Raw genomic sequence first — 144,179 nt, 5'->3', positions numbered from 1 at the left:
TACGGCAGGGAGTAGGTCTGTGAACACTTTGAGAAAATCCAATAGAGTCTAATATAGAATTAAAGTTAATATTTAGGCTGTCATTTTCCACATCTACATGAATATTAAAGTCACCCACTACAATGACTTTATCTGTACTCAGCACTAACTGGGATAAAAACTCTGAGAATTCAGAGAGAAACTCAGAATAAGGGCCAGGTGGACGATACACAACAACAAACACAAGAGGTTTTTGTGATTTCCACTTTGGGTGGGAAAAACTGAGAATCAGAGATTCAAAAGAGCTAAAACTAATCTTGGGTCTAGGACTGATTAGTAACCCTGATCTGAAGATAGCTGCCACTCCTCCTCCTCTACCTGTGGTTCTAGGAACGTGAACATTTAAATAGTCAGAGGGAGTTGATTCATTAATGCTAACATTATCCTCCTGCTGCAGCCAGGTTTCTGTAAAACAAAATATATCAATATGATGATCACAAATCAAATCATTCACTAACAGAGACTTCGAAGGGAGAGATCTAATATTCAGCAAACCACATTTAATAGTTTGATGTTTTTGTTCAGTTAAAGTTTTTGTTTTAAATTTTTTTTTGCACAAGAGGATTTGCTCCTTTTGTGTTTTTTGATTGAGGGGGGGGCAGCATCAGGTGGGAAGCCGCAGAGAAATGTGTAAGCCTACAACTCTGCATCCTGGTCTCAACCCTGGGATGTCATGTTTTTGGATGACTAATAAATTCGTCCATATTTCTAGAAATGAGAGCCGCTCCTTCCAAAGTGGGATGGATGCCGTCTCTCCTCATCAGACCAGGTTTTCTCCAGAAAGATTGCCAATTATCTATGTAGCCCACGTTGTTTGCTGGACACCATCTAGACAACCAGCGATTGAATGAGGACATGCGGCTAAACATGTCATCACTGGTCAGATTTGGCAGGGGTCCAGAGAAAACTACGGAGTCCGACATTGTTTTGGCAAAATTACACACCGATGCAACATTAATTTTAGTGACCTCCGATTGGCGTAACCGGGTGTCATTACCGCCGACGTGAATAACTATTTTACCGTATTTACGTTTATCCTTAGCCAGCAGTTTTAAATAGGATTCTATGTCGCCCGCTCTGGCCCCTGGAATGCATTGGACTATGGTCGCTGGTGTCTCTAATGCCACGTTTCTGACTATAGAGCTGCCAATTACCAGGGTTTTCTCCTCAGCGGGTGTGTCGCTGAGTGGGGAAAATCTATTTGAAACGTGGACAGGTTGATGGTGAACCACGGGCTTGACTTTAGGACTATGACTCCTCTTCCTGACAGTCACCCAGCCACTCTTAAGTCCCGGCTGCTCAGGATCTGCTCGGGGACGACTAACAGAGCTAGCTACGCTAGGTGGCTCCGCACTGACTAAAGGGGCCTGGCTCGCTATCGGGTGGTTTTCAACAGTGCAGAGCCGAGCTTCCAATTCAGATAACCTTGCCTCCAAAACTACAAAAAGACTACATTTGTTACATGTACCATTACCACTAAAGGAGGCAGAGGAGTAACTAAACATCTGACACACGGAGCAGGTGAAAGCAGGAGATAGAGGAAGAGAACTGGTAGCCATGCTAAGCTAGAGAACCCGACACACTGCTAAAAAGTGAAAAATAAAAACTAAAGATCTGTAAGAGTGAGTGTTAGAATATAACAAGTATGGGATAGAGTTAACTACGCAAGATGCGAAAATTATAGGTTATTAGTAGTTCAAGAGGAGCGAGAACTGTCACAGTGCAAACACACAAAGCAACAGGAAGTGATGCAATACGTCTTACCGCAAAGCAAAGCCGTCAGCCAATGCTAATCAAGCAAGGTCAGATGGAGGAGCCACGGATGACTGTGACTCTTCAACGAAACAGTCTTAATGATCCAATACCTGAATCAGATTCCCGTGAGACGGACCGTGTTCACGAGCCCGATCAGCTAGAATTGGATGCAATGGCGAGTGAGGTATTAAAAATCCTTCCAAAGCGCGATCGCAGAAATGGTGAATACATCTTGAGGAAATTATCTGAGAGAAATGGCTGGACCACCAGAGGAGAATTTGTTTATCAGGGGCAGGTTGTGAGAGGATCACATTTGGTTGATTTACTTAAAAACCTTCTGCTCCCTTTTAAAAGAAAAGCCCAAACCATGCAACCAACAGGCTGGATAAGTTTTCTCAATGTCCTGAATGAACTGAACATACCTTTATCCTCTGTGAATAATCCGCAAGCCCGTGAACAATACCGTCGTCTCAAAACAGAGCCAAGCGGAATGGAGAAAATACCATCTGTAAAACCGAAGAAGAAGATAACCCTCTCCCCACATTTTTTAAGATCTGGACATGGTGAGCGAGACGAGGCTGCAGATGAACATAGTTTGCATAAAAAGATAAAACCTCCGTGCTGGGTTACCTTTTTACCATAAATTTCTGTAAGAAATTAATAAAATGATACCGTCATTTGTTCTCAATAAAAATTTTTATTGATTCCAATTTTCAGAGTCTACAGAGTCATCACTTTCATGCATTCACAGTTTGTAGCACTCTTTGAACATCTGTAAAGAACAGGCTCCGTGATGAAATGAGGTAGCGCTGTGCTTTCTGATGCATCTCTGATATTTTTTCACAAAGTTAGATACCATCACCTCATTTTTAAGAACATCATCACTGTAGGAGGATAATACTTGTTGCAGAGACATTCCGCACGCCCGGTGGCAGAGGTAATAAACGCACTGCTGACCGCACACGGTAGACAAGGTGTTCTGAAGTTGGCGATTATGGTACGTTATCTTCAGGGATCGGTCTTTCAGAAATGACACAATGACCCAGGGTGATATAAAACCCCTCATCCTCTACCGTTCGGTTCATGGCGTAATGTACGGGCTATGAGTAGCGATGGCCCCTTTATACCTCGTGAAGGTCACTGGCTCTGACCCAGCTGTTGAATTTCTCAGGCCAGTTTTTCCAACGGACAAAAACCTGTTTTACACCCCTGATGCTGCGTCGTTTTAATATCTTCTCTACTTGATACATCTTGTCTTTATTCAGTTTAACTTTTTGAAGCTCCTCCGCGTAAAAGGAACCTTCAATAGCTTCTCCATCAAAATCTTTGAGTTTGTACACAGGGGGAGATCGTGCAAGCTGCTCGGTCACTGTAAACACTTCATCTGTAAAACTTTGTTCATATTTCTTGTCAAACACGCCTCGCAGTTTAGATATTCTTACAAGATCTCCTTTTTTAAACTTTATCCTTGAGTCCTTGCAGCGTCGATCGCGTGCAGAGCCGTACAGGTTCTGAAAAACTTTAAAGGTGTTTTCTAGAGTCACCTCTACAGGCTTCATTTTGATGCTCGTGTGGTAACTGTGGTTGTAACTTTCCACAAGATCCTGCAGGACGTCGAGGTATCGACGTGTGTTATTAGCAGTAAAATATCTCCACATCCTGCTTTTTAACGTGCGGTTAAACCTCTCAATCACAGATGCCTTTACCTCGCTCGGCGTCGCAAAATGCACAACTCTGTGGTTCTCTAATAATGCCTTAAATTTTTTGTTAAAAAATTCTTTCCCCGCATCAGTTTGAAGTTTTTTAGGGGTCTTGCTTTCTCTAAAAACGGATTCAAAAGCCTTTACCACCTCTGCGGCTGTTTTTCTCTTCATAGTGCGAACGTAAGCCTTTTTTGAAAACACGTCAATGACGGTTAATAGATAATTATACCCATCATTGTACTCAGCCAAGGCCTGCATGTCGCAGAGATCTGCTTGGAACTGTTTTAAGGGGCTGGTGACAAAAACTCGGAAAATGTATTCTTGCAGGTTTACGTAGAGTATATGCATCTTGCTCTGATAAGAAGTCTTGCACTTTTTCGCACGCGACTTTCTTACCCGTTTCGTCCTGTACAGCTTTACGCAACCTCTCTACTCCCCCAAAACTACCTGGGTGGATAGGATCGTAGAAAACCTTTTTCATTAATCTCGTTTCAGCCATCTCACCTTATACAAACTCTGGCTTGTAATGATAGAAAACACAAAACGCAAGTATATTTCAACCTTTTATTTTTTCTCTAATGTGTGATAATACACACACACACACTTACACATGATCACGAAAAGCAGGAATGCTAGTAATATAGGATTTAAGAAAAGTTAAATGTTATAACAACATGACATGATTACAATATTAGTCTAAACACATCCAGCTGATGGAAAGAAGGAATGTTACACCCTTCTTTTAACCCTCCCAGAACTTTGTCATGGTTTGAAGCTGCTGCAATTTCTTTACATCTTCTCCAATCAACTGCTCGTGCATATCGTGTATAGAAGTGTTGATTTGTTTCACCAGAGTTAGTTCGTACAAGTAAGCTTCTGCCACAGCCCTGACTCTGGCATCATCTTCACAAATGTTACGCGCAGTTAGAAGATGCTGAATGGAAGCAATGAATCGTTGATTATAAAGTCTCCGCATTAGAGTGTAGTAATGGTCATGAAAAAAGTCGTCCTCGAGGACATCCTTGCACTGATGTTGGCGTAAACTAGGGTGATCGACACTACACCCGTAGCATGATTCAATGATACATTTTTTGATGGTCTCATTCAAGAGGTGTATCACTGCAGTTTTCACAACTTTGATAAAACCTGAGGGGACCCATCCATCAAATTCGTCCTCGCCCTCTCCTCCCCCATCCTGAGTGTCTGCAGGGGGCCCCTGCCCTGGTGGAAGCTGAGAGTCCTCCATTTCGTTAGATTTAGCTTCCTCCGTTGTTACGGACACGGTGGATCCTATCGGGTAGAGCAATAAGCAGCAGTCATCAGGCGCCGAATTTGAGAACTCGATCTCGAGAGAAGAGGAGGAGTTGGAGGAGAAGAAAGACTCAGACGAAGTCGCTGGTGAGGGAGGGTGATACGGCTCCAGGTAGTATCTTTAGCTGTCTGGTGATCCAAACTGCAGTGATGTGGATGTTGCAGAAGGGCTCCCTGTATGCATCAATAGCGATGGAGAAGCATTCTCCAGATCGCGGTCAGTGATCTCCTCGCACGTCTTCTGGACGCTAGTTCTCATCCTGTTCCTCATGTTGATCGGTGTATGACCTGTGCTGGAGTGTGTCCTTATAAACCTGAAGGGGGTGTGGTTATTGAGGTTGAGGAGGAGGGTGCTCAGTGGAGGGAGGTCTACCCAGCCAGGGTTTTCTTGACTGCTAGAATCTCACCCCAGTTCTGGCAACTGCAGAACAGCATGGAAACTCGATCCGCTATATCATTCATCTTCTCCACCCAGGCTGCATGAGGTATTGCTAACAGCGTCCTAAACACACCACAGTCAGAGTTATAACACTCAAGAACAAAAAGATCCCCCTCTTCATTCTCATTAGATTTCCGGTGGCTTGCACGGAAGAACCAACGGCCTGTAATGCCTGTTTTCGATTGCCACACAGCAGTGAAAACCATCCTTGTTTTGGCCAGCTCAGCATCATCCAGAGGATTCTTCAGTCTCGGACTCTCCAGTCTCGGTCGTTTGGCTGCAGACGCTGCTGGGATTTCTTCGGGTTCTTCTTTCACTGTTAACACCTCCTCAGCTGAGCCCTTACCTCCTTCTATATGACGCGGTATTGCTAGTTTCAACACTCCCCAGTCGTTGGAAGTTAGCATACCCACAGTGGTCAGAGGTCCCAGCTTCTCACCACCCTCGTCAAGCTGATACAGACAGAGGTCACCTGTTTCATACATGAACACATAGCCCCATCTTCCCCGCAGTCCATAAGGCTCCAGTGACCATTCTTCCTGTAGAGACACGCTGCGTTCTGCACAGAAACACCATCCTTTTCTTGGGAGCATTTGGTATCAAGGGCTGATCTTCAAATATCGTTACCGGAGTCTCACAAATGAGAGACCGCAGAGCACACGTCCTCTCCGGGGCCTGCGTAGATTTATCCTCTACACTCACTCTGCTTCTTGTCCTTGGCATCTTGAATCAGCTATCTTTCACCCCAAAGTCGTTCTCTACACACTGACTGTCTCAGGGTTTTTATCCTTTACTCGAAACCCCTCCCCTGTCCACCCATTGGCCCTCAAACCTGAGGTCGAACAATACCCCCCACACATCTAATTATTTTATCATCTTTACCTTACAGGGATCGGTCTTTGAAGCTGTTAAAATGTTGAACTACAACTTAACCTTTTTTATTAACCCTAACCCTTTCTCTTATTTAAACATTAAACTAATATATTTCTCACAACCTCCTAACTTTAGCTGTAATCATTCTTAACCCTAGCCATAAACACCCCCTTCCTTAGATGTCAAAGACCTCTTCAACAGATGGCTGATCTATGTCAAACAAAGGTCACACGTGAAAATAGCTTGATCGATCGATAAGAGGTCAAAAGTCATATCCCCAGATGTCAGCAAACGGATGTCAAACAAAGGTCACCTGTCATATTAATTTGATTGATCGATAAAAGGTCAAGGGTCACCTGTCAAAAAGAGTTTGATCGAAGGTATCCTTTTATCTCTCTTCTGTTTAATAAAATGTGATGGTCTACTGTATCGAAGGCGGCGGTAAGATCCAGTAGTACCGGGACTGTAAGTTTATGATTATGTAAGTTGCACCTGGTATCATTCAAAATCTTTAAGAGGGCTGTCTCGGTACTGTGGTTCCTCATAAAACCCGACTGATACTCCTCTAAAATGGTGTTCATGTTTTAAAAAATCATTTACTTGGTTGAAAACCAGTTTTTCTAGTGTTTTACTTAAAAATGGTAAGTTGGATACAGGCCGGTAATTGTTAAGAATGTTAGGGTCTAAATTGCTCTTCTTCAGAAGGGGCTTCACCACCGTGGATATGATGTCATCAATTTTACTCCTGAAGTGGAGTAATGCATGATGAAGCTCGTGTCAGTGCCATATGGCTAAACATCATACTTTTACTATTATCTAGGTTAGTTTAACAGTTTTGTGTCACCTCTCCTTTTTCTGTAACTTCTTTTTCTCTGTCCATAACAGTACAAAATACTGACTGTAAGGTTTACTGTGAAATATGAATTAAATATGTCTGAATGTAATTACATTCTTGTATTTTTTAACATTGAGCAACATTGACTGATTAACGCTACTTTGATAAGAAGTTGTTCAAATCCATTCAAGTTTTATGATGCCTTTGGGCAAAATGAGACCATAACCGAAGAAAAAATAACAGATGAGGAAGAACAGGCACAGATGAGCATGTCTGCAAAAAAAAACCATGTTTTTAAAAAGATCCAAGTTTTCTGGTCTAATCAGAGTGTTTGAAACTGCTCATCAATATCGCTGAAAGTTTTTCTTGGTTGAAACATAAGGCAATCTCTTTTTTACTTTCTCTCTTTGAGAATGAGTCAGCAAACAGAAAACTGCTGTTGGAGAGGACATCAAATTCAGGATGATGCAGCTTGAAAGCTTGGAACTGGCTTTAATGAGCTGTGGACTGAATTTTCTCATTAAGAGTAAAGAGCAATTATCTGTTAGATATTGCTGTCACACATACACACTTGCCAGACAAAAATGTAATTTGGGGCTTATAAATGTTGCCCCTCTTGCAAAGTACAAACTATAAGTCCACCTTAGCTCTAAGGGTAACAATAACAACACTGAGGGAATAAAGCTTTCCTGGTCATCATTCCTGCAATGCCACTTTTGACACGGTAATTGTGTTGGATCAGAGCTATTATGAAGGAATGCCAATACTTCAGCTCAGTCAGGATTAGAAAAATCCAGCCTCTCAGTTATATTCTGCAACTTTGTTAACAAATGGTTTTGATATATAATTATTTTTTGTGGTATTTGCCACTTTTGTCACAGGGGCGTCAGCCAAAACAGGAAAGGACTCAATAGCAAGATTCAGATTTCAAAAGAAAATATATTTTAATTCTTGAGAACCAGTGGTAAACGTAGAATCCGGAGCCAGGGGAATGGGGAGTATCGGGAGGCACAGGAGACTAAGAGGCAGGCATGACTGGATAGGGAGAGACAAATTAGCTTGATGGTCCAAAAAACGGAAAGGATCCAAAAACAGGAATGAAGACAGCCTTACTGTGAGCCAGTGGGTTTTGACTGGAGGGTGGGGCAGAGTTGGACTGGCTGGAGGGTGTGTTCCAGAGAGACGGCGGGTGAGCAGGCAGGTAGTGAGGTGGACGCGGAGGAGGATCAGACGAAGACACTGTTGCAGGTAAGCTGACAAATGCGACCAGGAAATCCGACAGTCTCGGGAGGAACGTGGCTGTAATGACGGAAACAAGTAAGTAACGCAGAACTATTGCTTAAACTCAGTGAGAATGAGGTGGCCTGATTACCACGGAAATGGTACAATGACCTGGCAAAAACTGGTGCTCCTGCTGCTCCTTAAGTCTGGATCTTGATGACTGTAGATGAAGAACAGGTGTGACAGCATGCAGCAACCAGACTCCGCCCTGGTAACTGAGGAAACCTGCTCAGCCAGCCTGAAACTCAGAAACACACCTCCAAGCCAAGTCAGATCAGGACAACTTTCCTTCAGACAAAAGGTGATAACTTTATACCAAACTCATCATCACACCTGATGGACTGATAAAGGAGAAACCAATGAGATAGCAGCAGTGATTATTAATCTTAATCTGTAGATACTACATTCCTTTTAATTTCCTTTGTTTACTGGAATATGTTAGAATCCGCGGATGTCCTTGTGTTACATGAGAATAAAACTCTAAGAAGTAAACTTCTTGGCAGATCCTTGGCAGTTCACAACTTCTGCCAAGGATGTGAACAATTGTTGGAATGAGAACCTCTTGCATCTATGGTCACACAACATTAGCTGGCTCAAAATAGTCCATTTCCCATGCCCACGCAGCAACTGATTCCTCAGTAAATAACATGATCACATGTGTATCATCATAGTCAAGCAATAGATGTCTTCAGGGATTCTTCCTTGTGGAAATGTGGAACAGCCTCTTTTTAATATATTTGGAAAAAGTTGTGTATTTAAATCATGGCCTGGACTGTGGCCAGAGCTGAAAGAGATATCAGTTAAAAACCTATCCGGTGATGTGTTAGAATGAGGTTGCACCAAGGTATTTTCAGAGAAATTACTCACACGGGGGGCAAAAATCCTGCTGGCCACACACATATGTAATTATTACGCTGCCATTACAAATTAAAGGGGTTTCTACTCTGTATCCTCAAATAACCTGAAATCATATTAGTGCCTTACATAGCATACAGAAATAGTTAAGATGAGCTAGAGTACATCATCTAGGACAGTGTTTCTGTGTTTTATGTTGTACTCAGATGACATTTGCTTTGACATGTAAACACTGGACAGTTCTAATCTCTTTGGATGTATGCAGTCAAAGGGCAGCAGAAAACATGTCAGTTCTTTTTCAACATATTGGAGGCTTTCACGGTGAAAAGTAATGGCCGGTGAGACGTGAATTGGACTTCCTTGCTTTTAGAGTGGATTTAACTCAAGCAAACTGACGCAACTGACACAGGGGGCTGCTCCTGAGTGACTGCAGCTTAGTGAAAGATGACACGACAAGCACATAGTGCTTTCTGCTGCACATCCCTGGTGTCACAAGCGACCCACTTTCCCCTCCTCTAATTGCAATTCCGTCTTTAAAACTGTATTACAAGCCACAACGGAGGACTCAATGGGCTACTGTAGTCTGCAGTGTATCGCACGCAATGCAAGAGGAATCAGTCTTGGTTGTCAGAGAGGTGGAGAGGGTTTAATTTGTGGATATAAAAGAAAATATATATTTATTGTGTTATTGTCACACATCTCTTGAGTCCTTATATCAAAGTGATGCTGCAGGAGTGAACAAATTAAGCAACCAAATCCTCTGTATTAAGTAGCTGAATTAAGGGGACCTGAAGCCAAAGGTAGAGCTGCTGTTCATCCTGAAATGAGCGATCCGGCTCAACACACCAAAACTAATAAAATTTTGTCATTATCATCAAATGCTCTTAATCTATTGTAACCGGAGATAACTTTCATGTAGGTATACAGTATATGTTATACAGTTTTATGACAATGAACACCAAGAGGTTCCAGTGGCAGAGAGCAGGTGATTAAGTGAAAAATCTCTGATGAGATTTTCAGTATTTATAACCTGCAGTTTACTTTGGTCTATTTTAGGTGTTTTACTGTGTTAGACTACATGGCAGCAAACCAGAGAGGCTCTTTAAAACATTACTGCAACACTTAGCCAAAAAATGGAAGTAAGTTTCAGTGTCACTTTGTGCATCCAAACTCCTGCTAAGGTATATACGTGTTCTTTGTATAAATCCTAACTTTTTAAGTTGATTAGGTTGTCCAAAATCCTCCACTAAACAACTTATCAGTGCGCAGTGTGACGTATTGGTTACTGCATTTCCGCCATTCTGTCAGACAAAAACTACATTATTTAGAATAACTACATTAATTTAAAATCACTTCATAAATCGCTCAAACAATGTGCTTTTGCATTTAACCTGACAAGCAAAAAACAATCGTATCCAGTGTTATGGAAGTTTTCAATCGCTTCCTTCCTAATACCTCTGATGAGCAATGAAATAGAGAAACTTACTTTTTCTACTTATTCTTCGTTGCAAGGAAAAAGATCAGTCCACACCATTCAGCGGCAATGATATGAAAAGATACAGACAAAAGGAATACAAAGGATTTATACCTGAGGAGGTGGGCTTTGTTCTTTAGGTGTGTGACCACACCTCCAGGGGGGGTAGGATGCAGTCTTGATAATAATTAAGAAACAGGAGGTTAAAACAATTATCTTGTCTGAGTGTTAATTAAGAAGTAAATAGTTTAAAACAATTAGCGTGTCTGGGTGATACAAATGGTTAATGTGGATTGGAGAGTCTGTCAGTCCTGAGACATAAAATTTACCATCACACCAGCAACAGGAAAGATATCAGGTATGAAGAGAATGTATTTATTATAATTGATATCAATAATAACTAATACAGAAGATTAAACAGGCAGGAGGTTGCTGAAATAAATTTAATCTCAACAAAATCAAAATCAGTGCCGAAACAGGGAGTCCAGGACCAGGCAACCAAATAAACATGAAGCTGGACAAGGCTAAGTTAGCGTGGAAGATCTGACAAAGAACAGAGACGACCAAGATTGTCACAACCTCATCCCTGCTCCACCTGCCTAGATCTGAATCATGTCTACCTGCCATTCGGATTGACTAATGCTCCTGCAATTTTCCAATCACTAGTCAACGATCTGTTAGGTGCTTAACATCAATGTTAGTCTCTCATATGGTTTCCATCTTCAGACCAATGGCCAGACTGAACAGGCAAACCAGGAGGTGGAGCCCAAGCTCCGGGCGCTTTGTGCCAGTGACCCCTCCAAGTGGTCTCAGAACCTGCCATGGAATATGCCCTGAATTCACTCCCGTGCCACAGGTCCCCACCAGTGTTTTGCTTCCAGGAGAGAGAGGCCAGTGTTCCTTCTCCCCACACATCTGCACTCCAGTGCTATGCGACTTGGCAAAATGCCCGAAAAACCCTTATCGAGACCACCGCAGTCTATCCTCGGGCGGCCAACTGAAGACACATCGCAGCACTCAACTACCAAGTGGCGCAGAGGGTCTGGCTCTCAACCAAGGATGTTCCTCTTTACCTGGAGATTCGCAAACTGGCTACTCGCATTTTGGAATCCTTTCCTATCTCCAAGGTGATTAACCCGGTGGCTGTCCTTGGAACCTCAATTCAATTCAATTTACGGGACACGGGAGGAAGGGCAAGATACCTGAAACGAGAGGGGAAAGTTAGTGATTTCAAAATATAACAGGAAATGACGGGACAAGACATGAAACAGAACGTAAATCGTGACACCTGGCTACAGTGCTGAAAAGAAACCTATGATTATTCTTATTCTCTTCTATCAATGATGAATAATAAGCAGTTCTAGCTTTACGAAGGGCTTTCTTATACGTTATTAAACTATTTTTCCAGACTAATTGAGACTCTTCTAAATTAGAGTAACACCACTGTCTCTCCAGCTTTCTTGCAGTCTACTTTAACGCACGCAGCTGTGAATTATACCAAAGAGCCAATCTCCTCTGACTGAATACCTTCCTTTTCAGAGGGGCAACATTGTCCAGTGTTGTACGCATTGAAACTATAGTGCTGTCAACAAGAGAGTCAAGTATTGCTGGAGTAAAATTTAGGTAGCCGTCCTCTGTCATATCTGTACATGGCAGTGAAGAAAAGGATGATTAAATCAACTTAAAACTTAAATTTAAAACTGGTTACAGCATTCTCTGATAGACACCTTCTATATGTAAAATTCTTCTCAGAAGCCGTATAGTCAAGTAGTGTAAATTCAAAAGTTATCAAAAAATGGTCAGATAAGACAGGATTTTGAGGGAACACTGTTAACTGTTCACTCTCAATGCCATAAGTCAGCACAAGGTCAAGGTGATGACCTGATACATGCTCCACCTGCCTTGATCCTAATCACGTCCACCTGTGCCTTGCAGTCACTCTCATGCTACTCTCCTGCCTCTCTCTGTATTTAAGCTTACTCTTGTCATCCCTCCAGTGCCAGATTGTCTGTTACCATTTGCTCAGCAATTCAGCGTTTACCACAGTGTTTTGACCTTGTTTCTACCGCACAGATTTCTGCCTCAGCCTAGACCCTCTCGGATTTGTTTCAGACCTCTACCTTCACGTTGACGAACCTTGCCTGTCCTTGGACCTTGCCTCCTTGCCTGCCCACGAGTTGTAAGTCTGGATTCCAGTTATTTCTTCGGAAGAAGTTCCGACCATTGTTTATGGACTACCTTCATATCGGATTACAAATCCCGTCACTCAAGCTCTCGCTTAGCTGTGACATCACCACTAACCTCTCTGTCTACCTTCAGTGAGACCAACCTAACCACTAGCTTTTCCAAGCTTTTCTACTCTTTAGATCTTAGATCTCAGGAGCTATATCCACAGCGGTGCTTTTACCACGGAGTCAGAGGACAAGACCCAGGAAACCAATTTGCAAATTGATAAGACTTTTTATTCTGCGTGTTGTGTAATTCCAGTCCGAGGTCATTGGTCATAACAAAGATTTGTATTCACTGCAAAAGGAGGGAGATTAGATAAGTGACAGCAGGTATGTAATGAGTAGCAGCTGGTAACATGTTGATCAAGAGACAAGGTGAAGGTAATTGAGGATACGCGGGGAACATGATAGCTAGCTGGGAAAAACAAACTCAGAAAAAGGGACTCGAATAATTAGAATCTGAACAGAATGCACAAGAAATAAAGCAGAAATAGAGTGCAGAACACGGAACTGTGGTCACACAAAGGGGTATTTTTAAAATAAATGCTTGTCTTTTTTTTTCTTGAAAAAGTAACATCTACAGAACACCGTTTACAAAGAATCTCATTTAATTGCAGAGACACAATTGAAGCTTAGTAGTACAGTGTGCATTGTACTTTTTTGAACAGGACTGGCATTACAGTTTTCTACTCTTCAATGTACTTGCAAAGCAGCACAGTCAAATACAACAGCAATGCCCTGGATTTAAATCACCTCATTCCCAATGTTGTCCCACAAAACCTGAGGTTGAGACTGGTTACTAGCAACATTGGTATTAAGTTATGTGTCAGTGGAGTGTTGTTTTACATTCTGCTGCATAATGCATATTTACACCACCATTACACAGTACAGTTGGCAAGTAACCATTCATTCATAGCACCAATGCTACCATGGCTAAGTCAGACATTACAATGTAAATAATGGGGAGATCAGTGTATATTCTGACATTAAACCAAGGAGATTGCAGTGCACAATGTGACTGTCCACTCCAAAAAACTCTGGTTTCCCAGTCCAACACGTTTGGTTTCAGAGCCCAAAACTACATTTGCATGTGGACAATAGGCACAAACACACAGAAAATCTGTAAATATCTAAATATACTATAAAAAGTCAGACAGAAAGCAAAACTTTGTTAAAAAAAACTTTAGTATGGAATCCATCCATCCTTTTTCCCAGCTGCCATTGGGCGAGAAGCAGGGTATACCCTGAATGGGTTGTGGGTATGGGTCCATCACAGGCCCACAAGGAGACAAACGAGACAAGCAGCCATGCACGCTCACAATTATCCCACATTATCTCACATGCCATAAGCACTATGTGGTTGAATTCTTAGCTGTTAATGAGCTGTGGTATACTGGTGTAGAGGCAAAAATATGGAAAGAGACTATTTTTATACAGCGCAAATTGCACAATTAATTTGTTTACACAAATTAAATCAGAGGTAGCAGCCTGAAGATCAAAAATATAATCTTGTGGGTAAAACATCACAAAGTGATGTTTGCGGTTAGGGAATGTTTTTGGATATCTAAGAATAATATTACCCAAATGTAAAATATTTTTAGATGTAGCAACTCTGAGTGCAACACATTCAAACACAATGTAAGGCAATGACATGCAGTCTTACAACTATAAATATTTTTTACAACATTTTTACAATAAATTCAGAGTTGGATAACTTAATTGAATCTTTAGTCATTTGTACTAATAAAAGTTTTTCGTGACACAGTTTTGCTTGGGTTTAATAACAATTTAGACATGGTTCAGTAAGCCCTTTTACTTGACACTTTACTTAATTGTGTTGGTCTGACCAAAATGGGATTTTTTTAAAATGCACTTGAAAATATTATCATTATTCCAATCAAAATCAAGTCTCTCAAAAACTTATTGTATCTTTAAGTCAAAACAGAAAAATGTAAGTGCATAACAATATAGCCAAATTTCCAGTAAAGCTGCTCTCATTCACAGTTTTTTCTGTTACTTTTGTCAGATGACTAAACATGTGTGAACTTCCATCCATCCATTTTCTATACCGTCAATCCGATGTGGGAACTTATGATTGAAAATCAGAACATTAAGATTGTATGTAAACTCGGAGTCACACAAGCATTTCCAGGTTGTTGCGCAGCATTATCTGGCAAACTCACCATTCATGTAACTTAAATACAACATCTGCGTAGGGAGCAGGTGCATGTCACATGATGTCCCACAGATAGAAGCAGCAGAATGTCTTGAACATTTTCTCACGCAGTCCACAGCATAACAGTCACACATACTTAGTAAATAACTCGATTTCCCTCTGGTGTGGTTATACTGGGACCAAGACAGTGGTCCAATTAAATGGCCATATCAAGCTGGAACCGTAGCTCAACTACACTGCATACAATTGTATGTGAAAACTTACCTTCCCTTGCTTACATGTACCTGCATTAGACAACAGAATGCCCTCAGTTTAACGAGTCACTGAGGAATTCTGAATGCTGACAGCTACTCGGAATGCAGCCACAGGGGAGGGAATTTTCTCAATTTAAAACCATTCAGTCCACCAAAATCTTATAGCGATCTAAGTGAATGCTACATATCATGATTTTTACACCATATCCCTTCTGCATCAGGCAGTTATTTACTTTGCCATGATTTTTTCAACGAAAGATCGTCTGTTGCAGTTGCTGCTTTGCGGCTTTGCTTTGCGGTAAGACGTATTGCATCACTATCTGTTGCCTTGTGTGTACACTGTGATATTTCTTGCTCCTCTTGAACTACTAACAATCACCTTATTTCTCCCTATAATTTACACATCTTGCATAGTTAACTCTATCGCATACTTGTTATATTCTAACGCTCACTCTTACAGCTCTTTAGTCTTTATTTTTCACTTTTTAGTGGTGTGTCTTGTTCTCTAGCTTAGCATGGCTACCAGTTCTCTTCCTCCATCTCCTGCTTTCACCTGCTCCATGTGTCAGATGTTTAGTTACTCCTCTGCCTCCTTTAGTGGTAATGGTACATGTAACAAATGTAGTCTTTTTGTAGTTTTGGAGGGAAGGTTATCTGAATTGGAAGCTCGGCTCTGCACTGTTGAAAACCACCTGATAGCGAGCCAGGCCCCTTTAGTCAGTGCGGAGCCACCTAGCGTAGCTCGCTCTGTTAGTCGTCCCCAAGCAGCCATGTGCAGATATGACAGAGGACGGCTACCTAAATTTTACTCCAGCAATACTTGACTCTCTTGTTGACAGCACTATAGCTTCAATGCGTACAACACTGGACAATGTTGCCCCTCTGAAAAGGAAGGTAATCAGTCAGAAGAGGTTGGCTCTTTGGTATAATTCACAGCTGCGTGCGTTAAAGTAGACTGCAAGAAAGCTGGAGAGACAGTGGCGTTCCTCTAATTTAGAAGAGTCTGGAAAAGTCTGGAAAGATAGTTTAATAACGTATAAGAAAGCACTTTGTAAAGCAAGAACTGCTTATTATTCATCATTGATAGAAGAGAATAAGAATAATCCCAGGTTTCTTTTCAGCACTCTTGCCAGGCTGACAAAGAGTACGAGCTCTGTTGAGCCATGTATTCCTTTAACTCTCAGCAGTGATGATTTCATGAGATTCTTTATCAATAAAATTGTGTCTATCAGAGAGAAGATTAATGGAATCCTTCCCACTATCATCACTGATGTATCATCAAGTTTAGCAGCTTCAGAAGTATCTTTAGAACCTGATTTGTATTTAGACGGCTTCTGCCCAGTTGATCTCTCTGAGCTAACAACAGCAATAGTCTCTTCGAAACCATCAACTTGTATTTTAGACCCAATCCCAACCAGACTGTTCAAGGAGGTTTTCCCCTTAATTGACACTTCCATATTGGATTTGATCAATCGGTCTTTGTTGACAGGATATGTACCTCAGACTTTTAAGGTTGCTGTAATTAAACCTTTACTTAAAAAACCTACTCTTGATTCAGAAGTGTTGGCTAATTATCGACCTATATCCAATCTCCCTTTTTTGTCTAAAGTTCTTGAAAAAATAGTTGCAGTTCAACTTTGTGATCATTTGCATAGAAATAATCTGTTTGAAGAGTTTCAGTCAGGATTCAGAGTGCATCATAGCACAGAAACAGCACTGGTGAAAGTTACCAAAGATCTCCTCTTAGCCTCTGATAGCGGACTTGTTTCTGTGCTTGTCCTGTTGGATCTCAGTGCTGCATTTGATACGATAGATCACAGCATTCTGTTACAGAGACTTGAACATGTTATTGGGATTAAAGGAACTGCATTAGGCTGGTTTAAGTCATATTTATCTGATAGATTCCAGTTTGTTCTTGTAAATGAAGACTCTTCCTCACACATTGGAGTAAGTCATGGAGTTCCTCAGGGTTCTGTGCTTGGACCAATTATTTTTACTTTATACATGCTTCCATTAGGTAACATTATTAGACAGCATGACATAAATTTCCATTGTTATGCTGATGATACTCAGCTGTACTTATCTATGAAACCAGATGAAACCAATAGGTTGGTCAGACTACAAGCCTGTCTTAAAGACATAAAGACCTGGATGACTCAGAACTGTCTGCTTTTAAATTCAGACAAAACTGAAGTTGTTCTCTTTGGACCTGAGCGCTTCAGGGAGAAATTGTCTAGTTATATAGTTACTCTAGATGGTATTTCCTTGGCTTCTGGTTCTACAGTGAGGAACCTTGGAGTTATTTTTGACCAGAATTTATCATTTGATGCACATATAAAACTGGTTTCTAGGACTGCCTTCTTTCACTTTCGTAATATTGCCAAAATCAGGAACATTCTGTTTCAGGGTGATGCAGAGAAACTAGTTCATGCATTTGTTACTTCAAGATTGGACTACTGTAATTCCTTATTATTGGGCTGTCCCACATATTCTCTGAAAAGCCTCCAGCTGATACAAAATGCTGCAGCCAGAGTTCTGATGAGAACTAACAGGAGAGATCATGTTTCTCCAGTTTTAGCTTCTCTTCATTGGCTTCCTGTTAAATTCAGAATATAATTTAAGATTCTTCTTCTCACATATAAAGCTCTTAATGACCGAGCTCCATCATATCTTAAAGATCTCATTGTAAGATATTTTCCTAACAGAGCACTTCGTTCCCAAACTGCAGGTTTACTTGTTGTTCCCAGAGTTTCTAAAAGTAGAATGGGAGGTAGAGCCTTCAGTTATCAGGCCCCTCTGTTGTGGAATAAGCTGCCAGTAAATGTCCGGGATGCAGACACCCTTTTCACTTTTAAGATTAGGCTTAAAACTTTCCTTTTTGATAAAGCTTATAGTTAGGGATGGCTCAGGTAATCCTGAAACATCCCATAGTTAAGCTGCTATAGGCTTAGCCTGCTGGGGGACCTCATCTGTCACACCTTTCCTCACTTTGCTCTCTTTTTCTCCCTGTTTAATTTCTCAAATGATATTATGACATTATTGTGGTTATTAACTTGTGTTTCCCTGTTCCAACAGGTATCCTTTGAATGGTGTTTATCCCCCCTCTTTTCCCTCTTTTCTGTCTTCTCAAACCCCAGCTGGTCGAGGCGGATGGCCACCCTTCCTGAGTCTGGTTCTGCCAGAGGTTTCTTCCTGTTAAAAGGGAGTCGTTCCTTTCCACAGTCGCCTCAGGCACGCTCAGGACGGGAGATTGGACTGAAGACAAGTTTCGGTGCAATCTGTTGGTTTCCTTAGCTAGGATATTATTTTTTAATTGGCTCTATATGAATTAATTGGATTATGATTACAATGAATTGAATTCCAATTGGCTTGAATTGGACTATATCATTTAAGTGCCTTGAGATGACAATTGTTGTAATTTGGCGCTATATAAATAAAATTGAATTGAATTGAATTGTTTTGCTACACATCATTGCATGCACTGTGACTGCCCAACGTATCTGCCCTTTAATATGATAAATGTTTACAGTAAATACTTTATTTAGGCCTCTTTTAAGGGAACAAACAAATATTTATCCAAGACAGCTTAGTTCTTCTAATGGAAACTGGTGCTAACAAATGTTAAAACACAGTGGCTGATTTTTTTTTTGTCCATTTGGAGTTTGTAGACAAGACTTGGAAGCTCCAATTAGCTGAGGTGAGCTAAGCGTGTGGGCTACATTTTTACTATTGTAAAGTCTGAATGCAACAGGAATTGTGAGAGAGAATGTGCATAAATGATGCAACTGAACTACTGATGCCATGATGTTTATTAGACCTGCAATTAAAACTGTTTATCTTTGTGTGAATGTCACTTTTTTTGTTCATTATTCTGCCTCCGTGTAATCAAATATCAATGAACTGTGCTTTAAGCAGCACTTACAATTACTTTTATTTTGGAGTACTTACAAATAAATGCATGAAATGTGTTTCTAATTCTGTTATATTGGGCTTAATAACATCTTTTTTTTTTAAAGTCTCGATGAGCCATATGTGAATCTATTTCTAAATTAATACAAGCAGCTCTAAAGGAATATTTTCAAGATAACGCCTTCATCATCCTTTTGCACAGGTCTGAATGAAGTTTAGAAAATGAGAACCAGGAAGAAAATGTAGGCTTGTATGAGCCATTCTTAAACCCAACAAGTCTGCTTAAACTACTGTAACACAGACTGTCACCGTTATTTTACCAAAAAAGATACAGTCACTGTAAATTTATTGATGTGCTCGTAACTATATATAACTGGTGCTTCATACTGGAAATGGTGATATTTGCTCAAAGCAATTCAAGTTATGATCTCAGAAGATGTCTTTCACTGTAGACGAGCCATAACCTCTGCAATTATCTTAATTACTGTTAAAAGTGCTCTCAATGACCGATTGCAAGCAGTAAAGTACCACGTGTGCTGCATGATAAAAATGTAAACATGATTTGCCACATGAATAAACATTACAATGAGCTTGTAGGTTTACAGTCTGTCGGTGTATTTTTAGGATGTTTTCATCTTTAGAGAAATAATAGGGAAATGTGAGACGTTTACTTTCCATTTGATTTAAGATGGCTCCTCGTTTGCCATATAATCCCTTCTGAGTTACCATCAGTTCACAAGGAGCATTTGGTCGCTCACTTGGCTTATTTACAGATCAACAAATCAATTAGAGAGAGGAAAAAGAACAAAAAATAAATAAAGGAAAGTCCTTTTTTTTATTTCTCTCCTTGAAGTTGTTTTTTAGTCGACAATTTCCCTGCAGACCGCTCTACCTTGTCTTTGGTAATGAGCAAAACCAGCAATCCTTCAGAGGAATCCAACCACACGGCTTAATAGAGTTGTTTGAAGTGATGTGATAATTTTACACCGACAAACATTTTGTTGCCTTTAGACAGCAGACGTTTTAAACGTGAGTGAGCCATAGGCTTATTTTATCGACAGGGTGAAAAAAAAACGCTTGAAATGGGAAATCTAACATGATTTTAGAATTTGATGGACTAAACAACCCAACTGAAATCTGTAATTTGTTAACTTGTTTGAACTTTTATTTAACAGACACAAGTACAAAGAAATAATTTGGTGTTGTGTAAATAAACAAATTTAAAATTTGATTTCACCAACACACTTAGAAAAGAGAAGTGAAGAAAGACAGAAAAGTTTATAGAATATACTATTTACCTCATTCTGGAAGATTCTACAATTGACAAATAATTCAGTTTAAACAAATTCAATACTTTACTAATCTTTGAAGAGAAATTATATTGCTGCAGTATTAATCATTATTAAAGATATGTTATTGTTATCAATAGATTAAATATAAATCAGCGCACAGACGTATAGAAAGTTGAAGTGTAGCAGAGAAGACGGTGTGTTAAAAAATCTTCGGAGTTCACCATCAATTGGTTGGGGTGTTTTTGCATTTTGGCATAAATTTAGCACAAGATGTCACACAGCATAGACAAGGAATGATCTTGTAATTTCTCTTGGACAGAAACTCATAGCCAACAGTGCAATATCTGGGATGCAGAGACGCTTGTTCTCGGTGTCCAGGATTGCGCCATAGAATAGAATAGAATAGAATAGAATAGAATAGAATAGAAAAATACATCCCCCAGTGGGGGGAATTAAAAATTAGTCAAATATTTTCTTTTTTTTAAAAAATTTTTTTACAATGATTGTATATTAGAACAATAATAAAAAATAGTAATAAATGAATACACAAATAAATTAGAGAAAAACGTCAGCAGTTACTGTTAAAAAAAACCTTATGGCTGTGGGGACAAAGGACCTCCTGAACCTCTCAGTCCTGCAGACTCTCACAGTAGCTGCTCCTCTGTCCTGCCAGGGTGCTGTGGAGAGGATGTTTATTGTTCTCCAAAACAGAATATTATTTCCTCCTAATCCGTTGCTCCATCACAGCACTGAGAGGGTCTAGTCTTCTGCCTACTACAGAACCAGCCTTTTTCACTGCTTTCCATCTGCTGGTAATAAGCACTACAATCCCTCCTCCTTCACTGTTGCATCTCTGTCAGCCCATATAGTCTTAAAGCTGAGTAGAGAGGTGTTAGAGTTGTTCCTGCCGCCATGTCTTGATGTAAAAAATATTGCCTTCCTGATATTCCTGCCATTTTATATGCTAGTGATCTCACACTTCCCATGATGATCAAGGGAAGAAATGGTTCCTCCTCCCTTTTCACCATTATGTCCCTACTCTGTATCCTAAATGTCTGCTCTTCAACTCATCTTAATTTGGAGTATTATTCAAGATATTACTTGGGCTTTGGAAAGCTCAGTTAGCTGCTCCAACATCTTAACAACTTCACTGTTACCATGATTATGCATCATAACAATCATATAAAAATGCATCTTTTCACAGAAAAAAATCTTATAATGAAATAAAGACACAAAGTGTCCAGAGCTGCTGCAGCAGACTGCCTGCCTCTAGGACGGTACCAAATTAGGGAGAACATGCAAACTCCGCACAGAAAGACCGCAGTTAGGATTCAAACTAGGAACCCTTTTGCTGTAAGGCAATGTTGCTAACCACCACATCACCATGCAGCCCAGAAAATGCATGATATTGTGAAAAGATTCAGGGAGTCTGGGGAAAGGCCAAGGATGGAAACCACAGCTGGATGTGTATGACCTTTGAACTATGAGGCCGAACTGCTTGGGGGATACTATCATGATCAATATATCCACATGGACTTGGAAAACCATTTTCACTTAACATAGTTGACTGCTGAGCATGAGCTAATCTCAAATAGGGAGAAAAACAGTGGACACATGTTCTGTGGTCAGATGAATCAAGTTTCAGCAGCTTTTGAGAAATAAAACTGGCATTTGATTCTAAGTACCAAAGATGAGAAAGACCATTCAGGCTGTTATCAACAACAGGTGCTAAAGACACAGACCATGATGGTATGGGTGATTTGAATGTGTCTGAAGGCACCATCAATGCAGATGCTTATACTGGAATTTTGGAGACATATGCTACGATTGAGGTGACATCTTTTCCCGGGAAGTTCGTCACTATTTCAGCAGGTCAATGCCAGACATAATTCTACATGACTTGCAACAGCAGAGCTTCATAGACACAGAGGGTGTGTGGTTGACTGACCTGCCTGCATTCCAGATCTGTCTCTTATTGAAAACGCATTGAGGAGTAAATCTGAAAAAAAAACTACAACAGACTGTTGAGCAGCTGGAATCTTGTATTAATCATTAACCTCTGAAAAACTGCAACAATTAGTCTCCTCTGTTCCCAAATGATAAAAAATGTAAAAAATGGAAGAGTGGCGTAACATAATGGTAAACGCACCTCTATTCTAACTTCTTTGATTCAATTTGTTTATATTTTCTAAATACAATGTAGCTGGAGAGGGCAGTGAACATCCTTTCTTTGAACATGTGTCTGTTAAATACGTTAAAGGTTCAAATGAGAGAACAAATTACAGATTTAGGGATTTTACTTCGTTTTGGAAAATGTCCCAGCTTTTCTGGAATAGGGATTTGTAATTCTCTTTTGCTACATCTGTGTTTGTGCAGGAAAATTATTAGGAAAACATTCAGAATTACAGCAAAGAACCAAAAGTACAAAATTATGATTTATTATGGGAGTATTATGACTTCCAAGTCATGCATTCAGGCTAAGCATTGGGATGCCTACATAATCTACGTCAAATTACCAGAAATATTCCTGCAACACAGGCAGTTAAAAAACAAAAACAGAAAATGACAGATCCTGCAGATCTTTTGTGGCACCTTATATGACTGGCATTTACCTGTTTTCACAGAGCATTCCTCAAGCTCTACTCCAGTAGAAAGTCCACTTAGCCTTGGCCCAAGAGAAGATGAATATTTGAAATTCCAGGAAGATGCACGCATGAAAGGGAATAGAAATGATGCCTAATGTATATGAATGGGAGCCGTGGCGTTCAGGTCTTTCATGCTACATGCCCTGACAGAGGCTAAAGTGAATAAGTCGTCAACTCACATTGAAATTCATATTGTATCCCTGGCTAGTGCTGAGCCCATTTTCTCCACTGTGCTCTTACTATGAGCCATACAATAGTCACGGAGACATCTAATGAGGCAGGAGAAAAAATATTAAGAGGAAAATTCTTAAACTCAGGAGTTGGCATACTCAATGGTCGGTCTCGAATTCAATGAGAAAATCTTTTGCTGGAGCTTGACGCTGCTGAAAGGAAGAGAACAAAACGCAGGAGGAAGAAAAGATTGAGTGGGTGACTGAGATGGGCTGTGACAGTGTCAGCTTTGGTCTGGTCGGCCACCATGGATGATGGCTGAATATAAGGGCAGCCCGTATCCAGTAGAGGGAAGGCATGAGGGGATGGGGTGGGGGGGTTTCACAGCTGTGTAGGAGAGCCACGCTGCCCGCTACCTACAAGATGCCCTGGAGGCCCTGCCGTCCTCTGACAGCAGCTCGTATACTAAACAGTAATCCAGATTTTGCCTTTGATCTATTGGCTCTGCTGCTTCGTGCAATTTGACATTTGGTCCCTTCGATAAACTCGCCCCAGTTACCATCTGGTTGGGTTTTTCAGTGCAGATGATTTTCAAAGTTTGTGAATAGTGCATGATTGTTTTTTACTGTGGGAGTTATTTTTCTCTTTTTACATGTACTCCAGTTAATGGCCTTCAATTTGTTCCCTCTGTGAGTGCTATTGAAGCCCAGGAGTGCTCAGATTCAGTGTAACTACATATTCTAGCAGCTGATTTTACCAACAAGCTTGTGCCTTGAGCTATTTACCCGCTGTGTTCGGCTGGAAGAAAAACTTTTTTTGGCTTTGTTTGGAACCTTGTTCCATTAAATCTTGTAACTTTAACCTAAGAGTTCCCTGTTCTAAAAACAACTGTGCTTCCATCCCCAAATTTTCCCACCCCGTGATATCTTTGTGCAATTATACTGAGCTACTCTTAGGACCCTCTACACCCCATCCCAATATTCCACCTAATTATTTGTACACCATGATGTTTAACGGGTCCTTATTAACAATCCTGCCCACCAACCAGGCTGTGCAGTAATGAAATGGGGGATAGGGCCTCACCATCACAGCTGATGATAGCACAACACACTCACATCTAAAGCAGACTCTGCAGTTTTAATCTCCACTTGACATTAACTCGTGCATTTTATCAAACACCTGCTTGTAAGCATCCACTTCCTGTTTCTGTGCATCACTCATTAGATGTAATTACAAACTGGTCTCACACACATGAGAACAATTTGAGTGCTGCTTGTTTGATGTCTACCATCTAATTTTTAAATTGTTTCAAGGCAGCAGCGTTTGGGATTTTTGCAGCACACTGAGTTTCTGCTCTGGTGTCAATATTTGCCTCTTAATAGCAGCTCTCATCATGTGTGGCTGCATGCTGCCCCCTAGTGGGGTTGCTTAGGCCCTGTACTTAGTTGTGGGAAGTGTAATTCATATAACTGGATGTGCAGAGGCAACCTGTCCAGGCGGGGTACACGCCTTTCGCCCGATGACTGCTGGGATAGGCTCCAGCCCACCCGCTACCCGATTAATGGATTGACGGTATAGAAAATGGATGGATGGATGTGCAGATCCAGAGGAACCAGTTTAATGCAAATGTTACATGTAATGACTTAAAAACAATTTGCCCAGTTATAATAACTTAGTCAAGTTTGAAACTGATAACTGTAGAGTGGACTGTTCTGCCATTCCTTTTAGAACAAAACTAATTAATATCAAGTGCTTATACTGATTTCAAATGATTGATTAATTCCCTGTGGTTTACGGTCCTAAATCTGATGACACCTGAGGTGCCAGCCTCAGTAGAGCCTCAGATGCCTCAGACCAGGCTCAAGGTCAGCGCAAAGTCATTTCAGCCCAAAAATCTTGGAAAGGAGTTGATTTGGTTTTGTATTATTTATCACATAAGCAATATTTCATTGGACAGATTCATTATTGTGAAATTTATACTTGCTGCTACTGATGTTTTCAGAGGCTTAGGCACAGTAAACAGACTTCTTCCTCCCCACAGTTATCCATGTGCTTTAAGGTTTTCATCTTGTAGCAAAACGCACTTAAAGGCCATTTTTTTTGTTAATGATTTGATACAGAGCATGATACCACTGTTACCATTTCGCATCCGGTCCTTGAATCTGACTATTTTCAGAGAAATGTGTTTTTTGTTTGTTAAAAATAAAAAAGAGACCTCACTGAAGAGATGAACCAGTGTTGTGTCTGCACATAACAGACAACATAGCAAGGAATCCATTCCAAAATGCTACATTTGTCACTGTCAGCCTATTGCAAAGACACAAATATAAGGAAGACACAGTTTGACAGACATGAAAAAGTATTCTGCACAAACAAGGTGATTTCCAGATATTAGCTGAAAACATTGCACGTGAAGGACAAAGTGTCAAGCCTAAAAACTATCTTCAGCACATGAACAGTATCTGAAAGGGATGTACTTAAGAAAGAGGGGGAAAAAGAAAAAGCTGACCCAGCACCTGAGAGATACATGTGGACCTTCACTTGACTTGCTACTGTTCACTGAAGCCTCATCAGAAATGGTCTCCATGGAAGGGTGGCTGTCAAGAAGCCATTCTTAACACTGTTTTTGCCTTTTATTTCCATGAATGTTTGCACAGCACTGCACGTTTTCCTGACAATATATTTAGAAATTAGGCATGGCTCAAGACTTTGTAACAGTACTTTGCTACAATCAGACATCAGTCAGTTGGTTTACACCTTTATTAAGTTTTATTTAGTTTTATAGTAACCGTAGTCTGTGAAACAACTGATGAAACACTGAAATGCTGCACACTGCATGCAACGCGTCCAAGTTTTCCCGTTTTTTTTAATATTCAACATTGAATCCCTTGTGTCCACAAACTTTCAAAGAATGCTTCTTTGGTACTACGAAAGAGTTGATGAATCTCTTTAATGAAGGAAAAAATGAGCACATTAAAGCAATTGTTGCTCACATTCAGACAGACTGCTAAAAGTCAAGTTTTGTTGGCAGAAAAAAGAAAAGAAAATGTAAAAATAAAGGACAGGAGGGAGATGCAGTCAGCACAACAGATGTTCACAAGATAAACAAGAATACATTTTTTGTGTCAGGATGTCTGTGATGTGGTTGTTTTTGTCATATTTTGTGTTTTGATCTGCATTCTGAATGCCAACATCTGTGCGTTCCCTTCATTATGACTTCATATGTGCCGTCATTTTCTGCCATTTCCATTCTACTCATAACAGGGACATTTCTGCTTCAGCCGACAATAAACAGGTCCCACTTTGATCTTTCTTTGCTATCACAACATGACTCATACTTTGTGCTGCAGTCTGCTTTCTTCCTTCTCTTCAGCTCTGTTAGAAAGCAATATACACAATAAGACTTCATTAATGTGCACACGCACACACACACACACACACACACACACACAAAAAAAAAAGGTCAAATCTGACTCCTCAAGGCTCCACTGTGACAATTCAAGTATGGCAAATCAGATAAAGGACAGGCTTTGATCCTGGCATGTGAGTCCTAACTGACCCCTTCAGTTGCACTCTTTAATCTGCCACATTTTCCTTTCCACTCTTTAATTTGACAAACACAATTTGAAGTGAAGCCTCCCACACGGTAAGCAGCCAACAGTGAGCTGCACGTGGCTGACAGGAGATGTTTCCACACTCTTTGTTTCCACATCCAGCAGCATCCACATCCAAGCAGCCAGAACCTCTGCTTCTGATGCAGAAATGTCACCAAAGCTTGCTTGAAGGTTTCAGCAGTCACAGCGAGCAGTTGTTGACCTCAAACTGGAAGTCAGACTGTAGGTGAGAGACTTGGCCTCAGTGAAACGGCAGCTGTGGTCACTTTGGTTCATTTGGCCATGTAGGCTGCGACTTCCTTCTCCAGACTCTGGGCAAAGCGGTGGTTAAGGAAGAGGAGCTGGCCGTGAGGCAGCAGGCGGCTGAGCAGAACATCAATGCGGCTGCTCTTCAAGAGGACCTGGAGGGAAAATGCCATTGGTGACAAATCGCATTTAATTCTGATACAACAAAAGTGATGAAACAAAAATTAAAAAAACTTCACAGTGCAAAGCCTCAAAAGACAATATATTGTGGAGCCTCTTGTCTGTTGGGCTATGCCTCTATGATTCTGGGACATCTAGCCACAACTCCATCAACGTCAAACCTGATGGTTTCTGCTTCTCAATTCTGACCCATTTCCATAAGCCCATGCTCATGAAAAACATCCCCACTGCATGATGCGGCTGCCACCACGCTTCACTGGGGGTATGCTGCCCTGCAAATGACTGAAGGTGTTTCATTGTGGCCTCATTTGACATGATTTTTACACAATTTCTTCTTTTATTTTCAGTTATCTGCAGCTGACTCAGCGTAACCTTCAGTAAGGATGATCAGTTGTCTCTCTTCGTGTGGGGCAGCAAAGTCCCTCATCCCACAAATTCACATGATGTTCCACATTTTGATATCTATATGTCAAAAGCCAACACCGCAGGACAATTTTTAGAAAAAAGGAATATGGGTGGGATAAGACTATTGATGGGAGATGGGAAAGGTGCGTTCAAAATAATTTCTATAAGTTCCTACAATGTTACAATGCCTAATCTGTAATGTATAGAGTGTTTTTAGTCAAAAACTTTTGAAGTTAGACATTGGATCTAAACTTTAGATTTTTGGGTTTGAAGCATTAAGATATTTACCCCTCACAACAACATGAAGGCTCTCTTTATCAGTGTATGAACACAGCACACATGCCTGTTAGGTGTTTCACTCACCTCGCTGCCCTGCCCCAGCATGTGCAGCTCCTCCAGGCAGTGTCGGGTCAGGTTCCTCAAGGTTCCCTCAGCCAGCAGCAGGTTCTCGTGTGGCTCACAGACCAGTGTGAAGCCCAGGCTCTGGACCCCAAGCCAGAGGGCACTCATCTCTTCAGAGAAGGGGTGTCCCGATCTCAGTCGCACCACTCCGCTGTCAGCATCCTGCAAGAGCAGAGCCTCCTCGCCAGGAGCGTGGTCCACCAGCAGGCGACCAGAAGCCTCCCGGGACAGAGAGATGGCGCTGAGGACCTTCCTGAGTCACAGAGGCACACTGGGTATTATCTGACCTGCTATTTTTCCTACTTAACTTAAAAGCTTTTATAGCACAACCAAGTTATTTCACAAGAAAACACACTCACTGGAAAAAGATAACAGCCTCATTACTTTGGCATGTTGGATCAAAACGGTAATGAAAGTCTTTTCCACCGCAGGGAGTGAGCAATCTCCTCAGACAAACACAAACACCAACAGGAAAGAAATGAGACGACTGCAGAGAAGACTGACAGCCTCCACCGCTGCCTCGATGATTCTCAGCTGGCAGTTTATACTGTGAAAATCAGGTCTCCGTTTTGCTTTTGGGTTGCAAAAAGAGGTGCTAAAGCAACCGCGCTCTCAAGGTCTTATCTTCTGATTAACTTCATTCAAAGTGCTCTGGGAGGTGAGGCAGAAATCCTTTCCACCTATGCGCAAACATCCCAGAAGACACCTCGTGTGAGCTTTCTCTCACAGCGGGAAGAAGCTCGAGCAGGTTTGCTGTTTATAACGAGGAGGGAGACCAACATTCAATTCAATTCATCCATCCATCCATCCATTCAATTTTATTTATATAGCGCCAGATTACAACAATTGTCATCTCAAGGCACTTAAGTAATATAGTCCAATTCAAGCCAACTGGAATTCAATTCATTGTAATTATAATCCAATTAATTCATATGGAGCCAACATGAGCTTGAGTTGTCAAAAAGTTGAAACTGTCACTGAAAGCAACATCTGAGTTTAAGGTAGACGTGGAGAAGGAAACCTTAATCATGTTATTATAGCATCACCAGAAGAAGCCAAAGAAATGGGATCTTCGTAAGTGTGAAGGCGTACAGCAGTGTGTAATGACTGCCTTCTGCAACACACAGAGCATCTGAACATCCAGCTACGTAGCATGTTGCTTTCTGAAGATTCAACTCTGGATATTAATAAAAAAACGAGGGAATATCAGGGGAAACTTCATCATTCTGAACAAAGACAATACTCTGTGGAGGAATAAATACAAATGCTTATCTTCTTCCCAGTAAACATGTCTGCATGACACAACAAAAACTCATTGTTAAAAAGCTTATTATTCTAAAGCATATAAACATGTTAGTTCAACCAAAACGATCTTAAAACCAGAATAACGCACACAGATGATGCCGTTGGAGTTTCGCTCCTGCATATATACGCCCGGTGCGTTGCTCGGCTGGCAGGGTGCTCGGAAGGTCGGTGGTTCGATCTCCAGCATCTCGTGGAAATGTTGTATGAGTTTTTGTTAATAGGTGAATGAGAAACGTGTAAAGTGCTTCAAAGAACTCAGACAAGGTTAAACAGACACAATGGAAGCGTTGAGCACTTAACTAGAGGCGCTCTGCCTGCTTTCCTTTTGTTTCTTTTTGAAAAAACAGTGAAGTGTAAGTGTGTGTTAATACAGCCAAGTTCCCAATAAAGTCAGAAAATTATGACTGCAAATCAGCCCATTAATAAAATTCAGATTTTTTAACCACAGCGTTACGTGACAAACTGACCATTTAAGACATTTTAAGACGTCTGTACGGTGAATTCAGTTACAGTCACATGCAAGATGATCTCCCACAGAGAAGGTTAGAAGCAGCAGGATATCTTGAATACATTTTCACAGTTCGCTGTGTTGCAGCGTCTGACACACTTCAGTTAAAAACATGATTCCCCTTTTGTGCATGTATACTAGGACATGGACAGTGATCTAATTAAATGGCCTCAACTGTGCATGTAACCATGCTGAGTGTAATCACGGTGGATAACGAGTGTAATAATACACTGGTTTTTTTGTTTTTTTTACAGAATATAGGTGAAACATTATTCCTTTATTATTAGGGATCCGCACATAAATGATATGCCGACAATGTCCCGACATTGTGGACTTGCGTTTTCTGTTGGAAAACACAAACAGATTATTAGTGAATATAAAGGCACAAATGCCCATGTGTTGATCTCTTATCTCAAACCGAAACTGCTCCACAGCATCCATCAAGGCATCCCATCCATTTTCTACTGTTTATCTGTGGTCAGGTCGCTGAGGCAACAGGTCCAGGAGGGACACCCACAGTAATACTTCCAGCTCCTCCTGGGGTATCCCAACGCGTTCTCAGGCAAGAGGGAACAGCTCACCCTGAAGTCTCCTCCCAGTTGGAGGTGACCAAGAGGCATCCAAATCAGATGCTGTACCAACTCAGCTGTGCTCAGTTTCATGGAAAAACACTGAAGTAAGATTTGACACCAAAAGACTGAAGTTACGTTACATTTTTTAGGATTAGTGGGACCAAACCAAATAGACACAAAATAACCACAAAGACATTTTTTGCCTATTGTGAGTCTCCAGCTGCATACTTTACGAAAGTTTTACATAATTTCGTGTCACTTTGTTGTTTTTGCATTTATGAAAGAGTCCCCCGTCTCTCTCCTCTGTTGGACCACTCAGTAATGGGTCCATGCTTGGAATACATGGTATACAGTGGTCTGAAAACAGCTAAAAACAGTACCAACAGAGACACACGTCAGAACCGACTGATGTCAATCTTCTGCTTTGTTCTAGCTGCTGGCATGTGAATGAAGACCGATCCGCAGTGTCCACTGTTACAATTAGAGGATGTTTCAGTGGCTTTACCGCAAAACGCGCTCACCTTGCTACCACTAGCATCTTCTCCTTCTGCAGGAGCCTTCTCTCCTCCGGGCTGCACTCCCGGTGTCGCTCAGACAGGAGCGCCTCGTCTGGACCGAACACCCGGGAGTAAAGCACCCGGGTCTCCCCGGAAGACAGGGCGGCCACGGGACACACGGTGTGGATCAGGAAGCACCGCACCATGTTCTTAGAAGTGGGGAAAATCACGACAACACGGCTTATGTCGTCTAACAAAGTGTGTACTCTCTATCTGCTGGTTATTCACTTCCGCGTTGATCAGCTGACCGCTCTCGTCCACCGTTGCATTAAATCATTTAAACCACCAGAGGGCGCCCGCAGCCTTGTTTCTCCACTTTTTTAATGAAGAACTCGTGCTTTGTCAGATTAAACACTTTTTTAAAATGTCTTTTCTGGTTTAATAGCAAGAAAATAATAAAGCTGCTTTATTGATTCATTGTTTGTTTGGAGTTGTGTTTTTGATGTCTAAATGCTGCCTGTGTCTGGGGGTCTTCAACTTTTGCTCGTTTTCTACAGCGAAATGCCACCGAACAGAAGATATTTAATTTCATACAAAAAAAAATGTAAATACAAGCTGGGATAAGCGAACGATTCGTCTTTGCAAGATTCTGCTCCAGGTCGATAGGTTTTTAGAAGAATTTTATCTGAAAATTTTTTTTTTAATAAATGTCCAGAATCTGACAGTGACATTTCAAACAGCTTGCTTTAACTTCTTTGTGGTCATTTGAACGTTTTGTAGTAATATCTACATTTAATTGACTGTCTTATTCGTTTACATCACAAACTAATCAGAACGATCAGAATCAAAGCATCAAATATCAGTGGAAACCCACCCGCAGGCTCAGTGGAGCGGTGTGGTCTAAGCGGGTGGAATGGCCCCTGAAAGACAGGAGGCTGCAGAGAGGATGAGTGAGAGCAGAGAGCTCCGGGGTCTGAGCAGCAGACAAACAGAGGCAGCTGTTAATCCAGCAGCTGCTGGAGGTCACGCTTCTTTACTCGGAGACGCCCTGCTCAGTGTGTCAGTGTGTGTGTGAATAAACTGCCACAGCACCTTCCTGTTAACCTCTTCATCCTCAGCCCCGCACAGAGCAGCTGAGACTCAGTGAACGCGCTGGTCCTGTGCTTGTTTCACTTTGAGAGAATGTCCAAGAGTTTATTGTAAGCAATCGATTTGTTAACTGACAGAAAATAAACCGGCAACTATTGTGACTTTAAGGTTCTTTCAAATTACTTTGTCCCCCTTAGTGGATTTATTTTTATTTTTTTAGGCATGTTAATTAAAAAAATAAATAAATAAAAAGCGTTGAGGGGACATCACTTTGGGCTCCAGATCTTCATTGAAATAACATGTTTGACATGATGTTGAAAGGGTTTCAAACCACTGAGTAGAATCAAATTCACCTGTTTTTTTTTTTTTGTTTAATCCCTACAGACAGACAGAGGCAGAAACAGATAAATCAGATGCTTTTTTACTTTTAAAACCCTAATCCTGACTGAACCTCAGAGCAGACAGAGGTGACCTCTCCGAGTGCAGCTATTAGTTTTATGCATGGGTACAATATTTGCATCATAAGCAGTTACACAGAAGTAGAAACGCATAAAGGATGATATGAGCATAAAGTATCAAAATGATTCTATTATGTATGTTTATGTGTGCTCGACATTTTCAGTTCAGGAATAGAAATGGAGCATTTTTACAGCGTGGTGTAAGAACTTTCCCTTTAGTAAAGCATCTGAGTATTTGGTTCAAGTTTTGTCCAAATGGTCGTGTTAATCAGATTTGCTTTTCATATGCCATCGAAACAAAAATTCACAGTATGCAAAGGACAGACTACAGTAAGAATTGGCATAAATTTGGTTCTATATCCTGTTTAATTCAGTGACTTTTTATCCAGGACCAGTCCAAACTTATTTAAATGCTATTTTTCAAACACATATTTCAAAACTAGTGCTCTACATACAAGCAATTCATAATTGCTTTGGTAATTCCCTTAACTCTCTCTGAACCAAACTTTGTATCACAGCTGTACTTTTTGTATTTGCATATCTCTCCCTCTATGATGCTTAATATCAGTAAAGAATCAAAGAATCTGGAGGAATTTCTTTTTTATTTGCATTTTGTATTTTTTGGGACATGATTGTTCTCTTTGCTTAATATGAGGCCATGACTGGCTGTTTCCACTGATCTGAAAGAAAAAAGAAAAAAAATTGTGCCATCACTTCATCATTGACTAATTGACAACACCAAGTTTAATTTAGATTTTTTTTCAGGTGAGGGAAGCAACATCGACTGTCCCAGCTGCTTACGTGAAGCTTTTCGTGAGAATGTGTGTGGGTGAGAAGTGTTTCTGCAACACCTTGGTAATGATTAACCAAGACCAGTTTGAACACATTATTCCTCAGCAGTGAGGAATCAAATTGGCGGGATCACGCAGGTAATAATTGGATAAAAATCATTGAGAACACAATGTGAAAGTTGCAGACCCCGCAATAGCTGTTTGATTTGATCAGATTTACAACATAGAGCTCATAAACCATAAGGGATGTGCAGCAGCTCGTGTCATGATCACCACAAAAAAGGCTAAGCAAGTTTCAGTGTTTTTGAGCTTTGAGTCACATTTCCCTGTGATGAAACAGCTGAATAAGAACAACAGGATGTGGGTGAAAGGAAGGGTGATCAGCCAGCTACACGGACCAATAACAGAGAGGCCCGCTGGTTTGAAATAAAGGAAGCTAAAAACAACACACAGCGGGCGACTAAAATATCTTTTTATCTGCTGTGCGTTCCCAGCATGGTGATGTGAAAACATCCTGAGTGTGAAATTACCTCAAACCAGAGCGACAACGTGCACAGAGCAGAAACAAGCGGGAAAAGAATGTCTGTAATCTTCGAAAACACCCAGAACCAAAGGTTGTTCTTGCACAACCACAAACCCCACCCATGCTTTGAAACCCCGTGTTGTGCTGCATGCTTCACTTGTCAAGTGGTGAGGCCTTTGATTTACAGGCTGGTTTGACAGTTTCCCATCAATGTGTACAGACAACGGGTCACAGCAGAGTGGTGACACCCAGGCTGGAGGGGTTTTTGTGCGAGGGCAGTTTTTGAACGGCTCGTAAGCTGCCTGCAGGACCCAAAGGTGGGGTGTAAAGGTGAAACCACAGGATGGGTGGGGTAGTATTTGAGACACTCTGCAGGGTGCTGGCATATGTTCCCAGTGAGATGCTCAAAGTGCAGAACAATAGCTTTGAAAGACAAATACATTTATAAACGCATCTGGAAAACAAGATAATTAAACCATTTAAATCTTTCAGTTTAGAGCTTCTAAAATCTATTCTATGGGCAAAAGTTCCCAGTTTTTACATAACGAAGTGTCAAAAGGTCGCTTTGTTCAAGTTTTCTTAAGGGAAAAGTTCTGAGGATTGGTCTAAAATCTAAAAGCAACAGCTAAAGCAGAGGAGGCTCATATTGAAAGGGGCATTATGTATACCTCACACAAAGTACAGGTCCAAGGCCTTTTATATGGTATGTTAGTCATTTTACATGAATAAAAAAAGGTAGAAACCCAATCATGAATATAAATCCACTGACAATTATGTGTAAAGACAACTGAAAAAAAAAAAAAAAAAAAGATTCAGACCCCCCCCCCTCTCTTAGGTGCACATGACAGCCAGTGAGACACATTTTTCACTAAGAAACTGTTCTTTAGAGCTCAGCCAGCAGAATGCAAACAGAGGGCCTCTTTCCCACAGCCGAACGGCCTCTGAGAAGCTGTCCGAGTTCAAACTTTGGCAAAGTGCCAGATGGCAGATTTCTGCCTCCATGACCTTCAGTTTATCAGATTGGTCACGTTTCTACAGCACGTGGTGGCTCTGAATTGGTTTCCACCCCTTTCCCCTTCCTGCAACACAACTGTTAACCTCCTGTCAGGACATGTAAAGCTGCCAGGCGCTGCCTCCACAGAGAGGAATGTGTGTGTGTGTGTGTGTGTGTGTGTGTGTGTGTGTGTGTGTGTGTGTGGGCACGTGCTGCAACAAAGAGGCCACTCCCGAGGCTGGCTGAGCGAGGGAGAATTTGAAAAAAAAAAAAAAAAGAGAAAGAGGAACTGCTCTGTGCAGGAATACTCAAGTCCCAGCCAAGCAGAGCTGCAGACCGAACACAGCAGTTGTGTTATTAATGGAGTTCAAATGTGGATGGCAGAGTCTGCTCAGTGCCCAAGTCTGAAAACTGAACTGACATTTTTGCGTTACGTTATACCAGAGAAAACCCCCCTCAGAGATGACACAACTGGTTGTTTACGCATTCAAAGTTCAACAGAGAAGAGCAGCTTCACAAGCCTTTAAAAAGAAAAACAAGCCACTAAGCAAGCCGTTTGAATGCACATTGGATCTTTATTTCAGCAGCTCCCCCACGAGCCTGTACCAAAATATTAAAGCCACCCGACTCATTTCAAACTGACATTAGTTCTGCAGAGGGCAAGACGTCTTATCTGCGAAAATCAAGGAGTCAAAGCAAATCATAAGATGATTTTCTCTGATCAAAAATCTCCTCGCCGACCTGCAGCATCAGAAAAAGAAAAAGAAATCTCACTGCACAGTTAACAGGTAGTTTTGGTTTGCTTTGGTTTCCGACTGAGAAAACAAATCAAGTATTGCAACCGATCAGGAAGGAGAGGAACATAAAGAAAGAAAGAAAACCATCTCTGCTTTCATCTTTTACGGGTCAATAAATTTACCAATCAGCATTTCTGGAGAAAGATTCACAAGAATAAACACTTCTAAATAAGGGTTAACTCATTTAAAAAACAAAATAAAATAAAAAAACATACAAAAAGTAGTATCAAAAAAAGCACCTCACCATTTCAAGGTTTTAATGCAAGTGCTTAGATAAAGTTCAGACAAAAACTGTGTAGTTTGGTTGGATTATTGCAGCCCAGCACTGATTTGTGCTTCAGGTGTGTTTAAAAACCATTTTTAAAAGAAGACTGTAAAACAGGAAGTAGGTCCAAGTGGTTTAAAGAAGGAAAAAAAAAAAAAAAAAAAAAAAAAAAAAATCGCCTTTTCAAACTCTGTTTGCTGGACCTTATTTAGGCCAAAAAGTATCTTTAAAATTTGTATAAATAACTAACTTTGCTATAGCAACATGAAACTTACGGGACTTTAAGGGGAAGAAAAAAAAACAACCCATTTATAAAAAACTATGTATGTATGTATGTATATATGCCCTTTTCTGCTGGTGGAACACCAAAAGGTATTTCCTGGTTGGTGGGGTGAGGCCTTGGGCTCAGTGAGGAGGTTGGACTGAGTGTTCATGGGGAGGCGGTTTGGAAGGATGAGGAGGCGCTCACAGGTTCTTCAGACGGCTGTACATGTCTCTCTTGCTGCGCTCCCCGGCCCAGGTGCGACTTTTGAGGCGAAATTTCCTCAAGTCCTCCTTGAACTCTTCGTGGTGCATGGGCCTGTAGGACTGAGGTTCACACTGGGCCTGTGCAGAAGAAGGAGTACATGAATTCAGAGCACCGAACGTACGACTGATCCGCTATCAAGTTCAGATGTGACAAACTGGAAAAGGAAACCGCTGCCAAGTTTGAGACCAAAGAAGGCGAACTGACCCAAAAAAATAAATAAATAAGGAGAGTGAATTTAGCTGGAGTAAACATTCTCTGGAACATCCTCTTATAACCTGGAGGAAGGTGAAGATCTAACTGAAAAGCTCCTGAATGGACTATAAACTTCAACTTAAAACAGATGAGCTTTCAGTAGAATCCTAAAAACCAACCTGAAAATGTGGGAAGAAGTCTTTGTATCCACCCTTAAGGATGTAGAGCTCAGGGTAGTGGAGTTTGGGATACTCGTTCAAGTTCAAAGCGCGGTCTCGCTCCCTGACGAATCGGCACATTCGAGGGCCGCGCTCCGACGAGAACTCGCAGTGGAAGATGATGACCACTCGTTTCTCTGGGCTGGAGGGGACGATGGGGGTCTTGAGGAGGAAATCCTCCACTTGGTCCTCCTGGTGCAGGTTCAGTGCACCCTGAGACAGCAAACACAAGCCCAGAAAAGTTGAACTCAGAAAGCCAGCACACAAACAGAAGCTTTCAGCTTACAGACCCTTAAGTCTGATACTTTTTGCACTCCGGCACTGTCGCAGTCTTTTCTACAGGTTGACTCACTTTTATGTGTCCGCCTTCAAACTCGTAGGGGTAGCGGCAGTCGATGACAATGACTTGCTCAACTATATGATCAAACTGGTTGGTCAGCGCTGCCATCATCTTGAAAAAAAACAACAAACAAAATGCTGTTAATATTTTATTTTAAAATGAATCCGACAGGGAAAAAAAAAAAGACATGTTCTGTGCTGACTAAGCGTCGTGCAAGGCTGGCGTCCACTCACCATCTCTGAGGTAATGTATTTGAGGTCTTGATGTTTTCCCTTCACTGTGGGGAGTACGAAAGGCTAAAAAGACAAAAAAAATTTTTATCGGATTGGGAATGCTGTTTCACTTAGATAAAAGCCACACAGCTGAGGAGTTTTCACTCTTCCTTACCTTAGTGAAATCACCTATTAGCTCATTAGAACCATCCACCTTGTCGAGCAGCGTTTCAATGTCTGTCTGACAGAAAGACTTGGACCTCTGGAGCAGTGAGGTGCTCTGGAAGGAGAGACAGGAAAGGCTTAGGAGGCAGTCAAGGAGACAATATAAGATGGTCTGTAAAGCCAGCCAAAAGCCACTGAGCCTCATTGGCTGTTTCAGCGGCCATAAACAGGGGGTTTCATTTCTACACTGACAGCAGGTCTTCGGTTTGCCCAAAATAACTTCCTGCATTCCGAAGGCAATCGTACAATATCACACCGAACATATGACTTTAGTTAAACGTCTTCTTATAAAAACAGTTCACAGCCAGTAGCTGATGTAGTGGAGACAAGATTCAAAGGCATGTTTGGAAGAGTAATTCCAGAACCAGAAAAGCATATCTACTGTGAGCAAAGTAATTCATTTCAGTGACGTTTGTTCATTTTCTGCTGGTTCAATGAGTTTGTTGCTGCGGTTTGTGCTCATCCAGATGGAAGAAAAGTTTTTACACCCCAGAAATGTTTCACCAACTGTAATTTCACCAGCTGACTTGGTTTAAAATCCCGCAGTGAGACAACACCCCTTTGTGTGCCACAGAGGGGGTGTTTATGTGTAATTCTGCGTTGCATGGTGGGAACGTGACTCACCATTCTCGGGGATTCGGGGTTTTGTTCCAGGGTGGTGACCTGTGTTCCCGCCAGGCTACGGCGCCTCTTCACCCTCACAGGCGTGTTTTCATCCACGGGGCAGTCCGGACGCTTTACAGAGAGACGGGACATCGGACTGGGCATGGAAGGTGAGCGGAAAAGGTTTCGTGGCCGACACCGCATGACAGGCTAAAGATAAAGGAGTAGGGAAAATATGAAATCCTGACATTCAGTTTTGCTTTTCTCAACCTTAACTAATCAAGAGGATGGTGACTAAACTTACAGAGTCTTCTCCTATGCGGTCAGCCATCAGTGGGGCAGTGAGCAAGCTTGCCATTCCCATCGGCATCCCAGAGTCATTCTGTAGACAACACAGAATGTCCACATTGCACTTTTTAAAAAAAATATTCCATATGAGAAGAGAGTGCATGTGGCTTCATAAAGATGAAAATCTCTACTCCCCCCCCCCCAATGTTCAGTGGAAGCATTATTTCCCCACCGTTGTACAGTCAGAGCAAAAACTATGCAAGGAATATAAAAGGCCCGTGCCAATTTCTCCCCAGTCTAACCTCCATGTTGTCGTCGAGAACGTCCAAAAAGCCGTCGTCGTCGTCGTCGTCGTTCATAGAGGAGGTGAGGGAGGAGCGTCTCAGAAACATGGGGCTGGAGTCGAAGAGGTCCAGCTGCTGGACTGGAGGAGGTGAGGAGAGCTGGACAAATGGGAAAAGGGCAGAAAGGTGTCAGCCTCCTTCCAAAGCCAGGTCACAACCTGCACAACAAACACAGACAGATTCTTCACATGCTCACATACCATGAGAGCTGGCGCCGAGTTGGGACGGAGGGCAAAGGCGTCCTTTGAATGTTCGCTGTTGGAGCGCACGCGATACCGCGATGCGGGCTTGTATGGTTTTTTGAATTCAAAGCCCTCCTGAAAAAAGAAAGAAATTCTAAATGCCAACAACCAGTAGGTCTAATAGATGAAAACTTGAGTAAAACTAATACTAATAGTATTACAACATTTCTGCAGGCATTCATTATTTGTTCCAAATGTAAGCTTCGGTGGGGAAAATTATATCCTCCATGCCCACCTACTTTTAAACACCTAACATGGACACGAAACTATTCTAACAATAACTCTGACTCAAACAAAATTGAAAGAACCAAATTGTAACCTGAAAGATGCAATGCCTTCGCCATGGTAACATACAGTCTTTGGGTAAATGCACAAAATAAAAAAAAAAACTCCAATGCTGACAATGCTGCCTTCTTACAGTCAAGGAGGGACACTTAGAGGCAACAAATTTAGGATCATTCTGTGCATCTTTAGTGTTTGTCAGAGCACCCACAATCCTTTGTGCATGTCAGACACTTCAGGTGAATCCTGATCCATCCAACCAATATGCATATGGAATTTTGTTTGTTTTCTCCATTAATTTGTTAGTATCCCGTGTTCCATCAAAAAGGCAGTAAAGGACATATTTCCAGTCAAATTAGCTATCAGGTAATCAGCTAAAAGCTGTTGAACAGCTATGCCAGTTTTCTTAATGCAAAGAAAGAGTCTTACTGGCATAAGGGGGGACACAACTTGGTTCCATCCAACAAAGTAAGCATACTTTTGGAAGCAGAGTTGTTGAACACATTGTCAAAAACTGAATGCTACAACACTAACATTTACCATGTTCTCCTTGTTGTCGCAATGAGAGGTGGAGGATGCATTCATTTTGGAGGGTTGTTGGCCGAATATTCCATAGCGGTTAGAATCCGTTTCTTGTCCCTTCAGAGATGGACTGAAACAGAGCAGCTGGAGCTGGGAGTGGGAGGAGAGAACAGGGGCGTTAGAAAAGGCTAAGAGACCATAAAAAACCTGTTCTCTGCAATTGTGTTCCAAACATTTGTGTCAAACTTTTTCAGGTTCCATTTCAACTGCATGTCAAGTAAACTCAAGCCATGTTTGTCATTTGTCACAACATGGGAAAAAAAAAAAAAAAAAAAAAAAAAAAAAAAAAAAAAACTTACTGGCAATGAGTTGATTCTTCGAATTGGCATCTTCCTATAATTAATAAGAAAGGAAAGGAATGAGCTGCAATCAAAACAAATTAACAGTCAGGTGTCTTTTTTTGTTCCTGTGAGGAATTAACACCTCCAGAGACAGCAATGTCGTTTGAGTGAGAGGCCGTAACAACCAAACACCGATTACTGACGTTACGGATCGGAAAGCAACTTACTCGTTAAAAACCCGGCTCGACTGTTGTATGGCCTTTTCAAATCTGTAACAAAACAGAGAAGGTGTTAAAGAAGTGTGCAGGAAATGTAGCGAAGAAAGGTCAGACTGCCTTAAAAGCCAGTGTCACAACACTGTACATTCAGAAACTACAAAGGATCCGGAGCTCTTTTGAAAAACCGCGGGGAACGGTTGGATTTGAGGAAGCTGTATGAATGAAAATGGAGGAGAGGTGGTCTTTGCACTGAAGTACCGGTAATACCCACCTGTATGCTAAACAAGTGGAGCTGAGAGCTCAGTGTGCTGCTCAGGGGGATGGGAGAGGAGAAGGGATGTAGAGAGCTAATCCACCATATGCCTGCTGGAGCCAACGCTGCCGAGCCTCTCTTCTGCAATAGCCCTTTGTTTGCTGAGGGGGGAGCGTGTCCCACTCAAGGCAGACCACAAGAGGGGAAAAGCAGTTGTTCTCTATGGGTGCCCTCATTTCTATAGCATTGATGCAGAAAAACTCCAGCCGCCCCCTCCCTTTTTTCTATTGAAACAACACAGCATAGGAAGAGTGTGCCAAAAACCAAGGGGGGTGGGTATCATTAAACCCAAACGCAGGGCATGTCCTCCCCCAACCTGAAAAACTCCTAGCAACCCAACAGCTGTAAAAGGAAGAGAATGAGGTCCTCAGCACCCAACACTGCACTAAAGGAACTCGCATCAGACAGCAGCAGATGTCGGCAGGGACTCACCCAACCAAGAACTAAGAGGCCACCCATGATCAGACAGCTGAGGATACGCTGACAAACTGGTCAAGATAACATTGGCAAGCACAACTGCTGCAAACAAGTTTCACTGGGACTTGCACTCAGTTTAAGGCAAATATCAAGCCTGTATTTGTGCCAACAGAAATGTAACCAATGTAATATGATTATGCAGCACATCAGACTGTGTTTTTTCCACAAGAATACAAAGAAAGTTAATCTCTTAGGGTTTGTTGGCTAATCTGATTTGCAAAAAAACACGAGTGAACCAGTCATCTTAAAGCCAACGGAAGAAACAATAATCCTGCAGATGAGAAACGGTGCTTGGCTCAGCTGAACTCATGCATAGGGTGGGGAGGTGGAGGCTCAGAGGGGTGAGAAGAGGGGCAACACTCACAAGTTGACTTATTAGATAAGACAGGGGTGGGGGGGTGAGGCAGACGGTAGAACTTACGTGTCCTCCACCTCATCATCCAGAGGGCTGGGGAGATCCAAACCGAGGCCTGAAGGAGGGAACCCACATTTCAAAACTTGACAAATAGCAAACAATCAGTTAAAAAAAAAAGAAAAAAAAAAAAAGAAAAGTCTTTGACTTGATATTTTATCATTTATTTTTCTTAGCTTTTTAAATATCAGGTAAACTAAAGGATTAAAATTTCATAAACTCAAAATGCCTTGATTAGTACAATCAACCATCCAAAAAACCAGAGCAATTTAATCACATGAGAGGAGGAGAATTGATCTTGTTCTACGTAGTGATCAACATTTCTGCCTGACAAGTAAACATTCTTAGTTTTCTGCTAATCATTTAAGTCATGCATTCCTACAAAGATTTAACAAACCACTGACTGGCATCCGTGAGAAATCATAAGTAATAAATCAACATTAAGCCCTCTGGCATCAATGCTAATAGCATCAATAAACACAGATAATGGAAATAACCGGGGGCTTACCAGCATCAGATGAGACGTCAGAGGCAAAGGAGGGAACCTTCTCAAGGGGGGGATGCTTTCTCCTTTTCGGGGTATCACATTGGCTGTGTGGATGTTCGCTTAAAAGGAAGAAATAGATATATAAATGAGTGAAGAGAGCACAAGTCAATTTTCCGCATGCCAAGTACGGTTCAAAATAAACGAATAGGCTTTGTTTATCTCTTGGAAAACTTTAAACGTAAAGCATGCGAGATAAAACACACAATTTCAATAATAGTACCTTCCGAGCCCAGCTAAATTGTTCATGTCCAGAGCTAAATTGGTGACCGGAGACAGCACAGCCGCGGGTCCAGGGGAGAACAGATTCCTGCAGTGCGCGGTCTTTGTGCTCAGGTCCGGCAGGGTGAGCGAGGAGAGCCCGGGGATCGCATCGGGCCTACTTTTAAAAGCGGTGTTAACGGGACTAGTGCTGCCAATAATGGACTCCATCTTTTTCTTGGTATCAAATCTAGACAAGTCTTGCAGGCGGTATTATTTACTGATAGATCAGAAAATGCCAATTAGCAACGCGGTCCAAAAATCACGCTAACCCGGAAGCTAACCAGTCAGCTAGCGAAAATATAAGAAAACATTTTTCAAAAATACGATCCGAAACACCGGTTGGAAGTGATTCGGTGGCTCCGAGTGAAATAAAACTTTCATCCGGCCTGGTTAAATTACTAGAGACACATAATTGTTCTTTAAGTCAGAGAGCTACCGCACAATACATTCTCTCTGACAGCCCCCTGGTTTCTGAGAAAAACCAAGAAGCTACTTGTATTTATGTTCAAAATAGAAGCCCAGGAGCGGCAAATTTTTGGCCAATCGGGGCCGTTGTATCATCCTCCAAACCAATCAGCGCTCAGAACGACTCTCTGTTGTTGTTCCCTTACCGGATGGGGACGAGCAGGATGTGACAAAACACTTTAAAATTTTCATGTCTTTTGTCCTCAAACTGTGAGATGTGAACTTTTTTTTATACCTTTATATTATGCATTTTGAAAAACGCGCGTTTAGAGTGTTTGTGTGGAGTAATTTGCCGACAATAATTTAGAATAAAAATCACTCAAAGTGCTGCAGAAAAATGTCTGTGGTTACAAGTCTTTGTTCATTAGCATGAATAAAGATACACTGATGTAATCATAACTCAAGTGCTGTGGAACTTGTTCAAACAAACTGACATAGAGATTTCAAATTCTTATTCACATTAATAAAGCAATGTGAATATTTTTAACTGTCGTCTACAGTTAAAATGTACTTTAGGTATGACTAACTTGTACAGTCAGTAGTGGAGAAAGTACATATCTAGAATGATCAAGACAACTACAAAGTGTAAATACTCTGCTACAAGTAAAGGTTTTCTATTTAAATAGGTTAATAAAGACGTTGAAAAAGAAAATAAAACATTTCTTTTGAAATTCTGAGATATCAGAGAAGTGCAAAGTGGCATAAAGATTTTAGACAAAGTTCCTTAAAATTCTAATTTAATACAGCTCCTAACTTAAGCTTTTACATTTCACCAGTTCAAATACTAAGAGCACAAAAACACAACATGAGTCCTGTAGCACAAGCACAGCCTTGTCTTCATGAAGAACCTCCTAAATCTCTTGTGACTTCATCATTTGTGTGCTAAATGGCAGGCAAGCTCATTTGCCTCCCACGCAAAGTAACTCAGACAAAAGAGATCAGTTCCTCACTCGTGTAACAGGCTGCATATGTATGAAGGACACAGGGCACATACTCTTTGCTTTCTGAAATCATGCTAAATTCATGTACAAGAAAAGCAGTGTGAATGGTGAGAGAAGAAAGTCCATATTCAGCTTGAATGATTGCAATATGGAAAATGATGCCTGTGCTTTATGTTTGCGGGTGCTTGTGTGTCATTGTGTGGGACGTTTTCAGGTTTTAAAGTGGTTATACTTCAATTTACCTTCATGAGACATCAGTTGCTGCTTTGCATGTGAGCAAAAGTGCAACGATTTTCAAGTCAGTTAGATCTGAACTGACCTATTAAGAAATTCAATTTAAGTTTAGTTGACAACTTTTGATTCCACTCCATAAAGAGGGAATTGCCTTATGGACTCTAGTTTCACCCTATTTGTGGTATAACTTTTTATATTTACAGTATTCTGGTACTTGTAAGTCTGACCTAAAGCATTGTATATATTTTGACTTCATTGATTCTCCCTTTTTATTAGATTATAGATGTAAAAATTAGGTTATAAATGGATAATCCTCAGCATTGAGTCGTGGTATCTGGTTGTGATTGTCTCATGCAGGGCAAAGTTCTAAGAGATTCTAATTTACAGAACCACTGGCATGTAACCAGTTCAACCAGACTATAGAGGCTGTTCAACTGACAAAACAACGACAGCTCTTACAGGTAAAAATGCAACTTAGAAGCTTCACTATTTCTTTCTGCATATTTGAAATAATTTGTGTTTGATAACTTTTTAAAGATTCTTCCCTTAAGAAGTCCAGCTTTCCGTGCAGTGCACACATTTTTACTGGATTTACAATGCTGAAGGCACAATTAGGCACAATTCAGAATCTGATGACTTATTAAGACGGCATCACCCATTTTAACACAACAACAGTGCTTTAGTGTTCCAACAAGATGGTCTTTCAGCATAATTTTCAGCAAACCTGTGAATGTGAGCAGGGGGTGTACCGACCTCTCGCTTGTGGAATAACCACTGTCCAGTGAAGCACTCTTTGTTCAGCTGAAGTATCCATGAGATTGGCATTATAAATGTAAAAGAGGTTTAATGAACTTCCCTGGAGAGGTGAGAGCACAAGTCTGTAACTCCCTGCTCCACACCCTACATCTGAAAAGGGGAGACAAACAGGGGAATGTGACTCACATCAAACAAAATCACCTCAAATCCTGACACACTCAGTTTCCACCAAACCTGCACTCACACCAACAGACAGATAATCCATCCATTTTCTATATCCGTCGGTCGGCTCGCAGGGGGGCTGGAGCCTATCCCAGCGGTCATCGGGCGAGAGGCGGGGTACACTCTGGACAGGTCGCCAGTCAGACAGATAATTTAGATCTAAAATCTGCTTTTTGTTTTCTCTGCAAGTTATTAAGGTCACAGTGAATCACAGTGATTGTTGCAGCATGTCCGTACTTTTAGGAAAAATGCGGCTCATTCCAGCCTGAAAGTTTTTCCTCTCTTACAAGATATGTATCAGTGTTTGACCTGTAACTGAACTATCTTGAATTAAATTGTGCTATACATCCATTTATTGTCTTTTTTGTGGGTAGAGACTGCCACTTTCTTTAATTTATGCTTGATGAGTAGTAAACTGTTTTCTGCAGGTTATGGTGTATGGTGCATGGTGATATGGTGTAATTAGGACACATAACTCTTTATTCTCCACAAATGATCCCGTGATTATGTTGCACTGTTTTCAAACGCATTATTAATAATGATTGGCTGTAAAACTACAGGGATGGAGGCTTTTCTCTCAATCACAAGCCCACAACTGCCATTTTTTTTGGAAATATCATATAGATCTGGTCGATCTCGAGCCATTATCAGTTTCTCTTCAGTTTCTCTTCTCTACATGGTCATGAAGTTGTGAAGGTGATGCTTGTTTTGGAGAAATTAACAAACTGATGAAATGTCAAGAAGTTGACAGAGTTTAATAGTGTTGATGGTGCTCACACACACCAAAAAACCCAGAGAAAGACGTACACAGATGCACCAGACGTGCCCCAGGGCCAAGTGTCAGTTTGGTTCAACTGCCCAAAGAGAATCAAAATGTTGATTCCCAGTTTTCTATATTGAGTTTTGGCTTCAATGAAGAGTGACATAGGATTTTTATATAAGTAGCAATGCCAAAAAGTAAAGATAATAAAATGTGTAGTCTTGCATTCATCATACTAATTCAGTAAAAGTACAATAAAAAGAGCCAAAACAAACCCAGAAAATCATAATTAGACCCATTAAAATAGCAGCAGAATAAACTTTAAAGCAACATTCAAACATTTCTAATTCTTTGCTCTTTGGCTCCCTCTACAGCTGTGGGATGTGACACCACTGTCATAAAAACACATTTTTATGTGAGCCCTACAAATCCACAGTCATTTACATACATTTTTTGTCATGGTGAAGAAGCCACAAAGACGCTATTGAAAGCTGACTAAAATTTCAAGCATCCAAAACACAAAGTGATGTAGTGCTAGGCTGGAAACCAAAGTCGTGAACTTGTTTGCTCAGCCCTTGAGCACTCTGGGGCAGATTCAGACCCAGGAATGTGTGCTTCAAAACGAGTCAGGAGCATACAGCTTTAAGGATCACATACTTCTCTAGTGAGTGGGTCTACATGATGTGATTAATTCGATTATAGCTATAGTTGGATTATGCTCCTTATATGAGCAAGGGTAATTATCCTTGGATATATGGCAGTGAATTAATCGAATCATTGGCACAAAGCATGTCATACCCCGGTACGATAGGTGGCGCTGTACCTATTTCAACTGGTGGTAATAGAGAGACTTCCAGTTGACGTCTTCACCACCAGCAACAACAAACTCAGGCATTTGAGAAAGACGGCGAACGAAGAGCAAGATGAGGCTACGTCACTCTACATTTCTTTTGTGATGCATGCGATGCACAACGGCGCATTCTCCATCGCGTTGTTTCTTTCTTTCTGACGGCTGCGACAACAACAGTAATATCGTCTCCTTCCACTTCCGGGTGACGACCCCGGGAAAAAATCTTAAGCATGCGCAGAATGCAAAGTCCAATTCACCACGTGCTTTACCGTCTACAAGCACGTTTAGTGTGACTATCAACCGAGTTATCTCTGGGTGTTAATCCGACAGCAAGTAACCCAGTCCAATTTTTTGTCAGACTAATAACTCATTTGAGTTATTAGATTAACTTAATAATTCAGTCTTATTGTAATTTAGCCATTAATCCGATTTTTACAGTGCCATGTAATCCCACTGAGTGTTGCTTTAAGTATCAAAAGTTGTCGTTATTTACATATAGTAGAAAGGCTTCAGCCAGATATATTATTACATAATTGTATGGAAGGGGGAGTCTGTGAAACTACTTTGTTCATGGCTTTGTAGTATAATGCCTAACAATGAATAACTTCTTTGTATAACTATAATTTTGGATGTCAAACTTTTACCTATTTAAATTATTGCTTTCTTCAATATAACTTCGGTTTTGACATTCATTTTTCAACTCAATCTGAAATGCAGTGCAAGATCCCAGCCTAAAGAGGAAATATAAGAAAAATATTTTTCAAGAATTTTTGCTCAGTCAGAGAGACACTGGGCAACTGACAAACAACCTCAGAGGTCAGTGGTCAATGAGCCACTGATTGGACACTTATGAGTATTTGCATTTGTGGAAATGCATTGTTGCAGCAACATTAACATTGACACTAGTTCAAACATTTCATTAGCATGGTGACAGCTACATCACAAAGCATGCAGACAGTAACATGCATGGTCAGAGGAGACCTGACTGTTACCTCAACCAAAAGCCTGACACCACAAACGAGCTCATTAACAACATTGTTCACTAGAAGAATCTATTTTAGCACCATATGTGTTCTGTGGTGTCATAACGAGTGTTTATGGCCCTGTGACATTAGGTGGAGAGAACTAAACATTTCTTTGCTGTCCTCAGTCCAAAGATAGGTTGTATGAGACAGATTTCTCTCCTTTTGTCTCACTCTTTTGTAGCCATGCAGATCACAAAATAGAAATACAAACTGTGTGACACACCAATCACAGCTTCCCCCATGAATGCAGTGATAATTTATTAGTTAGATCTCTTCCGAAAAGGTAGGACTAGCATTAGTAATTAGTTATAAATAGAAACAAAGATTATTGATGAAATAATACAAGCAATTGAACTAACAAACAGTGCATTTTCAAATTCAGGCATTCTAATGAATTTAATATATTTTACTTTTAACATAATACATTATATTTTAATCATGATATAATAATTCAAAATTTTCAAACAATCTTTTATTACTTCCTGTCTCATAAAAAAACTGATTCGATTCTAATGAGTGTAAGTTTTGCAGCTGGAGCTAGCTTGGTTTAGTTTAGCCCCATTAAGACCAGAAAGAGAAGAAAAATAGCTCATTTAGACTTTACTGACTAACATGCTATAACTTGTTGGTTCCAAGTTGTGGATTTAAAGGAAGTTGCATGCTGGATAATTTTTCTTGCCAGGCAAGAAACTCCTCCCAAAATCACAGCTTAAAAGGTTTAAGTTAATTTACCATTGCTTGAGCAATTTCTGATGTCAACACAGCACCAAAAGGGAAAATTCACATGTATGCAATGTTTGACAGTGGGTGGGCTTAATGTTTGGAATAGCAGCAATAATCAGTCTCAAGTTCATACATGTGATTAGTAAGGTGATCTGATTGGCAGGCGTCTTCACTGCCACTTGAAAAAGTTAAACAAATCTCAACTTTTTCACTGCAAACTATCCCAGTGAAGAAATGGACCCAGAATTCAATTAAGCAACGCAAGACGTTGCCTCATTCAAAGTGAATGTGAAGCAAGACAGCGAGAAACCTGAAATGTATATGTATGAATCTGGCCTAACTGTTTACACAGGTATTTCAGGCAAGCTATACTTAACTGCAGTTTTCTTTCCAATAGATACTGGCACAAGATATATTTATAATGCCATATAACCCCACAGACCTGCCTCACTGTAGGTTTCCTACAGGTAAACAGAATCATTGATAATCTGAGAATGTCCTGCTAAAATCATAACCCTGTAGGCCTACCCACAAGTCAATCTCCATCTCATCTGAGAACTTCATAATTTTCCACTCTAAAGAAGAATGATGGGTACATATGCGTGGAGACGATCAGTGAGCCGCTGCTTCCCCCATCCACGTCTGGGGTTTCTATGCATACCGGTGTTCCCTTTCATTCTCTTTGTAGGTATAGCTCAACTCCCAACAGTAGGTACCCTCCCAACAAACACCTCCAGGAGGAAGAAGCAAACATCGGCTGTGCTAATGGACTTCAGCTCAGAGTGAAAGAGCTCCAGCCTCTGGAAATGAATTCTGGAGGGAAAGAGACAAAAGACGAAGAGGGGACGAAGACGGGAGGCTGCAGTTAGTGGGGCTTAATGAAAGGAAGAAGGAGGAGAAGGTGGGGGTTTATAGATTGAAGTGACAAATCCTGACAAGGCTGTGAGTGTTTTTAAATTTTTTGAAGCTACATTGGAGAAAAGGGAGGAAATGTGGGGTAAAGGGTTTAAGGGAGACAAAGGGCGGGAGACATGATTTTCTTTTGTTTTTCAAAAAACTTTGCACAGCACTTAAGAACTGCATTTTGTGCAAACATTTGCAATAAAAACGATGTCTCCTGTTATTAGTATTCATTAAATATGAAAGAAATTGATATTTTTTTATTACAATGCCAAATGATTTAATAAAACAGCATTCCTGTCTCAGTGCTTCATTTTTTAATAATACCACAGCACAAAACACAAGCAAACACGTTTCATAGATTTGGACACAGTTTAATGTCTCTTCAAAAGTATGATAAAAAAAAGTCATCTCCACCCAGCTCAATGGGCTGTAAATTTATAAATGTGAAAATTGAACAAATTCATAAATTAATGTTGTGCTTATGTGTTAAGAAGCTTGTTAAGAGTTTAACTGTTGCTTTCAGATCCAAACTGAGGGGGAGAAAAAAAAATGGTAAAAATGTTTGTGCAAATGCTATCAGTTGCTAAAAGCCTTTCAATTAGCTGATCTTAATCTATGCAGATTACTGTTGACCCCAGCTCAGATCACCATTATCAGTCACAGGTACAGTTTGAAAATGTAAAATGTATCATAGGAGGGGACAGAGAGGTGATTTGAACAATTTATATGCAAGATATTCATTTATCTCTTTCAATATGGGAAAATATCACAATAGAGGAACTGCAGTGAAAAATAATAAAACCCAACCCTCATTTAGCTTTTTCTGCATAAACACTTGATATGTTGTCTGTAATATACTGTTGTATGATGGGCAGACATAAGGACAATTTAGGTGCTTCTAAATGCCTATAAAACATACCTGTGTTGAAAATAATCAAATGACTTATGGGAGTGTACACCTCAGGTCAAATAATTTTTAATTATTTGGAAGTCATTAACAAAGTGTGTGTAAAACAAATATCTACAAGCACATGTTGAGATCACACAGAGGTGCTTCTAAAACAGCTTAATGTGTTCAAAATGTATGTGTTTCATTATATACTTATATTTATATACTATTTACTTTATATACTACTATCTATATACTACTACTTTATATACTTTATATACTATTTATATTTTATACGATTTACTTATGCAGAACTACAGCTGTACTTGTCACTATATGTGTTTACTGTAAATTCATTGTGTATAGGATAACTAAGGGGTTTAACAGCTACAGTTTCTGTCCTTGGCCTTTACGTACCGAGATTTCGCCAAACCTTCTGAATCTTTTGATAATATTATGCTTTGAAGATGTTGAAAGACCAATGGTCTTCACAATCTTCCACAGAGAAATATACACAGACTGCAAAAGCAGTGAGCCAAGACCCATCCATGCTTTGAAAGACTAAAACTTTAGTTGATGCTCTTTTTATACCCAATCCTGACACCCTCACCTGCCACCAATTAACCGGCTGATTGTAGAACTTCCCAGACCAGCGGAACTAGCAGGTTCTTTAAACTTGTCCACCTTTGTCTCTCCCTCTCTCCTAACTTTTTTGAGTGTGTTGCTGGCACTGAATTCTGGATCTGATTAAATTTTCAAAAACAAAGACGTTTTTCAGTGAATGTACAAAAAGCATAACTTCTTTCGTCTCTGTTTCTGTTAAATCAGTTGTTCTGAAATATAAAAAAAACTGTACTGGTGAAACAGTATTAGTCATATAGTGACAAAAAATGAACAAATAAATTATTCAGAATAAAAAAATAAATTGTTCAAAATCAACAGAAAAATTCTCTGTTCATATGAGTGCAAATTTAAACACTTATTGATACCTTTACTTTGACATTACGGCTCGGTTTGGTTTTCTTCTGCTGTGGAAAAAAAAAAGAAGAAAAATCCCTGCAGACAACACCTGTACTCAAACATTTACCAGCATGACACAGCACTTATATATTCAAGTTGAAAGCTTACTTTGACTGGAGTGTTCACTCCATCACATCCTCCTGCTTTATATTTGCAGCCCACACTTGCTGCCGAAGAAAAGAATGACATCTATTTCAGATATAAAGCCTCTGCCCTTCTAGAAGTGAGAAAGTTCCTTTGTTTGCATGCTAATGTGTGACTGATTGGCATGTATGTGTGTGGATGTGTGTGCATGTGAGTGCATGTGTGCACTCGTACATCTTGAAAATTGCACAGAAAGCAGCTGGCAGCAGTTGGGCTGCCCATCTGTCAGGCAGAGCTGGGGCCTCATTTCTACAGGATCAGACAGACAGTTATTAATCATGTATGAGGTCATGGATTAAAAGTTAATAAGTTCCACTAGTCTCAGATGCAGTGTTATTAAATGTTCATAAACCCAACAATTAGCAGCTCTTGGCTGTAATGTCCCTAATGATCGATACCTTATTAATACTGGATTAATGAAGTCTATTGTGACAGGTCTGTGCAGGGGTTAAACATCCTGTTCAGAGGACATTCAGAGGTGGAAGAACATTATCTCGAGCTGCTCAGACTACACTCACTTATTGACAAGCACCAATCATTTTAAGAGCACCTTAAGGGGATTCAAACATGAAACAAATGGCTGTGATTGTTCTTCCAATTCAATTTTTACTCACACTCATTTTTATCACAGAGGGATTTTGCAGGCTTAAGGACAGAATCAAGGCAATAGACCTGCCATGCAAAATTGACTAACTTGTGATTTTTATTTAAAGACTGTGGCCTACGAATGATAAACAAAGAAAAATTGTGTAGAACCGCAATAGACATATGCCTTGTAACCACATTGAATGAATCAAATTGATCTGCAGATTACCTGATAATGTTTTTTCTACAGTTGTAGAAAAAGTGGCAAATTTTGATTAATTCATTCATTTTTTTTTATTAATTTCTACATAAGACTGTAGATAACAATGTTTATGAAGTAAAGTTTATCAAAATAGCTGCAACAAAATTACTTCATGGTTTATTTATAGTGCCATCTGCTGGCAATTTGTGGTCACTACACAGACAAAGATTTTACAAATACAGGGTATTTCTAAATGAACAAGGTGACACAGAATGTAAGATCTAAGTATACATATATAAAATGGTAAGCGTTTAGATGGTATATTTTTCCTTTAAGTTAAGCTGAGAAAATGGTATCCGGACAATGTCTGATGTTTTCTTTTCACCTGACCACATGAAGGTAATGTTGACTCCAAATCATCTCCAACTTTCAGTTTTGGCTCTAAAGACTGAAATTTACACATGGAAACAAAAAATTAGAAAAAGGAAATATCATGTTCGTTACTGAAAAATGAACCACACTGTCATAAAAAGAATTACATAAAAGAAATAACACAACAACATGATAAAATAAAGTCATATTTTTTGGGGGAAGGCACAGCTGATGAACAAACAAACAAACCCACTTTAGTTGGTTTTAACCCCATATCTAGTACTAAGTTTTGATTTGTGGACTTTCGACTGCATCTGAGTCATCTACTTGCTAACAAACCATCACAAAAACCCAGTCTCCCCTCCTCCTTGGAGGATTTCCATTTTGGATTTCGCTATCATGAAACAGATTTACGTTTTTCGAGTTGGAAATGGGGAATCATTGCACGGTTTTGGACTAATTACACTCACTTGTGCTTTCTGCATGGTATAAATGTGACTTAAGCAACGGCAGCAGCAACAACTGCACGTGGCGCAACTGGCAGCCTAAAATACTATTCTGCCACTACCAACCAAGACCCTACGAAATTCTGCCCCTCTCATTACATATCCATATAACAACAATAGACAAAAACTTAAAATACATTTACCCTCTACTATACCCTCAATCAACTACATCTTCTACTGGTTCTAGCACAGCGAGTGCAAGGACTCTTTCCGCCCGAACACCCTGGAGAGGAGACACAGGTGAGTGGCTTGCACATACACACACATATTTCAGTTATCATCTGGCATAGTCACATCACATTTACCAAGCACCATTAGCTACAGTTAAAGAGCATTGTTTAGGCAAACAACTAACTAAATGCTTCTTTTGCAGGCCTGGTCCCCACTCATCCACTGCTAAGGGCAACACAGGACCTGCACACATTGTCAACAATATACATTCAATAAACACTTGTGGATTTCTTGGCATCACTAAAGACGCTGCGTATCATGTTGAAAGTGAGCATATTTGACTGGCATTTTGGCTGCCATGCAAAGGAAAAAAGCTCAGAAAAGTCCCAGAACTCCCGAACAGTTCCAGAAGTGTGATATCACAGTCAAAGCCTTTGCACACATTCCATCTTAGAAGGCAACTACTGTATTTTTTGAATGTCACATGAAATTTTCAAATAATAACTTGAATCGATAAGAAGTTATTCTGTATTCACTCAATCCACAGCAAGCAATTCTTCAGATATAGTTTAATTTCTTTGATTTAATTTTCAACCATCAGTTAATCGAATTTTACGGACAAGGTTCCTCCAATTTAGATATGTTCGTGCGCAGATAAATGGTATACTTAAATCAAATAATCTCAAACATAAGAAGACCGTTAGTATGGGAATATAATTGGTAATGTTGTATGTTAACTTCATCTTTTTAGTTAAAATGGAGAAAGGAGATGGGCCCCACATCAGTGCCAATCAGAGTAAGATCTTCCCTCCTCATTTCACATAGATTTTAATTGCATTTCATCTGAAAATAAATCTCAAAGCAAGACATGTTTTTTTAATATATATAATCATGGAACCAGGTAAATATTACAGGTCACTGTTCATTAGAAGTCCTGAAAGAAGTGCTGGAGCAAATAAAAAAAAAAAAACAATCTGTTCTTATGGCAAAACATTAAATAATCACAAGACTGTATATAACTATATGATTGTGAATAAAATTACTTCATGGTTCATTTATGGTGCCATCTGCTGGCAATTTGTGGTCACTATACAGACAAAGATGTTACAAATACAGGGTATTTCTAAATGAGCAAGGTGACACAGAATGTAAGATCTAAAAATAGTGACAGTAATAAATAGACAGTGGTATTGTTATTGCACATAAGAGCGTGTTCAGTCATTGCACATGATAGGTGGTATTGCACAAGACAGTGTTATTGCACAGTCTGTGTTTAGTGAGACATTTGTAAGTGACCGTGGGGGTTAATTGTGGTTATAGCTCTGGGAAAGAAGCTATCCCTGAGTCTGTCTGTGATTTTTGTGACCTGTAGCCCATTCAGAGTGCAACAGGTCAAACAGGTGGTTGCTGGGGTGGAATGGATTCTTGATTATGTTTTTGGCTCTGCTGAGGTAGCGAGAGCTGGCAATTAGATCCAGACTGGGCAGAGAGCAGCCAGTAATCTTCTGGACTGTGTTGATGACTCTCTGCCGTGCTCTCTTGTCTGCTGTTGAGCACCCCGCATACCACACTGTGATGCAGTACACTAGGATGCTCTCTATGGTGGCACCAGCAGCCTCTCCTCCTGGTAGTTCTTCCTGAGGACTCTCAGGAAGTCAGGTCGCTGCTTGGTCTTCTTTACCACCGCTGTGGTGTTGACAGTCCAAAAGCGGTCAGCAGAAATCTGCCCGCCCAGGAATCTGAAAGAGTGGACCCTTTCCATACATTCCTCATTGATGATGAGAGGGGCCGCGTCTACTCTACCCTTTCTGAAGTCCATGATTATTTCCTTTGTTTTCATGGTGTTCAGCGTAAGCTTGTTGAACACCATGTTACCTCATCTCTGTAGTCATGGTGGTATCATCAGCGAACTTGATAATGATGTTTGAGAGATGGGTCGGGATGCAGTTGTGAGTGTACAGTGTGTACAGAAGGGGCCTCTGTACACATCCTTGAGGAGAGCTAATGCTGAATGTAAGGGTGGGGGAGAGGTATGGGCCTAGTTTAACCAACTGTGGCTGGTTAGACAGAAAGTATTATTGACAAAAATAAAGATGGTAAGAGACAGTGAGATGCTGCTACAACACTGCATTGTTTCCCAGTGCCTGTCCTCAGGCCTCGCAGCTCTGTATATTTTATGTTTCCTTGCTCCCACACACAATTCAAATTTTTAGATCAGTTCTTCAGATCTTTATCAACGTCTGCAGAAGTTGTGTCATTACTCATTCATTTGAATCAGATGTGTTGGAGAAAGAAAATTAGCAAAACATGCAGGGGCTCAAAATGTCAGGAACCTTTCAGGCCCATTGCAACAGACACTTCAGACGCTGCTTTATAAATGACATGAGGAATTTGTTATTATATGCTGTGTTTGCTTTTCTCGCTGCTGAGCATTATGACTAATGCCAAACCCTACAAAACAACAATGGAAATCTTTGGTTATTTATCAGAAAAGGAGTTTCATGTGTGAAAGGATTTTTTTTTTTTTCCGTCATTTACAACTTGATCATCTAAATAATCTTTTAGGAGCAATTCTTCAACAGTGGCTTCCTGCAATTGAGGCTTTTGTACGAAATGATCTGCCTGATGATCAAGTGTTCGAGTTGGTCCTATTTATAATGAATAACGGCCTGGAGGATGAAGCCATTGATCTAATGATGCAAGCTGATGAGGGGCTGGAAAATGGCTATGCCAATGATGACTATGACGGCATTGCTGAAGACCATCGTGACATTGGTGCAGAAGCTCAGGGGGCTGACCATGAACCTCAAGCTGTCGAAGACTTCAATCAGGCAGCGGAGGAAGATGAACCACTTCGAGGAGGATCTGGTGGGCCAAGAGAGGATGAATTGTCTGAAATCTTCTCTGACAGTGAGAGTGAAAGTCAAAGTGACAGTGAGCACTCATACAGCCCACTGCTGGGCCATTCCCAGAGGAGGCCTAGAGAGGTTGATGATGAGAGGGACGATGGCATCGAGCAGATGAGCAGTAAGAGCTTCAGATCTTGGGACCGATCTCCAAACTCTGTCTCCAGCAGTGACACCAGTCACCAGTCAGGGTGTTACTTTCCCTCTGCAGCCAGAAAATCCCAGAAGAGAGCAAGAGAGGAGGAAGAAGAGGAGGATGAGAGAGACAGCAAGCAGTTCAGACACTGAGAGAAGTTTGCTGGCAGAATGTTACAATTACACCTCAGCTCCAGAGGTAGGTTAGCAATTTTCATGAAGCATATAAACTAAATTTTTTTGAAGTCCTTTTCAGAAGATTTACCAACTTTGAAGCTGAGAACTTTGCTCCAAACAACGTCACTGACTGTCCACATGCAGCTTCCTTTGTGCAACACTCAAAATGCTGCAGTTCAACAGGCATTAACAACAGCATCGAGACTGCATCACTTCTCTCCTCCACCTACCAGGCAACATAAAGCCTCCTGACAGCATCACTATTCCTCAGAACACCAACACCTCCCAACATCACTGATACACCATCCACCTGCAAACCAAAATCCTATCGGCCTCACTTCTCCTCAAAATGCTGGCATCCCTAACATCAAATGCCAAACCAAGGTCACCACTTCTCAACCTACAAGCCAACATCCAGCACCATCAACATTGCTGCTCCTCCAACTGCCTGATACCAACCCGCTGCTGCACAAGCATCTGGCCAAGATCCGGCACTGGTCTTCAACCTGCTAAAAAAACATCCAACATGACAATAACAATGCAGCATTCCTGGTACAGGTGCTCCATGTCCCACTGACACACAAGTATTAATAAAAGTGTTTCCTTATAATAATTGTACATTCAGTATGATCACTGATATAATTAACTTTTAGCATTGAATCTTAAGCAATGTTGCACTAAAATACACATTTAGAAGCCCATAGTCCTTACTGGTGTAAGTGATTTTCTTTTCCAAAGTCAGCCAGAAAGTGACACTGTTTAGTAAGGCTAACCTTTAATATCATGTCTCAGTCTTAAAAAACATATCAGACGTTTTTTAAAAAAAAAGATTTAAGTTCTAAGATTATAGCGAATCTTAAGAATCAATATAGTAACTGATAAAACTGTCTGCCTATGACTTAGTTAAACACATAATCCAGTGTTTGTGTTTCAATAATTGAAACAAAAATGGCGGTTGGATCCCACATGGGATCAGAAGATCAGGCACCCAGCAACTGAAAAACTTTAAATTAACATCCTTCTCTCTACTATGCTGTCCGATCTCCATTTCTTTCCTCTATCATTTGTCTGTTTTAACAACAAAAAAACCCACCACTGAACTAATTAATAATCCATCCATCCATTTTCTATACCGTTAATCCGTCGGTCGGGTAGCGGGTGGGCTGGAGCCTATCCCAGCAGTCATCGGGCGAAAGGCGGGGTACCTAATTAATAATTGAAAATGAAATAAAGAGAAATAGATTACAGTGACGCAGAGTAGCAGTCACTAAAACAAAGGGAGGTCCTCACAAAAAAAAAATTGTGTGTGTTTTAGATTTACAGAACCAGCACAAGGGAGGTTCACATAAACAGCCTGAATAAAAGAAGCCATTTCATAAAATCATAATGTCTAAACTGCAGTCCTGTTCGTGGAGGGAGTTTCTCACAAATGATTATATGGGGGTTGAAAGACAGGACTATATATAGTTATTCATAGTTATTCAAGCAAACTGTGAATATATATATAGTGCCAACTGTGGGTATTTTTTGTAAAGGAGCGTGAACTCTGGGGTCCTGAGGGTCACCCACAAATATAAAGCAGTTTAAAAAAAAAAACAGCATCAATAACAGAGCAGCAGAGAGACCATTTACATCAGAAACAATCAGACAACCTTCCCCCCACAGGTGAAGCTTGAAGAGAATTCATTATTCATACAGCCCACTTAAGAGTGCATAATATTCTATTTTGATACTTTTTTAATGCAGTCAAGGATATCAAATATTCTTGAAACACTTGCAGAAAAACTAACATAACTGTGATTTCACAGTTTTTCTTAATAAGACCTTCTTCCTCATGTCATTTACATGCAATCGTATAGCCTGTGTTGCTTCTCATTGGACCCCATTTAGTCCTTTATAGTGCATCATACTTAAAAACAATTCCTGACCCACTGCTCTCTTTTAGTTAATGCCTGTTTCTACTAGAAAAGAAAGAAAAAAGAAAGAATCCTTTCCACATGAATGTGTGTTCGAGTGACAGTGGTGAGGCATCGCTGACACCTTTTCAAAGCAGCCGTTGTAACATGTCACAGCAAAGAAAGACGAAATGTAATTTAAAACCTCCTCCCAAAAGACAGTTTCAAGCTTTCAATTTGAGTTGGAAGCAGCAGCTGATCTCTTCGTCTTAACTTATGAAAAAATATACATAATGTATAGCATTAAAGTTTTGGGATTTCCTATTTGTCAGCCATTTCTTGGCCATATTGAAGTTAATAGTTTGTAATTAGAACTGAGAATGTGTGGTAAAGTTGAAGATAGCGACCATTTGAGCAAAAATATAATCTTTGCTGTTAGACGAGATGAGGAGAAAATGTTCAGCTTTGACTTCACTCCCAAGACAGCGAGTTTATTGATGTTTTCTGCCTTCATTCATCCCAAATTTGCTTTGCCTCTTCATGTTTTCCCTTCTATGGCAAGGATGATTCTCATGCTCATGCTTGATCTTCCATTTCTCAAAGGTTTACCTTCAAACTTTTCACATAACAGAATCCGCAACCACTGAATCTCCCTCTTTTTTCTCCTCTGAACAGGACTCCTTTACTTGCCTTTTTTCGTGGAAGGTATTCCTAACAGTGCAAGATGGCAGCACCGGTATAGCTGTTTTCTTGTTTAGCTTCACAAATAAATAGCATTGGTCACGTTTAATTCAGTAATAATATGATCTTTGTTATTGTCACACACTGTAACTTTTGGGATAACACTCACTCACATAGTAAACAGTGTATGTGACAGCATCACAGACTTATGTTTCATTTAAAAAGTGCTTTCATACTGCGTTACTCTCTCAAAAAAGGTAACAAAATATCGATACACTATTTAATCTGTGTAACTTTATCCAATATTTGCAATAGGATTTTTTTTAATTATTGGTGTGAAAAAATATCATCATATCTCAAGAAAAAAGTTTTTTGTCTTTTTGTCTTTTTGTCTAGACAAGCAAACAGCTGATTCCTTAGCCCCTCTGCTAAAAATCAAGTTTTTTACTTTATTAACAGGTCTATTAGGTGCTTTTATGTGTCACAAGTCATGTCATTGGCAAAATCAGCCATCAGTGCTATGGCTGAGGATATCTGCTTTGAATCCCCAGAGCACCACCTACATACCCAGAAAGGAGAAAGTCAAATAGCTGGTAGAAGATGGTAGCAAAGAGAAAGTTGGCACGAGCTAGCTGATGGTGAGGAGGAAGGTGTTCACAAGACACTCTGATAAGAAAAGTGAAAGAGGAACAATTGTGCTTATGGAACATGGGCTGTTTGGCTCTGAGAAATCAGGCTAAAACATTCTTGGAAGAGAGTAGTGATGGGAAAAATGAAGGATGTAATTATTTTGACAGCATGGAAAAGTGGGAGTGACAAAGAGACTGACCTGCAGGAGAAGCCTGAGTTCAGCCTAAAGTTAGACCTATAGAACAAGATGGAATGTATCTTCTGTTCATGTGTGTGTCACCTGAAATGCTTCTACTGTGTTCATCCACCAGATGTCACCAGCTGGAAACAGATCTGGGCTGAGCCTGTCAGCCTGTGTGTGGTCTTGTTTGAAGTGTTCAGTGTCCTCTTGTAAACACACTAAATTAGCCATTGTGTCCCTCTCTCTTTGCATTGGTTAAATGACAGGAAAGTGAGGTGTAATGTGCCTTTAGGTGGTCTGTCCACACTAATTATTGCGCTCAGTCCATCATGACCCACAAAGTCAGCATTTCTGTCTTTGTTTGGCGTTTCTCCAGGGAGACAGCTGCTTTGATCTGCAGTTTGAGCCGCTGATTGTCTTCTGCTCGGCTCTTAGTTACATGCACAGATACAAAGAACGACAGGCAAGAGGGACAACTGTAACTCTGAAGCTAGAGACTGATGCTCCAACACTGTGAAAACACCTCAAAACAGCATCAAATTAAACACATAACCTCCAGAAGACTTTTTTTTAAAAAAAGGAGATTTAAAACCTGATCTGTCAATACAAGATCTAACAAGTTCTTTTTATACCAGAGGACAGATATTCTAGTTACATGTTCCAACATGAGTGACTTTTAAAATGATCAAAAAGCCCTAACATGGTAAATCAGTATCATATATGCAGACTGGGATATAAATAGCTGACCCTTGCCTGCAGGTCCTCGCATGTAATCCTGTCACCTTGAGGAATTGCATTACAGCCTGAGCTTGTATTCTCTGAAAGAGGCTTATTATGATTGTGTCCACCTCTTTTTTATTATGCTGTAAGACAGAGGGGATGTTTGCAGCTGCAGTGAGAGCCTGCAGGAGTGTTGAGCAGTCATCCACCACCTGCAGCTGACGTCTCTGCAGGTGTCTTCCACATAAAATCGCAGCTGGATGGTACCACAGCCACATTACAACAGGCACATGATTGCTTCCGCTTTTAATCACTCTCAGTGATATGTAATACACTATATATGACACACTGAATCTAGTTTGGAATTGTTTTAAGCAAGCCAGATTGCCATAAGAAATGTGAAAACTATACCTCTCCACTTTCTTTTTTGTCTTGAGGGATCCTTTTGATGTCCGTATAAATCACTACCTGAGACATGCGTCATTGCGAGGATGAAACTTGGTTTCTAACATTCATTGAAAATTTAACAGTTTGGAAGGGATCCTAATTAAAAAAGAATGCTGATAATCGGCAATGACAGTCTCCACACACAGTGAAAAGGCAGCAAATCTCACATTTCTGAAAACAGGTAGTCATATTTCCCAAATGATTTTTCAACATCCATTAAGTCCCTATTATCGGCCAGACAGAGGCTGACAGACAATCAGGTTGAATGTGCAGGTTTGTCATCATTTTCCTGTAAAAGGCTCGAGGAGGTGTGCATGGGGGGTCGAGGAAGTGTGGCAGTAATATAAGCAAACAGAGAATGTGAAGAGAGGAAATGGCCTGTCCCAATAATCACAGCCCAGGAGCAGCAGTGCATTCAGCTCACAGCGCCAGGGTGCTCGGCCACTCTCTGTCTCCTTTCAATGCAGCAGAGCCCCGCGAGCGGCGCTTTATGGACAAGCTCTGACACCCACAGGAAGTGTAAACAGAGGTCAAGTGTTAAAGTCCAACCCGCCAATTCTCACCTCCATTAAAGAGAGAGGGGGGGGGGTCTCCACAGAGTCCTCAAAGCACCTGGGAAGAGCCCCCCCCCCCTTAAAAGACTGCAATGATGTGTTTTATACAGAGGCTTTACAGATCAGTGGAGATGTGAAATGTCTGCGTGACTTTTAATGCACTGGTTCAGACAACAGTGTTCATGGTACATGGACTGCAGTCATGAAAAGTGAGAGTAGAAATTTAATTTCAAATTAATTATCCAGCATGTGAGCAAAAGCTTTAATGGAACCCCTCAGGCATGACTCCGAATTTTCAGCTTCAGGTATGACATGAAACCACGTTTTAAATAAAAACGCAGGACTTTTATACTAATTGGTTATTTCGTGTGTCTCTGAAAATGAGTGATGGCCGTACAAATGAATTAAAAAAAGAAATAAAAGAAAGCAACCAATCTTTACACGGTTTAAAGGAATGTTTTGACTCTGTGCTTATTTGCTTCTTTTTTTTCCCCAAGAGTTAGATATAAAGATCACCTGTCTCTTCGATATCATATGAGGCTGTAAGGGTTGAACGTTTTGGGACAAAAGCCATGGGGCATATCTAAAGCTTGTCAATAAAAGGGAAACATTGTATTGCTTTAAAATTCAATGCAGTCATAAGAAGTTGTGATTTAACTTGGCCAATTAAATTTTTTAGTGTGCAGATAATAGAGTGATTTCAGTTTTAATGAAAAGGTGCTTTGGACTGCAGTTCTTATGACCACTGGGAGAACTTCTCCCCTTTTTGCGACAATCATAGTACACAGAACTCCTCAATAATGCACAGGAGCAGAATCAAGTTAGTGGCTCTTTAAAGTAAAGAAAATCTTTGTGAAATACAAAAAACATTCAACACCAAAAATTATCAAGACATCTTGCTGCTTCTAACTTTCTCTCTGGGAGATCACCCAACATGTCAGTATAACTGAATTCACTGCAGAGACGTCTTTAAGTAACTTTTAGAGCAGAGTGACAGTCTGGAAATTATTTAAGCGACAATGAATTGAGGCATAGCCTTAATGGGATGTTTTTCACTCACAATTTCTGATGCGTTTAGTTTTTGGTCGCACTAGCAAGCGAATTCAGTTTGTTCTGGGTCACGTAAATGTGCTCTGTTTCAACTCCTACCTTTGGTCAGGTTCTCTCTCAGTACTCATCACCAACTCCTCGCATACTGACGCTTGGCCAAGAGCCTCTTGCATCAGTTTTATTGTCACTTTCCGAGGCACAGGGACCTGCTTTACAGCTGCATGTTGTGAGGGAGTGAGGCACCAGTCCCATTGTACCCATAGTAAAAGGCAACGGGAAAACATTCTTTGCTGCTGGGTTATCAACAAGTAACTCGGATCACCAAAGAGGTTGGAGCGAAGGAGGTAGACACATGACTCACAAGCATGACACCTGCGCTTGAGTTCTATGTTGGTCATGTTTCCTCAGTGCACACATTTCCTTTTTTTCTGGTTTCTGGTCACTACTGTGGTGCAATAAAAATGCTTGGCTGAGATTAAGAAAATATCATGGTTAGGCTTAAAAAAAAATAATAAAATACATTTTTTAAAAGCTTCTGCATAATTTTTCATGTTGCAGCAGCAACATATCCCCATCATAACATACCTTTGCTTGGCCGGGCAGCCCTGCATACCCAAAAGTGAGGCATTGGGTTACTTTTTGTATTCAAGACTGACACAGTGGGCTTCTGACCAAGCGCCGGCACGTGACAAATTGAGAGTGAGAACAAGTTTCTCTGAGCAAGAAGGCAATGGGAAGTGGTGACTGGTTGAAGAAACAAACGCAGCCCCGGCAACCATTATTAAAAATTAATGAATTAATAGATTAAACCTTAGAGAGATTGGTGTAGTGTTGCCCACATAAAAAACATTTGAATTAGAATATTAAACAAAACACAAATGAATGGACCGACAATAAACCCTGTGGTTTACTGAGTTGACATATATCCTCAAATAAAAACCAGGTTTCAGTTAAAAGCATGATTTCTTTTAATGTTACAAACACAAACAAAGAAAAGGCTTGCCTCTAATGCCAGCCAGAGAACAAAAAACAACAAGAGCAAAAGACCTGTTGCTGCAATGTGTACACTGAGGATGACTAATTCACAAAAAAAAAAGAAAAAAGAAGCTGTGCACTGGTATGGATGCACACATCTGTCACAATAAAAATGCTGTTTAGAAAGAGTATATGGAGTCAAAGCAATTCGTCAGGGATCTAATTTGATAAAGTGCAATAAGTGTTAAATGTGTGGTCACAGCTCATCAAGGTAATAGATAGTTAGCCCGTTTACTACTTCGTTGATTCAACTTTCTGGTACACAGGATGGTCTCCCCCCACAGTGCACCACAAAAGTGCAACTTTTTCAATGTACAATGAACAGTTGTCCTGATAAAGAAAAGTCCACTTGTGAATCGTTTTCATTTCCAGCTAACTCGCATGCAGGTACATGGAAGTGAGACGAGGGTGTTTATAGACACCGTTTCACATTTCGCTTTGAGGCCCTCTCATGAACTCTCACAGGAGTGTTCATGATTTTTTTTAATAAAGAGCAACTGTGTGTGAATTGTGAAAATGGTGTTCATAACGGTGAAACTTGCATTGTTAGAGGAATGTATTTCAATCCTAACCCGAAACCAAGTGATGTTATATGCTAAACCAAACCAAGATAAGACAGTTTCATCCTAACCTAACACGTTGTGTTTAAACGTAGAAAAGGCAACAAGCAAAACGTTGCAAAACTCATGGATGCATTAGGGTGAGTTGAATTGTAAAAAGGTAGCATATGAGCCCAACCGTGTTCATTTTCTGACCATTACCTACTGATTTAGTTTCCAAATTCCAACCAGAAAGTGACAGAAGTGTTTTAGAAAGGTGTTTTCATGTGACTGAAAGTTACTCAGAAGAGAAAAAGCTGTTGTCATATGTTGTTCTTGATGTATAAATGATTAAGAGTACAGCATGTTATGGTACCATCCAACCACCATCCTTGCAAGGATTTTATGGCTTCTTAAAGGTAACACTGGAGAATGACGTGTGCTCTGATGTGGTATCCTTCATATGAGTCACTTTTCCATCCTGCTGCATATCATGGCGATATTTTTTGAGGACGCCATCATGGATCTTGTTTAATCGTATGAACAAATGACCTATATGATCATTTCAGTTGAAATCCTACCAGAGAAAGAGCTCTTGAATGCATGGGCCCCCCCAGTCCCCATTCCTCTCAACAAACCCAGAGAACTATTTTAGTGGATAAACACGAACATACAGTCGAAAATTTCACAATTGTGGCTTTTTCTTTCCCACTGTTTTTACCATTCTTTTTTACTAGCGCTGATGGGGATATTCATATATCCATATTAAGGCAGTGTGGAAAACAGTCCAAGAAGGCAAAGTATCTATTTTGTTTCATGTTGTCCATCTTTGCAACAGCTAAATTCACCAGAGTTTAGCTCCAACACGACGGCCTCCTGTCAGTGTGGTTAGTTTCTCTTAGCAGTCTGGTTTTCTTTTAAAAAGTCCTTACAATTTTCTCCTCCCATGTGTATTTGACCTCATGTCATTTTCTGTCAAAGTTAAAGAAGTTTAGCAGACTGCTAATTTAATTTTCTGAAGCTTTCATCCAACGGAAAGATTCTATGTTTACTGTCGAGAAAATGACCTAAATATAGAACTGCACCGGCATCTAACTATTCCTCTGATAATAATTTGTTTTAACAAAAAAATCAATCTGGCAACAAGACAAGTGTGGCTGTGCAGCTAGTTTTGATTCAGAATGTTGTCATGGTAACATTTGATAATTAGAACTGAATACAGTGCACCTGATAAGAGTGTCATCAGCTCTATGGGTCTCATCGGTCACAAACTAAATCAGGCGACAAAATGATCTGATGATGGCCACACAGACTGATACCACTATCAAAAGGGTTGTGCTTCTATGTGGGTGGAAGGGTTACTGGAATGATCCAAAGATGCGGTTTGTGTTCAACCTGTTCGGTTTCCCAATCTGCATTTTACTAAACATTTCTTTACCTGATGACCAGTGAAAGCTCCCACTTTTTTCTGGATTCAATTGTCTGTAATTAGGTATCTGAAACTCTCTTTTGCTGCAGAAATGTAGTGGCCTGTTTTTAGCGTCAGACAGCTCGAATATGCTCACGCTCCCATTCCCAGGACAGGGCAGCCATGTCAGTCAACAGATACGGTTCAGCTTGAAAGTCAATCCCTCATTAAGTTGTTAATGATATGGATGATTATTTATGTGGATGGATGGAGGACTTTGTGTGGCTAAGTGGTCACTATTAGCCCAGAGGAGAGCAGCTCATACAGTAGCCCTTCACAGCAGTGGTGTCAATGCTAATGAACAGAGGCCCTCCCTTCTGCCACACATGGAAATGAAAAACACACAGAATCTGTATGGGGATATGCAAAAGATACATTTAAGTGCTAGAATTAGGCAGTTCATTTCACATTTTAAAAATTTAGCTGAAGTGTCAATAACGCACTCTGATAACAGACATATGTACAGACCCTGAGGCCTTCTTTCTGCTTTCAGAAGACTCTTCTAAAATACTCAAGTCTAAAGACTTGACCCAGTAAAATGTTAGTCTTTGGTTTGGTTACCTTTTGAATATCATGCTTTTTCAAACTCACCTTTAATGCAGTTTCTACAGAAGAAAGTTAAAGTGTCAATAAACGGCCAGACACTCTTTGACTGACTGGCAGTAGATTTGTAAAGGCTTAACTTGGACCTCCCCTCACCATCTTGAGACTTGTTTTGACAAGACCTGACTTGTCCCAAAGTCAAGTCTGATTTTTCTTACACAACTTTAACATAATTCATGTAACACCCGAGCATTTTCAACTGGGATCCCTCTAAATATGTGATCTTGAATTAATGTCATGGATAGAAGATTCTTATTAGAGCTTGTGGATAAAAGTAGGAGCTCATCTTTGTTAAGATGGGAAACAGCTACTGCTTCACTTTGCTATGCTGTATGCTGTGCGTTGCCATAGCACCTGTTCTTTGGAAACTGGAATTGACCATCACTGAAAAAAATTGTTGCTGCCAGAGTTGTTGTATTAGGAGTGAAGGGAGTGAAGAATAAATTAACAAAGTGAATAGTGGATTCAGTCAGCAGATGTGGAAGCCTGAGTGGCTTCGAGCATGGGCCTGACCTTTCCAATGTACATCAAGAAGCAGAATTGTTTCATGCTTGACATTGCATGTCCACATATGTTTTTAAATTATTTTCTCTACCTAACATTGGTGGAATTTCCCCTTAAATGGAAAAAGTAAAGTTAGTTTATTTATGTAGTCAGGAAAAAATCTGTGAGAGAGAAATAAACATTTGAATGCCCTTGAATAAATAATTCTGCTCTTATATACCACATATTCTTTTAACTTACAATTATGTATCAAATGGAATGCATATGAAACATAAAGGTTATTATCAGTATGAAGTATTCATATTTTCCCAAGCAGAGCTGGTACATAACGGCATGTTATTTAAAATTGGCAATAAAAAAAAAAAATGTTTTTACATTTTTTCTATCTTTTAATCTTAAAGATAAATGTAGTCTTTTGCATTTTGTTGTTATTAATCCCAGAGGGTTTTAGACAATTTGATTTGACCTATTTGATTTGACCAGAAATTAGGTAATTGTCATAATTAAAAATGTCTGAAAATTAAAAAAGTTACAGAAAAGTTATAGAATCTAGAAGTATTTTGTCAAATGTTAATGACAGGCTTCATGTTTGATTGAAATGTATAAAATGTTATTGCTCTTTAAAATAGTACCACACACAAAAGCAATACAGTCTCCCTCCAGAATGAGAAATGATTACGTTTGTAGCAGTTTCAGTATTAAGGCTTCCAATTTGAAATATTACTGCAATTTCCAGCCCACAAAATCGTTGCTTGTCTACAGTTTTGATTATGTTAGACTGTCAAGCATGTCCAAAGCTTGTGACTAAGTTTCAGCTCAAAACATGGCAGTTTCACAATGAAATGGTCAGAAATGAACAAAACTCTTACACATTCTGGGCTTCAAACTGTCAGACGTACACAAAAATTGCACAATTTCTAAATTTTCAAGGCTCCAAAAATGTTTTCTTTTGCCACTGGTAACATTCTTATGATTGCATGATGTGAAACTGGATTGAAGTAGGATTGGGCAGGTTACACCACAATCTTCAAGATTCCCATTCTACCCAATATTGTCCGACAACTTTTCACCTTCGTCCAGGTCCATGTCACCTGAAGGCTTTCAAAACGGACATTGATTCCATCTCACATTTGCTGCTCCTTTATTGCGACACTACTTTGTTTTGGAAATGTGAACAAATATGAGACTGGTCTGACCAAAGCCTTGCCCCCCCCCCCCCCCCCTCAGTTCTCACTCAGGGGACATGAAAGCAGTAGTGATGGCAGAAATTACTGGTGCTTCTTGACTTCTTTTTTGGACAGCTTGTGGCACAAATACTTCAACTGATTTTGACTGTTCAACTTCGACACACATATTAGGTTGAAGAAAAGCCCTTAAACACCAGGCAACCAGTTGAAAATTTCAATGAAAGCGTGTCACTTTCAATTGTAGGCCGTATCAGGTGTCTTCATGCTGCTCCATAACGTCATAAGGACATGAATCAGCCCTCTGCAGGGCCAGGATGTGTATTTGAGCTAGACGGAGCATACCTGCTCTTTAAACTGGACTCCCATTCATAGTCAAGGTGAGGGCCAAGGCTCAGCAGGTACCTGTAATGACCCCCTCAGGGCCAGCTGCAAGGCGACAGAGGCAGGTCGTTCTGGATCGTTGAGTAAACAGCTTCATAAACGCATTAGCGATGGATGTGTGTGGACAGGAAAGGCTAGGAGCACTGTGGCTGCTAAATGTGTCGAGCAGGTGAGAAAAAGAGCCCCTTTCACCTCAGTAATAATAATGATGACAGTGTTTCTTCATGCTTTTGTTTCATTCAATCGTGTGTGAACTGAGATTAAAGGTAAGACAGAGGAGTATCTCCTCGCTGCAGCTGTCACGAATACTTCATCCTGTCAGGGAGGAATATTTACAGGTCGAGATTAGATATCATACTCTGTTTGCAAAAACTTCCTCTCATATGTCAAACATGTGCCATGAACACACATTTTCAGCTCGTCCAAATGTGGAATCAGTACAGCCGCTGAATCATGCTGAAGTATCATTGTAGTGTTTTAATGCTGTCATATTTTAACTTTTGTTTCAGAGGTAAAACGGACAACTACGTCTTCAAACATCTACAGAATCAAAAATATTGACGTGTTATCGTGTTATAATAGTATTACATTTAACATTAATTTTTTAACAGGCAACTTTGTCCACATGACCAAAACAGTAGTGTTACAAATAGTGATTATACTTTACCTGTTGTTCTGTATCAGGAAGCATTCAGATGGCATGGTAGGAGCCTGTATATATATCAAATCACCAACGCAAAGCATAATTTTGTAAATATCTAAACTTTATCCGGAAAAGTTGTTGGATGATATCAGTTTGGATGGATTTGAACTTGGTTTTCTTGCAGTACAATCAGCGATTGTCAATCAATGCTATCGTCCACCTTTTTTGAAGATGTAATAGCTGTGCGATGTCCCGTTTGTGACAGTTTTGTATAATGCAATATATAAGCATGTTAAAAATGTTAGGTGCATTTTTAGAGCCTTGAAAATGTAGTCGTTTCACAACTTTCGTTTACGTTTGACAGTTTCATGTAATGCAGAGGGCATGTTACCATTTTGTAGCCCAGGGAGTGTAACAATTTTTAAATATTCAATGTGGAACTGCAACATTTTGAGCTGCACACCAACGTAGCTGTCACATATCTGTGTGTGTGACAGTATTGCAGCAAATGGAGCTGGCTTTTTTAAAGATGTATCACTTGCTTCTATTTTTGCTGATTTGCAACATCAGCCCAACAAGAAATCTTGTCAGGCAACAAGATAACTGATCTAAAGGGTACCCATTTGATATCATATGTTGATTCAATCTATTTTGCCAAATTGTATGCTAAAGTGGAAACAACTTAGACAACACCTATGAATGTTTGGTTCTATGCAGCACTAAAAGAAAATCCCAAGAAGAGGCCAAAACAAGAGCTTCTGCTGTAAAGGGAACCTGCAGATAGTGAATAACTGATCGCTGCTGATGAGTTTCAAGCTTTTTGTGAAAGCCTCATTTGGAAAGGATAGCCCATTGAGCCATTAGAGAGCAGCCCTTAGCTCTCTTTCTCCTCCTGGGCCATGACTATGAAAAGAGGCCTCTCTGGGACAAAGGTCCATGTATTCCTTGTCTGGCTCCAATACACAAGAAGAGCACACTGCAGCAGCAACTGCAAGCTCTGTTAGTACTGAAGCCAAAGGTGAAGGTTTTCTTTTTTCAATTTGTCTCACTGAAAAAAATTGCACAATGTGCTGGAACTATGATTAAAAATAGCAGCAACATTTAAATGTATAGTTAATCCTAAAATAAAGGCGTGAACCTAAGTTTACACTCATTATGACCAGTGGTCACTCATAAGATCTTATTTTTTTATTTCCTATCACCCAAACTTGAAAACTCACTAAATATTCAAAACTGGTAGTTTAATTTGGGTCATTTTGTATTCATGCAGTTGTCCATTCATTGACAGACAATGGAGGAAAGGTGGATAATTCTATCTTTTTCACTTGTTTTGACAACTTCCAGCCTCTCTTTTTCCAGAATGAAACCGTATCAAATAAACTACTGTCACAGTTGATTTTACCCCTAATTGCGCCATCCAATTTAAAGCTGGTCTATTTCAAGACTGACTGTGAATTAAGAGACTTGCCAGGACAGAGAAACAGAGAGTCCTGGGGTGGGTGGTCTGGTCGTAGAAGCATCAGAGGACGCATCCTCATTGTTCAGGGCCCCGGTGGAAAACGTCTGTGTTTGCCCTCTTCATTAGACATTCTAGTGTCATCTGAGGAGAATAAATAAAACGCGCGGAGGTCAAAGGGAATGAGCGGTTAGCTCCGGTGTTTAAATGTGTTTTAACAGTTACTTAAAGCTCGGGGAGACGCTCTCTGCCACTTCCAAATGATGGAAATGAGCCTAGAGAGTTTGCAGAGCTGGCTATAATTCGTGTTTGAAAAAGAGAAAGTCACCGGGCAGTGTAAGAAATCACTTCCTTTAAAGAAGCCGCCCTGGGTCTTTTACCTAAAACTTCCACGTTCAACACAATTGCGCAATGGCAGTTTAATAACACACGCTTTATATTTAATTCGCATTGTGTATTTATGAACTATAAGTCAGCGCGCACCGTGCTTTAAGGCTTTTGGCCAACTTGGATTGTCAAAGGATTCAAGCAAAGCCCTTCTCTGTGTGAGCAGCTACATTCAAAGGATAGGAAGGATCAACCTGTGGATTAATGCCGTGAAGATTGAGATTAGCGGAGTTTCAGTTCAGGCAGCCACACCACACCTGACCTGCGGAATCTGACGCGCAAGGTGGTTGCTTAGTTTTAAGAGCCACAACGCTGCTGCCAAAAGGCACACTTCTTAAATAGTTTGGTTTTAAACAAACAAACAACATAAATATACAGACTGTTTAATTGAAGAGGTGACCAGTAACTTAAAGGCATGTCAGCTTTGAGATTTCTTAAATTGCAAAGAAATGGGTGAAGAGCGTCAAAACGTCATAAATTTAACTGGATAGAAACAATAAACCAACACAGCAGATTCTCAGTAAATTGTTCAGTTTAAACTCAGTCTCCAATTGTGAAGTGACTTGTTACGCTGCTTAAAGCGTCTGTCGGCCAGTCAGGACTTAAAAGGCTCCAAATAAGATGATTTAGTAACATCAAGGCTTTCCCAGCGGTAATGATTACATTTGGACTTAAGATCCATGCAAGAATTTGTTGCCCAGTAAATCTCTCGGGTTCCCAGCCCCCAGCGCTCTTCAAAAGCCTTTTTATTCAAAGGGTTAGGATGTTTGACAATCCCAGCTTGTACAACTCCACCAATTAATTGGATACGTTGTCGGGATGTTGGTCTCTCTCATCTGCTACTTAGAAAGACAAAGGATCGATGGGGGGGCTCTTCACACCTCCTTGTGGGGCTGAGTATAAATTGGGCCTCTCCGCACAGGGGCAGCATTCATCTCCCTGTAGAGCTTGGAGCGACATCTACTTTTACACAAAAGCCTTCAAGATCGAGTTTTAAATATGCAGGTTCCGAACAGAGCTGTGGGAAATTATGGATACTCTGTGCGTAATTACGCACCAGCAGCGCTGTACCCACTGAACAACGGAGGACAGTGCGCTTCGCCGAAGCCCTCCAGCGGGAAATCTTTCACTATCGAGGCTTTACTTGCCAAACCGGAGGACACAACCAGCGGTCGGGCGAGTCCGATTCAGCACCAACCAGCAGCGCCGTTTCTGCCTCTGCCGATACCACCAGCACCATACCTCTACTCACCAAACGTGATGCACTCCCCCGTCCACACCCAGCCTGGATATTCCGTCTACTGCTGCCCGCCCTTCACCTACCAGGCATCATGTCGTGGAGCAATTTACGCACAAGGTAAATGTGGATGATGAGCAGAGCGTGACAGGTAGCTAAATGAGACCTGTTGATGTGGCAGTTGGATTAAAGGTGTCCTCTCCTCTCTTCTCCTCTTTGCAGCTACTATGTCCAAAGTCAGCGCAGGGCTGCATTCGTTCAAAACTAAAGGTGGAAAGTCGAAACGGATGCGCACCAGCTTCACCAGCGAGCAGCTGTCCCGGCTGGAGAAGGAGTTTGCACGGCAGCAGTACATGGTCGGCTCAGAGAGGTTCCTCTTGGCATCTGCTCTGCAGCTCACAGAAGCTCAGGTGAGAAGTTATTAGTGAAGAATTTAGTGAAGAAAAATAAAGATCCGGCGAGTAGTATTTCTAACGTGTTGTTTTCTGTCTCCAGGTCAAAGTGTGGTTCCAGAACCGGCGCATCAAGTGGCGCAAACAGAGTCTGGAACAGCAGCAGGCCAAACTGGCCAAGCTGGGCCTGGCCGCTCCTCCGAAAAGTCCCGGATCTCAAGGCCATGGAGATGAAGGCGATGAGGATGAGGAGTTCTCCGAATCAGATGTAGATATCGACGTGTCCGACGACTCCGCGGACCACAGTTAACCAAACTGGACTTTTGACAAAAAAAAAAAGACTCTACTAGTGTACATACTGCTGAGAAAGGAGACTGCTGTCTCCAACTATGCATATTTAATAGATTTATAGTTATATATTTAATTTTTTACATGTATTACTTGTTGTCAGGTTAACTTCATGTATTGGTTTATATCTGACATATTCATAAACATATTTTATGACATTAATGGCACCCTGGTCGTGATCTTTCCTCTCTGTTCAGAAGTTAAAGGTGCACAATCTGTTTGATAGCAGCTGAACGGTTAACACACATACTAATCAGCTCGTGTCCTACATGGACCACAGAATTCTGTCATAACAGTTCTGATGTTGAAACGCTTCGTCCGTGTGGGTTAAAGGAGGCGGAGCTCAAGCAGGAACATGTGGTATCATGTGTGTTGCTCCTCCAATCAGGTACATTCACACAACTTTAAAAGTTTATTTTTTTCCCTCTTTCACCTCTTGTATTTTTCCACATTGTTCCAGGAGCTTTAATTAAGAACATATAAAGCACATGTTTAAATGTAAGAGGCATGGATTCCGTTTGATGAATTTAGCTCTAAGTTTGAGGGATATATCACTGTAAAATTGAGCTAAACTGAGATCAGTTTGTCAGTGCAAACCCAAATTGAGACGTGATGGGATTCCACAACCCTCAAAATTACTGAACATTTGCAGAAATACAGCCCATCTGTGACCAATCACTCCCTTCAGTTTGTCACTTCACCACTGTGCCCCTCTGATCTTTTCTTATTGTTCCTCTCGTATCACTCTGTGCACAGTGTGAAGATGATGGAGACATTTCCTCCCAAGGTTTGATCTCACGTAAAAGTCTGGGACAGATTCGGGTTCCCCCCTGTTTTAAGCTAAGCAAATAAATAAGCAGCTCAGGGATTAGCTGGGATATCTGTAACCCAGGGTGGTTGGGGTCACTGTGTCTCGGAGCAAGGGAGCTGGGTCTAGCTGTTTTAATCTGTTTAAATGGTCTCTACACTTTTTCTCGCTGCTTCCCAGTGGACGGGGGCTCCAACATGCCCACCCACCGCCGGCAGGTGTCCCCTCTCTGCTCTATTGAAACTAGACATCTCTCCTTCCAGGCGGAAAGGGAATCATGCTGTCCACTGAAGTCTGCCTGGCAGACACGAGGGATAAAACAGGAGAGAGGACAGTGTGTGGATGTGGGAGCTAATTGGGGTGGCCAACCTGAAACTGGTGTCTTATTGAGAACTCAGACATATTGAACAAAGATGGCTGACGACATCCATCTGTGAAATCTTAAAGCTATGTGATTAAACATGTTTTGTCCAGAAATGTGTGCTCACAAAGATTTAGCCCCCATAGAAAGTACTTTTAACAGGAGGTAAATGCTTAAAGATGCTTTTCTGTCCTGTAGGTTTGAAATCTTTCTGCTTAAACATATTCACCCACTAAACAAAGTAAAAAAGTTACCTCTACAACTGGTGGAAAACGGAATCACACTGAACAGCTCAACTACTCCAGGTGGCTGACACACATAGCAGCAGTTATTTAGAGGGCACTTTAGACATGTTTTATATGTTATACAAATGGCACATTATATAGCCTTAAAACAGACTAACGAGACAGACTACTCAGGTTAGTTTGCTGTTAGGATCAGCATCCATGAGAACTGTGGATTTCAAGTTGAACTGTGAAGAACACACAGCGACATGGATGTATGAAGGAAAAAAATTCCCAGGGGGTCTGAGGGAAGGCACATTTTCAATTAAGTAGATGCCATTTCCTGTATTCTAATGCATTTTAACATCATATTAGCACCAGATAATCCAAACTGGTTCTGTGAGATATAGTTCTGGCTTAAAGATCAACAAAGGGTCCAACATAAAAGTCATTGCAACAGTAATGTGTCATAGTACTTCTTGGTCCTAATAGTCTTCTGGAGTTTAATGTATTTTCTTCACCCAAGAGGGCTCTGTGATCAAATCCCACAAGGAACAATACACATTTAAACTATTTATTTGACAACTCAAAAGAAATAAACTATGATGAACGACGACGACTAGTCTCAAGTCTTTGTGCTCATATGTGACAAGTAGAACTACAGTAAAATTCTTCGTTTGGCCTACTGTTTGTCAATGTCAATTACCTTGTTCTGTTGAATTGGGACGAACTACTTAGTTTTAGGTTTTCCCACAAAAAAATTGTTAGGCCCAGGGACAAGTACATTTTAACGGTGGCCAGTGGACCGGTGTCGGCAGAGTGAGAGCAGCATTATAAGATAGGGCCCGATAGTTTCTGTGTTGACAGGGTCACAGATAGAATTGAGGAACTGAGAATTAAAAAAAAAAAAAAAACTACAACACAGATTCCACAGGGGAGTCCACATGAAGCCAAATTCCAAAAGCTGGCTGGAGAATTTAAAATATGGCCACACAATGCATTGATATAAATGTCATTTACTCAACATGCATTTTTTTAAAAATCAACAATTCAAGAAGAGTCTTATAGAGAATCAGACAATGCGCATTCTTGAATGCTGTGTTTTCAACAGCAGCAAAAGAAAATGAATTCAAATAAAACAATATCAAAGCTTAAGCCATAGCTGTTGAAAAGGTCTGAGACACATTTACTGCTCCGTGGAATAAATTGCAGCTCATTCATGTCTCTTAAATTAGCTAGCCTAAATGTATCTAGCCTTCTCAAAATTCAGGAAATCTGCTTTGCACAGATGACTGCATTATCTATTTTTATTGCAGTGTTTCATAATATACACTAAAGCTACATTCACAGTTTATAATATTCACCCAGCTCTGTTCTACCTAGCTGATCATCACACTGGTCTGTCTCTCCCTCTCAACTAGCTAGCCTACTCAATAACATTAGCCTACTAACAAGACTTCCTGTCCTTAACTTGCAAGCTGAAGTTTAAAAGGCATTTTCAAGAAAGCATTTTTAAAAATTTTCCCAGATGCTTACCTCAGCAGGAAGTCAACTTAAACCTGGCGGAAACCCTGATATGCAATGCTAACCCAGCTTTTAACTTACTTGCTAGCTTTGAAAAGCTATTTCCACAAGAAGTAGTGCGGTAGCTCCTCCTTAAACATGAAACAGGCATCTCTACCTAATAATAGAATTTAGAAGAGGGCATTGGAGGGTTTTTTCCACCCAAGAGAGCAATTCAGTGTATTTTGCCAACCAGGAGGGCTCTTTAGCACGCATTTTTGTCTCCCAATAGGACATTTTAGCGAGTGTTTGCTCCCAAGAGGACACTTTAGCACGCGTTTTGGCTTCCAAGAGGGCCCTTTAGCACGCGTTTTGGCTCCCGAGAGGGCACTTGAGGGCAGTTTAGCACACGTTTTGGCTCCCAAGGGGGCAGTTTAGCACACGTTTTGGCTACCAAGAGGACACTTCAGCACACGTTTTGGCTCCCAAGAGGACACTTTAGGGCAGGTTAGCACGCGTTTAGGCTCCCAAGAGGGCACTTTAGCACGCGTTTTGGCTCCCAAGAGGCTACTTTAACGCACATTCTGGTTCCCAAGAGCACACTTTAGCATGTGTTTTTCAACAATTGGGACACAAACGGGGGCGACCGCCCCGAAATACGATACTTTCTAGTTCTTCTTACATTGTCAGCTAATTATCCCATGGTTAAGCTGCTATAGGCTTAGACTGCTGGGGGACCTCATCTGTCACACCTTTCCTCACTTTGCTCTCTTTTTCTCCCTGTTTAATTTCTCAATTGATTTTATGTACATGTGACATTATTGTGGTTATTAACTTGTGTTTCCCTGTTCCAACAGGTATCCTTTGAATGCTGTTACAGTGTTTTTCCCCCCTCTTTTCTGTCTTCTCAAAACCCAGCTGGTCGAGGCGGATGGCCACCCTTCCTGAGTCTGGTTCTGCCAGAGGTTTCTTCCTGGTTCTGGTTCTGCCAGAGGTTTATTCCTGTTGAAAGGGAGTCGTTCCTTTCCACAGTCGCCTCAGGCTCAGGACGGGAGATTGGACTGAAGACAAATTTCGGTGCAATCTGTTGGTTTCCTTAGCTAGGATATTGTTTTTTGAATTGGCTCTATATGAATGAATTGGATTATTTTGAAATTAATTAATTGGATTTCATTGGATTATGATTACAATGAATTGAATTCCAATTGGCTTGAATTGGACTATATTATTTAAGTGCCTTGAGATGACAATTGTTGTAATTTGGCGCTTTATAAATAAAACTGAATTGAATTATATCCCATTGTTCAAACTGTAGCAAAGAAACAAGAACACTGCAGGGTTGAGTGCAGCAGTGATGCTGCAGTAAGCAGAGGACAGTTGGCAAAGTTAATAAACGGCAACAGCGTAGATCTCCTCCTCTGTCTCTGGTCCGCCGCCGCCCAGCTCAGCCTGATTATGACTGGAGCACAGCTGAAGGAGCAGAATTTGTGTAAAAGCCCCAGAGAGCTCTTTCTGATGTAATCAGGCTGGAATGGCTCTCAGAGTTGCCCCCTTCCCTCTCTTCTCTCTACAGCCCGACGTAATCCCATTGAGGGACAGAAAGAAGCAGCCAGAGGCCTGGGAAAACCAAGAGCGTCCTGGGGAGGGGAGGTGGGGGTCACCGAGCTCATCATCTCAATTAGCACAGGGCACCTTAACGGCTGGAAACACGCCGGCGCTGGCTGTGTTACTTAAGATTCTCTGCAGGGTCTGAAGGGAAGCGTCTTATGAGAGGCAACTGTTATGTCTTCGTATGGGATAAGAGTTTAAATATTTAGTTAACTTAGTCAAGAATTAACGAGCAAATTTGGTAGTTTCTTTATTAGAGGAGACGGTGTTGGTTTCAGTTTCCAAATGTGAGGATTTGGATTGGGTTGGAAACCTTTGAAGCGCTGAAACGTTCTACAGTGTTGCTAAAGTACTTGCTGCCTTCAGGACAAAATCTTTTCCAGCGACATTCGTGCACTTTTCAACACGATAGTAAAAATCCACATACTGTACATGGTCCAACTGCAGGGTCGAGGAGGAGGCGGTGACGGGCGCTGGACCGGCCTGTCCCCAGCAAAGAAAAACGCACTCAATTGGACACTTTTAGATGCGTTTGCAGGAAAAAAAAAGGGACTGAAAAACACCTGAATAACTCATCGTGGTATTCTTGAGAGAGCACAACACTTCCTTCTTCATCCATCAGGCTTTGTGTTTCTGTACAAGTTTCACTAAAGTTATAATCAATTTGTGCGTTTATCAACTAAACTTAGGATCCGCTTTGGTAGAATAATGTCTCGTTTTATCAAGAACGTTCAGTTTTTCCAATTTCTTTGTTGACTTTCTTTACTTTGTTCTCTCTGAGGTTTGCTTCCTGGTTGAGGATGGCACTCTCATAAACTTGTGCACTTGAATGCCCCACAAGGTGCTGGCAGTGTGGACCATACCAAGTGGAAGGTTGGGGAGGGGGAAAGAAAATAATGTTCATAAACAAAAATGATAATTAATTAGTTTTTTTACCATTCTTTATAAAAGCAGCATCACTCTTAAGGTTTTGTACACTTACTGTTTGTATTTTGGTGTTACTGAGTGAAAGGTTGAAGCTAAACTAACTTTTAACTTTCAAGTTTAACCTGGATGTATTTAAAGCTTAATCAAAGCGTTTTAATTGTGAATGATCCTGATCTTCAATGTTTAATATTTAACCCCAACAGTCTTCTGTGTCAGAGCTTCTTAAGTGTTGTAAGAAGGAATGACCACATTCCAAAGTAGTAAAAGCTTTACTGTCACAGCTTTATAAAAAATTATGTTGCAGGCCTTAAATACAAACACGGATGTGAAATATTACATCAAATGAAAATGATGAGAAAAAACATGAAACATGATGGGTTCAAACTGCTTGCAAAGAACCAGAGTCAAAGTAAATGGAAGATACACAGTTTTTCTTGTTTGTTTGTTTGTTTTCCTGATAAAACAGAATCATCAGTCATGTTGTGTTGATCATTTAATCATTTTGAAGTATATGATGCGTCCTTGAACTAGTCTGCTGTTGTCTCAAATGGAGCTTTTAGCCATTGGTGGTCATATATGATTGAGATGAGTCCCCACCCGACACACACGCACACACAAATCAGATTGTAATGCAGCTCTGAGGTGTGAAAGTTCTCATGGAGAGCCATAGTTCACTTCATTTGACCAACGCGCCTTTTAAGGCAGGCGATTGCTCAGGGGAAGAGAGGGGAAAAATCCCACTTTGCATTTTATTTGCAGAGGTGAGGGCCACTCTACTCCATCTAATAGTCATTAGCTTTCATTACAAGCGTTTGAAGTAGGAGCTGCTCTTTGTCTGGCCGTGAAAGGGCTGCGATGGAGACGCACAATGACTTCTGACACGGGCACAGACAAGACGAGCTCCCCTCGAGTGAAGCACCCTTGGAGAAGGGAGCTGCGCTGATACATGGAGAGAGAACATTAGAGGCAGGTTAAAGGCCAAATAGCCCAAACAGCAGAACGAACTAAACCCGTGTTCAACTTTTACGCACACAATCACCATACAGTGATCTTTAGATAAGGAAAATAATCTGAACATTTCTTTGTAGTAGCCTATCTAAAATGGCCGATCCCCGGTTTTTAACAGCTGCCCAACAAACGACTCAAAATGCTGGACATTTCCCGACTATTAAACGCATATATTTCTTCCCCAGGCCGTGTCAAAAGGGGAATGTTTGTTTATTAGAAGGAGGCAGCCGGTGGAGGCTCTGCGCTCAGGTGGCGAAACGGCCCACTTCTCGTGCGGGTGGCACAAACGCAGCGATGTGCTACTTTTCCCATATCGTTATAATGGGGTGAAAATTTTCAAGTATCTAAGTGGGATAGATTAGCTGAACACACAACGCTAATGTGAAACAAAACGGCCAATTAGGTTATTAATGAACGCAGGTGGCGTGGAGGTAACGGTGCTGTGAGCCGCCTCTGATTTCATCTGACGGCTTTGATCAGACTCCGAGGGGCAAGCAGGGTGTGCCGGTGATTTATCACATAGAACCACATGCTCAAGATTTATCACAACAGCAGGAAATCAAAGGTATGACATATATCTTCTTCTCGTGTTTGATAATGGAGCCTTTATTCAAGCATAGATTGGTCAAAGTGCATCAGTGACCTGATCAGTAATAACGGACTAAGATGTAGTTAAAAGGTCGTTTGGATCACAAACCTTATGAAATTGGGAGGTTTGTCCAAAATGCAATAAAACTTAAATCTGTAACTTGAATTCGAACCTTTGTTGAACAGAAAAAAGTCCCCAAAAATAAAAGATTATTTTAAGCGTCCTCACTGACCTCACTTTAGAGAATCTGATGCCAGCAACACACTCAAAAAAGACAGTTGAGGCGGTGGCAAAGAAAGAACCCAAGTTATACTGTTGTGGAAGATTCTACAATGGTGAGGGTGTCAGGGTTGGGTATAAAACGAGCATCCAAAGAATTTCTTGTCTTTCCAAGCCAGAATAGGTCACGACTCGTCACTGTGTCAAACCTGTGGCACTTATCATTCTGAACATCAGAGGAAGGGCCAAGGTGGTTTGCATATGGGTGAAGTTCCCACTGATGCAGAGGCATGTAGAATTTTTGGAGAGAGATTAAGAAATTGTCAGGGTCCAGCAGGATGATGTTCACACTCATTTACATGACTCATACATGACTTACAGTGTAGCTTCACACACACAGGGTGTGTGTTTGACTGGCCACGCATGCAGTCCAGATCTGACTCCTATTAAAAATTTGGATCATCACTGAGAGGACAGCAAAGAAATGATGTATTCAGCAAGAATGGACACAGATTCCTCTCATTAACTGTCCAACAAATACGTTTCCTAAAATGATCAAAAAATTGTAATTAAAAGGAAAAGAGGATGTAACAAAATGATAAACCTCTATACCAACTTTTTGTTGTGTTTTACTGAAACCAAAGTCTGGATTTGTCCAACTTTTTTTTACACAAGACTATTAAACAACGTTTCAAACAACTGAAAAATTTTCTTCCATCATAAGGAAAAACCATCTGACTTTTCTGAAAACAGTGTCCAGCACTTTTTTTTGGTGATTAGCATCACCAAAAAAAAGAAGATAATTAGTGTCCTCCTTTTCCGATTTATTTCTTCCCATACACAGTTGGGGCCCTTCCTGGACCTGGAGCCAATGAGATCACGGCTTCCTTTTGTCACCCCAGATACTGTATAGCTATGGTCACTTCTTCAGGAAACTTAAAAAGTGCTGTCCTACGTCACCACTGGATGGCAGCATCTGCACAGGAGACAACTTTCCAGGGCAGAGAGTAGGTTCAGCTGGCTCAGTCAGCATGTTGCACTACTGCCTTCTCTGGCTGCATTCTTTTTTTTTTTTTTTTTTAAATAGATGGACAGTAAATCCAAGTAAAAAATCGGGTGATGTGGTGGAATTCAGGAGCAGCAATGACCATAATTCAAGGTAAACAAAAGAATTGTGCTAAAATAAATAAATAAATAAATGGGCCGGACTCAGTGAATAATTCCCAATAATCCTATACAGACCAGTGAGCAGTGCTGGCCAACATGTCATCGGGGTCATCAGGTGGGAACCTCCTTTCATCAGTGTTTCGTCTAGTTGGGCCCACAACACCTCCAGGAGGCTAGACAGTGATCACTGGCGTCCCAGAGACACTCCCCTAATGCCAGCCATCACTGCTCCTCACACCACAACAACCATCTTTTTTCTTTTTCCACAACCACAAGCTACCCCAGCCTCTCACCAACTGCACACCAGTCATATAGGGATACAAATAATCAACAGTGCAAGTAAGACCATAGTGCCACAGTGAAATGACAAACAGGTCTTGTTTAGGACAGGAACGATATTAAACCAATTAAACATAATTCACTATTAAAGGCCATTCAGAGGACCGACACTGGAGGGCAGCACTGACACTCACGGCGATCGCCATTTTGGATCCGTTTGCCGAGACCTTCGCGGAAACCCTTAGTAGATGAGCATTTAGGAGCGCTGCTCCGTACTGACAGTACGCAGCGGTTGATGTGAATTCTGCGGTGACTTGGGACAATTGTGTGGCTGAACAGTTCGATTTGACCAGAGCAGACTCCAAACATGTTCATCGTGAAATTAAAACTCATTTTGGGTGTTGTGACTCTTTGTATTTGTCCCAAAATAATAATAACAATAAAATACTGACACAACCTGAGCAGGAAAAAAAATCAAAGAAACAATATAATCACGTTTTTCTAAGCAGTTATTATTATCAATTAATGTACCAAAAAACCTTGTGACAACACATTTGCAATTCTGTTCTAATTCTGTTATTTTAGAAGGCCGTTTGGTGGGTCAGCACACATCAGTGATTACAGCGTTAATTTTGAGGTGAAAACGAGACTTAATGTGCTTTTATGACGGGTTGGGGGGGGTAGAAAATAGAAATCTTTTTCAGTTTATCTCAGCAGTATCAAACTAAGCTACGCAGAGACGTAAAGTTGCTTTTGGAGAGCAGCCTGGGCGGAGTGGTCCTCCTCCACAGCCTCAGGGGAAAGTCAACAGCAGGTACGGAACAAGGGGTAGACTGCCTCGCCTGTTCTGTTTTGTTGTTTTTTAGGTGAAGCGGAGCGATCTGATCATCTATTAACCAGCAGCGATCGGGGTCAACGCGTAAAGGCCCGCAGGGTTTCATCATTAAACTCACCGGCATTCTCAGCCGGCTCGGTCAACCCACAAGTTCCTGCTGCTGCGAGTTGAAGCGAAAAGGACGCTGAGAAGCCGCGTGAATGACTCACCTCTCCCTTTGACCTATTCCCGAGCTGATATGTGCAGTCCCTCATGTTATTTATGCAGCATTGAAATAAAAATAGGGAGGGAGGGAGAGAAAGAGCGAGAGACTGAAGAATCAGGGGTGCCAAACCGGCTTCCCAGTGCAGCCTTTAGGCCTTTAAATGCAACGTGTTTGACCAGTGAACAAAATCCTTTATAAGCGCCTTCAGTTCGTTTGAGTTATGCAACGAGGAAAAAAAAACATTAAAAGGACAACTAGAAATTCACCTTGAGGCCAAGCAGGTCCCAGGACTGCAGCACATACAGTAAATGCTGCGGCCGTCTTTAGGAGCCTTTAGCTCTAAACGCCTAATCAACAACTTGTTTTACCTTATAATATCCATCGGTAATGATTTTCTAATGCAGCCTCCAAGCAAACGAGCGCATTAAGAGGGCAATTATTAACCTGGTTAGCGCCGGGGGAGCAGCTCCAAATGACTTTCCTCACAGGGGACAAACTCACTGACAGGCGAACACATCCAGAACGCACTGGCGTCCCAGCAAAGGCCCAGAAACTCTGCCACTGCCCGTTGTTTTGGAACTGTCAAGGAGCTTATTTCTAAGGCCCGACCACGGGTGGGTTTTGGTTTATCCACAAACCTTATTACCACCCTAGTCTTGTAGGATTTTCCCTTCTTTCTTCCCCCAAATTCGAAGCACTCTTGACTGAAAGTGAAGTTGAAAAGTGAAAAGTTCCTGCTACATTGTTGGCTTAAATCTTGCGTAGAATGCAGCTACCTTCTTGTAAGCGGAACAATACCACATTTTGGACATTTGCACGCATAATGTCACGTGGAGACATAAGCAATTTAAGATTTCAAAAGTCTCGAAAATGTCGAAGCTTTTTATTATTTATTTTGTGGCCCAGAAAGTTAATTTTCTGTTTTTTTTTCTTTGATACTTTATTATGAAGCTGCAACATTTTGCGCTGTAAACCAACTATTTCATGTTCCAGTGTGATGCTGCGCTTCAAACACTGAATCCAACAGCAACGTCGTTATTTTCCATCTTTAATAGTGAGGCTAGTTTGTTGCAAAGGAAAGCTAATCTGAAAAAAGAATAGTCTTCTCCAACAAAAAAAAGTATATATATATACATTAAATGCACAAAAATAGCTACAAATGGAAGGAGAAACATGCTCTAATTCGTTTATGCGTCAAAATGAGCAACTGGTTTCCAGAATAGAATGATGAACACCAAACTGGGAGAATCGTGGCTGAAAAAAATAGAGAAAAGTTTTCTCCCTGTGTGTCAGGAAGGTGAAAGCTTGTAATGTTGCTGCGTTCTTTGCAGTATTTCATTCATATATTTCCGCAGAGCTCAGAAAAGAAATCAGCTAAACTTACCAAACTGTCTCACTGATTCGGGCTTCAAATACTGACACCACAGGAATATTCTAAATATAATCTGCACTGGCGCAGCCTCCGCTACCCTCCCCCCCCCGGCTGTTTTCCTTAAGATGAACGAGATATTAAATGTAAATGCGAATCATCGCGGCCCATTAATTGGTGCGCGCATGTTTTCTCAGCACGTCCCTGTAACTAAGCCGCCTGGTCTCGTGTGATCTGTGAAGCAGGTACTCGAAGAGACCAATTGGCAGCAGCTGTGGTCCAATCAGCTCCCTTCCTGGGTTAGCGTTGCGCCTCCTGGAAGGTTGGAGGCGCTCCTCATGGTGAGCACTTGTGCACAGAAACCCTCTGGGAGCGCACAGACTCTGCGGATCGGGTCGACTTTCAACATTGAGTATTTTGGGGGCAGCAGCATCTTCATCGGGCAAGCTGGTGTAGGTGACTCCCCCGTCAGTCGCCAACATCCGACCATTTTTGGTCCTGATGCACCTCTGAGTGGGGTTTACATTTTCCAGCAAGAGGACGGGGAAAAAAAGACTCTTAACTTTCTTTAGGTTTTTAAATTTCCACCCAGAGATGATGTTTTCGTCCGCAGGCAAACGCTGCTTCACGATAGAGTCTCTGGTCGCCAAAGAGAGCCCCCTGACAAACGAGGACCCCATCCGCCCGACGGCTCTGAGCTACTCCAACCCGACGACGGATGTCTTAATGAACAGTTACCAGAACCCCGCGGGCAGATCTCTCTACCAGAGCCCGGACCTTGTGTTCCCGGAGACGGTTAATCACCCATCTCTCACCGTGGCTCCGCACCAGCTCGGAGGCTCCCACCTACAGCATCCGCACTTCTTCGGGACGCAGCACCGAGACCCGCTCAACTTCTACCCATGGGTCTTACGAAACAGGTTCTTTGGGCACAGATTTCAAGGTAGGCTCCACGATGCACTATAAAGTTTGGCCTGCTATCGCGGTGTGTGGTGTCGTAGCGCACTCAAATTAAACCCAAACAGACACACAAAGTGGATGTTGGTGCAGAAAGTTCATGCTAAAGATTTGTGACAGTTCATCTTTGCGTAAAGAGAACTTCCAAGTGTGCGTGCGGTTTTTATATAAAAAACAACAATATATTAATGTGGAAGAAATATTAAAACGAGAACAGTTAGAAATAAAATTGCCGGCAGAGACAGCTTAAGAGCCCATCAGTTTCCAGCCGCCGCTGCTGTCACATTTCCACTCTCAGTCTACTGCCGGAAAACCACAGCAGGAACAGATAAACAATCATTTATTTTCTTTCTCTTCTCTCCTTCTCCTGTAAAACTCGCCCTACAGGAAACATCCAATTCACGTCATTTAATTAAAATAATACTGCACACGTGCCGCATTTTTTTGTCATAGCAGAACACAAAGGAATCCAAAACGATGCAGATGTTGCAGCGACGCAGACCATAACAACCAAGATTTATGGTGGCTTATTCTTCTGCATGTCGGCTCTTCTGTATGTGTAACGCATTTCTGAAGGTTCTAACAGAAACGGCTTTTTAAAAAAATTATAATTAAGACAGAATGTTGCGGATTCATGGAAAACTTTAACAAAAATGGGCCTAAAACTAATCATAGATTAATAAAAAGGCAGCGCAATGTGTGTTTTAATAAGTACAATGAATGGTGAATTAAATGGAATTGACGAAAGAATCAAACTGGTTTAAATCATATAGCATTTTTTTTAAAAAAGAAAAGAAAAAGAAACACCTCAAATGGAGAAATCCATCCCAAATGTAACGTTCCCGAATCCCACTTGAAGCGGAAACGTGACTGGAGTATTTTCATCCCACATTTTACACATTTCCGCAAGAACTATTGTAAAAAACAAAACAAAAAAATATTTAAAAAAATTATCTTATTTACGCGAACAACAAAACTCTCTATTAAATAATTTGAGTTTATTCATCTGCTCTGCCTGCCTGAACATTCATTTATTTCTCTATGTACACACACATTATATACATATATATAGACAATTATTTTAATTTCGTTTTTCTTTTTTCTTTTCATTTTCTCTATTTTACCACTGACGGTGCCCATAAATCAAAATCTGTAAAATCAACAAGAATTCAACTTAAAGCAAAAAGAAAAGGAGGAGAATAAAACATATACTGTCAAAAGAACTGATATCAAATCCAAATAAATAACGATCACACACACATACACACACTTCAGAATCAGAATCAGAAGAGAAGCCAAACACAAACCTAAAATCTAACGACGTCCCCTGCCTCTCTGAGTCGCGTTCACGTGTTCCTAACATCGCTCTGCCGGTTTCAGCCTTGGATGTAAAGATTAAAAAAAAAAAAAAAGAATTGTACAACCTTATACAATTCCGAGTCTGATAATTGTGTCTGGAGAGTAACGCTGAGGTCTCGTGTCAGGTAATGACGTGTCCCAGGACAGCCTGCTCCTGCACGGCCCTTTCGCCAGAAAACCCAAACGCATCCGGACGGCCTTCTCCCCCTCTCAGCTCCTGCGCCTGGAGAGAGCCTTCGAGAAGAACCACTACGTCGTCGGAGCCGAGAGGAAGCAACTGGCGAACAGCCTGAGTTTATCTGAAACACAGGCAAGTTGCGGAGGTTTCACTTGTTTTCATAATTTAAGTCATCAAAAATGAGTCGAAGTCAAAATTAAGCAGACAACAAAAGCAGACGTTTTGGCTGTATAGTTTAAGAAGCGTCATCAAAGTATCTCAGATGTGCTAAATTCATGCTTAGGCCTACTCTACAATAAAGGAGGGTAAATATTATTGACGCTAAAGACTAATGAGTCCACACCATCTGGGTGTCAATTAGGTGTAATAGCTATTATAAGGAGATATATTCTGAGTCAGTGGTTTGATAAATGAGGCTCTCGGGTTTAAGAGGGCTCGCAACTAAGCCGCAGTGACTGATGCTGCTGGTAAAAAACAACTTTTAGCGTCCAACCAGATGGAAGAGCAAGAAAGGTAAATGTCCCAGCAATGAAAGTGAAGAGAAGGGCCAAATGTTGCATCCGTCCTCCTATACTTGAGTGAAGGACGGTGACATGAGTGCGAGTAGATGTGTTGCTATTTAAAAAATGCATCCTGGAAATGTTACTCAGCTGAGCTCATATTCCGGGGTCACATAAGCCACTCGGAAGCCTGTTTAGTTGCAACTTTCTCCGCAACTGAGTGTCATGCTCGGTCAAGAGCGGAAATAAAGAGCTGTAAATAGAGAGTAAACTGGAGCTGCATTTTCCCCGTTTTTCTTCAGCTGATAAATAAAAAAGATGGTTGTTTCTAAAGCCAAGTGTTCGTTTCTGCCCGAGGGACTCCAAACAAAACCCAAAGCTGGTCGGTTACAGTGATGTGGGGGGGAAATGAGCAAATAAAAGAATCCAAACCGTAATTTCATTACACGACTAAATGGAGATTTGTGCCCGTTCATACCCTGAAGTCACGGACTGAGCTTCTCTCTCCCCAGGTGAAGGTGTGGTTCCAGAACAGGAGGACCAAGTACAAGCGACAGAAGCTGGAGGAGGAGGGTCCGGAGAGCCAGCAGAAGAAGAAGGGAAACCACCACATCAACAGATGGCGCATCGCCACCAAGCAGGCCAGCTCCGAGGACATCGACGTGACCTCGGAGGACTAAAAACCTCACGCGATGCTGCTGCCCGAAACCCCGCGTCCCCTTTCTGACGCGTCACAGGACCAACACTATTTATTATGTGATATTATTAAGTGTAATTAGACACGTTAGAGGAAGACTGGAGGACGAAATACGTGATCACTACACATGTTGTCATCGAGGTGCCGCGCTCAGTGACATGGACAGAAACGTGTAACATCCATCCTGAATGTCTGTGGATGAGGGGAGATCCTTGCGACTTCTCATGATCTTTGGTTTTTGTGACGGCCAGAGATGAAGGGAAACAATGCCAGCCTCGACCATAGTGATCTGGTTTTTTTGTTTCTTAAACTGTACATAAGGCCAGTAAAGAAGGTTGTTTCTGAAAGAAGGCATTTGTTTCATCAAAGTTTTTTTTAACGCTTGCTTAAGTCATTAACACCTATTTGTTTACCCCCACCCGCTCTGCCACCTGTTCACCATCTTAATTCAAATCTCTTCTTAATAATTAGACGTTGACTCGCACTTTCAATCCACCCGGTGGGTACGAGTGTGACCGGGCGGGAAAACAAAACAGGAAACGTGTCGAGGATCCCAATTTGTCACTCTGCATGATTTTGATGTCGTGACTTGAAAAGCCATTGAAGCGCTTTGTTATAGCTCCCGATGAAGATTTTTCCCCCGTGAGGCGACTCCAGGACTGATGGGAAAGCTGCAGAGGCTGCTTCTGCTATGCCACATTCGTCAGTGTGGTGTTTGAATGGCGTCTCCATTTGTCCACAGGTTTCAGTAGGCACTGTGTGTAGAATAAAACATATATGAGAACACCCTTTTCAAGCGGGATGTGTAATTACAAAGAGATGGTTTAGAAATAAAAGAAAAAGTTATTTCTCAGACGCGGTGTTTTTGTGTAATCCAGGTGCGCAGTGTGCAGCGGCAGAGCTCACCTGTTAGGAAGTAATCTCTAGCTGAAAGTGTGTGTGCATGTGTGTGTGTCTGCGCAGATTAGTGTGACACATGTTGCTCCAGTGTTTGGTTGGGGAAATTCTGCAGAGGTGAAGCGGAACACAAAGTGGTGAACGGGATGCGACGCAGAGGAAACAGGTGAGGATGGAGGATTTTCTGTTTTCAGTTTGTTTTGCTTTGGGAGCTGAAACATGACCGTCTAATTGACAACTAAAGGACAATTTGGGATCAATTAAGAAGATTACAAAAAAATGCTGCATGAAGGTAAAACGTACAACCCCAGAAAAGCTGAATTTTTCAGTATTTGCTGACCAACTTCATTCTCTTTAGAAATTTTAAAGGAATCTGGAATTTGATGCCAGTGACATACTAAAGTTGGGATGGTGGCAAAGAAAGACAGAAACAATGATAGAATCTAAAAGTAACAGTCAGTAGTTGAACTTGTGACAGGTGAGGGTGTCAGGACTGGGTATAAAAGGACTTTGTATCAAACTATGTAAGATAATAGATGAAAATATTCCCAAATGCAAAACCGCAAAGTACTTTCAACATTTACAGTGTGTGATATTGTGAGAGTCTTGGGAAATAAGAGAGTGCAAAGGCCGGGACGGAACCCACAGCTGGATGAATGGGACTTGGAAGGCCTCAGGTGGCGCTGCATAGCAACCATCATGTCATCAGGATCAGTACAGGCACATGGGTTCGGGAGTGTCCTGGAAAACAGTTTTCACTAAAGACGCAGCCAGAAACCATGACACAAGCAGGAAGCCATATATCAACACTGTGACCAAGAGTTCTCTGGGCACCATCTCATCACAGAGGGACAGGAAGACGACAGAGACGTGTTCTGCAGTCAGATGAGTCTATGTTTTAGCTGCTTTTAGGGAAAAACTAGATGCCTGTTTCTAAATGCCAAAGATGAGAAAGAGCATCCAGGCTGTTATCAGGTTTGTGATGGTGTGGGGGAGCATCATACGTATGACTTCCATATGTGTGAAGGCACCATGGATGAGGAGGCGCATGTTGAAACTGTGAACAACCATGAGGGCATGGTAGCATATTAGGGTCGAGTTTTTTCAGCAAGACAATGTCAGACTTCATTCTGCGTGACTAAAACAGTGTGTGTGCTTGACTGAGCTTCCTGCAGTCCAGATCAGTTTCTTATTGAAAATGCATGGAGCGCCACGTAGAGTAGAGTCAGCAATAATTAGCATCCTCAGTTCCCAAAATATCAAAAGGAGTAATTAAAAGGAAGAGGGATATAACACAACGGTGAAAATGCTTCCATCCCAACTTTATCCTGTGTGTTTTTGCCATTAAATTAAAGATGCTGGTTGGTATCTCTTTTTTTTATAAATGCAATAAGGTTGGCCAGTGAACACTCTGAGAGTCATCTCTTTTGGGCTTTCTATTTAATAAAGGTTCAAATAAATGAACAAAAAAGCATTGATTTTATTAAGAAAGACTCCCATCTTTTTCTGGAAATGGGGTTCGTGTCTATAAACCTCTAAACAAAATACTGCGTGTCGACAATGTTGCAGGACAGCTGCACAGGTGTCAGGTGTGTTTCCTACCGGCTGGTATTTCCTCTGAATTCCAGAAGTAAACAGAAGTAATTCCTATCCAGAAGGTGTGTTTTTAAAAAAAGAGAAAGTAGTTACTATAGTGCAGTGGCTCTTTCACCAACTACTTCAGTAATCACCTGTCAGAAGAGACGGAAGGAACCTCTGCCTCATGACCCCGAGGCTTCACAGAAAAGCCCTGACGTCTGACCCTGATGTCTTGTTTTGTAAGCTAAGAGGCAGGGAGACAGGGGAGAAAAGAGGGAAGATGTAGGAGTAAAATGCACAGCGGTAGCCTCCCCTTTTTTACAAACTCGAACAATACGTCAGACATCTGGAGGTGCACAGGGGTCACATGGCTTGTTTTGAGTTCCCAGGATATCCTATACTCATTGCAGGTGCAAATGCAGCCTAAAAGGACATCCCGATTCACTATCTAAACAAACACCACCAAAAGTGTTTTGTGGCTCACTCACAGTCACAGCTTTTATAAGTTCTTGACAAGAGGGTCGGGTTTAGGCCGGTCACATTGCGGTTCGGCAAAAGGTTGGCACAGTTATTAACGAGATGCACGTTTTTCTTGTCTGTTAGGACAACAATTAAGTGGAAAATCACGCTCGTCTCCCTAAACGCCATGTCTCTCCTGTTGTTTGAGTCAGCAGACAGGAGACTGGGAGCAGGAATCCAGAGTAAACAACAGGAATCTCTCCAGAGGATCCGAGTATTGTGAGGCGGGGGAAGGAGGCGGCAGGTCCCTGCTGCTATAGCTGTAGCAAAGGTGTCAGAAAACCCAATGGAACGCAAATGGGTTTTATCGCTGCTATCTGATCACTTGGTTTCTGTGGGATGAGTGAAGCCTTCCACAAATGAGATGTTTTAATGCAGGTTGAAAAAAAAATCCCCGTTGAGTGATAAGTCATGCAGTGCAGTCCGCTCTGCTATGCACTACAAATCAAAATATAGAGGGGAAAAAAGTAAGAGCTCCTCTTACAAGGCACTGTTCCAAAGAGATGCTGACAATTGAAGTGCAGAGCACCAAAGATCCAGTGATGTTAGTGTCTGACCAAGTGCGATTCGTAACAATAAAAACAAAATAGAGATCAGATTTGTTTGTTTGTCTCACTGTGGTTGCGTGCCATAACTGTCACCCAGCATCTTCCACCCACCCTGCAAGTGGCCTCTTGTTGAATTACGCTTTAGTGCAACCTGCCCTGCTCTGTTCCCCCGGCAACCGTGCAAACAAACTTATCACACAGATCATGAAGAAAGACAAAGCACTTATATAAACCAAGTGACATTAGACAAACACGACACCTGCACCCACAAACTGGAGGAAAAAAACAGTAGAACACAGATCGATTAAAAAAAATCATTTTATTATTCATAGTAATCACAAAAAAATGGACGTCACTGAAACATTTTTTTCAGAAGCCTGATTGTTAATATCTTACAGTGTGGACAGTGATTCTAGGTAGTAAAGAAACAGTGTCTCGATTTAAACCGATAGTGAAGTGTAATAAATCAGTCAGTTGGAGGACTGATGATAATGATAATGTTCATCTTTTAAACAGAAACACTGTTTTCAGGACCATCCTCTATATTCTGTCCATTTGGGTGGGTGGGGAACAAGCAGGTGAGTCCACAGATTTGTTGCTATGGCGTAAGACAGTTGCTTTGTCCAAATTCAACAAAGTGTCTCCGTTTGTTCCTGTACCATTTACAGCGTAAAATTCTAAATACTTCCAAAGACAGCTCGCTAGCTTCCTCCATTTCTATAGCAATGCAGAAAAGACAACATGGGGAACGTCAGCTTCATTAACCGAGAGGTTATCGGCGGGTGCATTAGGCCGAGCTGATGCTACCGTGTCCTCTGCTCAATCACAAGGCAAACTACATCTATCTGATGCGTCCATCTACACAGCCTGTGGTCGGAAGCATTTACAGACTGTGATTTATTCTTTAAAATGGGGTACAGATGTTCACAATCTCCCCACTTTCAAACAGATGTTCAAACTTTGAAAAAATAAATGACAGCCCTATTCCAACAGTGGTTGCTTCAAAAGTCAAAACCTTAGATTTTCTTTATTCCACAATGCTGTAGTTTCACTTTACAGGACAATAGATTGTATAAAAGAAGTGAATGTAGCCAGCATGACTTCACAGGTTGGTTTGTGCACTGTTGCACCTCAGCAGTTGCCATCTTGGTTTGTCCCAAACCAGAAGTGACCAAGAGAATGAAGCTGAGAAGCGCCGTTTTAAAGCTGAGTGGACAATAATCTGCACGTTTACTGTTGCACAATAAAGGTTCAAAGGCTTACATGACTTATTTCCTGACAGAGATGTCGCTTAAGTTATAACGAGGGTGTTTAACATCCTGCCGACTATCATGACGATGACATTCAGCATCTCGCTACATCACAATGTATGTGTGTGATACTATTTATTTAGCTTCAAAGGCTTAACACGAGAAAGGAGAGGATTGTGGGAGGTGTTTTTCACGGACCTCCGTGTTGGTGAGCTGAGTTTAAGACTTATCCCACATAAAGATTTTCATTCCAATTTCACTTTTCCACTTTCTGCTAAAATACATGGTCAGGTTTAAATGTTACAAAATACAATGCCAGGCCCCAAGACAAAAGAAAACAACAGAACTCATAGCATTAGCTTATGGCAATAATAATCATTTAATTACGGCACACGTTAGCTGTGGCATTGTTTCAATAAGTTTATGCTTAAGCTTTTGTTCCAGTTCCAATGTCAGAGAATGCAGCAGAACCATCTGCAATGTCACTGTGTGTACAGCTCATAATGTTAGCCGCGCAAAACTAAAGAAAAATTCCCATAGGAATGGAATGACAGTGAAGACAGCAAAGGGTTTCTTATGCCTATATTTTATGCAACAGAGCAATTTTGACTCGTATACCACCAGCCCTACAATTAACATTCCTTCAACAAAAAAAAACGACTTATACAACCAGCCCCTATAACCGTCAGAGAGCCCCTGAACTGTTGGATCTGAAAATGACTCATAATTACTTCAAAGAACAATTGACTAACTAAATATATCATAAGAGAAGCTGATGTTTTTTGTCTGTTGGCGGTAGTGCCACGTCTGTGGCATTATACTTTAAGTCACCTCCACATTGGATTTCACTCTGACAGTAAGACTATGTCCATCTGTTATATATAACAGGTGTTTAAGGTGTACAAAGGAGTTGGGAACATCTGTGTGAAACACATTTGATTAATTCATCATTTTGAATGGATCTGGAGTTTACTGTCTGCTCATTGTGAAAAAGACAACAGACAATCCTGCGAGTTAGCTAACAGAAGTTGTCAGCATAACAAAGCTGTTATGTCTTCTCTATTGGTAAGAGTGACCAGAACCAGCCTGTTCTGCCATAAAACTTTGAATGTGTCACTTGTTTGGCATTTCTTCCTTGGTAAGTGTCCTTGTTGTTATGTTGCTAATACATTTGAGCTCTTATGCCGTACATTTTCCTGTCACCCTTAAAGTTTATTTAATGACCATTATCTATGCACTAATGTGCGTCTTCAGCATCAGCTGTCTGTAAACGTATGTTACCTCCTCCACACCCTCTCTCTGGCAGCTTCAGACGGTTCAACCCATGATGAGCAGCGGGTTCTTCCTCACTTGAATGTCGAAAGAGATCTCTCACAGTCCTTTATTGTATGTCACAATCTTGCAATCTGTTGCCATAGTGATCTCTGGCTCTAACTGATTCACACTGATCTGTGGGAATCAAAGCAGAACAAAAAGGTCAACAGTTCAGATGCAAATATTTGGCACAAGCTATCAGATTTATATATTGTATGTGTGTTATACGCATGTGTTAAAATATCATGCACGACTTGCAAGATTTTAAACAATTTTCAATGTAACCGAACCATTCTTAAAGGTTTTTAAATGTTCTCAATTTAGCGCTAATGTGCAAAAAGAGACAATTTGGCAGATTAAAGTCTAATTTGAGGTTTGCATCTCTTAATATTTGAACCAGGACAGATGGCTGTTGGAGTTGGAGGCAGAATCCTAATCAGACATCTTGCTAGGTGTGAAATATGGAAGTGGGACAAATTGAGTAGGCGGGGGATCGAGGGGGAGGAGGGCATTCATGTTGCTTATTGGGGAGTTTTTCCTTTTTTTTTTCCCTTTCATGTGCCATCCTTGCGAAAGTGCAAAAAGGACTTGTGATGGAAAAACAGGCCAGTCCATGGAACGGGAGGCAGCTTTTCACAGGACTGTTGGCGGCACATATGTCTGAAGTTTTTTGCCATATGGCTGTCTGAGCTATTTCCAGTGGTAATTAAATCATAAACATTTTAAAGCCAGAACTGGTTGGCTTGTGTCAGCAAGTCACCTGGCACAGAGACAACGAAGACAGGGAGATGGAGAAAAAAACAAATTCTTGCCATAGCCATTTAATGAGCAGGATGACACATACTGAGGCACTAAGGCTAAAGTTAGATCTCAGCCCGCTAGCCTGGATGGCATCGGTGGCAGTGAATAAAGGCTGTGAACAGATCCTAACAGCGCAGGTTACGTCTCAGAGGGCTACGACTCATTAGGAGGAGGTTCATTGGGAAACACTGAAGAGGTCAGGAGACCTCAATCAGAAACAACAGTCACAGAAACTGTCATGGCAGAACTGAGCAAAGCAGATATTCAGTGCAGCCAGGATTTACATGTTTTCCTTTCAAGATTTTTTGTTTCAACATTCATTTTCAGTCCAGTCCTTATACCTGACCGTTTTAAAATACACAGATCAAGTTCCCATTTCTTTAGTTGCATCGATCAAAAATGTCAAAAACAACACAGTTTGACAAGCACAAAACAGTATTTTTGCACCAACAACATTATTCTCAGAGATATTAGCAGAAGGGACGGCATTTGCCAACATGGTGTGCAGTGTGTCCTTAAAAAAGAAAAATGAGGAAACTGGACAAGTGGAGGACAAAAGAAGAAGAGTCAGATCTAAAAAACTATCTGCAGCAGATGAACGATATCTGAAATGATGTCCTTAAGAAAGAGGTAGTTGATTCATCTACTGTTCACTGAAGCCTCATCAGAAATGGTCTCCATGGAAGGGTGGCTGTCAAGAAGCCGTTCTTAAGGAAGGGAAACAGGGAGAAAAGGCTGAGCTATGCCAAATGACCAGTGACGTGCGGTGAGGTTCATGGCTGGTGAGGCACTGACTCTATCAGAATCAGATTTACAAATACATGAATTCGACATTATTATTATTCACAATTTGACAGCAAGGGCTGGCTAAATTCGTAGCAGCGGAGCCTGTGCTTTGATCATTTCTATGAAATGCCAACTCCTGTTTGGCAAAGAAGCAGCTGGCGTTGATGAGATCCTTCAAAATCTCTCGGTTCTCCATTGTGGATGCTGATGTTCAGTCTCCGCTGTTCATCCAAAGCCAAGTCGATCCTGGAGATCCCAAAAGTTTTTAGTGTGATCTGGCTTTGAATGTGAGTGGTAGACTGCTCATGTTTGCTGAGGCTTCTCTGCAAATTCTTCATGTCACAATATCCCATCTGAGTCCAGACATTGTCACAGGTTGAGAAAAGCTGGACATCCACACAGCCAGTCTTTTCGTGTGTTTGAAAATAGCGGGTAATCTTCTGTCCCGTATTCTGAAAGCAAACCCTTCAGCCGTTGTAAGATCACTGAGCTCTGCCTCCCCTGCCTCTCCTGACTGAACATCACTGCAAATGACACAATAGCATGACTGAAAACCTGTGGCAATAGGTTATGGAGGGATGAATCCTCCCCAGAGCCCGGACCTCAACATTATTGAAGCAGTGTGGGATCATCTGACAGAGAACGGAACAAAAGGCAGCCCACATCCAAAGAAGAGCTTTGGGATGTCCTTCAAGAAGCCTGGAGAACTATTCCTGAAGACTACTTTAACAAATTACCCAACAGATTGTGTGTAAGGATTCAGATTATGTATAAGGTTAAAGATGTTCATGGTAAATTTGGGCTTTGAAACTCATTAGAATTGTACAAATAACAATGTTTGCCTTTTGTATTGCATTTCTATTGAAGTTTGAACACGTTTCAATACATTTCTGCACCGATTTCCTGTTTTCCTGGCAGTGTAGGTTAACATATAGGCTTTAAAACTAAGGAAAGTTTGAACCTTTTCTCAGCTCATGAACATGTTTCCATTTGCTCTTTAGTATCTGACAGCTCATCAAAAGAAAGAATGATGTCAAAAGCTGTATGTTTGAAATCATGTGAATTTCAATACTTTCACCAAAACATTTTAGGGGAAAACTCCTATGCATTATTAAAGTATGTTTTATAGGAATATGGTCGAAAAAAAACAAACTTTCGTCAAGAGGAACAATTTTGTAAGAAAATACCTGAGACATCTGCGGGAAGAGGCTGATGGCGAGAGGCAGAGCCAAGCCAAAAGCAGCAAGACACACCAGACTGTGAAAAGGCAGTATGAGCCTCCGATGTCTCTGCAGCAGAGGGAGCCTGGTGGGAGGCGGACAGTGAGCTCTTTTACATGACCGAAAGTCAGGTTATAAAACATATGAGCCGCTGTAATTCTGACGGCACTGGTTGAAAGATTTATCTTCCAAGGTAAACGGCAGACTTTTTACTACAGGTGAGAAGGCAGCACAGTTCAATACAGGATGGGCTACATATACAGAGGCTACAGCAACAGTACAACAAACTGAATTCGGCTAAGTTAAGATGACTCTGACAAGGTATGTCTTTTAGAAAAGCAGTGAGAAAAGCAACATTTAGAGACATTTACAGGTAACCCCACAGAGAAACATTGCTTTACACAGATAAACAATATTTCATATCACAACAACCTGACTCCCACAAACAGAAATAGATGACCCTTTATATCTGTACCTAACGACAAAGTGTCAGTGTTAAATTTCATTTGGATCAGCAGGTTCAGATCGAGCTTTTGATTGGAAATACTTTTGAGAAACAAAGTTCATTATTTGTACACTTACAGGCGCAGGATCAGCGCTCATATTGACTAGAAATAACACCGGACGTCACAGAAATATACTTTTAAAAAGGAGGAGTTAAGGATGCTGGGCGAGTTTAAGTGTATTAAAGTATTTTGTGTACTTGAGGAAGGCTTCCACAGGCATTTCCGTGTGTGTGTATGCATGTGTATAGTATGTAATTCCATTTGATGTATGGACTACGCTTCTAAGTTCAACAAGAGAATTTCACAGTAGCAATTGGAAAAGTTCAATTTAACAGGTTTTCCAGACAGTTTTATGGAATATGTGCTTGGCATTAGATGTCAGAATGACACTAACACCAGTGGTAACCAGTAAAAAGGTGGAAATTCTATTTCGGAGAGGTTGGTTTGCCTGGTTCGTCATTTTTGTGAAACAATGTGAACTACTACATCTGCACTACACATATCTACAGTTTTCACCTGAATGTGTTCAAAATGTTGTAATCGATTTGACTGTCAAGCTAGAAATTTTTTCAGACAGAGTCTGGAAGGGGGAAATTATAGTGCACCTCATGGATATCACAGGGATTCCTGTCAGAATTAATGGGCTTCGGTTGACTCACGTAGGAACACACAGGTATCTGGAAACAAGGCGTTAAAACATGAACAGCCTTCCAGTAACGCTTCCAGTCACTGTTACATCAGACAGTTACACGGATCATGTTACAAAGACCGCAGACACTGACAATCTGCAGAAAAGACATTTTAGAGACAAAGTAAGTAAATAACTGTCATGTGGCGTAGAAATCACAGTGTAAGGCGTTCTCTGAAAGGGCTACGGCATTTATGAGGTCAGAGTTTTTTTCTAAGATTCTGACTGCTCAGAAGTACCTCACACGACCCCACTGCAGAAAAATGAAATGTCAATTTAAGAGTATGTTTTACAAACCAGCAGTAACAATCTAAATAAAGATTAAGGACATTTCATAAATCTGTCTCCAGAAACACATTCTCTCCTCCCTCCTCAGAGTCCTCCAAAGGATAATCTCCTATTCAGTGTGTGGGACAGCGAACTCAGCAGGAGCTTGAGAAAGAGCCGCCCCATCTCTCCTCCACCAGTGACGCCCCCCCCCCACCCCCCAATAACAAGGAGAGCTACTGTCTAATGAGGGAGCTCATTAACACATATGGTTGCCATGGTTTAATTAGGCTACACACACACACACACACACACATCTTGGAGGAGTGCATTTAAAAGCAAAAATAAAAGTTGTGAAGCATTATGAGATGCAAGTGGCAAGGTAACATAGGGTAGTCTGTTTAAGAACCTTTAAATCGGGTTTAAAAAAAAAGATATTATGAAAATAAATGACAACTTCATATCAAACTGTTTGCATTTACATGCTGTCAGTAACCTGACTGAAGACAAAATTCTGGTTGAGATTTGTTTTTATCTTTATCTTAACACCTCGATTAAAGCCTCGCTTCACTGTTACCCACAGCTAAAAACCCACAGATATTCATGGAATTGAAGATGTAATCAAATTTGGTGCTTTTTCTCCCTCCTGTTTGTTTGGTTATGTAGCCTTGTGCAACCTGTGATTGCTTTTGAGAATGGAAACAAATTCAAAACTAATTGTTTAGAATTTCTCCACTGACCAAAGAAATAAAACACTTGTAGAAACAGCACAGGAGAATTTGAAAAAAAAAACAGGAGGTATGGCTTTGTTATGACTTTAAAATATACAGTAGAGATACTTTACTTGTTCAGTTATTCTTCTTCTTGTTTACAGGGGTGTAAGAACTTTGCAAGTGTGCAAAAAATTACGTAAATGTAGTCATCAGAGGGTGTTCGTGCAGCAGACACTGTCACAGGATGATCATACCGCTGCCCAGAAATGCACATGCTCCTGTTACAGTGGCAGCATGGAGGACCACGGTTCAGTACACTTACATCTACAGACATTGGTGTGAGACAATATTCAAGTCTGCACGCTGCAACATGCAGGGTACACGGGTGCACCGCCACAGCCTTGCACATCGACCTGTATAAATTAACAGCCATTTAGGAGTCCAAAGCACATGCATTTCAATGCACAATGTGCAGCTGCATCAAAGCTTCAAAATCGTGAGTATGTAAAAAAAAAGACTGAGGCTGTGCAGTTGATCATGTAGTGATACCACACATTATCATGGCCAAAAGCATTCACAATAACTCTATAATCACACTATCAATATAAGACGTGGGAAAAAAAATATTGCTATCAGACTAATTCCCCTTTTCTCTGTTTCTCTGAAATGCCTTTGGAGACGGCTTACGGTAAAGAAATAAAAAAAAAAGAAGTAAAAACATTCACTTCACGGGCAACAGCTCTGGTGGACATTCCTGCAGTCAGCAAGCCAATTGCACGCTCCCTCAAAACTTGCGACATCTGTGGCATTGTACTGTGGAATAAAACTGCACATTTCAGAGTGGTCTAAGGCGCACCTGTGCAATGATCGTGCTGTCTAATCAGCATCTTGACCTGCTACACCTGTGAGGTGGGATGGATTATCTCAGCAAAGGAGAAGTGCTCACTAACACAGATTTAGACAGATCTGTGAACAATATTTGACAGAAATAGATCTATTGTGTGTGTGGAAGATGTTTTAGATCTTTGAGTTCAGCTCATGAAAAATGGGAGCAAAAACAAAAGTGTTGCGTTTATATTTTTGTTCAGTGTAGTATAAAACAACAGAGTTGGGTGTTTGTTTTATACATGCTGTCAAAAACATTTTTGGTCCCAATTTAAGTTACCTGGGTATGTGGACTGAAATGGACAAATGTAGCTTCCATGGGTGTGCATGAGAACAGAACTGGCTGTCAGTGCACTAAATGTGTTCTCAGCAGTGTAATCCATCATTGAGGGGCCACCTGGGGACCCATCTCTGTCCCCTTGTTCTTGCTCCATTGAGTGTCAGTGAAGGCAGGCTGACATAAAGAATAGCTGAGCACCACTCATATGCAAGCATAGTCAACCACGCAGCTCCCTGCTAACTCTAGCTCACAAAGACACACACACACAAGCACTCCCTTATTCTGTAACACCCTGTTCAGTCATTCAGCTGCTAGGAATCCCAAACACACCTGGGCAGCCGGCTGCGCTGCCTGAGCCCGCCCCCTCAGAGCGGTCGGGACAAGTGCTGTCAGGGAGTTAGAGACGGCTGCATTCCTCAGCACACCACAGGCGCAGTGAGGCCATCGATCACAGGATGTCCGTATAAACACGTCGCATCATTAAGACATCATTACAGTCACATCATGTGACACTGAATTTCAGTGGTGGGGAGGGTTCACCTGACAGCGGGGGCTCATCAAACCGTAGCAGTTTTTTGGTTTTTTTCTACAAGTGAATCTGAGAATCACAAGCGTTCATATTAAGAATAATGAATTTATTTAATGTCATTCAATTAGGACACAGGTCCAGCACTTCATACGCACAACTTTCAACATTTGTTTTACTGCCATTACATCATAATTACTTTGTTTAAAAAAAAAAGAAAAAAGTTTGATACAAATAATGATTCGTTCTATATATGAGAAAATAGGCTGTTTGCCAATTTTTGTTAGAAAAACAACTCTTGGCCAATTAAATACACATCACACAATTCATTGACAGTAATGTGTCAGCAGCAGCGACAACAGTGCTTAAAACAGAAAATGAGTCAACATCCCCAGCACAGCCACAGAAGCTTAGGACGAAAGTAAAAAAAGAGAAAAACAGAAAACTACACATTCTTTATAAGCAAGGAAGTGCTCAGGATTTCTTTTCTAAAGCTTTTTTCTTCTGTTTTCTTGTTCACTTATCTATTCATTTGTGAAGGGTTACTGAGGGGCTCAAATGACTTATTTCATATGTTTTGGTGTTAAGTGTTTCTATTTCCATCCAGTTTTAGGCTTACAAACTCCACAGTAACGAGTACACTGACACATTGTAGGTAGGAAATCCCGCGGACACACCGAACACGCTCAAATAACTTTTCAGCTACAATCATCCAATTCTTTTTGGTTGAATTCTAAATTTTGCTTCTTATTCAGTTTCCTAAAACTAACCAATAAATAACAGAATAAAATTAAACGAGTTGTATTTTGCCCATTTCAAACAAGTAGACACAATTTTGAGACATACTCGTGTCAAAATGCCACATAAAGACTGTACAGCACTCCCCCTTTTTAACCGTCCATCGACAGTTCTTTTCATTGCAAATTGTTTTGGGGTGTGCAGTGAGCAACTTGACTCTGCATCGCCCCCTCTCTTCTGCTGGGTGTGTCTCCTCTGAAATCAGTGTACAGCTTTGCTCTGCCAAATGTGATTTTTGGACCCAAATCGCACTCACACAGAACGTTAGGTAACTGGCCAGAGAACTCACACTAGCACACACAGCAAACCCAGCTCAAACAGCCACCAAACAAATTAGTAGAAAAATAATTGTCTGTCCCCTTTAAATGAAATAAAGTGTCTTACTTTTCCACTACAGCCATGATCAAAGGAGGAAGCATCAGGATAGGCATGGGCAGGACCACTCTGGTTAGGGCTGTCTCCAAAAGTGCCTGTCATGGGAATCATGACTCATCATTTACATTTTAAACTGTAGAGAATTTAGGAACATCATAGTCTGTGTTGATGAGTATTGACAAAACAGCATGATAAACACACATGTTTTTAAGAGTTATTCGACATACATGCCTGGCAGCCACTCTTGATGTCCCCACCACTTTCCCATTATTGTCAAGCACACTGATGCCCTCTGACAGCTCAGAGTGTCTCATGAGCACCACGTTGCAGACATTTGCGCTCGCTGTGAAGAGCAAAGAATATTTTCAATATTTTCTTTGGAAGGTTTTAAAATAAATTAAAAATTAAAAAAGGTATTTTCCATGACCTCAGCAGCACATCGTCAAGTTTCAAGTTGACACAAAACAAACGGATTGACAGACTACTAAATTTGTCATTTAGAGGTTGCAAAGCAGCAAAAAAGTCTGCCTTTGATCATTAAATATAAGTTTGTGACTACAAAACGACGACTGAGTACAACGCTGAGTACAATGGCAATAAAAACAGAACGCAGTGATTTGCAAATCTCATAGATCAACACATCAAATACTAAAAGTGAGACATTTTACTATTTCATGAAAAATGGTCACTCATCTTTAATTCAGTGGTAGCAACACGTATACAAATGATTGAAGAATATGTTGCTGGAATAAAGAGCAGTAAAGTACTCTCAGCATGAGGACACAAAAGCATAGATTACCGTTTCCTACTAATAACATTTAAAGTCACAGTATTGGACCTAAAGTGTGTTTTGAAAGGTAATAAAGACAAACTTTTTAAAAATGCGCTCTCGTGACATCTTTTGATGATTATCATCAGAACACGATTGACAGTCTGATGAAACTGTCAGCAGATAGTTAATAGCAGATAGTTAATCCTTACCAATCCACCCCTCTAAAAGGCAATGACCCCTTACTTGCTCACAGACCCAATAAAGTGCATCACTGCTGTCATTTGCATCATAATTCCCAAAACAGATTGCCATGGCCGAGTGCGACTTGATAACAAACGACAGCCAATAGTGGACAACAAAAGCAAGGTGGCTGGCAGGCTGACAAACAGCGGTGTGGTTCCCCCCCTGATTTATTCACGAAAACCAAAATGAACACAAATGTATGTTAATGTAGATAGGCCTTTCTTCTTGACTCTAATAGGAATAAGAAAAACTCATTTTAGAGAGTTTAGTGGTTGTGCCTCAAGCCTTTTTAATTTAAGACAACAGCATTCAGAGTTATCTTTCCTGAGGCCCGCAGGGACGGCCGGTCGCTTTGTGAGGGGAATTTAATTGACTGAGCAAACAGCTCCTATTACCTACAAGGGATTTTTTTTCTTTTTTTTAATCCAGGCCAATTAACCAAAGGATAGATACAATGATTTTGGCAAGGCATGACAAAAGCTATAGCAAAAAGATCAAATTCTCAAAAACATGTTTGTAATTACACTAATAAATACATCAGAGTAATTAGACATTTTTGATAATTGCAAAATCTGCACAGCTTAACGCTGACACGTGGTTGTAATTTGTAATTATTTGAAATAATTACATTTATATACGCTAATTACATGTGATAACCAGCGGTACATTTGTGGAAATACAACCAAGAAATTTCTCACATAATTAATTCCTAAATATCACAAATAATGACAAATATTTTCTAAAGAAAACTAATTAATTATACCCCATATTTCTGCTCACATGAATTTCCCTCCAGTTAAGGTCTTTATAATTTAATTGAATGACAGGCCGCCACTTGATTAGGTTATTACAAATAAATCTAGCCTTAAGTAAGCAAACAAAATCAAACGGATGAAAATTTAAACAGCACTTTGCTTTCCCCTCGCTTCAATTAGCTATTTTAATTACCTTTTTTATGGGCCCACAAAAACAACAACAGCAACAACAATGCACAAACTGAAGGCAGGTAAATGAGGCCTTGACATAGACGCCACTTTAGGGGTAATTATCCAATTTGTTTGTGGCAGCAGAGTTCCAACGAGCAGCCAATTACCAGGCAAAGGCTACGCTGCAGAAACCTGTTGATTTAATTAGAAGAGCCGGTATGGTAAGGGAAAGGGAGTCAAGCGGGGGTGGGGCAGGGAGGAGGCAGGCAAACAATTTAATTATGAGCCAGCAGCCCCGGGGCATTCTGGGACACGAGTTTATACCCCTGGGTGTGATTGTGTTTGTGGGAGAGTGGCATGAAAATCAGCTTTGTGGCTCCACACACGTCTGACAAAGCAAGCTCTCAGCACGTCTCTAACCCTGCAGAGACGACGACGGACTGTGAGGAGCAGGATGAAACTCAATTTCTCAATCTTGGCTTTCACACAGAGAAATATTGAGATCACTACACCAAAAAGAGGTGAGGATAAGAAGGAGCTTATGCCCGACATCGTGCTGACAGACAGACAGAAATATTATGTGTCCGGCTTCAGAAATACTGTAGAGATAATTAGTCCATTATGATTATTCAAAATATTTTACAAAAGAAATTAAAAAAAACAGTTTGATTGAAAGGGCAAATATGTTATAATACTTGGTTTCTGCTTAACTCATAAAGAGTGTGACAGCTTTTGGAACTTACCCACAGCAGGAAAGGGGATGAACCTCTGAACCAAAAGCCTGGTGGTTGAACTGAAGCGATTTGCTTTCTGCACTAAAACGTTCAGCCCAACCTGAAGATAAAGCACCTGATTTAAAACAACATCAATGATACACACTGAATATTCAGAAAACTTTAAACGGTGGAAAACCAAACTTTGTACAAAACACTTGTCGAACTCTGCTTTATTTAAATGACGAAGGGTACATGCGCTCAGATAACACACCGACGCGCCACTTCAGCCTCTTGCTCTCCTCGGCACAGCAGGGGTCGTCACCAGAATGGATGCTTAATTGGAGAGCTCCTGCCCACCTCCCGGCCCGTCGTTCCTCCCACCAGACTCCCCGTGATTTTTTTCTGTGCTTGCTGTCGTCCTCAGGCCTGAGGCCATCAGCCGGATGACGCCCAGCAGGACCAGTAATTGGCTCGCTTTGAGCTTCTTGTCCATGCTCAGGGTTGCCAGACAGGTGTGAGAACGAGCTTAACAATCTTTTAAAATTTGAGTCTTTGATGACATGAAAGTAAGAAAAACCGATGAAGGAATCTTTAGGGGTTCATGGTGAATTCTGACATTCAACTTCTTTAGATTACAATATTAAATATCTGGTGTTGCACCTGATGCTGTGAAGATAATCTGAACTGATATTTACTGCTAAAGTCAGATGAAAAAAATGAAGGTAGTCGCATCCAGTTTGATTCAGAGGATGCAAGTCAGCTGAGGTGCATTTGAGTTTTAAAGAGTTGACATAGCAGATCAGTAAAGTGTCAACGCAGCCGCCATATTTATAAGGAGGAAGTCACGCCTCCTGCTTCATCGATGTTGATGGAGGCTGATCTATTTACACATTTATGAACATCACAACTCTATGAATTCTCAAGTGATTTTCAAACTGTTTGAATTGTTACAAATGGCCATTATTCTGATAAAAGTAGGAGTTCTGAAATGTTCTATTGTATTCTTTTTTTCAAACTATGTGTGACACAGTAATGTTTAGAATTTTTTAAATAAACATTCATTTACATATTAAACCCCATTTCAAACAAACTATACTACTTATGTGCAGGGACGTGTAAACAGCAAAAAAATAAAGGACTTAATGCTGTTCGTATAAGAGAGATGAAGAATTCAAATGTATCTTCAGTACATTCACCTACACTAGGGTGAGCAGCATATGAACTACGCCTGGTAATATATTGAACCATAATCCAAAACCAGATAAGGAGCAGACAACTGATAGATAAATAATATGATGGATTTATCCATAATCATATAATTAAATTATAAAAGGTACAAATGTGAACTTAGCACATTATTAAAGGACGGGAATAACAATGACATAACATCAGAGGAGTAGCTGTGGTGCAAATGGAAGGTGGGAAAAGCGCTGTCTGACCGAATATCTATTTTAAAACATCAGAACATGCATCGGGACATCACCTTCATTTCTTGGCTCAAAAGAATAATTGCTTCCTGATTCAAATCTTAAAATAAACATGTTTGAAAAGGTAAAATACTGCAATAGATCTTTCACTTGTAAAGTGCTATTTCCTGTGGTTTTGAGTGCAACACAAAAGTCAGGGATTTTCTCTGCAATCTGGTCAGAACCCAGAGTTGAAACCCACGAGCAAGATGGTGGCTGAAGAGACGATTTTCTGACATGTCACATGGCGTCTCTGGGTTGCACATTTCTTGTATTCTAAGTGATGACATCAGTTATCATGGGCACTCACAGCAATAGACACAGCACTGGTCACCGCTCCAGCATATCCTTGGAGGAATTTGGAAACTGGAGCAGACTAAAAGAACACCAGAGAGGAAGATTAATAAGATTAAAAACAAATAAAAGAGGACTTTTGTTCCAGGTGCTGTACCTTGGAGGCATTGCGGTTGCAGTAGTTAACACAGGCATTGTGACTCTGGTTCAACCACTGAAAGAAGAAAAAATGGTGAAAAGACGAGGAGCTTCATAGTGAAGCATATTACATTTAGCTACTGTAACATCTCACATGGGAGTTTTGAAACTCTCCTGGATGAAAGGAGACATTTTTCAAATTTACCCTTCTGCAAGACAGTTTGAAGCTTCTTCTCAGTCTGACAAACTGACTGATTACTTCAGAGAGTCATGGTTATCAGAAACACAACCCACAGGACAAAGCGTACCGCTGTCCTCTCGTGTTGTAATAGTTGTACGACATTTAAAAAAACCTGCTTCAAATGACAACTTTTACACATAAAACCTGCATTACTAATATTTGTCTCATATCCTTTCTGTGCAAATAAAACTCTTTAGCTTCAGTTGTCCTTTTCGTACCTTAAAAGTCATATATTTGCATTTCTTAAGCTGCTATTTCATTGGCTAACAGGACTGCAGATTGAAACTGGCGGGCTAAAAACCAACATTCACAAGAATACTGATTGTGAGCATCATCTTTTTAAATGAATTAACAGATTGGCACCGTTAATATTATTAGGACGGTCTGAGTTGTACTGTTCAAGAAATACCTGCCAGAAGATAGTTGAGACCAGCGTTTGATGTGGGAGGAGGAGGCCAACAATCTGCACGGACAGGAAATAAAAACCTCATTAAAACAAATACAAAACACACTTTGCTGTGAGCTTTGTCTGTGCTTAATAGATAAGCACAGACTTAAGTCTTTTCATACTTATTAGATATGTAAACATTTTATTTAGATTTCTAAAATGTATGTAAGTAAATCTTACCACTGGTGTGCCAAATGGGATAAAACCTGTTAAAAGACAGTCAGTATCATCATTCTTATCATCTCATGCTTGTAGATACAGTTATTCAAATTACTCTGCTGCCAGTCAAGTATTTCTAAAGCCTCGTTTTCTAATATTTCATGGTTATCTCTGAGTGTGTGCAGCTTAGGCAGAGCCTTGGCTTCTGCCTTGTGCCCATCGTTCTGACACAAAGAGGATGTTGGTCCTGACAGGTTAATCGCGCCTATCTATTTCTCCTTTAGTGTGCCCCGGTTCGCTTCTACTCCCACCCACCCATTGTCACTTCAAGGTCATTCACACAGAAAAGTCGCTTTAAAACTAAAGCAAAATACTGATGTTTGCGTCGTCAGAAACCCAGAGAACTTCTCTGTCACCATAGGGGAGAGGTTTTAATCAGCACCCAGCTGAGTGTGACCTTTTCGAGGCCTGAGACAACCTGAAGAGCCCTGTTGAGCCATGACAGTTCCCAGGGAGAACAACGCCTCCATGTTGGACCACATAACAAGCCCCCAGATCCCACGTCCCCCGAGACTTCCACAACGAGCTACTCTACCTGACATCCGAAAGGGCATGAGGATCTTCTCCCCTGTGTCAGGGTGGATAATGGCCTGTAAAAAGAGCACAATGATTTGAATCAAATGATAATGAGTACAAAAAGATAACTAGATAACCAGAATTCATAAAATCTTTATTACAGGGAAGCTACTGTAAACAAGGTACCAGATACATTAGAAACAAACTGAAGTGACATAGTGCAACTATAACCAGTGTAACACTTAGCTGATTCAGTTTATGAAACACATCAAACCACATGACCAATACTGTGTGGGTCCCACAACACATAAGAAAGAGTTATTTATTTATTCATTTGTTCATCTATGTTACTTTGATCAAGCTCCACAATGTCAGCAGCAGATACCATAAGTCCTGCAGGACGGTGGGTAGGTTGTACATGCGGGCTACAATTACCATGTGATCAGAGGCAGTGTTCAGGTAGGTGTCGGCTGGGAAATGAAACTCAGTTCCAAAGACTAATTGATAAAAAAAAAAAAATCCTATGGTTACAAAAACCAGCTGTTTGAGTTTGAATGACCAGACTAAAGATATTTTTGCTCTCTAAACATTAGCTTTCTCCTTTTTTTTTCTTTACTTTTTGGAAACAAAACTAAGAACTGATTAGAATCAGAATTGAGAAAAAGAACTGAAATCAGAACAGATACATTTTAGCAGTATTTGATGGTTTTGTACAGATTCCTACAGAGACAGACCTGCTTGTGCCCCCTCCTGCTCTTCTGTTTTTCAAACACACCATTCGCACAAGTAACAACAATCCGGAGTCGCACAAATGTCCAAAACGAACGTAGCACCACATCAAATTTGATCAGTAACACAAACTTAGCTTCATAACCCCACCAATGGCTTGCCTTCTTCCCAGTTTGCACCATGCTGCCATATTTTTCCAAGGTCAGCAACACACGCATGCACACACACACAAATCACTGTGATGTAAAAGCAATCATGATTACTTCTCCATGGTCTTATTGTTCTTATCAGAATAGAACATGTCCACCAAAAAGAAAAAAGAATTGCATTAACCCATCCTCTTTACATATCCGCCCTATCCAATTCTGGGTCACTGGCGGGCTGAGGGGCTATCTCAGGTCAGGGTAAGTCAGACAGGGCAACAGACATACGAAGAACTGTGCACACATAAACATTTAGTCAGTTTAGAATCACCAATTAACCGGTGGCGGTCGGAGGAAACTAGAGTAGCCAGAGAGAGGTCATGCAAGCAGAGAGAACATGCAAACTCCACACAGAAAGGTGCCAGCCAGGATTAGAAACGGGAAACTTCTTGCTGTGAGGGGACAGTGCTAACCAACACCACCGTGTAGCCCAAATTCAAATGTAGGTTCGAACTACTGATATTTCTGTCATTTTTCTTACAATTATAGACTCCAACCTAAACTGTACCAACTGTAATTAATCAGATTATTGTAAACTGTAAACTATTGTAAACCCAGAGCAAACAAACATCATACCTGCTTTATCTTCTGAGCTTTCCACAGCTGTCAAATCAAAAATAAAGAAAAGAGATTTTCATTTTCTGAACACTGAACAGTGTGAAAATGTATTTTCTAAATGTCAGCTGATGATTCAGAGGTAATGCGCTTTGAAGCTGCCATATATGCACAGTATGTTTTATGAGTTTAACATGTGTCCCCCATCGTGTTTTATCGAGAAGATTCACTTGACTGATCCTAATGAGGCTTGTGAGAGTTTACCTGAGCGTCTGTCACTCCTGGAGGCAGAGCTCCTTGTCTGAAACGGTCAAGCAGCCCAACACACTCCAGCAGCTGTGTCTGGTGTGACAGGAGATAAAGGACATGGAAAACGAAGCCAGGGAGATTTACATTGGAGCAGATTAGGAATCTGTGTTTCTCTTCCACTAAGTAAGCGACACAGATGAGAGTGTGATGCAAAAAATTATTCATGCAGATTTTCATTTGACAAATGAGTTTCCTAAAAAGGTAATGAGCGTTTTTCCTGTGGCGTGATCGCTGTCTAATGCTGAGTAAAAACACAAAGTCATGTGGGCCAAATTGCTCTAATGAGCTTTCCAACTATGTGTGTGTAGCAGTGCAAAGTGTGTAAATGAGGTCAATGTGGGTGTGTGTGTAAGTGTGTAAATCATGGCCTTCCCTGCTCTACTCTCATCATCAGGGGCAAGTTGAGGCATACCTAGCCCAGCAAGGTGCAAAGCTAGTGTTGGGTAGTGTGTGTGTGTGTGTGTGTGTGTGCGCGAACAAGAGAGTATGCACCTCTCACAGTTGCCCCATCTGTCCACAGCCCATCACATCCCAGGAGCTACCTCGGCTATTACCCTCACCAAAGAGCTCACTAACAGCTTCATTACCCAGAGAGCCCAAGCTCTGATGACTCCATGGAACATTTTACCATAACACACCCGAGACCGGTAGAAATGTTGCCAACAAGCAGAGCAGCCTGACGTTTAAAGATGGCAGCTTGCCATACAAAGGTCATACACAGTTTTGGCCAATAAATTAGTCTTGTTAAACAGGGAAAATCAAAGTAAAACATTTAAATATGCAGGACTGAATATACGTTGTAGTCATTCTGCCTTTTCAGTTGTACAGATTTTGCCTTACACTTTTACTCCATCATCGGATTTGACCGCATCAATGTACATACATGTGAAAAAGAAAGTACAACTTTGTTCCTTTCAAAAGGACATAAAAAAGGGCATGTGGTACTGATCCGCCTATTCAAATGAGGTAAATCCAACCTCAGCTGAACAACAATACCGTATCATTATCAATTCAACAAAAACTAAGCCATACAACAAAAGCAGTGTGTTGAAAGGAAATTCATTAGTGCTTCCACAGAGATTGACAGGGTAAGCACCTTATCAGTTTACAGTCACCATCAACTGATCATCATCCAGTGTGAGCACATCTATAAAAGCAAAAAGATTATTCAAAAGTGGAAAAAAATTCAAGACAGCTGTCCATATTCCCAGGAGTGGACGTCCCAGCACAGCAGCAAGTCTGAAAAGGAAAAGAATCAAGGTGCTGCAATGGTCCGATCAAAGTCCAGACCTCAGCCTGAGGAGATGCTGTGGTGGGAACATACGTGGGCCAAAATTCCTCCACGATGTTTTACTTGTTTTATTTCACACACATTACTTGTGCGATTTGGCTCGTTTCTTTTTCTTTCTTACTTTAATTCCGACATGGCGTAAATATGTCGTGTTGCATTCATCATTTTAAGTGCAGACCATATTATCTTTTTATTACGCACTGGCACATAGGCCCTTGGAAATGAAACATGGTGCTCTCCCTTGTTCACATTCCTCTTGTTAAGTTCTCAGTTTGCGTACCTCTGTCACAAAGAGTGTGCGGGGGTCAATCACATCCAGGAAGTGCCTGAACCGTCCAAAAAATGTGTCCTAGAGAGGCAGGAAACATGTAAAATTAACTGACAAAAAAGTTTATTAATCAAACATTAATTCTGACACCAAACATGTTAATCTAATCTAAACACCAATACCAGTAACAACTAAATGTAAGCTATTAACTGCACCTTGCAGGTTTAGTAAAGTTCCACAGAAACATATGACGAGAGACGAATAACTTGAGAAGATGTAACTTTCCATCTACTTAACAGGTGACATCAGTCTAATTTGTGCTTAAGTACAAGCAACCGAACCAGATTCTGGATTGTTTTTTGAAGCAAAGAGATGCAGGGATTCCAGCTGTCTCCCAGCAAAAGGCAATATTAGAGCCTGCCAGCTGTTTTAACACAGCAGGTGGGGCCTCCTCATTAATGCCTCAGGCAAACTGTTTCCTATCTACATCTTTTAGAGCCCCAAATCCACTCACGCCGAATGCAATTAATTCCTGTAATGACTGCGCCAGAAATACCTTTCGATCATTTATTCATAGTCGAGCATAAGGAATAATTTTGAGATACAGCAGCACGCCGGGAAGCCTTGACAGATACACATCCCTCCCCAGCTTGAGTCTAATTACACTTATTGCTAATTTGGATGGAAATCTGGTATCTAACTCATCGCTGCACCTTGGCACTTACTAAACATATGGATGCTTGATAAAAACATAGCACGGGAAAAGCATTTTAAATCTGTTCAATTGAGTTATTCATCAGTGCCGTTTAAATGGACCAGTTTGAGTTGACACTGGTGAGTGGTGGAAGATGGGGTATCAACAATGATGATATCACAACTATCTTAGAAAGAAATATACAAATATATAGAAACATTTCCTAATTCAAACAAAGCCAAAGCCAGGCCTACGATCTGATAAGATAAGATAGGCCAACAATCTGTGGCATTTCATTTGTAAAACTACAATTCATTTGTAAAACTACAATTTAAGTTATGGCAAATATAATTGCTGTATTTGCCATAACTTAATTCAATAAAAGGTTATTCTCGCAGTTTATTGATTCATTTTCATAAAGTTTAAGTCAAAACTCAGAGCAAATTCCACTCAAATGTTGGTTGGGATGATCTCAATCTACTGAACCCCCCCAGCTGATGCCTTGCTTGTTCAGAAATGCTTTTTCATTATTTTAGTTTAGTTTAGTTTTGTCATTATTGGCAGGCTGATGGCCTAAATGTACCGATGTGTAGTGCCGATGTTGAAAACGATTCAAGAAGGAGCGGGGAAATCTTTCTCAAGAACAGGGTCTTTTACGTTGAGGTTCAAAGGAAAGTGTATTTTCATTTATTTTTAAAAATATATTTTATTTTACTTGCTCAAGAGAATTTAGTAAAAGGGCTGCTGATTTAGCAAAATTAGTTTTAGTCAGCTGCAACAATGGGCTAACTAACCTTAAACTATCAAATTAGTTCAGCCAGACAATATCGCCTTTTTCCCGAAAGCTCGTGTATGTTTAGGCTCTTAATACATATCTTTTTGAACGCCAGTTACAATCGACATCAAAGACGACCATTGGTTCCTCCTCGCGCGCTGCGTTCAAAGTCTAACTTTGTTGTTCACCTTTTACTTGACACTGGAGTCAGATCGTAGCGGCGCTGTCGCTCTCAAATAGAGAAAACGTGACATTTAACAACCGTATATTGTTTGTGCTGTATTTCGTAGGCAAAGTTTGGATTAAATTTGTATGAGAGTTTGCTGCCTCATAGACAAACTACCTCAAATAAATGTGTTTCAACCAGTTTTAAGAATAGATAACCGTATGTATTGGCACTCTAATACTAGAAGTTTAGAGTGCAGACTTTTTCTGATTGTTCTGCTGCAGGCCTTGGTCAAATATAAAAAATATAAATGTACCTGGTTGAAACGAGACTTGCCATACTGGAAGGTCGGATATTCAGACATGCTGCTGCAAATGCAAACAAAACACCAACAACCAACACAAATCTATTCTTCTCGGAGATTATAAAACACTTTTCTTTCACCTGCAGTTGTATGGCTGCTCGGCTATCAGTGAGCCGTCACTGGTCAGGTTGCATCATGGGAAATGTATTTCTTTCCACGCCGTTTTGCCCTAACATGCTAGGGTTTCCGTTGTTACGGGCGACTACATTTCCCTGGAGAACATGGTTTATTTTCAAGGTCTTTAGAAGAGAGGTTAAAAGTGGAAAGTTGAGAGTTGCAGATCATGAGTTTTGCAACATTAACATGTTCCACCGCACCAATATGTGTCTGAACTTTTAGAGGAAAACATAGACCCCTAGTGGTGGTTCAGCACTAAACTCAGCAGTGGTTCAGAAGATAAATATGCTATGTAATATTGAACCAAACTCCAAATTTTCTGCACATATCCCCACACAACACATACATAAATAAATAAAAGCATTATTGTCAGGTTCCCTGCACTTAGTAGATTTATTTTACATATAGATTAATTGCATGTGTCTGTGTTACTTCCAAGAGAGCAAAGGATTTTTGGTGTTCGAGTGTTCTCAGTGTTCTCATCTGCAGTTTTCTCATGTGCAACGTTTGTTCTTAAATTACGGTGTTGACTTGGGCTGAGTGTGGCTGCCTAGACCTTAGATTTAAAACCAGACATGACTTAAATGTGCATTTTCTTTATCACATGGCCCTCAACTTTTTGCCCCAACTCGTGTCAAAGCTGGCTTGTGGCATTTGTGTCGCATCTAGCCAGTGCAACACACTCCATAACCCAAGTGAGGCACATAACACTTGCCAGAGCAGTAACTGGGCAAGAAAGCCAAAAGTAGGTGAAATTTGCCCTCTTATCTGGGATTAAGGCTGTAGCCACTAAATGAACATTCATTATATTTTTGCTGAAGATAAATTGTCACTTTCGAAGCTAACAGTGCTGTACATTTCAAGCTTAGAAACAAGTCCACAACTTTTATAATGTGCAACAATTTGACCTGTGTCTGGTTTTCAGACAGCAGGGAAAAAAAAAAACATACATGTCAGTAAGTAATGGATGTCTGTTCAAGCACGATGTCGGTCCAGGTAAGAGTGGAACAGCGTTTGTACCCTCATGTTGACAAATACCAGTGACAGGAAATATCATTGCAAAATCAGATAGAATAATAAAACTAAACATGAGTTCACACACTGGTTAATAATAAAAGGGCTGGACCACAGTGGCTGAAAACATGGAAACTTTCCCAAAGGAAGAACTGCAACCACACGTACGGTGAGCAGGAAACATAAAATACTCTTTATTAAATATACAAAATTTGTGAAACAGAATTGCATCACGGATTGTAAACGTTCCAATCCTACATACCACCTTGAGCACATTCCAACCGGCTACACGATCAAGGACAAAATACAATTGGTTCAAACTTAAATAAAAAACCTTGTCAAATGGAAGACACGAAAGAAGATGTTTGTTCTTGCGCTTTGCAAGTGCCGAGTCATATTCGATATGCTCCTACAGTCGCCTATGCTCTTGGTGCTTGCAATCGCAGAGCGGAACTGAGGTGACAACGGGGTTTTGGATGTTGTACGCTTTGAGCTCACAAATTGTCATCGTTGTGGTGTCAAAAGAAGGCCAAGTGCTTAATCACAGAGCGATTAAAAAGTGCAGTACAGTGTACAGTCGATCTAACTATACCAATATCACACAGACGGGTACAGTTAAGTTTTTCTTGTGACGATTAAAGTAGTGCAAGAACATCCACAAATGCTGTTAAAAGTGGCATCATATCAGAGTACTTTATGGTGTATCAATCAGCTCTACAGATTCAATTTCAAGGCTTTTTTTTTTCATTGTTCTTTTTTTGTTTGCTTTTTTTTGGCATTTCACGGTAAAACACTGTTATTATTCATTTCCTACTGGTATGCATACAATTTGTTTCTGTGCAGTGATCTAAACAATGTCATAAACAAAGCATCAGAAGAGTTAAAAGAAAAAAACCTTCCAGTGAACAGATGGCTTTTCTTTCTCAAAACCTGCCCCAAGCCCCGACAAGTCAAATGAAGTGCTAGATTCTTGACGAACCTCAAAGTAGAACAAAAAATAAGGCAGCGTTTGGCATTTCGATACGGCATATATGCTGTAAAATGCGGTATATGTCCCTTTGTGACACCTGAAAGCGCCGTGCGTGCTGGAGCAGAAGCAGATGTGACACACAGACGCTGAGGGTGGGGGAGTCAAGTACCAGCATGTCGCGGGGATCGTCTCAACGCGCTGGAGTCGTGTTGATAAGCACACATGTGGGGAAGGAGGAAGCATGAAGATCAGAAAGGCTGCGGCGCCTGATCTCGATATTGAGTGATACCGTCTTCACCTGATAACACCGTGACCCATATGAGAATCAGTTAGCTTATGTGGCTGAGCATTACGGGTGTTTCCAAGACAGGCTCGCTAAGCACAGACAGAAGAAAGAAAAGCAAAAAGAGAGGGAGAGAGAGAGAGAGAGAGAGAAAAGAGAGGAGAAAAAGAAGGAGCAAGCAAAAAAAAAAAAAAAACTAACAGCACTTGTCATGCGGCATAAAAAAAATAAAAACCATTCACTTGTTTGCTAAGAACACTTTTGAACATTCGTGAGCTATAATCAGTTCCCAGCTATGTGCACGTGACAAGGCTGAGCCCTCGCACCCCTCATTTGGTTTTCAAAAACAATTCAGAGCACTCGGCTTTGATAACGGAACATTTGTAGAGTGTCAATCCAAAGCAACTTCTAAAGCATCTGGTAAAAGTGGCACCAATCAAAACCACAACAAAGATCTCATAAGATTTTAGACTGACTAACCCTAACCCTTCCTTCCTCTCAGGTAGCCAACCTTTTTGGATCATCTCAGTCAAGCCTAAACCTGCAGGAAACACTTTGCTGCCTTTGTCATTTGTTAGTGATGCGTTGCCATTGTGTAATACATGCGTTTTAGGCGGAGCCTCCCTTTAAGGGTATACCCTGTGCTCCAAAAAGCCAACATTGAATAATTCAAATGATCAATTAGGAAACTAATTAAAAGGGAAACTATTTCCGGCTTCTGAATTTTGAGGCTTTGCCGCTTTTCTTTTTTCATGTAAAGCAAATTTAATGTGTTTGGGTTTTGAACATCATAGGGATTTTAAAGGCATCGCAAAGGCATCTGCTTTTAAAAGAGGGGAATCAATCTAAAACCTAATGGTGTGCTGTGAAAAAAAACCCACATCATAACCACTCCTCAAGTTGCCAACTCTGCCCTTTCTCCAAAACTGCAACACTTTAAACGAGTGCTTGTTTTGACTCAGTGAGGAGTTAGTTGGATAAATGCTGTGATGGATTGAAACTCCACAATTTTCTTTCTCTCGTGACAAGGTGACAGAAGTGAAACGTGGGGTGAAAAGGAGGACTCAATGTTTCTACAACCAGGATCCCAAATTGGAAGCATCTGGGTCTGGAACCCCACCACCTGGCTTTGTGACCCTGAAAACAACCTGAGAACGCGCTACATTCAAAACCACTCGAACCAAACCCAACGTCGAAGACGTGTTTCAGTGAAATAAAGCATGCCGGCCTGAAAACATCGCCTTGACACCTCTCAGTGCCTACATATTTGTATCAAAAAGGACAGCAAAGCAGTGAAAAGACTAAAGAGCTGTTGTGGAGGTTAGAGTGAATGGATGCGGATTGAAGTGCGCCTCCTTTCCCTCCTTTGTCACTTGAGCTTGGAGCGCACTTGCAGGAGGGTGGGCTTCTGCTCCATGATGCGCACCAGCAGCGTGTCAATGTAGTCCTCCAGGTCTTTGACCTGCGGCTTCAGCTTCTTAAGCTCCACCTCCCGCTTGCCCAGCAAAAGTTTCTGACGCTCGAACTCTGCCTTCTGCCTCTCCAGCTCTGCCTCGCGTTGCACCAGCAGGGCGACCAGTTCGCTGTGAGTCAGGTGGTAGTACGAGCCCGCTCCTTCCGTCAGAGACTGAGGGCAGACACAGAAGCAGAGGAACGGGGAGGAAGGTGAATGAAAGACATAACTAACTTTTTTTTAGCTCTGCTAAAGCTACGGAAAAGACTGTAGTTCACTGGTGTGTGCTTTCCAGAATCCCCAAGCAGCTATTGCTTGAGACGACCAACTGTACCTTCCTTCTGTCCGTCCCCTGGTCCGTGATCTGGCTGCTCTTCCCTGGGTGGATGGTGAACTTGAGCTTCTCCAAGCCGGTGGCAAGCACTGACCGCTTCTCTTCAGCCAGCGTGGCAGTTGTCAGGGGCTTCACAGGGTGGGGGCTGGAGAGGACAGCGACAAGAGATACATGCAGAACACACAGTCAGGCAGTTCACCTCTCTTAATGCTCAGTGTCATACAGACGACTTCCAGCTGGCATAAGGAACGAAATCTGGCTGCCATACTGGAGGTCTCCTGTTCTTAGACATCTGTCGCTAAAAGCCACTTCATTTAACCAATAGTCTTCAATATTTGAAAGAAAAAAAAATGTTTGAAAAGATAGAATATTTTTCCCTTCCTTTTGCTGACATTCACAAGAGTAAATAAATCATACGTAAATAAATCAAACAGTTAAGAGTTGTCAGTAATACTCAGTCATTGACTTAAAGCATTTTATATCTATCTTTTTTAATAACTGTGATGTATTGTGATCAGGCACCAAAGAAGGTTGTGAGATGTGATCAAAAGCTCTTGAAATTATGTATCACATGACTAGTTTTAAAGCATTTGATCACAGGTAGGCACAGATCAGACACACAACTGAAAGCACTGATTAATAAAGTGAATGATTTTGATCCCAATCAGTTCATGCATCAACAGGATGAATCAGAAGCAGAACCAGGCTCCACCAATAAACCCACAGGACCAAAGTAATCCGCTACCGACACCAACGGGAGGGGGTCCTGAGCTGCTTAGGGGGAACTGCAGTGCAGTAAAAGTCTTCAGTCAGCTTTATACGTTTGCTCTCTGGAGCCAGACTTTCTTGAAATCTTTTTCAAGAAAGTCTCTGGAGGAATGTTGGCTACTCTTTCACTTATTATCAGTCAAGTTCTTGTACCTGAACCCTTCCAAAATAATATGTTTTGTTGTATGCTATGCCACTAAACACTGACCTACAATCATTCAAACTTAAAAATGGCACCTAACTCAAGGGATGAACCTGTGTTGTGTCGACACAACAGACAACAAATGTCTTTAGGCACTTCGTCACTAGCAGTCTGTCACAAAGACATCATTTGTTCCTATTTCTTTAGTGGCAACATCAAAAATTTCACACTTCGATAGACATAAAATAGTATTTGTGCACCAACAAGGTGATTCCCAAAGAGCTATTATCTGAAAACTTGCCATATCTCATCATGGTGCCCTTAAAAGTAATTGAGGAAACTGTAAAAAGGAGGACAAAATAAGCTGTGGCAGGTTTAAAAAAACTATCTACAGCAGATGAACAGTATCTGAAAGTGATGTCCTTAAGAAACAGCAAAATAAATCCATCAAAAACCAAGCACGAGACCAGAGAGATGCATCCAACCCTTCATTTGATCCATCTACTGTTCAGTGAAGCCTCATCAGAAATGGTCTCCATGGAAGGGTGGCTGTCAAGAAGCCATTCTTAAGGAAGGGAGACAGGGAGGAAAGGCTGAGCTATGCCAGATGACACAAGAAGTGGACTGAAAATCAGTGGCAACAGGTCTTATGGAGGGATGAATCCTCCCCAGAGCCCGGACCTCAACATTATTGAAGCAGTGAACAAAAGGCAGCCGACATCCAAAGAAGAGCTTTGGGATGTCCTTCAAGAAGCCTGGAGAACTATTCCTGAAGACTCCTTAAAGAAATGACAGAAAGCTCGTCTCAGAGGGTTCAGGCTGTAATAAAGAATGTAGGTGTTACAGTAAATATGAATATTTAAGCTTGTTAGAATTGTAAAACTTTAAAAGTTAAAATGTTTTGTTTTTAGTACAATCTTGAGAAAATTATAATAATTTTTGCTGATATACGTGCTATTTAGAGTTACGATTCCCCTCAGAGGCTCACGAGATAAATCTGACTGGTCTAAAAAGTTCAGAGACACTACTGTCTGAACCTAACATGGACGGGTTTGTACAGCAAACTTCTCTGCCGGTTTGTAGGTTAAATTCAGAAAAAAACACTCACAACACAACCCCACTTTCCTTCAGAACAACAGTTTCCTTTAGAAACAATGCTTGTGTTCGGAAACTATAGTTTCCTTTTTGGAATTTAGCTCACAAAAAAAACCCCAACAACACTAATACTTGAATTTAAAAAAATATTCTGAGACAACGGCTCAACAATAGCACAGGAAAGAGAATTTCCTGTGTCAATGACCTACATTTACAAGACTAGCTGCAGTGACTTCCATTCACACTCAATGACAGTCGCTTTCGCCCCTGCTCGTCGGTTTCAGATTATTTGAGCACAAGAGATTGTTCTCCAGACCCCCAATATGACACCAGACACAAAGGAACATGTTCAAATTCAAAATAACACTTCATAGATCAATATTTAAGGAGTTCTGACAGGTGTAAGATTCCTCAGAAAACTGGAGGGAATTAAAATGATCTTAAAACTGAGACTTAATTGCATGCATAGGTGCAATCAAACATGTAGAACTGTGTTAAGTGCGTTATTACCCCAAGGTGAAAAGGAAATGACAAAACAACACCTTTTTTCACCTCGTAAAAAAAATAAAAAGCCAGATTTCTGGTTGATGTATTGGCAAATGAGTGCGGCTGTGTGGGAACGCTGGCTGGCCCTGTGGGGAAGGTGGAAGGTCTGTGTGTATGTTTGTGTGTGTTTGGAGGGAGGGGGTGTGTGGCAGGGATCAGGGCAAAATAATAACTGCTAATTGGCCTGAGGCTTTGTTTCCCCTCCTGTTACCACAGCCAGGACACACACAAGAAACCTGCGGAGGAGTCCTGTTAACACCAGTTTGTGTGGGTGTGTGCGCACATGTGTGTGCTTTAACAAAGTGATGAAAAATAGAAGGTCACACCACAAAGGAGAATGCCCCCGAGAGTCGGCAAGGAAGAGAAGCAGGCGGAAGCAGAGCGGCAGGAGATTGAAGAGACGACAGGATAGAAATTCCTCTCCACCTTTTCACCAGCACTGAGCATGTGCAACCTCACCTGTTCTGCTGGTCCACTTCCCGCTGCTGCTGCTCTTTGTCCTCCGGCACTGGCTTAGGTCCGGTACCTTGTGCTGTGCTGGGCGGCAAAGTTGCTGAAACATTTAAAAGGGGACGGAGGGCACAGAGCGCTACAGGAGAGCTACTGCTTTCGGGAGTTAGAGAAGGAGCAAAGGAGATCAGAGAAGGGAAGTCGGGGCCTAGCTGAGCTGAGGAGGTCTCCTGTATCACGGCAGGATCACTCCCAAAAGAGGGCAGGAGCAGTTCGTCGAAGGCAGGTGCAAGGGTGCCCTCAGACTGGGATCGGTGTAGTGTAGCATTTCGTGCCTGCGGGCACATTGACAGCATGTCTCTTACGATGCCGTGCTGATTCTCCACCACTCCTTCACTGAGGCTCTTTGGATTCCAGCTCATGTCAGAGTCTGGTGGTGGTTCACTCCATACTTGCACTCCATCTCCAATTGTGAGGCTTGGCTCAAGAACAGCCATCTTGCCCTGAGCCCCACAGAAGGGCTCTTCAAATTTGTTGGTTTGACTGATTTCTCCATTAGATGACGTGGATGTATTTGCAGGATCTACTAGCCCCAAAGAGGCACTAGTGTTTGTCTGAATGTCGCTCACCTCGCCGCAGAGCGTTGAGTTAGCAGAGTACAACGTCTGGGTCAGCTCGGAGGTGCTGGAGTGTTTGGAAGAAGGGTGAGAATTGCAGGTTTGGTAATCCTGTGAGTCAGTGCTGACATAAAAGCTTTGGAGCAAGCTGCTGCCACTCTGATCAAATACCTGTGTGTGCAACAAATTGCTGTCAAATTCTTGGTCGGGACTATTTGTAATGTGGCTAATGTTGAGGGAATCAGCAAAAAGGCTAAAGGGCACGTGAGAGTCTGGGTTGGCATCCTGCTCTCCAGAACTAGGGTCCCTGAGGGACGCATCCAATAAAACCTGCTTGACATCAGGGGAAGAGGTTGTGATGTGCAATGTTGGCAGTGTGGAAGTGAGTTCATCATCTGGAGAGCCAGGAATCACTGCTGTGGCATTGTTCACAGAGCTATCATTGAGATCCTCTGAAAAAAACACAGCAGAAACATTTAATGCCTCTATTCCTTCGTCTCTACTTTCCTTGTCTGGCTGTGGTTCGGAGAGTTTTGGCAACAGGTCAGGGTACACATTAGAAATGTTGGCGGTCTGAGCATCTCCACCTTTACTTGCCGTCTCCCGCAGCTGTAGTGCTAAAGAACCCCCTGAACCACTCTCATCTACCTCTTCACCATCACTGTCCTCATGTTGGATAACACTTTGCTGGGCATCAACTAAACCGACCACAATGCCATGTTCACACTCTGAGGGCTTCACATTTTTTACCACAGTTAACCCAGAGGAATTCTCAAAGCAGATGATGCTGGTTTCAGCTTCCTCAGAGGAGGATGCCGAGAATTTGTCAGACTGTGAAGAGAAACAGGAGAGACCATCTTCCTCTGCTGAACTGCCGATGCCAGAGGACACAGGATCTGGAGAGTTGTTGTTAAGTTGTGTAGATGAGGTATGAAAAGAAGGTGCAGTAACGTTAGTGTCAGATAAATCATTAGTAGTGTTGCTGTCTTGTTTAGTTTCAGTGCAAGCGTGCAGATTTGGAGAGTTAGCTGTCGGGGTTAACGTAGTTTTGTCGTCGCTCTCAAAGCTCCTATGCTCTGGGATCGTTTCAAGGAATTGTGGAAAAGTGTCAAAGTGATACGTGTTAGTGTTGGGCATCTGGCTGGTGACTTGACGTGCCTCGAGGAAAGACTTTGTCCCTGGCTGATGATGTACAGAGTCATAAACGTTTGTGCTATCATCAGCATCTTTGACTGGTAGTAATGACTCTTCATTATTGCAGTGTTCCAGTGGACGGTCACCGAGTGTGTTTTGCTGCGTTCTGTATTCTGTGGCGAGGTCCTCTGGAGACTGCAGCCTGCCAGCTGCAAACGCTTCAAAGGATTCATCCCACTCTGAATCTGGTCCAAGTCCTCCGACGGACATAAAAGGGTTGGATGACTTCCGGAGAAGAGTTTTCTTCCCTTCCGTGGGAGGTGGAGGAAGAGGTCTTCTCCCAAAGTTGGCCATCTCTTCACTATTGGCGACAGCGCCAATGACGGAGCCCTCTGTGGTTGGGTTGTCGTGGGTCGGGACAGAGTTAGGGTTACTCGGCTGAGGAAATAGTTGAGTTATGGGGGGCCGGGAACTGGAAAGATAGGGCAAAGGAGGCGGTGAAGCTTTTAAAGTCTTAGGGGTGAGCATGTCTTCATAGAAAGGATTGTGCTGCAGGAGAGAGAAGAAAGGGTTGCAGGGGGATATGGGAGGTGGTGTGATCTGTGAGTGGCAAAAAGGGTTAGAGTGGTGCAGTGTAGAAACTACAGAGGAAGAAGCTACGGGGGGACCCAAGGGGTGGTGGCTAGGTGGAAGAGGAGGTGGGTGGGGGTCAGTGCTGGGCTCTAGTTTAGGTGACACCACCAGGCTGTGAAAGGAAGGGCACAAAGTCCTCTTGATTAGTTAGGATTGTTCACACAGCTTGACTAAAACCTGCAGAAGGTGTTCTGTGTCAAATTACATCTTAAAAACATATTGTGCAGAATGTTCCTTTAAGAATATAACTTAAAACAAATCAATTCCTCTCAGACCCAGTAAGAGTGCGTACTAATTTATTTCTCTGCATATTAAAACAGGTCTAAGCTGAAATTTTCTTTGTTTCTTCTTATTTGGCTGCGTTCATTTTTGGGGTTCAACCTTTGGGTAGGAGCTGTGCAGGAACCAGCCAATGACAGTTTGCAGGCATTATTTCTGTTTTAGAGTATACGCAACTCCAATTAAAAAAAAGACCCTAACTCAAAATATACTTAGATAGCAGGAATCTTTTTATAGTTTTTATAACCACTGGATGAAGTCTCCCGCCCCCGTCACCTGATGCGTACAATCTTATCTGTAGTGCAAATTATCTACAACTTTTTCGCCTGACCTCCAACCTCCAAAGTACATTAAATGCAGCGTTAACTGGGCAGCAAAAGGGAGAAAAGCCCAAGGTTGGAAAGCTGTGTTTACAATCAGCAGGCACTCATTCTACATACTGTGCCTTTTATACATTTTTACTGGAAGCTTATGCAAAAATCTGCTGAAAATGGCTCCGACAAGACATAATGTTAAGAACCATTAAAGTCAAATAAATAGTCAAAGTGCAGCTTTAAAACCAGCAACCCTGCTTTCATTACAGGAAATTATTCAATGGATTGTTATAAAAATCTTAATTAGTGCAGATTTAAAAGAACTCCATTAAATTTGAGAGTTAACTGCTTTGCAAACAGTGGCTGAAAAGTAGCATTTTATTTGTTAAAAAAAATCACTCACATTTTCAAACTATTTTTACACAATATTACCACTGCTTTATCTATGATATCATTGGCTAATGGTAATCTTTTGCTGGATAAGATGGTGTAGATAGGTGTAGTGATTACACAGTGCTACCTGTGCCAACTTGGCACTCCCGCCCAGTGCATCTAAAAGCATGAGTAGGCTGTGAAAATGTGTAGTTACAGAGCTGGGGCGGAGGTACTGTGTGTACGGTGGCCAGAAATAGATGACCTCACTTCAATCAACAGGTGCTTATTAGTCCGGCATTTTGTTTACACTCTTAAAAGCAATCGTATCAGGGCTTTCTGAGAACTGAAATAAAGATTGATTATATAAAATAGCAAAGCATTTCGCCACGGGGCAGTAGTACAGGAAAAAGTACAGTGGAGCAGATGACTCTCCCAAAATTAATTACACATTTGAGTATGTGCTTATGTTACAAGTAGAAATAAAATGTGATGGGGTTTTCTTCTCTCCCCTTCGCCCTGCCAACGCACAAATGACAAATGCTTGCACAGGGCCTTCACACTCATCCACAATAAGGGAGCAATGATTTTTCCAGCTCCCGTTATCATCTTTCAAACAAAATTGGCATTATAACTCAACCATATAACAGCAAGCATGAGGCTAATTTCACAAGAGTAGCTCGTCTGCTCCATCTGCATTGCAGATACCTGCTGTAACCAGAGACTGAGGCCAGGAGGGATGTGTACAGAGCTGGAGGCTGTGATGCTGGTGCACAGGAAGTAAACAACTACGCTGAAATGAAGCCCCGTTGTATACATCTGCAAGTGCTTACTCCACTTCAAGCTTAGATGCACAACACGTATCATGTAATGTTACACTAAATAAATAAACCCCCAGAAGAATGCTGGCCTTAAAAAGGAACCTTCAGCTGACTGGGACACAGGATCGTACTTCGGTCATTGTTCAAAAAGACCAGTGTGGTAAGTAGCTGAGGCTATAGCCAGGAGGCAATTCACTGAGTGTACAGACCGGTATTGCTAGTCCGGTTTTTCTAAAGGTCAAAATCATACCTGTGAACTTGTTTAATATGTACACAAACAAATGTAAGAGGGCTAATGTGGGTCACACTGAGGTTACCAGCTTTGGAAGTACCTTTGAACCTGAGCACTGACCTAAAGTATAAGAGGATTTTTGCTGAGTGACTGTATCTAGCAAAACACATTAAAGCTGGAAACCCTCCAAAGAAGTGCAGGGTTGATGGATATAGAATAGTTTTAAACTAAAAACACACCAATTAGGAAGCTCAGAGCTGCACTTTTATTTCATCTCATGCTGCCTACACTTTGAAACCATTCTGTTACGCCCTGTTTTCACCTAAAAACAGAAGTGTAAGAATCCAGTGCAGTTAGACACCTCTTTTTGTGATCTCTGGTACATGAGATCTGTTCTCTGAAGTGCAGCTACTCGTGCTCATGATGGCTGCTTTTGACCTTGTTGACTCACAGTACGATTACAATGAAATGAAAATTCATCGCCTGTTCGGTGCATTAACAAATGAAGCTGTCAGTGAGCCATTAGTCTCATTACAGAGTGCATCTCACCTGGGCTTGCTGTGCGAGTCCTTTGATCCGAACCACCCCTTGTGTTTCTCCTCAATGACAGCAGAGACCTGTTCAGACTCGTCCTTGGGCTGACTCTGACCCTTCCCTGCTGACTCACTCCGCCCATGTGAGAACAAGTTCCTCCTCTGCTTTTTCCCCTGGATCTCTGACTCCGCCTTGGAAGCCGAAGACAACGAGGCAGCTTTTGGCAGAGCGGCCTGTTCCAGCCGCTCATCTTCTTCACTCAGCATGGGGCCACTTTTCTCTAGCGCCGCTGCAATGGCGGCTTTCTCCTCCTCGCCAGGTCTGTCAAAAGACCAGCGGCGCCCGTCTCCCACTGGGCCTTTGGGGAGTTCTGTGAGCGATCGTGTGCTGAGATTCTGGAGAGACACGGACAGAGGGAAGGACTTCTGCAACGGTCCCAATCCTGAAGAACCTGCAGGTTTTCCTGAGCCTGGGTTATAAGCATGGCTTCCGTTAACACAAACAGTGGGCTGAGGCACTGCGATGGTGATCTCACCGGCCTCATCCCCGAACTGACATTTGAGAGAGGACGATTTAGGTGACGTGTTTGTTGTGTGCTCTGCAAATATAAAGCAAGATGCAGACAGTCAGTAGCATTCCTAAATGTTTTCTTTTAATGTAACTCTGTGATTAAGTCTTTGTGGGTAAAATGAGACTGTTTCTCTGAACTTTGCAGAGCAATATCTCTCCAATCTTTTGCACAAATCAGGTGATTTAATACTGTAGATAATTCTCGGGGAAGGTGAACCTCCTTAAAGTCAATACAATTACGAAGGTATGGCACGTTGCCATGTAAGATTTTCATTTGAAGGTCAATGATTCCGTAAAAGCTCTTCATGAACTTATCTGAGATGCACTCCTGACATCACCTACCGTTAAACATATATTTGACTTAAAGAGTAGAAATGTAAAATATTCCTCACTAAGGGACAACAAGCCCTGGTCTAATGTTGATACTCACCAGGGCTGTTGTCTGCCGTCAGGTTGCTGCTGTTACTGGGAGAGTTGGAGAGGTCAGACACCACCACGCTGATACCGGCGGTGGGGCTGAGGCTTCCGCCCCTTGACGACGACTCGCTACTCTCTGAGCCCAGAGAAGTGCTGGAGCGAGTGTCAGATGACTTTCGCAACTTTCCCCTGAAGAAGAAGGTCCTCATCTTGCTTCGCCGGGCCTCGCCCCCCTCATCATCCTCATAATCCTCCTCTCCGCCTCCGTCACTTGGCAGTCTTTGGCGTAACCGGTAGAGAGACCCGTATCCACTCGGCTGGACAGCTGACGAGGCGTCATCGTCGCTGGATCTCCTCTTCCCCTTGATGCGCTCTTTCAGTTTGCTGAAGGTGGAGGCTCCTTTGTCCTTCATGACGAGGTCATACATGCTGGCTGTCAGGTTGTTTCGGGTGAACTGGATAGTGACTTGAATGTCTCCCCGCTCCTTCTCCTTCTTCCCCGTTTTAGAGTGGAGTCTGTACCACCTGAAAGAGAGAGGCATCCATTCAGCTGAGATGCACAGACGCACTACATTAATCGCTTTGCAGGGAAACATTCTGGGGATTTCAGTAAGTAGAAAAGGTCATCAGTGAGGGTCCCATTTTGCTTTAGCAGCACTTTAGACATAATAAACACACACACACACACTGCTAAAGTGTACCAGTTTTGTGAAAACTGTGTCATCATTTAGTAAAGCCATGAAAGTGGCCGTAAGGTCATGTGAATGACTGCACTGCTGTAATGAATCAGGATAATCTGCCCTTACCCAGGGTAACAGTGCGAGTGTTAGCATTCTACCAATGCTACACTGCTGTATGAGGCCACACATCCCACAATGAGGCCCCCTTTTTTTTAAATCATGATTCTCTAAGCAAGAACAATGTAGCAAAACAATGCTCATATAACACTTAATAAGCGAGTGCCCTACATAAATGTGACAGAAAACAAGCCTGGCCATCTGTAAATTCCTTTACTGGAGAGGCATAGAGGGGAAGTTCTTGGAAACTCATGGCAGTCTCGTCTGTTCTGTTGTGACCTGTATATCTATATATATATCTATATATATATAGATATATATATATCTATATATATATGAAAGAAAAAAAGGATATGAGTGAGAAAAATTCCCCCAGCTAACGTGTTTCTGCAGCCAACGGGAAGTTCACAGCACTTCAAGAATGACAATAAAACAGACTTGAAAGCAGTATCTGCTTTTAGATCGTTTACATCCTGTGCTGCTTTTCTATCTTCATGCCTCACTTCAACCACAATGCCCGTTTCCCTATAACATGATCATTTTGAGACTGTCCTGCCCATATCTGTGAATGCAATTTGACAGCGTCACATGACCTTTAAGAGAAGATTAAGAGTCCTGATTCAAGAATTAGTTGGCTCTATTTGGTGTTAAAATCCATCTGTTAATGCTAAGGTTTTACATAAATGTTTAAAGACACAATAAATAATCTGGTCCTTAGGAGGTCCTAAAATTAGGTACATACAAACTAAAAAAAAAAATTTTAAAAAAGACAAAGGATATACTTAAATAACAAAAAACAAGCAAAACAGTAGATGAGGGCAAGTAACAGCTGTTAATCAAATGGACTTAATAATTTATGATCACGTCTATAAAAAGCAGAGGTTTGGGCAGTTCACGGGTTTGCAGCATTCATCCATCCATCCATCCATCCATCATCTGCCGCTTATCCGGGGGTCGGGTCGCGGGGGCAGCAGCTTGAGCAGAGAAACCCAGACGTCTCCAAAACGTTTGCAGCATTCAGATTTGTATTAATATAAAGCTAAGGCTGCCTTCAGTTTACACACTAGCATCTGGACAAACCACAAGACTTCTGGGACAATCTCCTTTGAACAGAGAAGACCAAAGAGGAGATTGTTTGGTCATAATGCACAGCACTACGTTTGGTTGACACTACTCTATACTAACTGTCCAGCTCGGTGGTGGAGGGCTGATGATTTGGGCTTGTTTTGCGGCCGCAGGACCCGGACACCTTGCAGTCACTGAGTTGGACCATGAACTCCTCTCTACACCAAAGTCAACTGTCAAGCCATCTGTTGGACATCTAAAAGCTTGGCCCAAATTTGGTCATGCAACAGGACAGCGATCCAAAGCAGTAGCGAATCTACAACAGAATGACTGAAAAAAAAGAATAGAATCAAGGTGTTACAGTGACCCAGTAAAAGACCAGACCTCAACCTGATTGACATGCTGTGGTAGAACCTTAAAAGAGCTATGCATAAACAGATGCCCGTAAACCTCAATAAAGTGAAGCAACAATGAGGAACAGTCGTCCGGAATTCCTCCACAACAATTTGAGGGATTAATATCACACAGAAAACGACTACTTCAAGTGATTGCTGCTAAAGGTGATAGTGAATCATGCATTTAGTATTTCATACACTGCATCTGCATTTAAGCGTAGCGTAATGTCATCTGTTGTTGTTGATTTCTTTTATTCACCTGGTTTTAAGACCTGGTTTGACTCAGGTGATTTTTTTCAAAATGATGTCCTGATTTGTAATACTGCAGAACTAACAGGGGCTCTACTGACCGATGACTACATCAGTTTAGCAAAAACTCTCAAAATGTTCACTAAACGCAAATCATGGGAGACAATACAGCTTGTTATAATAAAATAAGTGTGGCTTTCCATTACATGGTTGTGTAACTCAGTCTTACTGCACAAAGAAAAAAAAAACAGGATGCTTTTTTTTCTTAGATGTTACATTATAAACAAATAGTGTTTTATTATGTTGATTGAGCAAGAAAAAACTAAATGTCATGCTATAGAAGCTCAAATGTGCAACTGAAAAAAGTTAAAAGAATAAAACAGAAGTAAAAGAGAAAAGCTTCACCATGAGAGAAAACAGACTAAAGGAAATCCACTCATGCAAAGGTGGTGTGATCTGAGAAAAGAAACCCACACATTAGCCATTTCAGAAACCAGCTTTTCATTTCCCTTCCTTTTTTCTATGAATCAATAGTATGACTCTGCAAAGCATTGCAAGACCAATCAACACACTTAGTACATAAAGCATTAGCTTGTACATTTGTTATATGTGTACATATGTTATATGTATATGGGTGGGGGGTGGAGTGTGTGTGTGCGGGGGGGGGGGGGGGGGGGGGTGCATTTATTGTGTCTTTAAACATTTATGTAAAACCATAGCATTAACAGTTGGGTTCTAACACCAAATAGAGCCAACTAATTCTTGAATATGGACCCTTAATATTCTCTTAAAGGTCATGTGGCACTGTCAAATTGTATTCACAGATATGGGCAGGAATGTGTCTCCAATTGATCATGATATAAGCCAGGGGTCGGGAACCTTTTTGACTAAGAGAGCCATGAAAGCAAAAAATTTGGAAATTTATTTCAATGAGAGCCATATAATATATTTTAGTAGCTCTTGGCACGCTTTCTTTCTGCTGTCTCCTGCCGGGTATTTTGATGCAAAGGTAGCATGGCGCGTGTCAAAGTGCCGTTTCATCGATGTAATTTTGTCTTTGCAAATTAGACACACCGCAGAATTTGCTCTCTCCACAAAGGCGAATTCTTCAGTCCATTCGGCCTGAAATGTACGATTCTCGTCATCTTTTTTTTTCTTTTCGCCATCTTCTTCGTCGAAGGGTTAGCTTTGAGCTAATGACCGAGCAGACTGATTCAAAAGGGGCCGTTTACCTGTTTTACGCTGCAACGGCCAACGTAGTCCAGTATAATCCAATTAAAATAATGGACAATTGCTCCTGCAGCCCTGAACAGGACATGAGCAGTGAAAAATCGATGGATGGATTAAAACAAGTGAGAATATTTTGTTTAATCTGCGAGCCAGATGCAATCATCAAAAGAGCCACACCTGGCTTGCGAGCCATAGGTTCCCGACCCCTGATATAAGCAAATCTAATATTGTGTATAACAATATTTTTTCATGAATTTGATCCGAGTTAAAGGGTCTTACATTAGATTAAACTGACGCATAAATATAGTATGCCATAGCGTATGATAGCATGTAGCTAACATTTGAAGCTCATTTCTTGGTTGACTGCTACAGGAAACCTTTCCTTTTTTTAAGTATTCATATTCACACTTAGTCTTGTTCTGTGTTTACAGCTACGGACCTTGCTACATTAGCAGGGTACATTTTAGTCCAAAACATAAGTCGGCCCCCTCTGCTGGTACCAGGTGAAATGGCAGTATAACATTTTTCACACATGCCATTTATTCGTAAAAATGCATTTTAAAATAAAAATCAATATAACTGTTTTCCATGTCTTAAATAATGTCCTATATGATTTTGGTTGTGATTACATGCAAGATGCCTCAAAGAATGTCACTGCACATGCTCAGCTCCCAGGTTGCTGCTGCTCTGCTGGGCAGAATGAGGTAAAGGAAAAGTGAGTGCTGGCAGGGAAGTTATGGGAACACTCAGTAGGTCTACATGATGGGATTAATTTGATTATAGTTATAGCTATAGTTGGATTATGCTCCTTATTTAAGCAAGGGCAATTATCCAACAATACATGACGGTGAATAAATGTCACTTCCGGTTGACCTCTTCACCACCAACAACAACAACAAACTCGGGCATTCAAGAAAGATGGCGAACGAAGAGAGAGATGACGCTACGTTACCCTACATTTCGTTTATGATGAGCATGGTTATGGCACAAACACGATGCACAATGGCGCATTCTTCATAGCGTTGTTCGTTTCTTTCCGACGGCGGCAACAACAAAAGTAATATCGTCTCCTTTGATTTCCGGGTCACGACCCCGGGAAAAAATCTCGAGCATGCGCAGAACGCAAAGTCCAATTCACTACGTGCTCCACCATCTACGAGCACGTTTAATGCGACTATCGACAGAGTTATCTCGGGGTGTTACTCAGACTGCGAGTAACCCCATCCGGTCCAATTTTTTGTCAAACTAAGGTGAACTTAATAAATCAGTCTTATTGTAAATTAGCCATTAATCCGATTCATTGGACTTTAGCCATGTTTTGTCTAACACACTGCTACATTTCTAGCTAGTTCAATTAAAAAATACTCAAGCCACAATAATGGCAATATGTAAGAGGCTGTAGGAAAGTCTGCAGCTCACCTTGTTGCTGAAAAATGCGGAGGGGACATGAATGGGGAGAAATATACATACAGGCTTGGCTTTACAAGGGAAACTGATAATGTCAGATAAAATCAAAACACAATTATCGGATCAAATATCTTAAGATATATAATAACATACATCAAAAGGTGGTATACTGCCCTGTCCTTGGTCACTACTGTGGAGTAGTGTGTAGTGTGCAGGTTCATGGAAACACTTAAACAATCATAAAAAAAATAATTACAATGCTGTGTAAAATGTAAATGAAACTAGAATGTATTCATTTGTAAATAACTGAAACTGTGTATCTTATCAAAAATAACAACAAAGACAACAACTTTGGCCTGTTTGCAATATGCAGGGACACAGGCAACAAGTCACAGCTGTGCAATGCCACCATAACTGAAAAAAAGAGAATTATTTTCAAATTATTAAGAATTTCTGAGTTAAATGCAAGGAGGGGCTCAACACTCTGTGAAAGACTGCACATGAAAATGCTTTTAACAACTTAAGAATGTGTCTCAGGATAAAATAGCAAAACACTCACAGGTTTAAACATCAACAGGATGTGATATCACAAGAAGATGTGTGTGTGTGTTAGCCAAAAGTGCTAACGAGCAGAACAAGGGTCTGCAGTGAAAGTCATAAGAACGTGTGTTTGTCCCGCTCATGTAAGCTGCCAGGGGATAAAAGAATAACTTTATACCCGTGATCCAGCAACCCTAACCTTGTATAAGAATGAAAGTTGTAAACTCTTTCTGGAAATCATGGAGCCTGCATCCTCCAGGATAAACCTCATTTGGAAGCCCTGTTCAGTTCCAATTTGATTACAGAGGAAAAGAGGCAGGAAAGTTTCCTGCTACAGCAGAAAAACTGCTGTAATTGTAGGTCGCAGAGGAGGAAAACACAGGTCGCATAATTCACAGCACAGGCTATGCAATTATCATCATCCTGCTGCTGACCTAAAGTTCAGCACTGAAAACAAGGCAACGCCCACGAGAAACGCCAGTGGAAACAATTAGCAAACCAACACTCGCCCTGCAGTCCAACTCGAAGAATCACAATCTAACGAGCAGGTGGAGCCCAGCAGACAGAGGGGAGGGGTATGCCGCTTTTTATAGCTCCGCAAGAACAACAAACACTACGTCTCGCATAAACACAATAGGAATTTACCACGTGAGAATTTTGTTTTCTTAAAGCGATCAAGGGATCATTCAGAGAATTTAAAAAGACAGAGGTAGCCGTGGGTAGGAGTGGCACAGTCTAAAAGCCATAGGATTATGTTTTTGGTTAACAAATTAACTTGATGCAGGCTGAAATTTCTATGAAGCAGATTTATCAAATAGCATTTTATGAAATTAAATCCTTTTAGTAGATTACTAAACAACAATGCTAAGAAAAGACAGATTCCGAGCTGTTAACACCAAGAGGCATTCAAGCAGCACACAGACTTTCTCGCAGGCTCTCATGCTTCCTCGAACGCTGGTTAGGTGTGGGCTCGAGTTTCACATCGACAATAGTATCGGTCCTCCTCCTGACACATCAGCCAACTCCCTGCAGCACAAAGTGGGGTTTGCATTCCAAAAACAGGAGCAGGGAGCTATGTCAGGGTATTCCCTTGGAGACAAAAACACTCTTACTACTACAACCGGAATAGCACCACTGGCCAAGCAAAGAAGGCCATTTTGAGAAACTATTCATTCCATGCAAGTCTCTTCCTTCAGCTTATTTTTATTAGACAGCAAAGCATCAAAATCAGGGAAAATTATGATTTTGTTTTGCATTTATGTTGTTAGATTTTGACATCTACTTGACTTGGACAGCCTTAATTTACAGCAGTAAAACTCTCGTGGTACACCCACCATCCCCTGCTCGACATCATACGTCTGGGAGTTTGAGGAAACTATGAGCTCTGAAAAACAACTTTGTCCGATTGTTTGGGGCCAAATAGGTGCGAACATATGTCATTACTGAGCAATTGAGATTTTGCAGGGTGCCGTTATGTCATATAGACACCACGATGTAAAGAAGTCCTATTTATGTCTGTGCACCTGTGGGTCATGTGACGCGCGAATAAGCTTGACAATAACAAATGTGAAAGTAAGATAAGAGACAAGAGGGCTAATTACAGAAAGTGCAAGACCGACAAAAGCAACAGCCTACATTTTAAAGGCCACATTTTCCAGCTGAGCACAGTCCGTTACCAAAAAGGAGCCAGTTTCCCAAAAGCAGCTCCCACACAGAAACCGCAGCTCAAAAAAAGCTGTCGATTGGAAAGCATTTGGGGTTTTAAGCATCCAGAGTAAAACTTATGGGAACCTCAGTGCTACAACAATCTATAAAAACAAAACGTTCTTCCTGCATTTTTTTTTCTTTGGACGTCTCACGCAGATTTGGACAGTCATAAACAATCCCATTCCAGAGCTGCAGAGCATGACTGCATATCTGCTTCCCCATCTTAGGAAAAAAAGAAAATGGAAAAAAAAAAAATACAGGAAATCACAACACTCCACCCCGTCCCAGTATGACACCATCTCCACATCTCTCTCTTCCAAGAGCCACTGTGGACCAGACAGGAAAAAATAATTCTAATGAATTTCCCCACCTGAAACTGCTGCCTTACCACAGACAGAGTGCACTTCAGTCCAAGCACACTTCAGGGCAGTACAAGGAGTAAAAAAAATTACAGCCCAAGTGGGCCATCGGCCTATTTTATCAGGTACATGTTGAGCCTCCGTGGGAGCCTCGGTTATATCAAAGCCAGAGAAAAGACTAAAATAAAACTGGTTCCAAGGGTGTGTGAGCAGTGTTGGTTTTAGAAGTGCACTTTGTTCACACAGTGTCTTGGTGCTCAGCATTGTATCAGTCTGAGTTAGACCTCGTTTTTACCCAGCAGATGAACCTTAGGTGAGCACCAGCTGCCAACAGATCTTCTCACAGTACAACTTTAGAAAACATGACCATGTGATAAAAATGCTTCCACCGCTAAAAAAAGCTTGATTTATGCTTCTTTGTTAGATCAACACACAGACTGGTAGAGCTACACAGGCAAAAAGTGGGTTTGGCTTTAGGTCTGGTACAATTACAGCCTTTTACATATTTTATTTTCTATCTACAGAATCACTAGTCTTGGGTATTGCGACATACTAAATAATCACAGGACACCAAGAGGAACAATTGTGTTTTTTTATTGCTGTGGCTTGTAGTAAGTTACATTTTTAATGAGAAAGACGTCAGGCCGTAGCATAGCAGCAGCAGCAGGCTACAACATGGCCGTACCGCTCTATGTCACTGCTTCTGCCTCAGCCCAAAATGGGCAGAAATCAAGCTTAACACATATGTGACATCTGGCAATAATGCTAACAGCCATGCTAGCTGCTCTGGAAGGTTGCACCCATGCTAACACTTAACAACAACAGTGTTGTATGTGTTAGCATGCTAACATTTGCCAACTAAAGTAAACATTAAGGGACAGCAGAGGTTGATGGGAATGTCAAGTGTTTTGTAAGCGATCACAACGATAATCCACTTTGAGGGATAATGGAGAGGACAAGATTTTTTGTCAAACATGCTCTGATCAGTTTACATCATAAAGTAAACTCCTACTGTAACCATCACGTAAAACACAAGTAAAACCGTCAAACTGAGTTTTGCCATATTTTTATCACCATATTCTCATTCCAAAGCACTGACTTCACGTGACCAGTGGAGAGACTTGCCACATTTTTCAATGTGGAAAGATGACGTCCCCATTTGGAATACTGCAAATAGTGAACTATTTAACAAACTGAGGTACAATCAGTACCTCTACATATTGTTAGAAATAAAAGCTAATAACTGTTTCAGTCAGACTAAAAAATGTCAACTTGTTAATCCAAATGAAATCACACTTAATTATTTTTTCTGGAAGATGGACTAACATAGCAAGATAAGGCAGTTGGGAGTTAATATCTCCTGCATCTAAACCTTTGAGTGGACTCAAACTGTTCAAGGTTCGACCTTGTTTTGGTCTGCGACGTAAAAAGATCCACTGGGAAAAAGCCCAATGCGGCAAAAGGAAGGGAGAATATCGACAGCTCTATAAGCAGTCAATATGGATATGCTTCTGTCAAAGAATTGACTCCCCTCTCATGCTTGTATACTGGGACAAGAACACTAATCCAATTAAATGGTCTTATCCATGCCATAACCACAGCGTGGCTTAATTGTGCATGCAAATATACTGAATGACTCAGCAGAAATGTCACCAAAGAGGATACATGTAGTAGGGATATGTAAAAGCTATAGCAGCAAGACTGTGATGGTAACGGCAAACTGTAACGCGATGGTAACGGCAAGCCATCTCCTTGAAGTCAAAGATCTCGTTTAAAAAGATGCCTGGTAAATAAATGGAGCTGCTTGTGGAGGATACTTCCAGTTACATCAGTCTCAAGGAATCACACCAGCAAACCCTCAAAAAGGACTGTGGGTAGCACTGGTCACGTGGCCTGGATTCCTGCATCACCAGCAGAAGCAGCAGACAGGCCGCAGGACTCGCACCGCATTCCACATCTGGATGTGATGATCTCCAACCTCACCACCTACTTCCCTCCTAATGCTTTCACACAACCAAGCACTGTACTTTAAAAGCACAAATCTTCAGACAGACATCAGGGATGAATAATCCCAGAAATGGTTGACTTTTGTGAAAATCAAGTCAATTCAAAACCCAGTTGCATGTGTAACGTTTTAAAAGCAGATAAAGGAAAGCTTCATTAAAAAAGAAAAAAGAACTTAAGTGGCCAGTTGGGATACTAGGCAAGAAGACAGTCTACAAGAGAGTATAAATGAACAATTGCTTGTAATCACAAAAATAATAATGTACTGTAATGTACAATCACAAAACAAATGGTTCACGATAGAAGAAAAAAAACCTACTGACTGCCTGTTATAATGAAAACTTACTGACTACTGATCTGCTGTTGAAAATCCTCTGAAGCAAAGAGGAGAGTTTCAAAAGTGTTCAGCATTAAAGGATGGGTAAAAACTGCCTGTGAGCAAAGGTTTTCTGTCAGCACAGAAATGCAGGTGCAGCAGATTAGAGGAGCACCCAAGAAAGCAAGTAACAATATTTCATGTGATTACAGAGGTCGCTACAAATAACACAGCTTTCAAACAATTGGAGTGAGCCATTACTGTACACAGGCCATCTTGTTCCACAAGTTCACGGTCAATTTCTGCATTACAAAGACAAATTCTTGGTAGTCAAATGAGACAAAAGTGCTTAAACTTTCAGGATTGACGTGAAGGGCTTCAGCTACTTGACATCTGTGGCTAAAAGCACATATTTTATGAGCTGACATAACTGGAGTTATGCACGTACATACCGAACCGCATAGTCTGAGGAGTTCAGCTTTTAGAGCTTCGATTTCATACAATTTCGGCCACACTAACGTGTTTGCTGTACTTTCAAAAGTCTGGTTTCGGTGTGACCGACACTTTACAGTAATGACCTTTTCTAAGTGTCATGTAAACGTTAAGAGTGAGCGTAAGTAAGAATAACTCTCTTTGATGTGGTTTTTTTTTGGGGTAGACCTTTGAACAAAAACCTTTAGAGCCATCTAAAAGTGTCTAGCTCATTGCTTTTCAGGTGTGAAGTACATTAAAGTGCGACACCTCTGACAGCAGTTGTCACCTATGGCTTTGGTAGACCCCCATTCAAAGACTGCCAACTTGTCTCATGAAGTAAGTCAATAAATTTAGGCCATAAAATGACAGTAAGTACAACCCATGGGTGTCACGTGGCGACATTCATTTCTTTGTTTTTAATTCATTTTCTTTCTTCTTAAATACTTTATGTATATAACAGACGGAAGGTAATAGTAATAATAATCTAAAAAAAAAAAAAAAAAGTATTGCAGGTTCTATACTGTCTATATTTCTATAATGAAGCCAGATGGGCTGACAAGGGATTTGTGATGCAGACATAATTCCTCTACATGACTCAGGAATACAACCCTGTAAGAATGAGTGGAATGTTAAGGTAGCCACTGCATAGCCTGCTTTCTATATAATGAAATTGTATCTGATAAATTTCCACTGAAAATCTTTTGGAAAACCAGAGTTACATTTAAACTATCTAGGTCGACTTTTCAGGTCACGCTGTAATATAACATCTAATGTCCATTACACGAGATTCTGTCCAGGCTGCAGCTAGTGGAAGTCTGTTGGTTCTTAGCAGAGGATTTTTCTGGATGTACATCCCACGCTGACACACACACACACACACACGCACGCACACACACACTTTCTGCCTTACTCAGCAGTGGGAGGTTCAATTCTAAAGCCTTAAGCAACATCACAGGTTTGTTTCCAGTAGATACACGACGGGTGACTGAGACAGGGTTGTAACAGAAAGGAAAAAGTAGTAAAATATCAAAGCTCAATCCTAATATTAGCATGATAAGATCCACCAGCTGATAAAGTACAGAATCCCTGACTTGCAGTGCAAAAAAAAAATAAAATTGCTGAAAAGTGGAATTGTCCTCTTGGGAAAAAACTTGATTATGAAGGAAAACTGTGTGTGGTGCACCTGATATTCCGCAAAAAGGTAAAGCAGAATTAATTTTGTGTTAGCAACACAGTTTGTTTCCTACACAGGCTGATCTGGCAGTGTTTTTGTGGCTTCCTTCTTACCGACCCTGCAGGGGAATTCACCTGACGCCCACCTTTCCTGTAATCTGCTCCACACCACTAATACGCAGCCACCACTTTGAGGGCAGTTGTTGTTCTGACTCCGATTCATTACCTCTACCAAGTAGGCTTGGGTGGTTGGTATGGTTTGCTTTGTTGGCAAGATTAATTAAATGATTATGGATATGTATGAATAAAAGTAAATCTGGGGTACGTTAGCTGCGCCTTCGTTCTGTATCAGTGTCATGTCTGAAAGTACAGAGGCGGGTTCAAAGTTGATGGCCAAAGTTTCTCCTAAGAAATTCTGAACATTTTGCTCCTATACCCCAATTTAACATCAACATAAATATTTCAACAGACAGTATAGCATTTTTACTGGCAGCTATTGTTAGATTTTAAATGCTAAAAATTCACAATGTGACTTGTGACTAGTTATAGCTAGCTTGCTACTTAAGCTAATGTTTTAAGCTAATAATTTTTAGCATTATTAGCCTACACGTTTTAGAATAATTTTAAACCAATTTCTGAATTTTAAAGTTATATACTTGTGACTGTGCTAGAAAAAAACACTAAAGCTAACAAATATGAAAAATGTGTGTATTACTATTCAGTTTCCACTTATAGTTACAGAAAAAAGGCTTTCAGGATGATGACTGATCACTCTGTTTTTTGTAAAGTAAAGTTTTTAGACTATAATTAAAACAATCATAAAGCAGAACAAAGCTAATAATGCAACTCAATGTTCCATAATCTATCACAAACAGTATTTAATTTTGTGGGCCTTGGTTTTAATGTAACAATGTTACTTTAGGGAACAAAACAGAGAGTCAGATATGCTAATTCCTTCCCAACACTCTAGACTATAAAAAGAGCTTATACAAGTCTTAAACTCAAAATCAAACTACAAGTCTTTTCTTAATCCAGTAAAAGTCATTAGAATGGTGACTTTAGTTGAACACGCAACATAACGGACTCTAAATCCAAAACACATCCACATTTCCACTTGTAGTAGGCAGAACGTGCTGACTCAGACTTATTATTACTTTATCATAATTCCAAGATACCCACGAGATATCACAACTCACACAGCTTTACTTTGAGGGTGTTGCTGGAAACAAAAAGTCTCAAAACCATCAATCATACTTAAGAGAAAATACTAAACAATTGGAAGGTCATTAACAGTCTTAATATGAAAAATGTGTGGACTGAACCAAATTATAATGTTTAAATTAAATTGACTATCTCTCATGGCTGTGGCTGTAATTTAAACCTCCAAACTTGACTTGATGTCTGATAAGGCAATATGGCAGATATCCATATTATCACAATGCTGTCTGAAATATCAAACATTCATTGTTGCATGTAAAAATTGATCCAGTTACCTATAAAATCATCAAACTGATGACCAAAACTACTTCTGCTAAAGCTCCACTTATTTACTTAAGGAGATTTTTTTTTTAAGTCAAATTAGGAATGAACTGTCAAGCTCAAAATACACATTTATTGAACTGTATTTGAATACAACAGTTAAATTCCAAACATAATTCAAATTCACTGGCATATAAGCTGTTAATTGATATAAAACCCAAATAGTTTATTTCTATTATATTTCATACCATATTAGGCAAAAATTAGATAAAGTTTTCCCGCAGCTCTGAGTTCAAACTCTACTTTCATCATTGAGGCATTTAAGATGTTAAATAGATATGCAGCAGTCACATTAAACAACACTACCACTACTTTCTGAGCTCGACATCATACATCTGGGAGTTTAAGGAAACTATGAGCTCTGAAAAACAACTTTGTCCGATTGTTTGGGGCCGAATAGGTGCGAACATATGTCATTACTGAGCAATTGAGATTTTGCAGGGTGCCGTTATGTCATATAGACAACTTCTGACAACTTCAAATCAAGCTGCATTCATTGTACACTGGAACCAGCTATTGCAACAACATACTTCAAACCTTGGTAAACCATTGGTCTATAAACAATGGTTCTTAATGTTACATTTTTTAATTTCAATCTCAATTAACCAATGGTGAAGCTCTGGATTCATCTATCTGATACGCAACGAAGGGATTGCAAAGTTCACTGTGGATAGCCAGCTTGCCTTGATGTTACTTCAGTTCCTCTCTGCAGTGTGATGTTGAAACAGCCTGTGACAGTTCACCTCATGTTTCACAACGACATTGAGACAAAAAAAGAAATCAGCATCATCTGTCTAAAGCCAAACTATAAATGAGGGAAATGTAAACATCTGGCAATAGTTCCTGTGTGTTCTAGTGTGAGCTGTGAGCGCTCTGGCGAGGTGCTGCACCCTCTGTCATATGGTATGACTTGCTTCAAGGGTTACCATGGGTGTGTCCAAATTTAAGTTTGCATGGTCACACCGAGATCTGCTATGAACAGAGCTATAAAGACATGGCTGACAACCTTTGTTTCTGTTTCTTGATCAAAGTATGGCAAGGAAATTTGATTAAGACCTCAGGGAATTGTGGTAACTTAAGAAACAGGGTCACATTATGTCTTCTTCAAAAGTAGAAAATCAATTATCTGAAAAAATCTTAAATCAGTACTTTTTATCCATTGCAACAGCCATGGCTTCAATGTAGTGCTCAGGTTAGCATGTCAACAGATGCTGCTCTACAACACCACCAAGTCAGCTCTCAAATGTTATGACTCCCCCCTACTTGAACTAGAGGTTCTGTCTTTGATCATTATCCAATGAGTTCACTGAAAGGCATTAAGAGTAAACAGGTTTGGTCCTGGTACCAAAAATTCACTGATCAGGAAGAATAAGACATTTCTTAGCTGCAGAAGAAGAGCGATAAGAGTTTTTTGTTTTTTTTAGGATAAAACTGGTCAAAATAATTATTTTCTCACATTTTTAGAAAATAAATTCATTTGAGTTAAGTTCAGTCCACCACTCTTTGAAAGCTGGAGCCTTGAAAAGGAAGAAGATCATTTTGACCAATTTTAGAGATTTATGCTGACACTAAGAGGTAGATGTTTCTGAAAGTCAGACCAATCCTCTAACATCTAAAATCCTCTTATACTTTAATGCAGGTCATCAAGTTAATCATCCTGTCACACCAAATATATATTTTTTTTTAATATAAAGGCTGCTATTGACCAGCCCGGATTCACTGAATACCACACGGAGACACCGAATGTACCAAGTCACTAAACTGCTGACACATCATCATCATCATCATCACGGGCAGGATCTAACCTTCATGTGACCAGCTCCAGCGGGGCCGACGGGAAGAGACTGGTTCTCCTTTCGTCTCAAATGCACGGACACATCCGAGTGAAAGCACAGCCAGGTCTCTTCGATCAAACTTCCCAATAAAGAGATACTATTTTTGAATAAGAACAGTATTTTTGAGACAAAATAATCTCAAAAATCCTGTGTACTACGCAGCAAGTTGAATGGCTTAAAAGTTAGATCACTTTGGTAACTTCAGCTGAAAACATAACCTCCTTCAGAGAAGTTTATGCTCAAATGGGATTGGGATTAAACCGTCTGTAAATAGCGCCGTTCTTTCGTGGATTATTTTTCTCAGTGATCACACAGAACTCCTGAATCTATCGTGCGCGATGTCATCACCACACTGAAAGAGCCTGACCGATGTTGCGCAATGACTGACAGAAAAATCCATAATTTAGACATCCAGTTAAAAGCCAGCGAGTGAATTCAGAAGTCAATTGTCTGCATCTTCATTGCCGTATTCAACCGTAACGCAATGACATCTTTTTATCATATTATCAATTATAAAAGTTTGTCATTTAAACATTAAACCAACTCCTTTGAATTATCAACCTGTGATGATTTTCAGCTGTGGGAACTGGTGCTGGTGAAAACAGACCAGCTGGGAAGTGTTTGCAGTCACAGTAAAACAAAGTGCAGGCTGTACGAAGCATTACCATGGAAACCATGCATCCAGATCTGTTGTGCACTGCTGGTGATGAACTCCAAACAGTTTAGAACATTAGTATGTATATCTGAGAATATTATTCAATAAAGTAACTTATCGAAGTAGTAGCCTCAGACGGCCATAATGCAACTCTGCCATAAAAGCTGAAGACCAAAAGTCCCGTTTGGTCTTGCTGACTTCTTTGCTAGTAAAGTTCAACCTGCTCCCTCTGGGATGGATTGAAAGACTGATGGGGAATTTAGGTCCTTCCACGTTCAGATTAAGCAAATGTTGCACGAAAAAACGTCACAAAATCAATTTAAAAAAAAAAAAAAAAAACAGGTCTCTCGTGTCATTTGTCTATCATCAACAATCAAGCCTTCAGTTCTTCTTTCCTTTCGGTGGCCTTTTGTAAAACAACATATTGTGCTAAAAATACCTTGTAGTTTTGGGATCATGAAACTGTTAGCTAATCCCTGGATTTGGGACAAGCATTAATCCCCCTCCTCCCTCCCTCCCTGCTCTCCATATGCCTCAGCTATTGGGAAACAACACTTTGGAGAGCCCACAACGAGCATCTGCTCTAAGCAGTGACGAGGAGGTGAGGTTTCTAGAAGTTGTGGGGGAGCCTTCAGGCTCAGTGAGGAGTGTGATGGTTGGATGTGCTCAGAGTTAGTTTTGTGTATCCGTGGGAGGGGGGAGGGTGTGTCCGCAGGGCCCTGATGCAGCACCAGATATTTGACAGCTGTGTTAAGCTCTCACTGTATTAAGTGTAGGAAGTTAAACAGCAGACCGTAGAAAGAGAGAAAGACACCCCGGTGGGTTCAGTTATCAGGAAAACAGACAAAGACTGGGCAGATGAAGCATGCGCAGCTTCTGTAGCTGCATGCTGAAAACACACACACACACACACACAGGTACTACATGTTAGCAGTTGAACTTACTCGTTTTTCAGGCATCTACTCTCGTGAAACACTTTATCCAGCTGGATCACAGCCTGTCCGAGGAACGCGTCCTGCCCTATGAGCGCCCGGTGCATCACGGTCAGGATGAGCTCCTTGCTCCCGGCCGGGTATCCGCTCCGCCCGCCGCTCTCTAGCACGCCGGGCTGCAGCTCGAACGAGCACTCCTCCCTCCACTCCGGCTCGGTGGTCTTCTCCACCACGCAGGTCGAGTATTTCTCCTTTCCCAGTTGGATGATAGTGTACACATCGCTTGTACCATGCTTGCCCTTGCCCCGTAAGCCCCTGCCTCTCAGCACCGTCACCAGGACGTGTGTTGGTACCCATTTCTGGTCCTCCTCTACAGTTAGCGAGGACATGTCCCCCAGACAGACAGACCGACCGACCCGCCGCGCACACCGCGACGATGCAAACGGAGTGAGGTGGTGGTGGCGTCCGCCGCTTCCTCCCTGCTCAAAGCGTGCACAGTCACATCAGCTCCAGAGTCGGCGGGCGGTGCCGCATTATGGCCGTCTGTCGTCTCTGTAAAGTTGCCGTGGTGCTCGGATGTTTTCAGCCTCGGCTGCTCCTGCGTTTCGGTAGTCTGCTCTGCGGCAGAGACAGCGTTTGTCCTCGCACGGCGCGTCCCTGCCTCGCTCCCCCTGCCGTACGGGCCTGTCTGCGGACAGCGACGTCACGCCTCTATCCTCCTTCTTCAGCAGGACGAGGAAGTTCAGCAGCGGCTTAACACATGTGTGCATGTACCGAGACCGCAGAACGCGCCTGTGCTGGAACTCAGGGTGTGAAGTTTCCTCCCGGCGCAGCTATTGTACAATGAAATGAGCACCGCTCCCCTAAAAAGTAAACTTGCGGTGTCCACATTGCAGACATGCTGCTGAAGGAGGGCCCCTGTGCTACAAGCAACATAAACGTGCATTGGTTAAAGCAAAGCTGAACAGTTTGAGGCTCGTGTGTGGAGCGAACCTGTCCCTTAGTTGATCTAATACCAGTTATTTGTTTTCAATCATCTGTCTTTTTCTTCAGTATTTAAGTTATCGTTTGATCTTTAAAGCATCAGATTCACATCACTTTGATGTTGGAAGATGCTCTATGACATCAGCAGTAATATTTAACATTAAAGAACATTAAAGGAAAACTTACCTGAACAAAATATGTAGAGATCAATCTTATTGCCCTCATCACATAAGCTGTTGTTGTTCTAATTATTCGGTATGAGGAGCAATGGATGAATCATATCTTCCGTATGTCTAAATATATTGTTCTTTCTGCAAACTAAATGGCACACAATAAACCACAAGATCGAAACAGGTATGCTGTTCCTGTTCACGCTTTCATAAAACTGCACCACAGACTTTGCATTTTACTCTGCAATCCAGTCTGTAGGTTGATAGATTAACTTTTAAAGTTCAGTTGTCATGGAGATGGCTGCTTTGTTCCCTCAGCAGTACACTTTTGGGACTTCTTTTTCTTCTGCATTGACTTAGACTGAAGCATGAACACAAGCGTGTCGGTCGGTTATACATC

The 144,179-nt window shown here is 41.1% G+C and overlaps 6 protein-coding genes across 8 annotated transcripts; 2 read left to right on the top strand and 4 right to left on the bottom strand.

Annotated features, from left to right (window-relative positions):
* Window positions 1-26,029: 26,029 nt before the first annotated feature.
* ap5s1 (adaptor related protein complex 5 subunit sigma 1) lies at window positions 26,030-31,289 on the bottom strand. Its single transcript, XM_072365640.1, has 3 exons — window positions 30,994-31,289; window positions 28,049-28,340; window positions 26,030-27,255 (listed from the first exon to the last, which is right to left on the bottom strand). Exons 1-3 carry the CDS (start codon window positions 31,173-31,175, stop codon window positions 27,127-27,129), a joined length of 603 nt encoding a protein of 200 aa, XP_072221741.1. The 5' UTR covers window positions 31,176-31,289; the 3' UTR covers window positions 26,030-27,126.
* A 4,089-nt stretch (window positions 31,290-35,378) lies between these two features.
* Window positions 35,379-42,922, bottom strand: cdc25b (cell division cycle 25B). The gene is made up of 15 exons (XM_072365442.1): window positions 42,412-42,922; window positions 42,153-42,250; window positions 41,654-41,702; window positions 40,452-40,493; window positions 40,243-40,276; window positions 39,902-40,033; window positions 39,038-39,154; window positions 38,796-38,936; window positions 38,510-38,587; window positions 38,227-38,415; window positions 37,553-37,657; window positions 37,399-37,461; window positions 37,178-37,276; window positions 36,787-37,038; window positions 35,379-36,492 (listed from the first exon to the last, which is right to left on the bottom strand). Exons 1-15 carry the CDS (start codon window positions 42,618-42,620, stop codon window positions 36,352-36,354), a joined length of 1,749 nt encoding a protein of 582 aa, XP_072221543.1. The 5' UTR covers window positions 42,621-42,922; the 3' UTR covers window positions 35,379-36,351.
* A 28,876-nt stretch (window positions 42,923-71,798) lies between these two features.
* noto (notochord homeobox) lies at window positions 71,799-77,406 on the top strand. Its single transcript, XM_072365838.1, has 5 exons — window positions 71,799-72,156; window positions 72,259-72,446; window positions 72,532-72,733; window positions 73,848-73,928; window positions 77,246-77,406. Exons 1-5 carry the CDS (start codon window positions 71,799-71,801, stop codon window positions 77,404-77,406), a joined length of 990 nt encoding a protein of 329 aa, XP_072221939.1.
* Window positions 77,407-84,345: 6,939 nt separating this feature from the next.
* emx1 (empty spiracles homeobox 1) lies at window positions 84,346-87,843 on the top strand. Its single transcript, XM_072365431.1, has 3 exons — window positions 84,346-84,821; window positions 86,320-86,504; window positions 87,385-87,843. Exons 1-3 carry the CDS (start codon window positions 84,473-84,475, stop codon window positions 87,550-87,552), a joined length of 702 nt encoding a protein of 233 aa, XP_072221532.1. The 5' UTR covers window positions 84,346-84,472; the 3' UTR covers window positions 87,553-87,843.
* Window positions 87,844-91,411: 3,568 nt separating this feature from the next.
* sfxn5a (sideroflexin 5a) lies at window positions 91,412-112,961 on the bottom strand. Its single transcript, XM_072365275.1, has 14 exons — window positions 112,806-112,961; window positions 110,867-110,935; window positions 109,251-109,328; window positions 109,008-109,034; window positions 107,519-107,573; window positions 106,945-106,970; window positions 106,726-106,779; window positions 106,095-106,151; window positions 105,954-106,019; window positions 104,205-104,295; window positions 101,748-101,863; window positions 101,530-101,615; window positions 96,450-96,567; window positions 91,412-93,810 (listed from the first exon to the last, which is right to left on the bottom strand). The coding sequence occupies exons 1-14, from the start codon at window positions 112,851-112,853 to the stop codon at window positions 93,733-93,735; spliced, it is 969 nt and encodes a 322-aa protein (XP_072221376.1). The 5' UTR covers window positions 112,854-112,961; the 3' UTR covers window positions 91,412-93,732.
* Window positions 112,962-114,149: 1,188 nt separating this feature from the next.
* On the bottom strand, window positions 114,150-143,365 carry rab11fip5a (RAB11 family interacting protein 5a (class I)). 3 transcript variants are annotated; one of them, XM_072364933.1, is made up of 6 exons: window positions 142,638-143,365; window positions 125,962-126,473; window positions 124,977-125,559; window positions 120,035-122,248; window positions 117,025-117,169; window positions 114,150-116,864 (listed from the first exon to the last, which is right to left on the bottom strand). In XM_072364933.1, exons 1-6 carry the CDS (start codon window positions 143,012-143,014, stop codon window positions 116,607-116,609), a joined length of 4,089 nt encoding a protein of 1,362 aa, XP_072221034.1. In that variant the 5' UTR covers window positions 143,015-143,365; the 3' UTR covers window positions 114,150-116,606. The 3 variants fall into 3 exon arrangements, with proteins under 3 accessions (XP_072221034.1, XP_072221033.1, XP_072221035.1); XM_072364932.1 differs by having other exon boundaries at window positions 120,035-122,521; window positions 142,638-143,364; XM_072364934.1 differs by lacking the exon at window positions 142,638-143,365 and adding an exon at window positions 141,009-141,027 and having other exon boundaries at window positions 120,035-122,521.
* Window positions 143,366-144,179: the final 814 nt, after the last annotated feature.

The sequence above is a fragment of the Leuresthes tenuis genome, unplaced genomic scaffold (genome assembly GCF_036924035.1).
Source record: "Leuresthes tenuis unplaced genomic scaffold, fLeuTen1.0.hap1 SCAF_15, whole genome shotgun sequence".
In the NCBI taxonomy this organism is placed as follows: Eukaryota; Metazoa; Chordata; class Actinopteri; order Atheriniformes; family Atherinopsidae; genus Leuresthes; species Leuresthes tenuis.
This window is presented reverse-complemented; position numbering and strand designations above follow the sequence as displayed.

Coding starts and splice junctions, on each gene's coding strand:
- ap5s1 (XM_072365640.1), bottom strand. CDS start 31,175: ATGGTGCGGTGCTTCCTGATCCACACCGTGTGTCCCGTGGCCGCCCTG. Junction 28,341..30,993: donor AAGATGCTAGTGGTAGCAAG/GTGAGCGCGTTT, acceptor TCTGTGACTCAG/GAAGGTCCTCAGCGCCATCT. Junction 27,256..28,048: donor TGCTGGGGCAGGGCAGCGAG/GTGAGTGAAACA, acceptor TTTTCCCTCCAG/GTCCTCTTGAAGAGCAGCCG.
- cdc25b (XM_072365442.1), bottom strand. CDS start 42,620: ATGGAGTCCATTATTGGCAGCACTAGTCCCGTTAACACCGCTTTTAAA. Junction 40,277..40,451: donor TCGAGCCGGGTTTTTAACGA/GTAAGTTGCTTT, acceptor TATTAATTATAG/GAAGATGCCAATTCGAAGAA. Junction 38,416..38,509: donor ACCGCATAGGAGAAGACTCT/GTAAGTTTAGTC, acceptor CTTTATCTTTAG/CCTGTCATGCGGTGTCGGCC.
- noto (XM_072365838.1), top strand. CDS start 71,799: ATGCAGGTTCCGAACAGAGCTGTGGGAAATTATGGATACTCTGTGCGT. Junction 72,157..72,258: donor TGGAGCAATTTACGCACAAG/GTAAATGTGGAT, acceptor TCCTCTTTGCAG/CTACTATGTCCAAAGTCAGC. Junction 72,447..72,531: donor TGCAGCTCACAGAAGCTCAG/GTGAGAAGTTAT, acceptor TTCTGTCTCCAG/GTCAAAGTGTGGTTCCAGAA.
- emx1 (XM_072365431.1), top strand. CDS start 84,473: ATGATGTTTTCGTCCGCAGGCAAACGCTGCTTCACGATAGAGTCTCTG. Junction 84,822..86,319: donor CTTTGGGCACAGATTTCAAG/GTAGGCTCCACG, acceptor GTCTCGTGTCAG/GTAATGACGTGTCCCAGGAC. Junction 86,505..87,384: donor TGAGTTTATCTGAAACACAG/GCAAGTTGCGGA, acceptor CTCTCTCCCCAG/GTGAAGGTGTGGTTCCAGAA.
- sfxn5a (XM_072365275.1), bottom strand. CDS start 112,853: ATGTCTGAATATCCGACCTTCCAGTATGGCAAGTCTCGTTTCAACCAG. Junction 109,329..110,866: donor GCACACTCTTTGTGACAGAG/GTACGCAAACTG, acceptor CTGTCACACCAG/ACACAGCTGCTGGAGTGTGT. Junction 101,864..104,204: donor CATCCCCTTTCCTGCTGTGG/GTAAGTTCCAAA, acceptor TGCTCTTCACAG/CGAGCGCAAATGTCTGCAAC.
- rab11fip5a (XM_072364932.1), bottom strand. CDS start 143,014: ATGTCCTCGCTAACTGTAGAGGAGGACCAGAAATGGGTACCAACACAC. Junction 126,474..142,637: donor AGTAGATGCCTGAAAAACGA/GTAAGTTCAACT, acceptor TCTCTCTTTCAG/GTGGTACAGACTCCACTCTA. Junction 125,560..125,961: donor GACGGCAGACAACAGCCCTG/GTGAGTATCAAC, acceptor TTATATTTGCAG/AGCACACAACAAACACGTCA.